Here is a 112597-nt window from a genome sequence, read left to right as displayed (position 1 = left end):
AGCAGTGAACGTTCTCTGTGTTCTCCTGCTCAGCAATTCTCCATCTTCCAGCAGGCTTCTTCCTAGGGCAGGAGATGCTTCTGGCAGAGCTTCACAATCCAACCCTCCTCTCCATTTTCCCCTAGAGCAACCACACATAATTGTGCAGAGACACAATATTGCGGTAGCTAGTGAAGTGCAAATCTCAGGTTAAAACAAGGAAAAATTTAATCCCGCGTTTTGGTATTTAATTGTAGTCTTTGAATCTTATATTCAAAGGGCAGAACATGCAGCTGTCCTCCATTCTTGGTCATAAGTCCCCAGTAATGATTTGGTACTAGCTAGAAAAAAAAGAAGACAGACAAGGCAACCAAGCAACTGCTCTCTGTAGCCAACTGAAAGTAACAATTTACCTCAGACAGCAAGGAAAAACAAACTAAAAGAAAAAACAGAAACTCCACCCAGAAGTCACTCAGCTTCATTTTTAAAAATAGTAACAGCAATAAAATATTTTATATGCAGCAGCATTTATAAAAGGAAAGAATTTCCAATTATGATTATGCCCAGCCTTAAAAAAAAGAAAAAGCAAGCTATAATAATGCCAGTTCTCTTCCAAACAATTTCAGAACAGAGTAAAAAAACATTTTCAAACTTCAACTATTCCCTATTCAGCTAAACCCATTGTGTTTGCAAGGAAAATCCAACTGAACTAGGAGTTTGTGCCAGGCCTCTCCCACGTCACAACATGCTCATTCATCACCCCAGCACTGCTCCAGCCTTGCACAACACACGGTGCAGCATCCCCAAGCCAAGGCCCAGCCGCTCGTCCCTCGCCCCCAGCAGCCCTATCCTCTCCCACCACCCCCATCCACCATCTCCCTGTTCATCCTGATACCGTCACCTCCTGCTCCTTCATTTCACCATCCAGCAGCAAATCTAAAAAGAAGGAGAGGATAAAGCAGTAGGGAAGTGGGGAGGGAACAGGATGGGGTGGGTGATCAGTGCTGGGCACAGACCTTACTTAAAAGGAAGGAAACAGGATTGAAAATTTAAGGGAGACGACCACAAATGCCTGTGATTGGCTACTGATGGCTCAAAGTTTCCATATCACTGGTATTCTCACCTTTGGAGCACACTAAACAAACAATAGAAGGCAAGCAGAATATTTGCACTAAAGCAGGGGGTTCCTAAGTTGTTTGACACCCCTGCTAACATGGTTCTGCTAGGAAGAGATACTCCGATACTGGACTGCACCCTTCAAGGGTTTGTATCTCAGTGCCAACGCTTGGGAGTTCCCTACCAAGAGCTCACAGCCCCTTTCGCCTTCTCCAGATGCTCAGCTCTCCTCGGTGTCAGAGCACAGGAGAGAAATGAAAATGGGAGGAGAATGGATGTACAGAAACAAAATGGGGGGGAGGGGGAGAAAAACAACAACAACCAAACACACAAAAAACCCCAAACAACCAAACTTTGAAAAGTAGTCTTGGAAAAAAGCATAGATCAGAAAGAAAACAAGCACAGAGAGAAGCCTAATTCTAATAGGGTTCCTGTTGTTCTTTAGCAAGAGCCACAATTACACAAACTGGATAAATTAATAAACTGAAACCATGAATTACACTTTGAGACACATAACAGGATAACAGGAGCTTACCTGACCACGTCCCCAACAACCACAGTCACCTGATAAAACTAAAATGAGCATAAAAATATGTTAACTTTTTTGATTTAAAAATTAGTACCAAAGAAGTTGTTTACCTATCAGACTACTTTAAAAAAAAAAAAAAACTTTAAAAATCATAACAGCATATTACATCTCAGTGCATCAAGGCACAACACTCCAGAATGGTAGCAACAAAAGAAAAACTAGCCTTGCCCTTCCAAAGAGAATTTCAGTGAAACACAGGCATTTCAGTTAATGAGCTTTGACTGGGGGTATTTTAGCTTTAGGCAGTTTAACCTGGTGCACTTTGAGCTTAATTCTCAGAAGTATCAATCACTTGAAACTCCAGAGGAGCTCAGTACGCTCAGCAGCTGATGCTAGTCTAGAGTCAGGCCCAGCCACCCTGAAATGGTTAATCAGAGGCAGAAAAAAAAGTGAATACCAAGGTTTAGATAACCAGGGATTCATCTGTAATAAGATTAAGAGGGCAGCAGGACCCTAAATCCAAGGATACTGCCTGCATCACTGGCAGTATAAATAATAAACAGAAAATAGACCTTTGTTCTGATAGTGATATCCAAACATATTATTTTCCATATGCAACATATATCATTCCTGCATGAAGAGCAGTCCCTGGGCCTGAAAAAAGAGCAGGACAGCACCTGTAGCTATGTGGGTTGTGGCTCCTACAGGGAATGCAGCTACGTTCGGTGCATTCCTTGCTAATTAAATGCAGTCCCCAGGCTGCCAGCCCATTACCCCTGTAGCCCTCCCATGGCCACGTTTGCAAACCTCTGGTCCCAGAAGGGATAAGTGGGGAGCTTAGAAGGTAAGTAAACTCAAATCTAAAGCCTTGCTGCGTACCAGGTACAACCACAATATTTTTCTTACTCATTTACTATTTTCAAAACAAAAGCAACAAAGGATATCTGTTATCAAGCTGGACTCTTACTTCCCATCTTGTAGAGCTGCAGCTCGCTTGGAGGGACTCAAGAAAGTTGTCCCGTGGACCCTTTGCCTCCAGGATCCAGGTGCAGCACACCCATAGCACCCCCGGCTACTGGGAGCTGGTGATGTGGCAAGCAGGGAGGGCAAGAAAACCAGGCAGGGCAGCGCTGCAGCAATGGCACAGAAAACTGCTGCTCTTGCTGCAAGTATAACACAGCAACTCTTGCAGCCAGTGCAACTCTTTGTCAAAGTACAAAACAATAATCTTATCTTTTTCAGAGCTTTTCTGGGAAATCCTATACAGGGCTGCCTGTGCACAAGCGTTATATTCAGCTGCTCCTTTTCCCAGTTGATAGGCAAAAGAGTGCTATCTAATTTCCTGAAACAAAGTCTACACTATGTCTTCTCTCTCAAAATGGAGCTTTTTCACTCCGTCATTAAAATAAAGCAAGCCCATCTAAGAAATGGGACTCTTTGCAGCCAGTGGACTTTAGGGTTTTGCTAACTGTTCTTTCTTAGTGAGATTTATTTTCTCATCATAGACTAATTATTAGTTTTACAGAGGTACAGAAGATACACATAACTCAGCAAGCAGCTGGCAGTGGCTGCATCCTGCCTCCTGCCAAAATCCACTTATGAGGATCTAAACCAGCTTGGTAAAAATCCTCATTTTATGATTGCTCTCCAACCAAGAAAGCAGCTGGGCATGATTCTGTCACAATCAGGTCTTCCCACACACCCTGTTTTCATCTCAATTTTTATTCATGGGAACATGCAAATTTCCTGCGACATGGGCTGGAAATTGCTTCTGTTGCATTTCCAAAAGAACATCAGAGGATTTCAGTATCAGCCACTGTGTCACACAGGCCATAAAGCACATTTTAATAGACAATAGTGGCGAAAATCCTGAACCAAGAACTAGGATGACAAACATACAGAGAAACTCAGTCCTCCCTCTGAAAACATTGCTGCCAAGGTCCATGAAACTATAAGCAAACTGCTTTGGCAAACCCCACAGATTTACATGTGCGGATACTCTCCATTGTTAGTTCTGAAGGTATTTGTAGAATGGTTAAAATCAGAAGTAGGCAGGCCTCAAATACAGCAGCTGAACAAAAACTCAGTGGCATCAAGGCCAACCTGCTGCTTCTCCAACAGATTTCCCTTCCTTTTGAATCTTGGGAGGGAGGGACAAACACAGCAATTTTCAGAGAACTTAGCAAAGAAAGTATGAATTTCTGGCCTCGAAGTCTAGGGACTATTTGCTGCTCCCTCAAGGGGACCAGAATTTTATCCAAGGGCTTAAACCATCCCAGATGTTCACCCCCAAATCCTTCAGAGCAAGGAAAGAAGTCCAACATCTGCCCTGGATTTCTCAGACCCTGGTTAAATCCCAGTATTGCCAGATTGGAAGAACCTCTCTGGAAGAGCCCATATCTGGTTTAGGATCATGACAAAGTGAAACCCACCAGTTATTGGCATGTCATGCAGCTCTAATAATGATTGAACTATTACTTTGCGTGAAAATCAAAGCTTTTGTATCTCAGCAAAAACTAAAGAGGGGAGCATAAACAACTAGCAAGACTGCGGAACAGCGACGCTTTCCTATTACTTGCGCACTTGCCAATATTTTGGTTTAGTGACAAATATTAATCCCAACTGTTGATAGTCATAGAAACTAACTCACATCCAACATGCTTCACATGGTGTGTTTTATTCTCATTCACTGACGGAGAAATCAAAGTCAAATCTGTAGGAGCCAAAAGCAGTTTTGCCACTGAAAATCACCTTGACTGCTGTGTGCCTCCTTTTCTTCACCAGTAGGCATAATTTTGAATATTTGTTAAAAGTTATTTTTTTTTCTTTTTTTCCTTTAACTTACACTTTCAGCCTTTTAAATTTAAATTAGGTGACATTTGTAGTCTGGTCCTAAACGCCTTACACAGGGCAATACAGGGAATACAAGGCAGAAATGAGAGCAGAACCTCTATTTCCTTACTTCTAGTCATGAGCAGTAACCACCAGTGCTGCCTCACTTACTGAAATAGTAAAGTATAAATGCAGGCGGTTCCAGTTTTCAGATTATATGATCCCAGCCTTCTTCTTTCATTGTTGTTCATTCACCCTTTCTATGTAACTGTTGCCTTACCTGTGAAAACCAGAAAGGTCAACTTGACCTTAGAACTGTATCATTGGGAAGAGTTAGCAAAATTGTGGACAAAGCATAAAAGGGTGCCACCCATTTTCTTGATTTTTGGGAGATGGCATGTTGGTAACATTATTCTAAACACAACTGCTCCAGTGAACTGCACTCAAAATAATTCTGCAATTGAATTTACCGGCTAAGATGATGTGTGCAGTAGTGGGAAGCTGTAAATAAATGGCACAGTCTTGCTAATGACTGTGTATAGGGCAGAAGCAAGGTCAGATAGCACTGCTGTTGTTTTCAATAAATTCAGTGGATCTGAATTTTTCTCACTTGCTATAATTTCAGTGATATTACTTCATTGACTTTTATCCTAATATAATCCAAAGTATCCCAATTCTACACTGTTTCTCCTAGTCAAAAATTTATTGTGAGTGTAATAAGACTCTGGTGAACTTATCAGTATTACTACAACAAGTACAAAGAAGCTAAAAATAAGAATACACCAAGCGCTGTATATATGTTGTCTATAGCATTGTGCTGGAAAAAAGAGCAACCTAAACATTGCACTACACCAGAAGTTTTATGAGGATCTGTGCTCCACTTACACTGGAAACATGTTTCCCATCAAAAGCCCACTTTTACTCTAATTAAATTCTTCAAGAGATCAGTAATTTTGTAAAAATTTAATTTTAGAGGAAAAGCAAAAATTCTGAGAGCATCTGGTGTCTTGTTTCAGTATTTTCAAAATAATTTTTCAGTACGGTGACATGTAGCATAGTGCCTATAAATACGGCATATACCATATAGTAGTGCATTAGATTCTAAATCAAACCAGACATTTCAATCTATCCATCATGCCTTTATTTCCTGAATGCTGCAATTTTAGCCCAGATAACAAACTAAACTTCACGAAACCAGTGAAAGAGATCTCTCTCCCCAGCATTCATCACGAAATTTCCTGTTCGTTTGGGTTTTTTTCCCATTTCTCTTTGGAGTGAGGTAGGTGCAGCCCCGCAAGGAGAATGTGGCAGCGTGGCTGCTCTGGGGCTCGCTCTCCATGAAGAGCTTTGCAGCTCAAGTTCGTGTCCCCTCGCTTTCCCCACGCTGGCGTCTTGCTGGGCTGCTTTCACCATTTAAAAAAAATCATTAAAGCCGCCCCCACCACTGAGCTGAGCCATGGGAGCTTCACAGTTATCCATGTCCACCCTGACGTTTTCATGAGTTTCAAAAAGAAGGTTATACCTGAGAGTTGGCCATCACACCAAAAAAAAAGGCAATTAATTTAAAATAAATTTTGTCACATTTGCATTTCAGAATAAATGTAAATTTGCACCAGACCAACAAGCAATGTGAAATGAGACTTACAAATGTGTTGGTACAAGCTGGCACATGAGGCAGTCACAGATGATTGATAACGATGACTGATACTATAATTTAGCTTTTTATGCAGTTTAAATGAGCACTCAATTCTGTACCCTTTAATCACAAAGTGGCATTTCATCTCATGAGTAGTCAGCTGTAGTTCAATAAAAGAAACACTACCCAACAGGAACAGGCAAAGTAGGCTGAGGCCTCCAAAAAAACCCAGATCAAAACCATTATTTGAAAAATGAAATATTAATATGGGCAAGGCTTCCAACTAAATGTTTCCTTTGGTATTTGCTCAAGTGAATGTTATACCTCTAGTGGCAGCAGAAGTAAATTACTTAGCATAACGACTACGGAAAATTCAGGCTACAGTTAAGTAGTTTCTACATCTTGGATATAGGTATGTACATACAAAAATGTGCGTCATTTTTGAAAAATGAAATCTTAAATCTCCTTGTCGATAATTCACACTGCTCAGAGCCTGAAAGCTGAGACACGAGCAGGCCTTTCCAAGTTAAATACTGTAATTTATCCAAATAAAATGACAGAACGCAGGCTCATGCCCAGTATTCGGATGCGCACATGGCTTCTGCTGAAGCTACCAGATACATCCATTACCTCTTCTCAAAGGAAAGCTTGTTATGAAAATGCTGATGTACAACTCGCCCCTTCGGGCACATGGGAAGGCAAGGGAGGGGTACAGCAAGACTGGTTTAGGCTGTGACAGTGCCGGGAGTCTGCCTGTGGACACGTGTCTCCTCCCAAATCCAGCTGTGTTGACAGTGGAGTCCTCCCCCAGTCTGCCCAAAGGCTGGTGAGCATCGCCCTGCAATAGGTTACCACCCCTCTGATCTGGATATACTTGTTTGAACACTCCCTAACCTATTTCAGTGAAAATCAGCTGGGCCAGCAAACTGTTATTACAATGTTAGGCCATGGTTGCACAGGCATTTTTTAATTCCCTGCAAAGCAAACTCCAGCTATTTCTACTCCCCTAACCTTCAGCTAGGATTTGGCTCTGCATCCCCCACCCCACTGGTCTATGCTCTATTTTGTCTATTTTTATAAACCTAAATAGTTGGGGGTTTTTAGGTTGGATTCCCCCCATACTTCTGATTCACCTAACTAAATGTTACAATCCGTGCCTACACAACAGCAAAGATGGCATGAGGTTGGAAAAAATCACCAGGAGATGCCTACATCAAATTTGTCTTCAGGATAAATGCTTGTGAAAGTGGGGTCTGATACTCCCTAATCCCCCTCTGAATCTGTCTTCTGGTAAACTACATGAATCAAGTTATTTTACAATCATTTCATCAATGATCTCAATCTCTTGTTAGTGTTACACTCTCCAGATCCACTAAACTCAGTAGGATCTCCACAATCAAAGGGGTTTTTTGGCCTTCATGTAAGTAATTCAGGATGTGGCTGCTGCTGAGTTGTACCGTCCCATACACAGCTCAGAATATGCCCAAGGCAGATTGTTTCTAATGCCTTGAGTCAAAGGAGTCACTGTAATACCAGGCGGAGAAATAAACTCCACTACTGTGTATGCAAATCCAGTACAGGTCGGATCTGTGCTGATGGTGTCTAAGTCAGCGCATGTAGATTATCTGCACTGTGAACTTCCCGGTTGTTGGGGGTAACAAAGCCCAAATCCAGAAGCTTTTTGAATTTTCAGGTCAGAGATCAACTCTGGCACACTTGCCTCCCAGATCTCTCTTTTCTGCACGATGTTCACCAAAGGCTGCACAAACTCGGCACGAGACCATCTGCTAAGCAGCAACAACAGTTTCTTGTTCTCGACTTCTAGCCTTTTCTAAATCCTTTGCCTTTGTCCTGTTGGCCATAAGGAATGAGTTCCGCAGGAAGGACAAGTGGGTTCCAGAGCGATTCCCAGCAGAACTCCATGAGAGAGCCTGGAGGACGCCTTGACACCGTGCTCAAGAAACAGTGTGCGGTGCGGAGAGCCCTTCAGAGAGGGGCCAGGACCAGAAGGAGAAGGACAAACAGTACTTGTGGTCAGATCTAAAGACAAATCCAGGTATCAGTATAGGCATTGCTAACACAACAGCAAAGCTGTCAGCGAGGCTGCCCTGCCTCTCCTCTGTATAGCTGCACAAAGACTTAATAAGTTGCACACATAGAACACTTGAGCAGTGGAGGTGCAAAATGGGTTATATTAAGTGAAGCTTTTAATAAGATTTTGATAACAATGATTTTTATGTTAATCTCCAAAGAGTTTGCTTTCGTAACATTTAACTGGTAAGCATATAATCTAGTTTTAATTTAATCTCTGCAGGTGTTTCCCAATGGTAAACGTTAAATTTTTATTGCTTCCTTAGGCAGTAATAATAGGGGAAATGTCTGTAAGGCTCCTACTGTCCATTTATACGCAGATAGCATCATATTTTATAATAGCTGTAAATCTGGCAGGATGCCCTCTTACTTTTGAGATGACGTTATAAATATGTGTCAACACCGAAGTAAACATCTTTGGAAGGAAAATGAAATAGAGATGTTACTAGAGGTCTAATGAAACAACCACAACTGCTTATTTATAGGAGATGTATGCGCACATCCTTGCAAGAAGTAGAGCCCATGCTGGGTTTGCAGCTTTCCAACGAGCAGGACAATGGAGATTCTCAGCAGGGTCTTACAGACAACGCAGAAATAGATCCTACACTTCATAAAGATGATGATTGTCTCTAAAACTCTAAATGTTTCCTCTCTCTGAAGTTTCTAAATGATTATAAATACCATGGTGTCTAAGACTCAATTATGGCTTCTTTCATACAGCTTCACAGAGCAGAGAACACGTCAGGAGCTCCCACTTGAAGAACCGTAAGACACCAAGCACAAGGAAGTGGACCCTGATACCTGTCTGAAGTGCAACGCAAGCATACTTCAGGCAAAATTCACTCTGTACAAGGCCTGAGAGGGACTTGAATGATTTCTTAGATCTTACACTGACCAATAATGCATTTTAGGCTGCATTTTACCAAAATAATTTCATCTGTTCTGCAGCAAACACGGCTCCCTGGCATGCTGTGTTCACCGTGTCCACAGGCACATCTCAGGGACCCATTACCATGGGCAGAGAGCCGAACTAATGGACTTCCAGGGTGGAACTGGCTTGCCTCCAGCCAGCGTGGAACACGGGCAGAGAGAGCTCCGAGCTGCCTTTCCTCTGCTGTATAGACATGCCCCGAAAGGGATTACACTTTAACAGAGGTCTAGATATTTCCTCAACGGTGCTCAGATATGTGGCTCCCAAGGTCCACGTTATTAGTCATAAAAACAAACAGCCTAACCTCTGACACAAAAAATACACACTGGTACGTTTAAGTCCCTAGTGACACGAAATGGGAATACAGCGTGCTACCACTGCGGGGGGAGGGGGGTGGAATTTGAAAAGCTGCCACATAAGCAAGTCCCAAAACAAAAAACAAAACAAAACAAAACAAAAAAACCAGCACCAAAACAAAACAACTTTTACTGGTGAATTAAAGTTACAAGAACAGCTTGGACAGTTTAGGTTGAGCAGTTCTTGTTTCTACTATAAGTCAAAACATGTATGCTGCTTTAAGGTGGTAGTTTGAATGCAGTATTTTGTTTTAAAATTTAAAAAAAATCTTTTATGAAGACTTTTAAATAAATTGATATTAATCAGGAAGAAAACTCAAATCGTTTTCTACAGAGGGACAAGATAAAAACAACACAACATGGGCGTGAATGGAAATGCAGATACGTCACTCCATTTCCTGAGTTCCTTCAAAGTCAGAGAGGATCTGCCATGTTGTGCCAAGGAGAAAGCAACTGTCAAAAAAACCAAAATATCACATTAAGAATATTCACTATTAGGAGCTAAATGCATTAATAGCTATAGGTAAGACTCAGATATAGAAAATGTTTAGCTCTCTCCTGTCTGCACATTAGTTCTTTTCCTATTAGATTTCATTAAAATACAATTTATTTTGTGTGACTGCTTCAGACTGAGGATTCATTAAAGGAGACCCCCTCATAAAGTGTTTGCAGTCATCCTCTCCAACTGCACCACTGTCAAACATGTCTAAGTGTTACAGGCAGACTGGGCTAGCAGTGAACTCAGAACATGAGCACCGTGCCCTCTGTATCTAAATACTGCACAATGTCCTTCCTTATGCCATGGCAGATAAAGGGGATTTTTTTGCTAATCAAGTGTGAAAATCACAGGAATCTGGCATAATGCTGTGTTTCCCACAACTTAAGGAAATCTTCTCCATGATAAACGAGTTTACAATCTCCCATATGAAGTATTTAAACAGATGGATAATCACCACAGCAACCAAAAGGATGACAGAGTCATTGAGGAGCATTCCATATCTGCAGGCTCCAGTCTCAGGTTTCGTGCTGCAAGGAGGCAATATTTTATGTAACAGAAGTCCAGCCAATACTTCTAGGTAACTCATAGTCGTTTCCAAGGTAGGCAAAAAATCAGAGCTATAGGAACAGAATTTTTTTACACCTCAGATCACACTTAAAGTGACCTGACAAACTTGTTGCAGATTCTCTACTGCATCTTATGTCTCTGCTCCTTTGCATCTGTATTTCTGGCTTCTTCATCCACATTTTTTCCTCTCATCTTTTCCCTGCTCTACCACCATCATAACAAGGACTGCAACCGCAATCTGCCTCTGATCCCAGAAGTAATTAATTATTCAGGCAAAATAAAGTAGCCTGAGAAGGAAAAAGCGAAAGAAACAATAACCCAATGATAAAGGAGAGAACTTCCCACAGATCTGAGATAATTCTGGTTACTGCCACACATGACCGTAGTCTCCATCTCCCACATTGCAGATGAGCAGTCTACCCACAGCATGCGGACACACTCATATACATCCTCTCCATATTTTTTCGTCCACCTAAAGCACGGAGCCTCACTGGCAAAGCAGAAGGGAGAGCAGCAGGACTGTGCCAAACCAGGCTTTGGGCACATCCTGAACGAAAAAGCTCGGCACCAAGGGGTTTCTCAAGCAGCTCTGTAATATTTTTGTGTATGTCAGTGCTGGATAAATAGCGATGGCATGTATGTACCTTTAATAATGTCTGGGATGGGGCATGATCTCTCTCAAGGGCACATTATTGCACAATTGTCAGTGACGAGGGGTTTGTGCGCTCTGAAGCATCAGGCACAAGCGACAAGGAGGGAAGAACACTGACTCCTGCTCGTATGCCTACAATAGTTTTCACATTTAACTGGAGTTAACACGGGGCTTTTAAAATAACCAAATAACCTGTAAACAAGCTGCAGCAACAGACGGGTGGAAGAGGAAGGAGACCAGCATAATTTCTGGTTGTCAACAGGTGGCTAGTGGATGTAAATGTTATTAAATGTGTGATAGAAAAAACAAAGTTGAATTCTGGGAAACTTCTAAAAGGAGACCTAAACCCCACTTTTACAGATCCTGAACTTTGTTTGTAAATGAGATGGATTAACTGGAAAATATCAGCTTGGCTAATTAATGTGCTTCTAAGTCTAGCCATTTAAAATTCTGTCTTTTCTAATTTGATCATTCTATTTATGATTAATATCTCCGAAGCATGTTTATATCTGCTGTTTTTCCTTAGACAGATTTCCAAAATCAGAAACACCCTACATTTGATTAATACTCAGTAAAAACATAATAACTTTCTGATGTATCCTGAAGGTTTAAGTCTGAGAAGTCTGTTTAAAAACAAGAACTGCAGTTTAAGCATAAATTCTATGAGCTGATTGACACTTGTCAAGAAACAAAATATATTTTACCAGTTTTCACTGCATACATTTTTGGAAACTCTGACAAGATTATTATTTCTATGTACAATAACTAAAGTGTAATAATATGTAATTTGTGGCAAGAAGACTAAAACTGTTGATAAACTACTAGCAACTAGGAGACCTGCAGAAGGAAGTACTTGGGAAAAGATGAGCGCTAACACACACATCTTGGCTAAACTACAAAAAGAGGGGTTTTTAAAAACTTCTTTAACGTCTTCCATGATCTAAAATAGACAAAATGTTACTTCCTGCTTCCTGTTCTGAATTGTTTCATGATGTTATTGTGAAATACTAATGCCTGCTGTGTTTGTTTCACCATAGAAGTGTCTTCATTTCACTGGTGGGTTAAGCCTAGCAATGGGAAAAAGGTTTTGCAATCCTGCTGGCTGGCTGGCTTAATGTAAATCTTAATTATTCACCTGACTTGCAACAAAAACATTTTGCTGCATTAATAATCTTCGAGTTGGGAATGATCTTAGGTGGTGATTATGCTACTACTTTTTAAAATTATTATTATTATTATTATACCGGGCTTAAAAGCCCAAGTCAGAAAACAAAAAAAAATGTAGTTATTACATGAGTTTAAGTCCGCAATTATTTTAATAAAAAAATCAATAAGAGGAATGTAGAACAAAGGTAACAACAGAAAGCGTTCACCGAAGACACCATGCACTATTTAATCTGTGCTACTGTGTGATCAGATGACCATGAATGTTACATTCTACTCGTTACCAGTTTCATTCTGCGCTCGGAGCAGCTGAGACGCCCTGACCCTTCCTGCCGCGCCAGTCACCAGGAGGCCGCTCCGGGCTGCGGCTCCGGGGCCGCGGCTGAAGCGAAGCTGAAGCGGGTTTGGGGCCCAGGAAACGGAGCAGCCCCAAGCTCAAGGGCAACGAGAGCAGAGAGAGGGCCCAGGAAGCCTTTCGGGAAGGGGCCAGGCCTCAGAAACGATCAGATGAGGTAAATAGTCCTTAATGAAAAACGACTTCCCGTAGGAGGGAAGCCGCGGGCCGGTGCGACATCCCGCGCTTCCCGCCCTGGCTTTGCTGCTCCTCACGGCCCCCGCACGGCGCCGGCGATCCCGCGAGGGGCGGCCCGGCCCCGCGCTGCCGCCCGGGACAGACAAGCCGGTTGCGGACACAGCCGAGGGCCGAACCGCGCTCACCTCCGCGCTTCCCCCGGCCCGACATGGCGGCGCGGAGGGCGGTGCTCGGCGGAGGGCGGGGCCCCGTGACGTGCGGCGATGGCGGGAGGGAGGGAAGGAGCGAGTCCGCCGCGATCCCGGCAGCCATAGCGACGACGCTACCTGCAGTGACGGGAGCAGGCGGGGGGGGGCGGACAAAGGGGGCGCCGCGCGAGCCCGCACCCAGCGGCCCCGAGGGGTGAGTTCGGGGCGGGGGGCGCCGCGCGACACCCCCGGGGCGGCGGGAGAGGCGGGGGGGAGAGGAGCAGCGGGACACCGCCGTTCCCGGGGCGGGCAGCGACGGGCCCTGGCGGGACGGGCCGCCCCTCCCCGCCGGTGGGGAGCGCGGGGCCCTCCCCCGGCAGCCCTCGCCGTGCCGGCCCGGGCGGCAGCGCTGGCGGGGCCCGGCGCTCGCGGCCTGTCCCCTCGGCGGGGCCGCGAGGAGCAGCGGGGCGGTGGCCGCGCCCCGAGGCCCCGGCGGCGCCGCCTGCCCGGCCCGGGCCCTCTCAGCCGCGGGGCCGGGGCTCGCTTGCCCTCGCTCCGAGCTGCCCCCGCGGGCCGGGGCGGAGGGACCGGCGGCGTTACCGGGCCGGGCTGCGGGGAGGCCGTTAGAGCGCGGGTGCCTCAGCCTTCATCTGCTGCTCCGTGCCGGAGAACAAAGAGGATCAATTAAGCGTGTTGCAGTTACTGCTGTTTCTCTGCCTTCGGTAGGTGCGCCCCGAGAGGGAGGTCGGAACGCCCGCCTTGCCCTGGTTCTCCGGGGAAAGAGGGTTTTCCTCGGCCTGTGGCATCTTGGCGTTTGAGCCGCGTGTTCGAAGCTGGTCTGAGACAGGAAAAAAAGCGACGTAGCGCTAATGAGCACAATACACGTTTAAAGACCAGCCAGTTCAGTGCATTGAACACAACCTGAAAGTGAGAAAATAGAGACTAAAGCAGATGTGCCCTTGAAAGTCTTCTGTAGGATTCTTCTGAGCCATACAGTAGAATGGATCAGAAGTGATGCACAGGTGTTACTTCATTTTGCTCTGCTTTTGCATGTCTCTTAGTTGCATTTGAATATATTTTTTTTTGTTTACTGTCACCTTTTCAGCGTTTGAAAAAATAAAGGAAAAAAATAGTGTGGTCCTAATAAGTTTTGCTGTCAGTATCAGCATGATTTATGCATGCCATAGTCATCTATGCTAATAGGTAATGCTCTGAGACTATTTCATTTTACAGCATCCTGGAGACAGTTACTGGTTGCATTTCTGATCACCCTGTAAAGAGGTAAACGGTAGCATATTTCAGCCTGGGCTTTGCAAAGTGTCAGAGTTGTTCCGCCAGTTTAAACGTGACTATCCGCCTACTTAAATACTTTGCAGAATATGTGCCTTCATAGATTAGCAAACCGAGGTGAGGTTAACTAACTTGCTCAAGGTCATGAGTGTCAGTGACAGAGTTCGTAATAATGGAATCCAGCCATCCTGTCCGCTGGGTCTGTGCTCGAATCATTAGCTGACTCTCCCAAATAATTGCAGGTAGTTTAAACATTGGGTTGCATAAGTGCACGTTAAGGCCTTCAGAAACGTTTGGAGGAGCAAAGTGTTAATAGATCTGCTTCAGATCTTAACCTATATTTGCATATAGCTTAAAGTAATTGCTCTGCTTGACTTAGGAGGGAATATTGAAGAAGACTTTATGGCTTATTTTGTAAATATACACTCAAATGCATTAATTTTTATTGAGTATATAGTGTAGAAAGGCTTATTGTGTAGATTTAGAGGGTAGGCTATGAGATAGAACAAAAATAGGCTACACTGTAATTAGACAGTTTTTAAAAGGAGAATGTGGAGACCACGACTGTCAAGAGGTTATATTCTGAATAGTATTTACCAGATGACATTCTGTAGAGTTATCTGCAGTTGTTAGGAAAACAAACAAAGAAAAAAACCCCACCAACCAGCAAATGTACTTGGAATCCCTGGTGATGAGGCTGTTGGAAGATAAAATGGGAAAAAATAACTTCCTCACTTGATTTATTTTTTCAGCAGATACATGTTCAGTAAAAACAAAACACAATTGGTATTATTTCTTCTGAGAGAGAATTTAGGTTTCGCTTAGTGTTTTTCTTTGTGGAGTTAAATTTACGAAGCAAGAGATTTCAAAGGAAGCACTGGCAGATCTGTGCTATTGTGACACCAGCAGTATATATTTAGTAACTTCAGGGAGGAAAGATCCTTATTGTGCTAAAAAAGAAGTATCAGTGCCAATTGTTTTGGACTTCAAAGAGCATTGGAAAACAAGCTGGCATTGTTCAGGTGTTAGACATTGGCCCGCGTCCTGCAACGAACATTCCATTTGACAGATCCCTGCACCAGTGGGGAATTCCACTGGCGGTACTGGGAGAAGCCCATCTGGGCAGTGGAGGTCACAGCTTTTAGACCACAGATTTCTGTTCTGTACAGATTTGTTTGGGCGTACTTCTATGTTCTGCAGGTGGTGACTGTTGACTACAAAGTTTGGTGGTTGTGGCGAGAATCTGCTGCGCTGAGAGCGGAGAAGCACAGCAGCCAAGTTTCTTTGGAATGAGCTGCCTGGGGTGCGGAGGGCAGCCAGCGTAGCCTTATTCGGAGCGTTTACAGGGGTGCAGAGAAGTCCTGGTGATACAGACTTTCTTCCTAAAAGTCTTTGCAGCTTCTTGTTGATGAGTGCTGTATGCTGTTGTTAAAGTATCAAATCTCCCTAGTCTATGTATAGGCTTTGGAAAAAAGTACTTTTACTGATATTACTTGGTGAAATGAACCAGCAAGGTGGTTTCTAAGCCAAAATTATTATCTCAAAAAGGATGCTGGATGCTTGCTTAGAAATCCAGAAATGTATATCCGGAGTGACTCTCCTGTGTCAGTAAACCTGTGCAACAGGGGCCTGGGTTTGCCAGATTTACTTTTGCCAGTTTGAGCTGTAACTACTTATCCAGCCAAGCTAAATAAGAAAAGGAAGCAATAACAGGGTAGATACCTTTTTAAGATTGGTGACTTTCCACCTGCAAGTTGTGGAATTCTGGGAGGTTTGCGCACTGCATTTTCAACAGATGCGTAAGAAAAGTGAGCTTAGTGATCCGTACCTCCACTGATGTTGTGATTTGTGGGTTTTTTCAACACCTAAGCACTTGCTGCTGGCTGGGCTGAAGAAATTGGAGTTGTGGTATGACACCAGGAGTCAGAATGAAACCCATGCAATGTTTAAATAAAAACCCTAAAGCATCAAAATTATATTAATTATTATAAATACTCTTTAAAAACTATTAAATATAGTTACTTAGAAATATCTAGCAGTAGTTTGCTGTTGGTTATACAGTAGTTTAAAACCTTAATTAGGAAAGAAACCCTTGTGTTAATTTCAAAGATTGCCTATATTTCTCTTACACATAGTGTATGCAGTATAGATATGTATGAGAACCAAAGATTCTCACATATGCTTACTGTATTATATAGCTTTTGTAAAAAAAAAAAAAAAATCTTTTTTGCCTCTGAGAAGTTTCAAAATAAGTCATTTTGTATTCCTGACAGTTTTTCCACATTAGCGCTTCATATAGTCTTAATATATTTGAATGGAACAATGACTGTCACTTTGCAATAGTACATAAAGTTGTTTGAGAAATAATGCTTACGCTTGCTGCACAAAGTGATTGCAGAGTGTGCTGGTTGTGCCTGGGATAGTTTTCTCCATAGTAGCCAGTTTGGAGCTGTGTTTTGGGTTTGTGCTGGAAACAGTGCTGATAACTCAGGGATGTTTCCGATGTCGCTGAGCGGCGCTTACCCAGAGCCGAGGCCTTTTCTGCCCCTCACACCACCCACCGGCGAGTGGGCTGGGGGGGCACAGAGTGTCAGGGGGGGACACAGCAGGGATGACTGACCCCAACTGACCAAAGGGATATTCCACACCATATGATGTCACGCTCAGCAGTAAAAAGCTGGAGGAAGAAAAAGGAAAGGGGGGTACATTTGGAGTGATGGCGTTTGTCTTCCCAAGTAACCCTTAGGCGCGATGGAGCCTGGCTGTCCTGGTGATGGCTGCACACCTGCCTGCCATGGGGAGGAGTGAACGGATCCCTTGTTTTGCTTTGCTTGTGCATGTGGCTTTTGCTTTACCTATTAAACTGTCCTTATCTCAACCCCCAAGTTTTACTCTTCTGATTCTCTCTGCCGTCCCACCGAGGGGGTTGTGAGCGAGCGGCTCAGTTGCTGGCTGGGGTTAAGCCACGACACAGAGTTTGTTAATTGTTCTGAAACAAAAGGAATTCACCAAAATTCTAAGAAACACTTGGAACCCAAATTGCCGCTGACAGAGCTATTCCTTTTCCCAGACTCTTCTTAGTAAGGTAGCAGAATATCAGCTTGGAACTCTGTCACTGGGGATTTGCTTTCAGAATATTCTTAGTAGCATTTCAGTGAACTGGAAACAAACCTGCACTCTGAAAAGAAACTGGATCTTGAGCAAAGACATTCCAGTAAGAGCCATGAATTTAAATTCTACAGGAATGATTTGCAATTAACAACAAAAAAATCAATTTAAAAGCTTAGTTTGTGAATAAGAATCAGAACCTGTAAATTTGAAGATATGACAGATATACTCTAGTAAACACCTAAACTTGTGTCATGTTTCAAGTATGAAACATGTATCTGGTGCATGGAAATGTGAGCATCATGATGTTTAGAATGCAAGAATAAGCATTTGGTTTTGATAGTTCATAATGCCAGGGCTGTTCGCTGCTAGAAAGTTCAGAAACTAAATTTCTTAAGGTGCAGCCAGATCAGTTTATTAGACTGGAGAACAGCTGAAATGGACTTTGTTTTATAAAGCTTCATTAGAAGCGAAATTACAGCTAATGAGTCAGTAGGAACTTTTTGTTCTTTTAACATTTTCTACTATATCATAAAGTTAAGCCTCAAAGGACACCTTCAGTTTGATAATTAACCTATAGGAGCTACAGTAAAATATGACGTTCTTGGGAAAAGGATACATAGCTGTTTCACTTTGTTCTGTCTCTAGTGTCTAAGGTCAACGGTATGTGTGCTGAGGAGTCCGGCCTTAATTTTATTTTATGAATTACGTTTGGGATTGTTGCTTGATCGGCTCATGGGTTCTGGTTTTAGTTCTGGAATGTCACTCAAAATAAAACTGGGAGGGTGGCAGAGGGAGGATGACGATGGTTATACTTTGGTTAGAGGCAGTGGTGGTAGAAAACCTGTCTTATTTTTTTAATCAAACAGTAAATCCCAAATCTGTTTGGTATCATTTATCCCAGTTATTTTTCAATTTGTTGCCTGTAACTACCATGCTATTCTAACAAGAAGTTGGTTTAAACAAGGCGTGAAGGTGTTCCCCATTCTTTTGTTCTGAGTCTCTGGGATTTGACATACCTCAGTGCCTGTATGAGCAGATACCTGAGTTGTTATTCCTCATCTGGGAATGCTCCGAGTAGGTCACCACTGCAGAGATTCCTGCCTGACTGGTGACTACGGCTGCCTCACGTCTTTGTGCTTCCTTGTGTTGCTGTGGGCTGCTTTTTGATTCTCACCTGTGAGTGTCCCGAGACAAGGATGGGATATCTTGGTGGTGGTGGTGGTTGGTGTTGCAAAGACTCAGCATAAGCAACCTCAGTCGTGGGTTGGGACCCCCAAATGCTCTCATGATACACTGAAGAAGTGCTTCTCCATTTGTTTTATAGCAGTTTGTTAAATAGAGGGAAACCTGATGCACATATTTTTTTCTATTTCCGTATTTTTGAAGGAACTTAAGGCAGATTCATAGCCAAGCATCAAGTTTTATATTTTTACACCTTTGTTGTCTGCTTCAGTTTAGTGTAGACTTATGGAAATAATCTTCTTGCCTTTTCTCTTTTTTTTTTCCCCTTTTTTTCCTTTAGAATTGCCAAAATGCTTTGGAATTCTTAAACGATTCAAAAACTGAAGTCTCTGAGGATACAAAATCATAAGAACAGAAGAAGCAGCAAGGAGGATTCAGTGCCAATGCAGCAACAAAAAAGACAGCCAGAGTTAGTGGAAGGAAATCTTCCTGTTTTTGTTTTTCCTACAGAACTTATATTTTATGCAGATGACCAGTCAACACACAAGCAGGTGTTGACACTATATAACCCCTATGAGTTTGCCTTAAAATTCAAAGGTGGGTTTCTTAGGTTAAGTTCTGTTTAAGGGTTAGTTGCTGATCTTGAACAGTCCAATAATAATTCATGTAACAAAGCATATTTGTGACAAAACCAAACTCATGTCTTTACGTGTATCTGTTGATGAAGTTGGTGAGGTGTGTATTAATGATTTGTTACCACTAGTGTCCTTTTTGTTGCAGTTCTTTGTACAACTCCAAATAAATATGCGGTGGTTGATCCTACTGGTGCAGTGAAGCCTCAGTGCTGTGTTGATATGTAAGTAAAAGTTGGTTGTTTTATTTTTTTATATATATATAATGTATGACACTTGATTACCCTCATTTCTTTTATTATTTAAGATACAGTAAATGACAGCATGCATACCAACTAAGTTGGATAAAGATATACAATTTTTCTAATCTCTTATATTCTTGTGGCCATCTGGTCTTGGCTATTCTTTCACTCTAGAGCAGAGATATTACAATAATGGAGATATTTCCTTCTTTAATTTTGTCTTTAGGCATAAATAAAATGCTTGTAAATGCATCCTGTAGTATACGTAAACCAGCAGTGAGAATAATATGAGCCTCCTCTGAGTATTTTTTTTGTTAGAAATAACAAGAAAAGCAAGATCCCCCAGGGTCTACCTACCTTTCACTCCGATCACCTTTCTTCTCAGATCTGTCTCCCCTTTACTTGTTTCTCCGTCAGGTTCCAACCCAATAACAGAAAATAAGAAGGCTGGTTAAGCGACCGCAATAATGCATAGGATCTGCAGGCTGCTATAATTCAAAGTAGAGTAGGTATATAAGCTAAAATAGACCAACTTTTTTTCATAATCTATTTGTCACATGATTTCTGTGCTGATGTACAGATACAGCTAAAGAAAGCATGAAGGTACCTAAAAGAGCAGACCGCGCTTTCTGACTAGAAATCTGCAAATTGTGAAACACCTTCTGAAATCTCTGGCTAACAAATGGCCAAATACAAAACAACAAAAAAAACCCCTAACCTGCTATTGAACGATCTGTCTTTTGTCAGGTAAATAATACTGTGCTTAGGAAATAGCTCTTTCCAATAGACTGTTCTCCTTAGGTGTAATTTGGAGAATTTCAAGGACTCACCAAATAGAAAAGAAGATTAAAACATGGAACTAAAAAGTTTGGTGGGCAGGGGCAACAGTCCTAAAAATGGAACAGAACAGGTCAGAATATAGCAGTTTATCAGTGAGCTATTCCACTCTTTAGCAGACATTTACACAAGTGTGATTACATTTGGTTCGTCTTAAACAAATGTCTTTTATTAAGTAAAGTAAGACATATGCTTGTTTCCAAGGGAATTTTTTCTGCCGCAAAAACCCCCATCCTGTTCCAATGGTTGCTGTCTAAGGGCAGTGTTTACTGCTAGGATATGAGCAGTACTGTGCAAGTGTGGCCGTTTGCCAGATAAACAGATATTCTACAGAGCTTCCAATTATGCAATGGTCTCTAAAAAGAAACAGGAGAATGTATCTGTTTATAAGGGTCTGCAGAAAACAGCTCTTTGCTTGGCAGCAGATGCAGGTTCTCATACCACAGTGTTACGTAAAGATTCTGTTTAGGTTGGTAGTTAGTACCCTGGTATTAAGAGTAGAAACAAAATGTTAAAAGGAAGTGTTAAAGGAAAAAATAAGAGTTGAATCTACTGTTCTGATATGCTGAGAGTTGTATGAATTAGGCTTTTTTCCCCCTGACAATCCTTTTGTTTTAGTGGAGGCAGTTGCCCAGCCAACACTCAACTTGCTGAAAGCCTGTCATAAGCACGCTATTTTGCCTCTAAAGTGATGTAAAACTACGTACGTTCCTTCAGCCTTCTAGCTTGGGGGATGACTTTGTTTCCTTGTTGAATAGTCTGATCAGACTAGATACCAGTTACAAGCGCTGGCTAAGTGTTAATGATTGTAGATACCTTGATGTGGTATAGTTACTTTAAATTAAGACTGAAACACAAAAAATCTGTTACTTGCAGCATTTTAGTACATATAATATCACAAAAATAGGTTTCTGAAGCAGTTTTAAAACTAATATCCTGTATTACTAAGAGTAGAATCATTTTTTTCCCCTCAGGAGATGGCAACCTGCTTGAAGCCAAATCACTTATATGTAGGTATTTTTTCAGATTAGCTATTGTTATCTTAGAAATTTAGAATTGCCTTTTACAAAGAGAGTTTTCCACTTTGGAAAAATAATTAAAATCCATATTAACCATAAGAGCTAATGTGACTTCAAAACCTAAATGTTATAGCTTTTTTAGTGCTAGATATGTATTTTTAGGATGAATCATAAATGCAGAGAGGAGGCAGTTGAGCAGAGCACTGCTCAGAGATCTGTATTGTCTTTGATCAGTGTTATTTTAAAACTGTGCCTTTTGTAGGTCCCACATACAATTCTTCCCATGAAATGCCATAAAATTTGAAGGAATTCAACAGCGATCCCCCTGTTTTACTGTTGAAGCCACCTTGGTCAACCTATTCAAAGCAATAGAGCAACAGAGTTGTTGCTGGACAGTGAGAAGGTTTACCAAGGCAAGGCTTTGAGCCTGGTTTCCCCAAAAAGCTGGACTTTTGCCGTCACCTGTCCAAGCATTTGGCAGTCCTGCTTTTCTTCTTTCCTTCCCTGACCACTGCAGTTCCCCCATACCTTTTTAAAAACATTGGCCAGCATTAAAAAACTTTGATAAAAGAGGAGGTATCTTTCAGATAATTGATGTTTCATGAAAATTGGCAGCGAGGTCTCAGACGGAGGCAAAGGTGTGCTTGAGATAAAGAATTAACTGTTCTTTTTGGCCAGCCAATTGGAGCAGATATGTTTGGGAACCAGAGGAAACAGGAGGGGAGAGAGGAGGCAAGATCAAATCATCAAGAACATTGAGTGACAGGGAAGGAATGGGGATCTGGACTATTGCAATGTATCCGTAGGGAAGAAAGAGGGGAAACATCACTGTGTAGGACGTAATCCCAGAGGAGACATGCTTTTTATCAGTTCCTCTGTTTCAAAATGTTGTTTTCTTCTGCAGTGTGATTCGTCACAGAGATGTTCGGGCATCTTACTTTGGTGTGATAGATAAATTCCGTCTACAAGTGTCTGAGCAGAGCCAGAGGAAGGCACTAGGGAAAAAGGAAATTATTGCCACTCTACTTCCATCTGCAAAGGAACAACAACAACAAAAGGAAGAGGAAGAAAAACGAATAAAAGAACACCTGGCGGAAAGTGTCTTTTTTGAGCAGACTTTGTGTCAACCAGGTAGCTGAAATCTTCTACCCCTCCTGTCTTCCGAATCAGTTATGAATAGGTCAAGTGACTAGAAAGACTAGGCTAAAATACATTTTTAAATAATTCTTTTTACTTAACCTGTAAGACTGTTGTCTTTGTCACTGGGGGATGACAGGGCCCAGGAACCCAGACTATGGCTGTTCTGCTTATGCTGTCTTGATTAATGAAGACTCTTTGCTGCCCCACGTTTGCACGTCATACTTTGGGGAGTACATCCGATGTTCCTCTGATACAGAAGTTCTGCTGCAGCCGATAGGAATTTATCTGCAAGAGGATGGTAGTTTTTTTTTTTTTCCCTTGGGCTCTTTCAGAACATATGCCCCTTCTGAGTTTGTTCCAAACCCTTAATCCTCCATTTCCTGATGAGCAGGAAATATTGCCAAAACATCTTCTGGAGTGCTCCTTGTTCTGCGCCATCTCCTTTGTCTGTCTTACAAGTACAGAGAAGCACAGTTGCTCGCTGGAAACTCCACACGTTTCATACGTGAGGAGCTGAATCAACAGTCCTGGGCAAAACCTGAACCGAACAGTGCAATTGAAGCGGTAGGGAGAGACAGAAAAGGTATCGAGTTTCACTGGAATTGAATATAAACTGATTCTTGACTTGACTTTTACTGATTTATACTGTAATATTTCTGTCGCTGCTTTATTTTTCATAACAAGAACAAAAATCAGTTCCTTAAAATAGATTAACTTGCTTGAGAGTGTTCCTTCTGTTAAAACTAAGTTGTTTCACTATTTTTACATAGTTTGTTGGCTGGTGAAACACCTTTTTAGTAAAAAAACCTCAAGATAGGTAGGAGGGGAAGATACGCAGTTAAAGTAAACATATAGGATCCTGGGCTCACAGAACAAAATGTTACTATGATAGTTGTTCCAGTACAGAGGGTTTGAACCATCCTGAACAATCTGATACTGGTCTTAATCCAAAGGCTATTTCTCTGCTTAAAAGCCTTGTCGGCTACATTGTATTGCTTGCTGACAGAAAAACAATAAACAGAGCAACTACAGTCTTTGCATGTAACTTGCAACCTGGGAATAACAGATTTATGGAATTAAAACAGGGCACGTATTGCTATTCACTTTGAGGATAGAAAAACTTGATAAAACATTGGCTAATTTCTAATGGTTCTTAAGAATTCGGTTAGAGGTATTCAACTAACGCCTTAAAAGCTCTTTTTACAGGAATGTTACACAGTGTGCCTTTGAGTAGGTTCCAGCTGTACAATAAAGCAGCACAAGAAAGAGCATGAAGGACAGTTCATTTATAGTTTGCATTTCCTTGCTCTGGTGATACTGGACTGTCAGAGTGGTTGATTTACAGTGGTGGTGTTTTTTTTTTTTTAAAGTACATTTCAAATGATACTAATTTGTGGCACATAAACTGGTTCTGGCAGGTGCAGCCCTTGAATCCTCTAAAGAAGGAAGGGAGACTCATCTGTCCCAAGAATCTGTGCTCTTGCTGCAGCCAAGTTTAGATCTGGAGATGTAAGCAGAGTTACCTGATTGTGAGGCTCCTGTAGGTGTTCTTTCCTCATCAATTACTAATCACTGAAGGAACAAATCAAGGAACGGAGTGAGGATGGATGGTGAAAGCCCAAGCATTGCTGAACCATCCAGCTGTCATGTGTGTGTGTATATATAGCTGCTGGCAGGCTCTGTTCCTCCAGAAGGGAGGGGTTTGGGAAGTCGTGTGAAAACAAGTTCCAGCATCAGAACAGGGAGCAGCCTTCTCCCCTGCAAATCACAGAAGGTTTAGGAGTTGTTTTCCACCTCCTTCAAACTCCAAAGGGAAAAGAAAATCTCAGGGTATTGCAGCCTCAATGTACCACAAACATTTTTTGCAGAATATTTCACATTTATCTTGGGTAGGTGTTCCTTACAGTTGTGCCCTTTTGTTTTTCAGAAAACAGAACTGCCTCATCGGGACCTAGTTTACTAACAGTCTTCCTAGGAATAGTGTGTATTGCAGCACTAATGCTACCTACATTGGGGGAAATGGATTCCCTGGTGCCTCTCTACCTCCATTTAAGTGTGAATCAAAAGTTAGTAGCTGCTTATGTTTTAGGTAAGTATTTTGGATTTTCTAAATGTTTTCATGCAACTTTTGTGATTTGGGAAGCTTCTGTGTTTGCCAGTGGCTTCAGGAAACTTGATGGAGACAGAGCACCTCATTACATTTTGGTTTGCGTCTCCACTTATATTTTAACTTGCAGCCATAGTGATATCAGGGTAAACTGGTTATTGTAAGTATTTCAGATCAGATTTTAGTTGATACATCTTACATACAGGCCCCTACATGTGAATTTCACCTTTATTTGATGACTGGCCAGCTGTAGTAATCTGCCAACAAAACTGAATGGAATGTGCTCTATTGCAGAACCTACATCTCTTCTGTTATTTGGTTTCCCTCCCCAGCCCAGATGAGCTGATCTGAAAGGCTCCATTCACGTCCTTGATGACAAGCAGTTGAAATGTGTAAACATAAGTTGTTGTAAACCCTTCCCAAGAGATCACTACCATTCACAATTCTTCCCGATTTGTAACTTGCTCCTAAATTAGCAAGCGTAGATAAGTTGCACCTTTCATTTGTTATGACTATTTTTTATGACTATTTCAGATTTGAAGAACAGTCACACTAAACTCAGTTCTCCTGTCCCACTACCTGGCAGAAATGAGGATTTAAAGGAAACGAGCTAGGCAGCTTCAAACTGATAGCTAGAGGTGAGGGAGTGATGGGGAAAGACGCAAGTTCTCGATGGTTACCGCGCACACTCAGTTGCCTGACTGGCTCATGCACGTCAGGCTGCTGAAAGGGTTTGAAAACTCACTTGTCCCTCTTTGCCTGAGCCGATGATGATGGATTTTCAGATCAGGACCTTGCAGTAATCCTGTTTCTAGATTCACCATGAAGTTCTTAGAGGCTTTAATTCCTTTGGTAGCAGCGTTTTTAGTGTTGATGAAAAGGTTCTTCTCTGTGCAGTTCTTGCTCATCTAGGAAGTGGATTGCTCTTGAGCCAGAAGATGAAACCACTTTCTCCCACAACAAAGTAAAGTTGGATTGTGTAGCATTTAATTGAAAAGGGAGGTTAATAGCACGCCAACTGGGCTTTATGACATTTGAGAAGTATTTGCTTTACAGAAATGAGTAAAACTCTTCATTGCCTGTAGGTCTCTGTACAAGTGGTACAGGCTGCCCTGTAGCACCTTCCAGGAGCCGCTGTTAGCGCGCTGTTAGCGTGCTGTTAGCACGCTGTGATGATTTTGAAAATCCAAGCTAAGGCCCTCAGCAGTTCTCGTAGTACTGGTTCTCTAAGCTAATACAGGCCTCTAATGGATAAATTGCTTATCTAATGGAGGGCAGCATTACAACTCTGTTCTGTGATGCTTCAATCTTCAAAATCTTTATAAAGCGAGTAATTTAAATCAGTATGTAGTGGCAGGATAGTAAAATGGTCTCCATTATGAGATCTCTAGGCTTTAGATAAGCTCTCTGCAGTGAAAGGCTATAATATTAACATCATCTGAGCCTGCAGGAAAGTAAGATTGCCCAAGAACTGATAAATTACTATTTTGATGTTACGTAAGGCTAGAATTCAAGGAGACCTGATGTTTTCCCATGCGCCTCTTCGCCTTGCGCAATATAACTCCTGGCTAAGAACTTGCAGATTGGTACTTTCTCCTGTATTGACACATAATTAAGATGAACTTTCCAGTTTGTCATGAGTAGGTTTATTAGCCCCGCATTTCCTCCTTTCGTGTGTTTTTAATTGTTTTTTACCTCTGTCAGAGCAGGTTTTTTTTTTTTCCTCCCTCTTTAAAGGTCACAACAAAGAGTCTGTAGAAAGCTCCCTGTGCGGGCTGACAAGGGCGCTTAACGTGTTTGTGTGAAACGAGTCTTTGATCAGTTATTCTGCACAGAGCAGAAACAAAAATGTCCTGGCGCCTTCAGCTCATCTGTCTCACTGATGATTCAGCGTTGGAATGACTGACACTGCCCCAAACTACCCCCTGGGAAAGCTGGGGCTTGTGTGCCAGTGTGACACCTAAGTCAAAATCTCAATGTTACGATTTTCCAGTAGTGAGATCAATATTTTTTGGATTATTCATAGCTTTGTTTGACATTTAGTCACTAGATACACTGCACCTCAGTGTCATTTCTTAACACAGGTTTTGACTACATCAAAACTTGGACCAATACTTCCAATATTTAAGTGAAATGTATATATAAATTCATTCTGCATTTATGCACTTTTACCTTATTTTCTGGCCTGTCATAGGGTAAACTGTATTTTCTTTTTTGGAATGTTTTATTCAGTGAAAGTAAAGCATTTAGTTCTTAATTCTTGTCTTTCAGGTCTCATCACCATGGTTATTTTGAGAACATGAGCAGTGAGTTAATAAGATGTCAAACACCTTACTGTATATTCACATTATGAATGTGGACTGCCTTTTACTCCCATTTGGCTCATCAAGATGCTAGCGAAACTGTTCAGTGATTTAAGATACCTTCAGAAGTGTAATATATTTTAACTATGTATAATAAATGAAAGACAAAGCACTTTTCGGTGCTTCTGTAACAGACAGCTATGAAATGTTCAGTGATACCTGTGAAAATAATTTGAAAAACTTTTATATCTACGCCTACTGTAAAAATTCCTTATTAAAGCAACATTTGTTATTTTTAGTCTATGTTCACATCAGTGCGTGATCACTATAAAAGCAAACTGTCTTATGTAAAACGTTCATTTGGTTTGTGGTTGTACATGCTGAGGCTGGTGCATAACACTTCTGTGTACATACCAGAAGGATGAGTCTCATTATTAATCACTGAAGAAAATGAAAAATCCCATCAGTGAAACTATGAAATAAACCATGAATTTTAGGTGAAGAAGTAATTCTCAAATTCCTCACTTCAGCATTACCAATGTATCCTTGAGTGCTCATTTTCTTACCTGGGGAAAGAATTTCTGCAACAGCCATTTTGTATCGCAATTGTAGACAATAAAAACAAGTTCTCTAATCAGATCCTTTCATTTCTGAGGGCTGCACCTGATAACGTGAACGTCATTAACAGTAGTTGAACTCACTCTGCACACTGATATAAAATTCTGTACTTTTTTTATTTTAGAAACCAAACTAAGTATAGCAACAAAGGTGTTTGTCTATACCATCCCATTCCCCCACAGCTGAGAGGGGATTTCTTTTGTATCAGAAACTTCTGCTCCAATTCCAGTTTTATATTCCAGGTAATTTATCTTGTCTCATGTAACGAGTATTTCCCTTCATTTGACATTTCATTGTTGGAGGTGTTTAAAAATATTTCTTCTGAAGGGCCACTGTTACTGCATTTGACTCATACACACAAATCTTTGTTTATAAGAACTCTATGTGATATATGTATTAAAAATAATAATAATAATAATTTTGGAAATTAAATGTACTTTTCCCCCCGCATGTTATGGGTCACTCTTGTGCTTATGCATGGAAGTACACAGAAACCATGCAGATAACAGGGTTGCTTAAAAAAAAAATGTTGAAGTTGTTAATCACTGTACATTTTTTCTTATATATAATACAAGTAAGTCTTTAAAGGGAAATAAAATGTTACCTTAGTTCAATTCTCAGAAGAACGGAGATTCTGTCATCTATCAGCATCAGGTGATGAAGTCAAACAAGACGTTCATTTAAACACAGTCCGTACGTGGTTGGAGCCTCCAAGCAGTGACGTGGCACTGCGGTCGCAGGGGTTTCCTGCTGCCGCGGAGCTGCGTTCCTTAGTACCTACACTGTTCATTCTGATTTTCACGAGGTGGCGTAAACTGCCTCTTCCTGTGGGAATCGAATACAAGTAAGGGAGATAAACCACGTGGTACATTAGCTTGGCTGTTCTGTATTAAGGTATATGTTTTATTGTGCCCAAGCTGATTAAAAAAAACAAAAAAAAAACACCAAAAAAACCACACCAAAAAATGCATACCACCTTTTTTTTTTTTCTCCATATTCTGGAGTTTCAGTCGTTGGCCAGGATTGTGTTTTGCAGGAATTCCCAGTCACTATAACTAAGTCCTGAGCCCTGCGGGCACCTCAGGGCTGCAGGAGGGTGCACGCGCGAGGTTTGGGAAGGGAGATGATGGGACAGAGACCTGGCATTGGTTTCTAAGGAATTTAAAGGGAAGTGATTGGTTTAGAAAAACACCTTGGCCAAAGAAATCGGTAACAAAAAGTTATCAGCAACTAAAAAGACTGTAACGTTGGACCATTTCTTTTTCGAGGGCAAGTGAGGAGCACTACACATAAAGATTGAATGCACAGTGTTACTCAGCAGACGCAGATAAAACTGGTGCTTGCGCAAAATAAGCCTGACAAGCATGAATTTTGACTTCTTTCTACTTCAGGGTAATTACAGCACACTGTATAATCACAGATGTATTCTAGTGTTGGGAAAACAAGACCTGAGGACAGTTTCAGCTCCGCACCATGAGGGGGAATGTATCACCCCACGTTACAGCATGGTCACAGGGAGACACGAGTAACCTTTTAGCAGTGGATACGCAAGGTTTAGAAGATATTTTCTCCTGCATATATATATATTTTTTTGTATATACATACGCATGGACACACCTCTAGTACTTACTTAATAGAGTTATGGAAAACACTGAATGTCTTTGGAAATGAGACCTGAAGCAGTGAATATGTCTCCTTTCAAAAAGCACCAGGAAAAACAGTTAAGAGTTCACGTCATTTCCCATTCCTGACTCGTAACACAAACAAAACAGTCATTTCCTTGAAATGGAAAAGTATTTTGAGCAGATAGTGAGGAGGGCTTTAAAATCACCCAACAGAAACAATCATCTTGTTTACACAGCACTTGCTATGGCACCGATGTCAAACAAGCAACGCTGGCTGCAGGAACCCAGCGTGCTGCTGAGATCACGCCGTCAGCGCCGCTCCTCGGAGCTACGGGCTTGGTAGATGATCTTCTCTGGGTGTTGGCACTTGCTTGGAGCAGCAAATGCTCAGATGTCCCTATTTTCTCTAAAGGAGTGAATCACAGAACGCTTAAAGTGACGATAGAGCCAGCGTACCTCTTTCAGAGCTCCAGGGACTTTCATGTTCTCAGCTTGCAGCGCAGCTGATGGAGCCCCCAAGACCGGAGAGCAGGTTGACCAGCCTCGTCTGGAACCCACCTGGAAACAGAGCCCGTCCCTGCGATGGGAAACGCTGAGCTACTGCTGGCGTTGCCCGAAACGAGTCCCAGGAAGACAACCAAGGGTGCTGTCAGACGGGAAGTCGCTGCTCTTACTTAAACAGCTTAGTGGTGGCATCGCTTGCTTAGTACAGCTCCATGTGAGCCAGCGAAGACTGGGAAACCATCGCTACACAGTCTAGCAAGAGCCATTTAAAGATAATGAACATATAAATGAATGGAGTTTAAAGAACCTGTGTATCCTCAAACTGTAAGTACTGGAGGTATGAACACAGGCAGGCAACACAAATGTAACAACTAAAGCCAAGTATGGGGGGAACACTCACTTTTTTGTCTATTTTTGTCTTCTGTAGAGCACAACCTTGCAGAAGCTCTCTGCTGTAAGCTAATTAGCCGTTTACTTTAGAAAATCAACTGGAGCTAATGCATATCAGCTCTTGAAAATCTGCAGAGCTCTGTAACCATGCTGACAATGTAACATGGAACTATGCAAAGAAACACACACTGGGCCTGGAAGCAGCAGAGACTCAAAGGAATAATTGAAGCAAGAGCACAACCACGATTACAGCAGCACAATCGCGGCAATGGGCGATGTCCTCACTACGAGGCAAGAGGCTGGTGAGAAGGCTCAGCTGAGTATCGCGCTCCCGTCACACCTATGCATGGAGTATCAGCTCAGAGACACGTAACCGCAGTCATCCCGATGCTAGCAGAACAGGAGATACCAAGAAGGACCAAAGATGACCGATAAAATACAAATCAGAGACATGGAATAAAAGAACCAAGAAGCTGTAATGGAACTTAAAGCCATGTTTCCAGTTAAAAAAAAAAAAAACAACCAAACAATTTCCAACAACAAAATGCAATTTACAACAACAAAATGCAATTTACAACAACAAAAATGAGAACATTCCTCTCTAGGAAACTGCAGATACTCAAGGCAGCTGGGGTACAAACATCAAGGCACCAGATGAGGATATGCTTTGACAAACAAGAAACCACCAACAGGAGACAAATAAAACTCTGCAGTGAGGTTCTGGAATCCCATGTTCCATCATCACCACCGAACCCATTAGCACCTTTCCCTCAGGAATCTGCCAGGAATCTCCAAAATCAAAACCGACTGCTGAAGTGAATGCACTTAAAATGAAAGGATCTTGATTTATTTTTAGCAGGAAGCTCCTTGCAGTGATTTCAGTGCCACACAGCCTGAATTAAGCTGGCTTGAAAGACACCACAGTACGCTGCTTCTGTGCCACAAAAAGCAACGCATGATGTGTGTATTGTGGTTTTGATTTTTCTCCACATAAGGGGAAAAAGTAATCATGAGAACTAAAGATTTACACCTTCAGCAAAAAATGCTCCAGCTTGGGCAGCTCTTCCTGCCTAAGCTGACATCCAGCAAAATCTAAACATTTACACACAATTATTAATCATAGAAAGAAATCTTGAATAACGAGCATTTACAAGGCTCTTACACAGCAAGTAAAAGAAGAAACTAAACTATCAGAAGAATTTTAAAGCTGATCAATGTGAGATTTATCTGAGGAATCTTCACAGGAACGGGGAATCCAGCGCATCAAGGCCATGTTTGGTTTTGGTTTAAACACACTCAACTCCTCCCTGCTCTGAAATTTCTGTTTCCCAGCCAGCTAACTAGAAGTCAAACGAGGTTATTCTCCTTCAGTTGTTTATTTTTGCCCCCTCCTCTCCCAGGCTTCTACCACAAAACCCCAACAGGGGAAGCAATCTCTCCCTTCCAGCGTGTACGTGGGGACGGAAGGGGACGCGTCTGCTTGGAGCCCCCCGGGACAGGGGAAAAGCATCTCCTGAGCAGGACCGCGGCTGCCGGCCAGCTGGGCTCCAGTTTATCACACAGGGATGCTCGTACCAAACAAATACAAGTAGGAAGACTCTCTTGCTGCAGGTAAAACAACCAGTCGTCCAAGATATGCCCTTCAGAAACAGACGCAACCAGTCATCCAAGACAGACCCTTTGGGAACAGACACCAAATAAAAAAAACGCAGGGTGACAGTTTTTGCATCCAGTTACTGAAAAGGCCTCTGGCAAGACAAGTGCTTTGGATTGGTAAGGTTTTAATTATGGTACTGTAGCTGCAAACATTCAGTTACATTTACAAATATTTTAACTTGGTGCTTCCAGGAGAAGAGAGATCAACTTAAACTCCATCTGCCAGTTGGTGATGAGAAACATTGCTTAAAACAGGATATGAAGAGCTCACACATTTTAATTATGACTCCTGACGCTCTCTATTTTCAGTAAATGAGTTACGACTCCAACATATGCAAGAACACAACAGCATAAAGTGAACATTCCTGAAGCGACTACTACTAAGAAATGCACAAGCCGTTCCCAAGCTGGAGGCTGATGGGGCTCCAGAGGTCACCCCTGCCCCGAGTCACCCCAGCACAGCAGCGATGGACTCGCGGTGCAGCACTGACATTAGAACCAACATAAACATTTAGAAACAGAATTATTATTTGGGATTAAATTCTCACATTAATCTCAGGAGGACTGTGGGCCACTGTTGAGGGCTCGCTAACAGCACAGCAGGGACCCCAGCGAGTGACGCTGGCTGATGCACTGCCTCATTTTTCCTGGCATTTGTTTTTCTCTTCTAGGGTGAAGTATCTATTCCTGTGCTAAGTGCAGGAACCGCCAAAGTGCTCATTCCAAAAATACAGTCCCCCTGAGCGCTGGCACGGTTATCGATGTTCCCTCAGCAGCTATGTCATTCTGGAGAAGGTGGAAGGAAGAAAAACACCTATCAGTTATCAAGGAAGACACCCTGGCCCAAACCCGATTTAACTGCCAACAAGTCCCGCGGGATAGTTTTCAACCTGAGCAATCAAGTGCCGATCGCAAGCACGACTTTGGGAGGGTGCCCGGCGAGAGGAGTGGCAGAAGCCCAGAGAAACAGCTGTATGCCTCGAAAGAGCTGCAGAATTAAAAAGAAGTTTACATATAATAATATACTTATATACTTTTAAATATCTATATATATGACAGTAATACTTCCAATATGGCCCAAGACAAGGAAGCTGCCCATTTCTTCATGGAGGAAGATAAAGGCACAGACACTTGCAATATAACCTCCGACCAGTTCGGGAACATCACACGCAATCGTCCTGTAACCACGACACTTAACCAAGCAAAGCTTCAATATTCATTGCTCATGAGTTAATGTTGAATTAGTAAAACAGAGGTAGTACTAACAGCATGACTTATTATGTGAGTACAGGGTTGATTACACAACATTGTGTAACACCATAATTCCCTGAATCCAGATATATATTTTGCAGGATGATTCGATTCCAAAATTTAATCTTTCATTTCAGTGGAAAAGAGCCTACACAAGTCTCCTGACTCCAGGGTGCAGCTTCTTGATGACATGAACGGACAAGAAACTGAGATGCCTTTTTCCACAAGTTTAAAGTAATTTCCGTTTTGCAAAAGCAGGAAAGGAATGACTGCAGATACAGAACTATTTCTCTCTCCTCCAACAGCACTAATTGCCCTATTAGGGCAAACCACAAAGCCCCCGCTCTGCTCCCCAAGAGGAAAGAGCCTCCGTACTGTCCACCCACAAGCTGTACCTTCTGTCTTCAAACTGTTTCACCAGGACTTCCTCTACATATAAACCAGGGACACATGTAGCTGTTGAAGTATTTTGAAAATGTTTGGTTTTATTCTTCGGTTTTCCTAGAGTTGTCACAGAACTTTACGACAGCATTGCGCTAGGATAACAGAAAAGTCTGCTGCAGATTTTAAGGCCAACTTAAATGTAAACTAGACTGGGTTGCAATAGATATTCTGATTTAAAAATAAAAACATTTAATCACAGATGAGAACAAGAATATGGTTACCTCTCTTACAAAGTGCAGAAGCAGCAAAACATTTCTTTTTCCATTTATTGGCACTTCTTTGAAAAATAGCATAAATATTCAACAGAAAAGATACAAGTTGACCCACACACAACTATTAAACCCCTCTACTGACGCATCTTTTAAAAAAAGGCTGGAAGAGACACCAGGAGGTTCATTCTTAAGAAACAAGCAAGATTTAAGAAAACTAAGTCTTGCCCTCACCACAAAAGAATACATGCACAGCAACTCTTTGGCACATACCTGAAACTGCAAAATGAAACTATGCCATGTTAGACAGAGAGCAAACAGACACTAAACACAAGCTTGTCCATCTGCGGCAGGAACGAAGGACAGTCTGAAGTTTCGTGTTTTTTTTTTTTTGTTTGCTTGTTTTGGTTTTTTGTTTGCTTGTTTTCAAAAAAGGAACTGCAATCAGGAAGCTGACTATTACAATAATTTAAGAGAAATTAAATCAGAAGTAAACCATATCATATCTTACTTGAACTGAGTAAAGCTATTAAATAGATTCTATTTTCCTTCTACAGTAAGGACATACAGAAACGGGTCGTTGGTCCTCAGGTCACCAGGTCTTCGCACTCCAAATCACCCATTTCTACTTTTGATGGGTGCTGTCATTTAGAGCTTCATCCAGGTGGTTCTTTCACAGCAGAGTTCAGAGTGGGCTTTTCTCCTACTTGAGGAAGTCTCTATACTTTTCTCACTTTATTACACATTACAAAGATTTAGTGTTTGAAATTAAAACATTAATCTCTCTGAAGAGAAGGCTTGAAACTACATAGTACAGACACATACACATGTACAAATGGGGACCCAGCTGGGGAAGTTCAATCGCGTAACAGGAGCCAACAACCAAAATGAGGTTGCCACTGGAAAATCTGGAACAGCTGCCTATGGTGGGGTTTGTAGATTTTTCCTCCTGTTTGGGGAATTTCAAGGTTGAGATCAGCATGCCTCAACCCACTGCCTTTGCAAATATAGTACAAGAACCCTGAAACATCTCAGATTACCAAATTCCAGGCTTCCAATAGCATCTCCAGTTTTCAACAACAGAAATAACTTGATGCCATTGTTTGAGGAAGTGATTTCACAAGATTAAACACAGATTAAGCGTTTGATCGCCTCAGCCTGTAAAAATGCATTCAAGATTCCTCACTGTATTTGTCCAACAAAAGTCATGTATGATGACAAATACTGTCTGTTAAAATAATGCATTTCTGAATTCCTAAATACTAAAATCTCAGGATTTAATGTTTTATTCCAAACATTATTACTATTCTCCCTATTAAAAGACCTTTAATAGAGCATCTACCACTCTAATATGTCACCTAAATGGGTAAGAAAAAACAAAAAACCATAACAACACGACACAACACTACAAAACCCCAGAAGAATGTTCCACACCTAACTTGGATTTGGTCACAACAGCAGTCATGATCAGGAATAAAATCCAATGTATAAATTCGAGTTGACGATTCACCAATTTGTTCTTTTGACATCTATTAGAACACAGAATTAACAGCCAATCATAATAGATAACAGAACACAAGAATAAATTCTCTCCCGCCCCCATCTTCCTGCTTTCATATGAAGAATAAAAAATATAAATCTCTAATACTCAGGGAATAAAGCCAAATTAGTAAGCTGTTTCGTTGGTTTCAGACTGAAGACAAACATGAAAATTATCTGTTACTACATAAGCATCACTTGATACTAGTGAGGACGCTGCCTGTTGGCCGATGGAAAGCCAAGTCTTCCACAAGCAGAACATACATACAGCATTTGTAACGTACACCAACAAGACGACATCCATTGTAAATCAACAGCTTGCTTACTCATGTTAGCATCAAATATGTTTACAATTCAAATGCTTATTGTATTTTAGTAAATGTCATACAAATCACTAGAAATGCTAATTCCTCCTCAAGGAACTATTCTGGAAGTTTTCTAGAAATAATGACATTTCTGGAAGTTCCTATGAGGAACAGAATCAGTTACGCACAACAGAAAGTCTTATTGATAGCCAGCCTCTTTCTTGGTGTCCATTCACAGACTTCTCCTCCTCAATTAATAGGTAACTTAGCCGTAAGATCTACTGGTAAAAAAGATCTGGAGTCAGAGAGCGAGACGGGAGAATCTGTGTTGGTGCCGACTTCAGCTGGTGAGTCACAGGAAGAGCCTGTGCTGCTTCTGTTGTCATCGAGAGCGTGTGACGACAGACTGAAAACAGAATAACATCAAGATACAAGAAGTGAGGGACTCTTTCTGGCACATTTCTAGTACTAGCTGCCAATCATTATAATGCCATTTTGAAAACAAATGTACAATGCTGAAGGAACAGTAACCCCTATGGTTTGAAATAAATCTGCAACTACACGTCTCACGGTCACTTCCAAACAAACAGATCACATCCTGGCAATTCCCTCCTCCTGCTCACCCAGAAATGAGGAGCACCAGGCAGAGAAATTTATTGCGAGACTTTAACCCAATGCCTACAAGGTCCCAGGCTAAAAATACCCAGAGGCCTCTTCTGTCAGGAGAGTTGACGGTAAACTGTTCATATTTCAGTTGTACCATTCACTCTATTTCACAGGACACAAAATTATAACTATAGGTGATCTGTCATCAGCGACAGCAAAGTGTTTTTAAAAATTACCACCTCCTAAACCAAGGTGCAGCAACAGAACCTGCACTGCTACACCTACTATGAATAGGGTGTGCAAAAAAGGTGTGTTTTTACAGTACGTTTAAAACATCTATTTTATTATTGCCACTCGAATGGGCTCAGTGCTTGTGCACAGCTGTGTGCATTAGCTGGGAGGCAAAAAGGACAAAAGTACTGCGACCAACCCTGTCTTGATAGCTGTGTGGGCACACCCTGAGTACTATTAACCTCTTGACTAAAATACTAAATCAAAATCCCTTGCTATTCCAAGTCGTTATGATTTTTTATGTAGTACTTTTTATCTCCTTCCAGCAGGGAGGGTCAGTCTAATTTTCCTGTGTGACTAAGAGCAAGGAAAAAACAAGAAGAAAAAACCTCCAATCCACCCACAAGCACTAGCAGTTACATTTGACTGCAACTTGAAAGTAGACTAAAAATTGCCAGCCATGAGGTATCTTTTCCCAAACATGCTCAATGCCCGTGTACATGAAGCACGTCAACAGTCAGTCCTAGAAGCTGTAAAATTGTAGTGAATATTACTGCCTGTTTACTGTGATAATTTCAGTGCTTCAAAATTACAGGATGTCTGTATTAATGATTTTTAAAAAGCAACTTCAACGCACGATCATTGGTAGATGAAAAAAGACTTGTAGTGGTTCTGATGGAACCGACACAATAAACAGCGCGGCATTTACCATCCCCCAAGGTCCGCCTGATGTGAAGCTTCAGGGGTGAGCATGTTGGTGGATCCTTGGAATAATCTTTTTGGATGATCTTCTATCTCTGTTACACCTTTGGTAAGACATAAGGAGTGAAAAACAATTACTACTCATTTAAACTAAAACCTACTCTAAATTAAAACCTACTTCTACAGAGCAAACAGAATAGTGGTTCAAACATGTTGCAACAGATTATTTTATACGTAAACCAGAAGTTTGAAGCTGAAATTTTATAGACTCTCTATTTCTTGGAAACATTTTAGTCTAAGCTTCAGGAAAGTTTAGTGAGTTATGAACTGACGTTTAGACATCAGATATTTATTCTTCAGTAGCAAAGAATAATCGTTTTGTTTCAGTTGATTCAGCTCCACCAAAGCAGAGCAGCTGAGAATAAGGAGAGTTTGTTTTCCTCTTGCAATCAATAAAAACAAGGTCCAGGATTATCACTGAACCGACATATTGACTTTGATTTCCAAATACACTAGAAGAAGAGAGGATAGATATGTGCTTAAGTAGGCTATGACAGAACTCACACAGAAGTATTTAAAAAGCTGTCTCAGAGCCAGAAGTGTTCTGTTACAAAAGTGAAGCAGGAAGATATAAAAACAAATGCAATAAAATAGCTAGAGGTTAAACTTGAAGAAAAATGTAGGAAGATAGAGAAGCATTTCCCAATAAAGCTGTAAGGTGCTTACCAGGTCTCTGCACATCATTTTTGGTTTTGAGAGGCAATTTTAAAATCTACAGTACCTATGCGCTTCAGTTAGCCAGGACTTTCAATATTTTCTATTTGTCAAATATACCAATAGTTGTATTTTTTTTGTTTTGTTAAGCAGGTTATATGTGTTTCCTATCAGATCTATATGACTACAGCAACGGAGAGGCATTAGAACAGAAAAACTACTTGTTTTATGGAACAGTAAAAACAAATTGATAAATTTCTGTTTTACAAACAGTTCAATTTATTTGGTTATCTGTAATACCCTCTATTTCTAGTAACTCTTTGAAGTATCGGCCAATTGAACAGAATTATGAAGAAAGCTATATGAATTATTATAAAATTAACAAGTTGGCATATTAGCCAAACCCAAATACTGTACCTTTTCTTTTTATTGATCCGAGAACACTTGGTCGAATGCAGTTAATTGGACTCTGGCTTCTCCTGCTAAAAGAAGGCATATGTTATACTGATATCACCATTAATAAAGGAAGCCTTAAAACATATAAAAAAATTCACAATATATTCAGATAACAAACAAAGTGGAAAACACTAAGAAAATAGGCATTAAAACAGCTTATCCAAAATAAGTGTTTCCCCCCGCCCTTAGGATTCAATTCAATTAGTTAAGATCTGATTAAGAGCAATACAGAGATTACACTGAGAAGACAGATGCCACAGGGCAGCCCACTCTCTTGATGTTTCAACATAAGGATTTTAACAAGTATTTTAGAGCATTGTAAAATCCAAAGTTTACATGCATATATAAAGTTATATTTGTGATCAGAAGTCAATTAGGCATATAACAAATTCTGGTATTTCAAAGCCTACTGTGAACAAGCTATGCCAATCTTCTGTTACTGATGTGATCCGGTACTTACCTTGAAAATCGCCTGGTTGGACTTGGGCTAGGACTTGGAGGTAACCCACTGCTGCTCACCAAACTTTGCAAAGACGGTGAGAAACATTGCTGAGAGCAAAACAGTTTGCATTATTTACGTATAAACACTGTATCACACCCATAACAACAACTCTTTATCACAGGTAAATAAGAAACTCAGTACCAATTTAAGCCACCGGTCAACACGGTTGGGTATACTGAGATACCACTTTCTGTTACTGAGAAAAAAAATTGGACAGATTCCATTTTCATGCAGAATACATGAAAGTTGACAAGGATTTATTTCATTGGTTTATAAAATAAGAATGTATGCCCCTTCCTCTTATTCTAAGAGCAAGGCAGATAAAGAATAAGGTTTATTAACCACAGATTAACAGTTGAACACTCCACAGAAATGCACATCCACAAGATGTGCAACTGCCAGTTGGTATTTTCTGGCTTGGGGTTTTAGAGTTCTTTTGTTTACTCTCTAGTTCCTTGTTTGCAGTTAAGGTAGAAAGGAGCACGTGGCTTAATCTTTTGCTATTAATTCAGTTGAATTTATTTAGCACTACTCAAGATAAAACCATTATTGCCACATTTTGCTCACCTTCCCTATTCCTCTGGTAGGTGAAGGAGCTGGAGAAACAGGGACAAAGTCTACTTGCTTTGGTGATGATGATTTTTCAAAATCATTGTCGCTCTGTAAATTGTACATACAATTAATCTTATGAGCAAGTACCTTAACATGAAAAGGACTGATTGGTCTAGAATTGAGTAAGATTCCAAAGTTATCCTCCATCATATTCATAATTTTTAGGTAGTCATTCACGAGTTTAAGCTTAACGACAACAACAAAAAGCTTTAAATATTACTTGGCGAGTATCAGAACATAGAAGAAAATTTGAACGCGCAGACATCCATGGAATTTTCTTTTGACACACCAGCCCAAGGAACCCACATGTATCCTCCAACAACTGATAATTCTAAGCCTTGTCAGGGTGAAAAATTGCTGATCAAAAGCAGCGATACACTAACACCGTAACTGTAGGTCAAACTATAAAAGAGAATGTTGACATGAGAGAGTCTCTAGTATCCTGATACTGATGACAGAAACACAAATTAAAGCATGAATGCATTACCAGGCTCAAGCTCTCCTCCCATGAGTGGCTCATCTGCATTGCTACTTGCACTTCTCTATAAAGAAGAAAAGAAATGTATTGTCCCGGGCCCATGGAAGACTGCATTAAGTACTCTAGCTTGCCTTAATGCCTACCTTTCATGTACTGTTTCTCTGTTCATCAAATTCATTCCTTCTTCCTAAAATATTAGCAGATGGAAAATTAAGACCAAAAAAAACGCTTCGCTACAGCAATCAGAAGAGATCTAGTTTCATTTTATTTTGTTGTAGAGAAAATTTAATTGAACTCAGTCAAGCAACAATAACCCTAAGCTCTCACTACATGAAAACGAGTAAGGGGGAGAGGACGGGAAAGAGACGTAGCAAGAGACACCATGATATAAGAAGTGCTTATGGGAGTTGGTCGCTTCTCAAGCAGCTTTTTAATTTTCATTACTATTCAAGATGTTGTTGTAAAACTGAACAATGATAATATGAACCAAAAATTCTGCACATGCTAGACTATGCTGTCTAGTATATAAGAAAATACACATACTTGAAACTAGTACAAATAATCCTCAAATGCATGACTGGATCCTTACCGTGTTCTGTGTACTAGTAACTAACTAGACTCTGTCAGCATTTAATTTGCAATGCAGTAGTTTTTTATTCTAAAACATCCATAAAATATTATTAAAATGGATCAACGATATAAAATTACACTAAAGGTTAACACCAAGTTAAAGTACAAACTTGACTCGATCCCCTCTCAGGTTTGCAGCTTTCTTTAAAACTAACTGAATACTGTCCAGTCTGTTGAGTGAATTAGTGGATTCTCTTAATTCAGTCAAGTTCAAGGACAAAAGTTAAATGAAACATCTTCACAATCTTCATCACATGTAGGAAGAGTCTTAGAAAATAATGACACAGTTGAACTGTGTAAGAACTGAAAGAGATCTGAAGCACATCACCCAGGTTCCCATCTGTGCCAGTAAGTATACAGGACATGGAATTTCAGCTTGTGATTTTAACAATCAAACACAAATCAGGAAATGTCATTGTTCGCGCTAACAAATGTGTGGTACAAGTATGAACACAGAAGTATTTTAAAAAAAAATGAATTATCAGACTTGAATTCATGTAATATAGCAGAGTCATAGTAGTTCATGCCCTTGCTCTCACATTTACATATTAACTCCAAGCTTTTTAATGTTGATAAAAACAGCTCTACAGCTGACCTGAATGCTTCGGAGTCTCTTTAAGCCAGTAAATTATTTCTCGAATAAAAGCAAGCAGTTTTTTGTTGGTTTTGGGTTGGTTTTTTTCTCAGGATTACCATGCATGCACCTTAAATATCTGAGGTGCAAAGCAGAAGTGCCTTCTATCAGTTCAGACATCATACCCTCAAAATGCCGGCCACAGCATCAAATTGTTGTCTTACTTTTTCATCTTGTAAAAATAGAGCCTATCCATTGAAAACTAGCAAGCTTAAAAAAAAAAAAAAAGTATCTTCAAGCCAATTTTATAAACATTCTACTGTCAAAAAGTCGACATATAAAATGGAGGAGCCATGGGTGTTTGAGCTTGTTGGTTTTAAAACCTGAGTCTTTAGACTGTGGTCTGTTGTCTGGTGTGGTGCTACTTGAGCCAACTCAAGATATTTGCCACACACCCCCCTCCTTTCCCAAGTGTTTGCTCTCCTGCCCTTCCCCCTCCACTCATGCTGCGACAGCACAAGTCCAGTGATCTGGATAAGAAAATTATACAGATGAAAAATAACCAGCCAGAAGAGTCCAAGCTATTTTTTAGCCAGAGCGTTTCCTTATCCAGTTCATTTGCTGGCTGAACAGAAGTCTTGTGCCAACACGAGTTAAGGAACACTTTGTTATTGGCCCTGAATATTTATGCTGGCGCTACTGCCAAAAACTTGGTTAAACTTTATCCTAAGAGTTTACATTAGGGGTTTCCTTTGTAAAATGTCGATTTTAAGATTTCTCTTTCCTCTCCAATCTTCTTCTCGCTATGTCTTCTACTTGATGAAATTTAAAACTCTGTAGACAAGACACAGCCTTTCCTTTTGAAAACACCTTGAAGTGACAGACTGCAGCAGACTCGATACTACAGTTTCAAAGTAAAATATTTAGCCATTTGAAGGACATTACACATTAACTGCAAAAAAAAAAAACCAAAACCAAAACAAAACCACCACCTCTAAAGATATTTAAAATTAAAAATGAAATTAGAATCTGTGCTTACCTGTTTGATTTGATGAAGCCGGCTGCTTGGAATACGGATAGGAGATGATGGCACAAGCTGCAAAACGAAGTCACATACAACTGAGACACACTTAGAAACTACAGGAGAACAGAGGAAAAGGTGCAGAAATCTCAGTAAGCACTCTATGGCACTACCCCAAACTAAAAACCAAAGTAATTTAAAAAACCAAACCATTTCTAACCTTCTCAGTATATATAAACCACACTAATTATGTGCAAGAACATGATTCTATGTACTTCCATGCTTTGCATGCTCACAGATGCTCATTGCTGTCAGCCTGGCAACTACAACTTAGCACCTTCTCTAGAGAATGAAGCTGCTTTTAAACAGCACACTGCCACCCTTAATATTTGTAGCTGCATAAATATTTTCATTTAAGTGATCCAGAAAGCTCCGCAATAGGTCCTTTAAAAATACAAAGCAAAACCAGCACACTATGCAAAGAGGTTTCTGGATTGTTGTCTGCCTGTAAACGAGTACTTTGACAGGTGGAAAAAGTCAGCTATCGGAAGGCTAACAAAGAGTTAAAAGACCTTCCTTATGGTTTCTCAAGAGCTTCAGCAATTTGGGTAAAATCAGAGAGGATTTCACTAGAAATGGTCTTCTGTTAATTTTGCCAGTTTTGCTTCTAGATCTCACTGGAATACCATGATCTAAAACTGCATACTCAAAACCAAGTAATTAAAAGTGATTATTCTCTCAAAATATAATTTCCTTTCATATATTTCCCATCCCTCAAATGTTTGACCCTCAGTTGACTTTTGTCATAACCCATTCACGGATCAAGAATTCGAAGCTCAAGCTTTGAACACAGGTTTAACTTCTCTGTAAGCTGACAACCCCTCCATAAAAACAAGATGTCTTTTTAACATGGATGTGTGTTCAGCAAGTAAGGTTTGTATCATTATTAAGTGTTTATATACTTTATGCAGTATTGAGGCTTCCTCCTCTTCACAAAACACTACTAGAGCTCTTCATTGTGCTAAAGTTGGAGAACTAACAAACATTCAATTAACTGTTTACCGCACCATCTTCTAATCAGTGTCATGGAAAATACGAAGATTTTGCTGTCTTACACAAAATGTTATGGTAAGTTATCACAGATGATTAATTCTATCCAGAATCCTCCCTCTTAAAAAAAAAAAAAAAAAAAGTCAAACCATCACATCCTTCTTCCCACAAAAGATATTGGCCTATCAGACTCAGAAGATGTCTAGCATTTGTTCCAGAATTCGGTCATTATAATATATACTACTAAAGTCTAACAGCTATAATGCTACAACTTAAGTCCAGTTTAGGTCAGCTTTACTATTATACTGGGCTCCCAAAACTCCTGTGCACCTAAAAAAAATTCCTCCAAGCTGTACCAGCCAATGTGGACCCTGAATTGACCTTGACTCTCACACAGAGAAAAAGATCTGGACAACAGGACATTCCTAATTATTTACTCTGTCACTCCACAGTAGGAATGCATTTGTTCCACTCATTATATTATAATTTTATGACTGTGATCCACATACTTTAAGGTTTGACATTATTAGGACATATACGAAACTAGTGGCTCACAATGTTAAATAAAATTATGAAGAGAGTTAAGTGTTCCTCTGTAGGATCGAACACAGTAACTAAAACCTCTAACTCTGAGGATCCTCTAACAAGTCACGATCCTTGATTTGTCAATGCTTAAAACTCTCTTCTTCCCTGTTCGTAGTCCTTTGACTTAATTCTTGTGAAAAGAAACCTTGGTCACTTTTAAAGGATACTTGCTAAAGCAGACTGAACGCGTTTGTTAAAATTATGTTACTCAAATCCTTAATGTTTTAAGAAAGCACAAAGCTTAAACAAAAAACCTTAAAAACTATTAGACTACCACACGGAAGACATCTTCCCCTTTTTCCCTTTTCCAGTATGTTAGATAAGCTTTTTCACTGAAGGTAAAATTAAGACCCATCTACCAGTGGCATCTAGTGAGTAAATGTTTTGTTGGTTTTTGTTTTGTGTGTGTGGTTGTGGGTTTTGTTTTCTTTTGTTGTTTAAGCAAAGCAACTGACACCTTCTGGAAGGAAATAAACAGCAGATACTGAGCCTAATTGAACCTTCCTTGGCAATAATACGTAGTGTCAGAAAACTGCATGTTAACACCTATCCAGAATGGCACAGCTGCCCCTGTAGTAATTGTTACAAAAGAATTCAAGTCTGAGACTTGGTGAAGCTACTTAAAAAAGTAAAATATTTCAGAATTCAGCTGAGCAACTGAGACAACCACAGGAGCCCTAAGATGCAGCTAGATAGGGTATGACCTTCAGTTATCCGAGCATTTTAGCAATTCACATTGTTCCCATGACAGTGAACAGAACACATCTTCATTAGAGAAAATAACAACCTCATGCACCCCAACTGGCTGAGCAATCATGCTGTCGATGTGATATTGTGTAGGTGTTTAAATCTGCCAAAATCACACCCTTCTACCACAATCTGTACGGTGCTAAAACAGAAGATAGGCAATATTTTATTCAGGTTTAGATTTTTTAAATGTCTACATTTTAAAAAATTCAGATTTAGGGGAGTTGCAATGACAGAAGTCTGACAAAAGTTGAAATCACAAATGAATGTCTCTAGGAGACATTCTAGAATCGTTCGTCCTGTAAGCCTCAAGACTCGTTCTATCAGACAGTTATACCTTGTTGTGTCAGTCGTTGGTTACAACAGTCTCTTCTGCCATTACTATATAAAAGATAATTTAAGATCAAAACATCACTGCATTTTTTTAGCATGCTGGTTACTGAACAACAGATCTATGTAATTAGTTTTCCTTGTGAACTACCTTTCTTACTCTAAGAACATCTGCTTGCATTTTGTAACAAAGTTATGATCACGATGAAATATAAGTACTCTCCAAGGCCAAATGGTCCATAAATAACATTTCACTATAGCTACAGTATATTAATGCCACAGTCTAAAGCCTTGTTTCTGAAAACATGCTGGATCAGTTTCACAGACTATGGTCTCATTTTCTCCTTTAATCCTTTTTGCACACATCTGCTTTGGACCTGATGCAGTTGGTGTAATAGTTTTCTTACCAGACTATGACGATTCATAACTGTGGTACTGTTCCTGCGGGTTCGCAGAATGTTAGCCTGGAACACCTGTGAATTATCGCTGTGAAAAGAAACACTTGTCAAATGCAAAAGCCATTTCTTTCCTATCAAAAAGTACCTCTTGATACAAGCTCAGTTTCAAATGCTGTGACAGGTATCATTTCAAAACAAAGCACTCGAGAGACAGGTATGTAAGAACTCTTCTAGTTTGCTGGCAGAGGGTGGAAACCAAATTGCTCTTCCTCCAGTTCCAGCTACTTCAATTAATGATTTTAATTAATCACATCGAGTCTTCAGAATAACTGAAAAATTGTTAAGACTGATCATTTATGTGGGAATTTATGATGTTTGGAATGGCTGCAGCTTGCATATTGCTTTGAGTGTCATTCAACAGAACAAATTTATAAAATGCCATATAACCAATAACTGAAGCCAGTTTCAATGCCATCGATAAAACAGAACTTTAAAAAATACAATATCTTGATAAATCTTATCATTACAAACATTTAATAAGTTCTGAACTTTTTTCCAGGAGAGGTTAAATTAAACAGACAGTAAAACCAGTTTTTTAACTCCTTAAGACTTTCGACCACAGTCACACTTCTAACCAGGAAGCAGTGCATCCATTTAAATAATGCAGGATTGGTTATTTGATATAAAATGAGCTCCTTTCTCAAGGCAACTTCTTTTGATTCCTAAAGCAAGTTTCACTGGTCATCATTAGTGTTATCAACAGCCACTGATCAGCATTTAATGAATGTGACTGCAGCAATTAAGTTTTATGGTCATTAGAATACAAATTTTGATCCATAATCCCCATACCTAAAAATCACTGAGGAACTGCAAAGGCAAACAGATTCGAGTACAAGATTGCAATTAAATCCAAATTAAGAGAAGTCACCGGGTTTTGTCTTTTTTGCTTCAGCTGCTAACTTGGGATGAACACAAAAGCACTACACGAATATAATCTTAAAACCAATCCGACCTATAGTGTTACCTTGTTCTAAAGACTGATAATCATAAAGCACTTAAAAGACACATCACTGTCAGTATCCTCCAATTTAATATGCAGCGCTTTGACACATAAGTTTTAGATAGCTTTTATCTAGCTGTAAATAAAAAATAAACAAAGCTTATACTGTGAAATAAAAGCCAACAGTAATTGGCATAAGTGCTGTGCTTTTTGCCAAGAATGCATTGACTCTCTCTAAAACATCAAGTACAACTGACCAAACATCTTTTACAATTTCAAAGAAGTTTCACTCAGTTTACACCCACAAGAGAGCAAACAGTTGCCATTTGACAGGAGGTAGAACAGGAGAAATTTAAGGGATCCATGACATGATGTTTAGAGATGAGATTTACTGGCTGAGGCCAACAGCTCCAACTACTTTTTAAGTGTATTGGTTGGCATGCGAACACAACACAAACAGCACATGCTGAAATCCAGGGTCTGAATCAAGAAAACAGGTTGGAATGATTCTGCAAGACATTACCACAGGCTGAGTCCAATATTCAGTGCTAACTAGAAGGGAGGGAAAGTAAAAAAAAAAAAAAAAAACAACAACCAAACACTACAATATCCTTACTTTTAATTTCACTTGCAAAAATACCAGAGCTGTCAGATCTCAGACTTACCTTTCACAGAAAATTCTTACAGTTTCCATTAAAAATCAATCTTATTTGGCATGAAAACAACAGCCAAAAGTTCTGTCAGAGGTAACTTCCATGATCTAAAATACTGTACTTAAAAATGTTCTCTGCCTCTATGATAATTCATTCACTGAGCTCCTTACTAAAGCTATTAATGAAGAAGTCAAAACAGGAGGCAGAGTAGAAAAAGAAAGCTGTTCAAGAGCGAGAGCTTTGTTTCAGTTTACCCAACAAAGCCATTCTGGGAAAAACTGGAGCTTCTTGCCAAGAGCTGCAATCTTGCAAAAACAGTTTTCTGCTGGAAAATTCCTAACAAGCAAACCACTGCAATCACCTCAAATTAGTTCAATGGCATTTCAGTTTAATTCGTATAAACGCCTATTGTATAGCGGCTGCACAGTTTCAAGGCAAGAACTCAGGCTTACCCTTCTGCCTTCCCAGGCCCTGAAATAAATATTTTGTTTGCAGCATGGTTACGGAATGCCGTTTCCCCCCCTCTAAGAGTCAAGGATCTCAGTTTGTAAGAAACAACTTACAAAAGGCTGGGATTATAAAAACACCTTGTCTCACTCACATAATTAGTTTACCTGCTCAGAAATCTTTCTAAGGAACAAGTGCCATTCACAACACTTCTATACTGCATGGAAATGTAAACTGATAGTGGTTTCATTACGATTATGTAAAAGAATTGCAATTATGTTTACTTATCATTAAATCATGACTGAATAGCCAAGAATTTGCATCGCTTCTGAGCTGTAATGTACTGTTAACCATTTGGGTACAAAAGATTTATGAGATATGTACATCACTTGATATTTAGTTCCTTATAGAAACACAAAGTTTAAGAGAAAGAAAAAAGTACTTACAATGTACTATACTATCTTTCATAAAGTTTATTGTCAATATATGCTCTCCTGAACTGCAGATATACCACTAGTAGCAAATACCGCCTGTCACAGGCTGATGACAATATCCAAGCAAAATGGTCTACACAACTCCTTGTGTTTCTCCCAGTGCTTCATACGATTGAAATTAGTGTAATCGGGAAAAACTCCAGTACAACCGACATATTGTTTTACACTAGATGTAAAACTTATGTGTCTTTCAAGGTCCCACCAAATGATCATGCCCACCGAATTCACCCGGCTGTTCTGAAAGCATTTACTGTTCAATCACACACAGTGCGGTTATTTTTTTTGGTCAAACTTGAACCGTTGCAGAGATCACTAGTTTATCTCTGATAACGCTGTGCACTGACCTAGATGGAAACAAAGCGTTTTAACAGAGTTACAGCACCTCTGCCTCGGCTTTCTCATAATCCTCCGCACCTAGAGGGACACCTTGCCTGAATCCCTCCCCACTCGGGACACCGCTCAGGAACCCGCGTTTCCCCTCACGCCCGAGGCGCCCCAAACCATCGCCAAACCATCCCCATCGCTCTGCGCGGCGGGACGGGCGCTGACGGGCAATAAAACCGCGGAGCGACCCCCGGGGCTACAGCCGGGCGGCGGCGGCGGCCCCGCGCCCGGCACAGCAGCTGCCGAACGCCCCGTCCCGCCGGACAGGGCGCTCCCGGGGCGGCCCCGCTGCCGCCGGGGCTCCGGGCGCCGCCGCTGGCGCCGCGGGCCGGGCCGGGCCGCGCTCACCTGAGCCCGTGGATGAGGGGGGCGCTGTTCGATCTCCTCAGGCCGCCCCCGTCGCTCGGGGCCGCGGCGCTCCCCGGCGGCAGCTCCAGGTCCAGCTCCATTTTCTCCTGAGCCATCGCGGCGGCGGCTCCGGCGGCTCCGGCTCCTCCCGCTCCGCCGCGACGCCCATTCACTGCCGGCGGCCGCAGCGGCTCCTCATGCCGCCGCTCCCCCCGGCCAGGCGCGGCGCGGCCGCCCCTACAGGCCCCGCGGGCGGCGCCGCAGGCAGAGGCCGGGGGCGCGCCGGGCCCGGCGAGGGGGGCGGCCCCAGCAGCGCTCCATGCCGGGGGCAGCCCGGGGGGCGGCCCGTTCCCCCAGCCGCTCTCGCTGACGGACGAGCTCCCCGCGCGCGCCGCCGCTGCCCGCGCCGCCGCTGCCGCCGCCGCCGCCCGGGAGCGATCGCCGCAGGCCGGACACCCCCCCCCCGCGCCCGCCGCCGCACAGCGCGCATGCGCCAGAGGGAGCCCCCGCACGGCGGGCCCGAGCGGCTGGGCCCGCGGCGGCGGGGCGCATGCGCAGAGCGGCCGCGCGGCCGGCGGCGGCCCGGTGCCCGGGGGGCTGTTCGCCGCCGGGCTTGCGGCCGGCCAGGGGCGCGGTTGTTGCTATTCCCGTCGAGCCTTTCAGGCGGGGTCAGCCAAAAATCTCTGGGTGCCGTGAGTGGAGATGGAAAGGCGCAGCCGCCGCCGCTGAGGTGAGGTGGCCGAGGGGCCGGCGCGGGCTGGCGGGGGGCTGCCCGCAGAGCTGCCCGCAGGGGCCGGGGCTCCATGGGCCGCCGCGGCTGCAGGGGCTGAGGAAACTGAAAACCGCTCCTGTCCCCTCGCCGGGTGCGCGGCCCGACCTGTGCGGGTGGGAGAGCCCAGGCCGGCGGCTTGGCCAAGTCCAGCTGCGCTGAGATGATGTGTGGAGTTTGGCTCTGAGGCACAAGAACTCAGCCCTACAGAAGATGTGTACCCTTATGTTTCTATGCCATAGCAGTTTCCGTCAAGCCCAATCTAAAAATTTATGCAGAGAGCAATTGTGCTCTCCTGCATTTACTGTCTTTATGTCAATACTCGCTGTCGCCTTGTACCCATGCGTCTAACTGTAATCAACTCATTTTATGTAACTGTAACTAGATATTTACAACTCGGATGTAAACATTTTAGGTATCTGAAGTGTGTTTATTAGCTTGCTAAGTGCTACAATGCTGACCTTTACATATGGAAAACTACGCATCTGAGTCAATACCTGTTGTCATTTCTCAGAAATACAGTTGATGATTCTTTGCAGACCCACACATCTCTTCATAAGCTTATATTCCAGGTGAGATTTTCAGGCAAACTTGAGCAACAAAAATAACCAGGGAAGAAAGGTACATTATAGATAACTAAACCACTTTTTTCATGGGCCACGTGCTTCCTCATTTATTTGAGGCTGATGGTGTTTTGTAACTTCATGTGGCTGTGTTTATTAGGCCCACGGGGATATTTCCCTGATACTACCAAATATTTCGCACGTTGTCACCCACACCATACCTTCATGCCCACCAATCCCTCAGTATCTCTGTACCTCCCTATCTCATTCTCCCACTCTCTGTTTCCCCCATTTTGAACCTCCATCCTTCACCTGTATCCTCCCAAGGCTCTGTTTTACATCTTCTCTGCTTTCTTAATCCCTGTTGCCATGGTCATTTGCGCTGCTTCTCTAACTCAGCAGTTTGTGATTTCCTCATTTCCATCTTTCAGCTCATTCTGTTCCATAGCACAACTCTCCCACAGCCACATCCCCTTTTCTCTGCCTCATTACCCTCCTCGAGGCCTTTGAGGGTCACCTTGACAGGCCCCTCTTCCTGTTCTATGTATTGTCAGTTCCTGACACTGGAAAACTTGAGCACACAAAGCAGATGTTTTTCAGCTCTCAGTCACATTTTGGATATTGTTGACTTTTTGCTTAACAGTATCCTGGTACACAGCATTTGAAGCTTTTTGCTGTCCATAGTGGTGAGGATGTAATATAATAACTCCACAGTAAAAATAAATAGTAAAATCCTCATAGTCTGGTGATGTAATCAGATTTTGCAGGTGGCTTTTGTACTGGTAGAGCCAACATACATCTGAGTAGATTTCTGTTCAGGGTTATGTATTTTATTAGATACTGTCACTTATATTGTCTTTTGTGCACTTCCCAGTTATCATATGAAATGCTCCTGCTGAAGCGTGAGGTGAGAGTGGTGCAGGTTCCATGTTAAGACTCTGGCATTACCTTTAGTGAGTGGTGGCAGTGAGGGTGAATCAGCAGCGCTTTCCTTTTGCAGCAGCAGATCCAAATTTTCCAGTAAACCAGACTGATCATAACTATTAGAAATTAAGCAAAAGAAAGTTTTAGATATTTACCTTCTTGATCTTTGAATGAGATGGGAATTCTGTGTCATCTCGCAGAAAGGTGTCATTACTGGCTACGATATACCATAGTGTAAGCACTGGCACAGAACTGTGAATGGTTTTCCTTCTGCAGTGATACAAGACCAGGATTTTTATCCCCAGGTGTTTCAATATAAATATATATTGAAAAATCCTGAAAATATTTACAATGTAATCTTGTGGGCCTGTTAACTCCTCTTGGGTACCTGCTTGGCACAAAATTCTTCATTAGTAGTTTGAGTACAGTGCAAGAAATCTGAGCATCAAGAAAAACAGCAGATGAGACATACACATTATCTCTGAAGGTAGAAAAATTAAATAGTAGCGTCAGTCTTGATTAACAAAAAATGCAGGGAGGTACCATAATAAACACCAAGCTATATCAGCAGAAGGTCTACTCAGTTATCTAGGAACATCTACCTTAAATCATTTTAAAGTAAGACAGTAATTCATACAGCCACGGTCCCACTTAAGAAAGCTGAAATGATGAAAAATCCTAACTTTTCCATCTGAACTGTTTCTGTACCCAGTGCTCTGGAAAAAGAGTTGCTGTTTCCCAGAATGAAAGCCTTTACTAAATTTGGTGCTGGTAAACAGCTGAAAATCCTCTGCATGCAACAGGCAAATGAGCATGTTACAATTGTTATTATAGAAAAATATTGGAAAATAAAACCCGGTAAGCACAAACTTACATACTTTGATCACTTGGAATGGAATTGGAAAGGTCACTCCAAAACTTAAATGCAGCCAAGAAATAGAATCATGTGTCTCATAATGAACTTTATGCCAGATTTCTGAAAACAGTGCAGAGGCTCGCGTTCTTGTTACTCATTAAAAAAGTGTTATGTTCCTCAGCAGCAAAGCAAGGCTGGGAAAAACACTGGAAAACTCTACATAATTTAGGTTGAAGAGAGGGACTCCAACCCAGAATGAGGCTGCAAAGCCTTTTACGCCGCCAGCGCTGCCTCCTGCCAGGGCAGGGCACAAGCCCAGCCCGGGACTGACCCAGTTAAGAACACACCGAGAGTTACAGGCAACACCGGCCTCGAACCCGCGTCCTCTGCAATGCCACGCCCCCCGCCAGGCCACGCCTCCGCATGACGCAGCTTTGAGCCTCAGCGCCCATTGTACCGTTTTAAACACACGCCCTGCGCCGTCAGCCAATCAGCGCGCGCTTCCGCTCCGGAGGCTCTCGGGAGTCCGAACGCGGCTGAAGTCAGGGCTCGGGAACGATGGGGGCATGCGCGGTGACGGGTTGCCGTAGGGGAGCGCATGCGCTGTGCAACGCGGGTGCCCTTGGCTCCGCCCCGTCCCCCGCGCATGCGCGCTGTGCGGCGGCGGGCGCGGGGGGGTGTCCGGCCCGCGGCGAGCGCTCCCGGGCGGCGGCGGCGGCGGCAGCGGCGGCGCGGGCAGCGGCGGCGCGCGCGGGGAGCTCGTCCGTCAGCGAGAGCGGCTGGGGGAACGGGCCGCCCCCCGGGCTGCCCCCGGCATGGAGCGCTGCTGGGGCCGCCCCCCTCGCCGGGCCCGGCGCGCCCCCGGCCTCTGCCTGCGGCGCCGCCCGCGGGGCCTGTAGGGGCGGCCGCGCCGCGCCTGGCCGGGGGGAGCGGCGGCATGAGGAGCCGCTGCGGCCGCCGGCAGTGAATGGGCGTCGCGGCGGAGCGGGAGGAGCCGGAGCCGCCGGAGCCGCCGCCGCGATGGCTCAGGAGAAAATGGAGCTGGACCTGGAGCTGCCGCCGGGGAGCGCCGCGGCCCCGAGCGACGGGGGCGGCCTGAGGAGATCGAACAGCGCCCCCCTCATCCACGGGCTCAGGTGAGCGCGGCCCGGCCCGGCCCGCGGCGCCAGCGGCGGCGCTCGGAGCCCCGGCGGCAGCGGGGCCGCCCCGGGAGCGCCCTGTCCGGCGGGGCTCGGTGCAGGGCGGTGTCGCCGCCGCCTGGGCCGCCGCTGTCGGAGCGGGGCGGCCCCGCTGCCGGCCGTGCGGGCCCCCGGCCCTCCTTGCGGAGCTGCTGCGGGGTGAGGCCTCGGGAATGTGTCAGTCGTTTCTCGGAATGTTTGAGTCAAGGTGGCGAGTTACTGCTTGTAACTGCAGAACCGCAGCGTGCGGATCCCCCCGGGCTGCCGGAGGAAAGAGCTTTCTGGGCTCCTTCAGTGAAATCGGCGCTTCTGTTGAAACAAAATGGATGTTATCAGGACGGTGGAGATGGGAGCGTGTATCTAACACTGTGTAGTGTTCAGTAGAACACACCTTGAAAGTTGTTCACAAAGCTTTTTTTTTTCCCCCCTCCAGTGACAACTCACAGGTTTTTCAGCCTTACGTGTTGCGAACTCGCAGGAACAGTACAACAGTTATGAGCCGCCACAGTATGGTAAGGAATCCTAAGCATGTTTTGTTTACACTTCACAGGAAATAATTGGGCTGGAGAAATGAAGTTAAACTTGTTTTATATTTGCACTAAGCATCTTAGCAAGCTTCCAGCCTCCAGAATGTGCAGTTTTTTCACCTGTAACTGCAACCTACAATGAATTAATACTGTTGTATTAACTGTATGTCCCCAAGAGGAGAACAATAGCTGAAGCTATGTGTGATTCCCAGTATTAAGTGCAGTCTTAAAGTTAATTTGGACCTCACCATGGGTTGGAAGAGAAAACTGATGTCACAATTGAAAGTCTTGAAAGGATGTTTTAATTTGTTTTAAAAATAGAAGACATAGTCACAAGTCTTCGTTGACCTGGGTTTTTTTTGACAGGGACGCTCTTTGTTTTTGCAAAGACTGAACATTAGATGTCAGAAAATCACTTAAAGAAGAGTAATTTATTTGCTGCATGATATTCTGCCCTATATTATATAAATCTGGTACTGTACAGTAATGCAGTTATTTAACTTTTCAAAGATGTTGCATTTCTTTTTTTCACCTTTGTCAACGCAGGCATCTATACGTCCTTTTCCAGTAAAATTTTTCTTTCTCCTATAAGGGTAGTGAGGATTACATATTGCTTTTCTCAAAATCCATAAACTTAAACTCCTGAAACATGTTTCTTCTATGTCTTGTATTCCGAAAAAGCAAGATGGAATTTTAGTTAAAAATCTTCTGTTATGAGATTTCTTAAAAATAAGAACCCAGAATTTTGGAACTCAGTAGGGATTTCAGTAGACACGTGGGCATTCTGAGTGGGGACTGTTGGCCCATTTGTATGTGATGGTGGCCAAAGTTGTGGAGGAATCTAATGTGTAATAATTGTACGTAACTGAAAAATCACAAAACTAAAGTAGGGAGCATTGTTCAAGACTGAGCTGAAACACTGAGATTTCTCCTTTACAATAGCCAACTGGTTGAGTAAGTTAGTACAGGAGTTTGGCAGTAGGGAGTTGTATAATGTTCGTAGTTTAATTTATAATACCTTGCTTATCTAAATGGCATATGTAGCTATTTGTGTACTGGAGATGCTAAGCAGTACCCGCTTGCAATGCCACTTGCAGAGTGATAGAATGAATTTGTAAGTGATAAAACAAGTATTTTCTCTTGAAGGTCAGTGTTTTCTTTTTGCAACGTTATTTGAGTCATCCACATGTAGTTGTACAGCTCATTTTTAATTCACTAAGAATGGAGGTGATGGTAAATAGGATGTACACAAGCCGTTCTTGTGTGATTTAGTCATCGTGGCTGTCGCTTTTTTTTTTTCAGTTGTTGTCATCATCTCCTATTCGTATTCCGAGTAGCAGACTTCACCAGATCAGAAGGGTAAGTGTAGTTTTTATCTGTACATTAATAACAGAATGACAAGTATTATATAACATTGAAGTACTTACATAATGGGAGTATCTTTCCTATTGAGTTTTTCAAGTACTAGAAGAAACAGTCTTTTTTTAAGACTTAATTTAAAGAAGTTCCTTGCAAGGCTTATTGTTGTCATGTTTAAACTAATGTGCCTTTTTGAAGTGTTATTTCATTGAAGAGAAACGGTGAGCTGGGCTGGTAGCAGGCTCTTCTTTCTGGAGTGTTTCTGCTGTTAATATTTCAATTCTTACAGCAAATTATAGAATCACAAATGTTACTCCGAGTACCTGTGATGAGTTAAATGTTATGGGGAAACTTACGACACTTATCTCCTGCAGGAGGAAGGAGTGGATTTAATGAACAGAGAAACAGCACATGAAAGGTGAGTGATATTGAAATGAGACGATAATAGCCAGAGTTATCCTTCCTCTTGGTAGCTACTGATGGGATTTTTTGTATTCTAGGGAAGTGCAAACAGCAATGCAGATAAGCCAATCATGGGAGGAAAGTTTGAGCCTGGTAATCTCTTTATAGATGTTTCGTATTTAATTCTACTTTTATACTCAACTGCAAATTTAAGGGAAAGAGAGGAATTAACTGTGAAAATAGTTTAAGAAGAACTAAAGTTCATCTGCTTTAGTTATTTTGTGCATTTAGCCAAATGACTTTTGATTAGAAGGTTTCGCCTTGGATTCTAAGGTAATGTCCTGTACCATGGTTAAATTTGAAACCTTGTATTTACAGAGCGACAATGACTTGGACAAGTCTGAGAAATCCTCCTCCCCAAAGAGAATAGACTTTATTCCAGTTTCGCCTGCACCTTCACCTACAAGAGGAATAGGCAAGGTAGGATAAATGAAATACCAAACTTGGAGAACATTTTAGAATTTTAGAGCAAAGTGAACTGTAAAGATAAGTGTAACTTCACAAATTGTTTGATAGCTTTTTAGAAAAGCACCACCAGCCAACAACAAAAGCGCCCCAACCCAAACCCACTTTTTCTTGGGTTTCTAAGAAACATGTTCTTACCATCTGGAAGCCTGCAGAGTTTAAGCAGTGTGCCAGTTCTGTCACACTGAATGTTTTCAGTGGCCGCTATTTGTGGCATGTTTGGATAGGTTAGTGTTCTGGTTCTAGGGAAGCTGGAGGAGGTCATTAGAGTAATTGGATTTGGCTGCCTGAGTGGGGGGATGCTGGGGAAGAAGCGCCAAAATCAGAATGTATCATATGCGTAGAGTGTAGACAAAGACCAGAAGGTGCAAATCTGAGTGGTGAGAATGAAAATGTGTCCATCAGTTATGGAAAGGAAGGCATAAACTCTCTGTGAAGGATGATTCGGACACGCTGAATTTGCACTGAAGACTGATGGCGGGTTCTGGAAAAAGGGAAGAGGTGGACCTTACATAAACTACCTCTTCCAATGAGCATTGGGAAACTGAAATGTAGCACATTGAAACTGGCGACTGTTTACAGATGGGCTGCTTGACCTTATTTTCCCCCTATTATATGCTTCTGCTTTTTTGTACTGCTACTGTTTTAATTGCATGTCTCTGCCAGTATTGATGCATGGAGCAGCCACATACTGGGTAAATGTGTTCCTGGTACAACACTGATGCTGGTCCTGTACCTTTGGAATCACAACTGTAAAGAGGTGGTAGATACATTTGTATGGTGGCGTAGATACATTTGTAGGTGGCAGAAACATTTGTAGATACATTTGTAGGTGGCAGAAACATTTTTGTGCTTAGCTAGGGCATTCATGGGCTGAGCTCAGATTAGCTGCAGAACTAGAGAACTAAATACTCTGTTCTACTCTGGAATGTAGTGTTAAATTTTCAGGTCAGGTGTATTTTTAATAAACTAAACTGGTTTGTTTAACAACCCCCTTGAAGTAAGTCCTGACTACTGTACTGTACTTCTAAATGTAACAGGAAGAACAGAAACAACCATCTTATTTGGGAAACAGTGTCTGTTTCAAATTCAGATTTCTTGTGGGTTTGAATTTTAGGTTAATCTGAAAAGTGTTGCATTAGCTGGTATAATTTTGCAAGTTAAGTTTTCATGCTTCTAAGACTGCATTTTATTATCTCTGCCTTATTCCGTTACTAGGTTTTCTTTAACTGGGGGTGTTTTGTTTGGAGGGTGGCTGAGAAACACCTGGATATTTAAAAGGAAATTCTGAAGCACGTTACTGTAACTTTTTCTGCAGCAATGTTTTTCACCATCATTGCAAATGTTTGTGAGCAGTAATGGATTGCCTCCAAGTCCTATTCCCAGTCCAACAAGGCGATTCTCCAAGTAAGTGACATTTGCAAGTAACAGGTACACATTGGCTTAAATTCCAAGGCTAGCACGAAGAAGAGTTAAAGCTGATGTTAAAAGATACTTTAGTTTTAGAATAGCTGAAGTATTGCCGCATAAAAATGCTGTGAAAGTTCAGCCTTCACCAAGGGTAGCTTTATGTGGATGCTCTTGTAGCAACCTTCATCAGCTTCAAGCTTGACTTGGTAATTTATGAGGAAATTCCTGGGTACTTTATTCCTGGGAACTTTATTAATTTTGTTAGCATGTCAATTTTATATAAATATTACACACAGTTTATAAATGGATTGAGGTGAGGATGTGATGCACTAAGGGAAGGAGGAGACACTAGAAAATTTATTACAACTTTATGTGGCAGATAATCTGCTCTAATAGGCAGCACTTTGTTATGTATGTATTTGGAGTCCCTAAGCATTCCACTTGTGCGGGAATAGTTTTAAAGAATGTTACATGTGATGTGGTTGTGTTGATGTGATGCTATGTATGGTGGTGTTCTGACTTGGAACCTTTACGGGCCTGACTGAGCATTAGTATTCTCTCTCTAGCAGGAGGAGTCAAAGTCCAATCAACTGTATCAGGCCCAGTGTTCTTGGCCCCATTAAAAGAAAAGGTATGTGTATTTACATTATCAGATGTTTTAACATGGATGTAGTTTTGTAGCTGGATACATTTCTCTCTCTCCCATTTTTTTTTTTGTTCTGTAAATACAATGCACTTGTAACGGCAGTGAATTGGAATTTGCCAGTCGTAATTTAAAAATAGGTTGTAAAGTAGCTAGTCTAAACACAAGAGTGAAGAACTCGAAAAGCAGCTACTGCTTGAAAGAGGCAAACTTTGTTCCACATCAAATTAAACGTTATGAATATTTGTAAGCCCTGACATTCCTAAATGTATCACTGTACAGTGCACACCCTTCAGATCAGCTTAGGAATGTTGCTTATCATGCAGTATCTTCTAAACTTAGTACTGGGTGTTTGTTTTTACTCTGAAAGTTCAGAAGGTGACTGTTCAGAGAAATTGAATAGATCAGAGCCCTTTCCTCCTGAAGGGGCAAAACTGCATTATTTCCTGGAAGTATTCTGTGTTAAGAATACTCAAATTATAGCCAAGAACAAGTCTCCATAGCAGACCTGTAAGATTGAGATGTTTGCAGATGTGCCTCTAGCTATGCTTATCCTTTCTGCATTTTTTTTCTTAACTTAGGCATTCTTAACTGCACCAAAAGCACGTCCTTTTATTTTACAAGAATTATATTTAGCCTTCAAAGAAAGTTAGTATTTATTGGGGGTTTTTTTTAGTACTGCTTTTCCTATTGGATAAAGAATGTTGTCTAATTTATATTGAATTGACAGGGGAGAGAGACAAGTTTTCTCATGGACGCCAATTCTTTATTGGCTGTTATTTCCTATGAATTTTAGAGGTATTAAAAATTAAACAAAAGTTTATCAAGCTCGATGATCAACAGGGAGTAGATATTCATACTGTGGTGTTTTACTTTAAACATTTTACACTAGACTTTTACTCTTTCATACGTTTTTGTTGTCAAACCAAAAATATCCTGTAGCGGAGAGGTTTTGTGTTCTTTTTTATTTTTTTAAGCTTGTTATTGGCCAGTTCGTGGTATTTCCAATGTGTCCATTGTACAGAAGCTATTAATGAGCTACCTCATTCTCAGGGCAGATTAAACTAAACAGATAATATGAATTCTCCTCATCATGTTTAATCTTTTAATGTCAGCAGATGATTACAGGTACAAAGATAGTCTGATCCATGATGAGTAAGTGGAAATGCATACACGTGCCAATTTTTTTCGATTCAGCTTTTCTATAAAAGTGTGCATATGCGTCAGAATTTGTGGTACGCAGGAGGGTGAAACTGTGAACCAAGCTGGCATTCCTATTTTCATAATTACTAAGGATTTTAATGTATGTATTTTGGCTTATGTCAGTTGCCTTATCTCAACTGCTTATTTAAAATTAAGTCACAGTAATTAGTTTGCTTTAGGTTATTTTGTCTGATTGTAGTCTAAGTAGGAAGTGCCTGGTTTTGTGTCTTGGAGATCGTTGTAACCACTCAGATACTGCTGAAGCGTTAGTTAAATTAAGGATGGACTGGGTGGTTAGACAACAGCTGGCATCAAATTCATGGGCTTGGTTGGCCGAATGAGAGGACTTACCGTGTTACAGATGCAACCTTGCTCTCTTATGGGACAAACCTCTCTTTTACAATAGACAACTATTAAATGGATGTTCCAGAGACTCAAGTGAAGCTTGATTATTTGCACTATTTTCCTTAGGTGAAATGGAAACTGAAAGTCAGCCAAAGAGACTTTTTCAAGGAACAACCAACATGCTTTCTCCAGATGTTACACATCTGACGGATCTCAGTTCATGGTAAAATATTTCATGTGCCCTGAAATGCCGAAACAGGCCATGTGAATTTATCACAAGCTTTCTTGGTTTGTTTGTGCTTTTATTTATTTTCTTTTTTTCCCAGAAAAAAAATAGTTTGTGTGTAGCTTGCATATGTGTATTACTGGGAACTATTCCTGATGTAGTGTAGTGTGAAAATGTTCCTGCTCCTTCGATCAGATCTTCCTGAGCAGACTCTAGCCTAGATTTTTGTGTATCATATCTTTTATACTGAATATAATTGTTACAAATCCCTGTTGGTTCATAAGCAAAGTTACTTCACTTCAAAGATGCTTCATCATTTCAGTATGTTGTAGGCAGTGGTCATGTAGTATCTGTGGTTCTTATTGGAATACTTAGAAAATGTGTGTGTGAATAGTTACTGCAGTTACGTAATTCATGTTGATACACTCATGACTTTTTAGTGTTATAGTCTGTCTCCTTTCTGTATTATGATCATAGAAAGCCGAGTTCTTTTTTGTGTCTAGAGTCAGATACTAAATATTCTAAAACATCAACTCTCTGTTATTGCAATATCAGTTTACCTACAGACTTTAAACTGCCTAGAAATATGGTTTTGGGTGTTGCTTCCAGCTAAATTGCAAAATCATCAATTTATGTGCCATTTGGAATCTTGGAAGCTTCAAAATCCAAACACAGGAATTCCTTACTCACAAGGGAAAAATATGTTTCAAAATCTTGTTTTGAGTAGTGCAACATTGAAGAACATGCTAGCTAATTAATGGCATCTTTGCTACATTGCTGACTAGATTCTTACTATTCCATTCCTATAACCTTGTAGAGTTTTATTCTCATGAGTTTTCACCTCCTTTCTATAACTGGTTAAAATCAGAGTCTTAATTTATTCTGCATGTTAAAAAAAAAAAAATTCTGCTCCTCGTTCCCATGAGGAGCATGAATATATATATAACATGCTACAGAAAACAAGGAGTTTTCAGGGCTGCCAGTCTTGCAGTAAAGACTGAGTGGTAGTATAGGTCTCCTACATCTTTTCTACAAAGGCGGCAGTACATTAGCTTTGTGCACAAACTCCATGTGCCCATGTTGCTAAAATCCTTTTTCTTTTTCCCCAGCCTGTCTTCAGATATTCTTGATGGGAGTAGCAGCAGCGTTGGCTCTTCCTCGGACTCGCTGACTAAAGGCAGCATAACCACCGAGTCCCCAGTGACGTGCTCCAACTCCTGCGCTTCCTTCATTCTGATGGATGATCTCTCACCGAAGTGACTTACCGAGCTCCGAGTCCGTGTCCGGCTGTGCTGTTCCTGTGCTGTACACTTGTACAGAGAAACGAACTCTGATGCTTGAACCATTAACACGTGGATTATAAAAAGGAAAAAAAAATTATCGTAACTGTAATCCTTGGTGACTTTCCAGTGATTTTGATTTATCCATTCAATGGACATTGTAGACCATATTAATGTTTGGTTTTGCGAATTTATTTTTTAAACAAGATGTCTGCTCAGATTATACTGATTTTTTTTGCTTTCAGGAACTTGCATACAGATTTTGATTCCAAGAATAGGTATATACCTATTAGTGTTGCAATTTTTAGGAAAATACTTCTATCATTATCGTGGTCAATATGTCTAGGGAAATAATTTGGTTTGGAAGGATTTGAAAATACTAATTTATTCTCTGGCACTTCTACCTTTGAGTAAAACTCTTCTTGCTTTTTTCAGTTGCTAGCCTCAAATTCTCTTACATAAGGGAGAAAAAAATCTTTTATTTTCTTAGTGCTGCTAGTTGTTTTTAGTACAGAAGACCACAGTGGGGCTAGAATTCTCACTCTATTCCATTAAAAAAAAATCACAATAAAATAACCAATGACTGACACATTTCCTGTCAGTGAAGAAATAATACTCTACAAACATGATTACAATAGTTCTCTCCCCAGGTCCTTTATCCTACAGATTGTATGAAATAAGGTCAATATTCGGGAAGATTTGGCCAAGGGAAACAAATCCATGCCTCGATCTAAGACATACAGCGCAGATAAGTTATTTGAACTACTGTGTAGGAGAACCGTGCATGGCACCGTCGATGTCTCCTGTGGTATTGAGGTCACCGGTATTTTTGTGCCTTAGGGGACCTTGTTACAAGAATTATGGAATGTAAACCAGAGGGGTGGGTGGGAAAAGTCCTTTGTGTCTAGGCTGTTCATAGAGCGCTTCCCGAGCCTGTCGGCGATGCCGCTTCCCTCCCCGCGGTGGGTGCTCCTCGCCAGGTGCTGTGGGCAGCTTTTGTACCTTTGTGGGTCACAAGCGGCTCGGTGAACAGTCTGTTTCTGAGGAAAGACTTTAAAAGTTTGAATTTAATACGAGCTCTGCAAATTGCTTGGCTAAGGAGTTATATTTCAGCTATGAGTAGTCTTGATACAGTACCTTGGTCGGTCTGAGGTAAGACAATAGATATTTTACTTTTTAAAGACTTTAACGGGGCAAAATAAATCCGTTTGTAATCTACTGTGTTATGCTATTTATTATTTATAACTATGTAAAAAGTCTGTGGTGATGAATTATAGTATTTTTTTATGATTGAATAAGTTTTTTATGTTCAGTAATTGCTGGCTGGTTTGTATTTAATACGCAACATTGTCTGCCAGAATCGTAAGCTTACATTTTTGAATGTTTGTAACATAAATGCTTTTGTTATCTAAAAGTACAACTTCTGATCTTTTTGAAAGAAAATAGCACTGAATTTAAAGTAAGATTATGTGCTTTAGAAGTGAGCACAATCTCTGGCAATACTGTCTGGCTAAAAAGGGGAGGGGGAGAGCCGTAGTTTTTTTCTGTTTCTGCCATTGAGTTTCCAGAAGATGTGTACATACCAGTTTATTTTTAAAAGTGTTTCCATTAAATTGTGACAAGTACCATAATGGGCCAACAGTGGCACTATCATTTGTATGATCATTTTCACCTGTGGAGCATTAGTTCCCCACCTCAAATAAATGTGCATATTGTAAAATATTGTCCACTGGTGCCATTTTTAAATGAGCTCTGCAGTATTGAGTGTTAATTTTATTTGTAAATGCACAGTGCTATTTCTTGAATTTTTGATGTCTTAAATCGCTTAATTATTTTTTTATTCATGCTTGTACCTTCTCTGCCTTCTTGATGCTCGAAGGCGGTTTTTACATTTGCAAAATATTGATAAATGGTCTGTGATGAACTCCAACCTGTTACCTGTGCCCCAGTTTCATGATACCGTGCTTTTATTGGTACTGTGATTGAGAAACCTGAACAAGGGGTGGCAGAAGGGGGAATCTTAGTGCATGCTTTCTTCAACCTGAGAAGAGCATACGTATTGCTTATTTTTGGCTGATTTACCTGTACAATTGATGTATTCCAGATTTGTTTGTTAGTGGAGAGTCTTATATAAGTGCTGGCCTTTGTAAACATTAGAATGTAAGCTTCATAAAGCAAACGCACAAATATTCACTCTTGTTACAGCTTTTTTTTTTGTTGTGTTCTGGCTACACTCCACTCTTCGGAAGACATTGCTCTTTTATAAAATGTATCCGTAATACACACACATATTGTGTCTGTTGTTTCAAAGTTAATGTCATTGTGTAGTGTGATAGGTCACATTTAGGACCGCATTCTGTTGCACACACATAGCTCTAAGACCACTTGTTCATTTTAAAACTGAGTTTTCTGGTACTCTGACAGGTGATATTTGCACTTAACTGCACGTGAGTTGCTGCCGCTTACAGAGTCAACCTATATTGCGCTGTAAAGGCTGGTGCAGCATCCTCTAAACTGACTAAAGTTGTGTTTCTGGATTTATTGACTGTCTTGTCTGTAATGAATTAGATACCAGTTTGGGGAAAAATGCCAGCTGGTGCTGCTAGTCAGCTTTAATATCTAACTATTGACATTTAACAACTGGTTTTTATGACTTGACCAGCCTTATTTGTGCTGAATTGCCGTGATGAGTGTCTGAGAATTCCTGTCTTACCTTCCTCTCTTTTTTTTTTTTTTAATAAGGAAACATTAATGCATATCTCGTGCTGAGAATCACCAGTTATGACTTACCTTTAATGTTTTAACTGTTGAGAAGAAAGTTAAAATACCAGCGTAATTCAAGCAGCATTTTAGGCAGACTGTTTTTAATCCGTTAATTAGCACAGCATTAAGATGTTGGTCTCTGTACAGCTCATTGACTAGCGCTGCCTTTAGATCATATCCAAAGCACGCTGAATCCTCGTTTTGTGGGCTTAAAATGCTGGCAGGATTTTACCGCTGGTTTAGAAAAATGTGTGTGTCAGCTGTGGAACTCTGTGTTTTGATAATATCAAGTGTTCTGAATCAGGAAATGGATCACAGTGTGCATGTTTCATTTTCCTTCATTGAATTTCAAATCGGGGATCATGGGCCCGAAAGCCTGTATTTAAGGGGCTGTTTTTCTGACTCTATGTGATTAAATACTTTCTCCTACAATGAAGGTAATTAAACTGTCAGTGAGTGAGAATATAAATGAGAGTCCTGCAGGCCTTATTGGAAAACACGAAATGCACGAGGAAAGCTATACTGTATAAAAACAGTAAAGTGCGATTTTTTTTCTTTTCCAAAGTCGCAATAAAAATAGAGGACTCATTTTAACAATTCAAAATGCTAAAAACATTTTAAATGTAAGGCTTTACCTTGGCACACTTCTCTCGACAGAACCACGTTGGGGGCTGGATGCAGAGGTTAACTTGAGCAGGCTTAGGCGGGTTTGGAACTCTAATATTCTGGTGTACAAACACAATGGACTAGCCTTGGGAAGTTATTTTTTGCAAATATTCACATTCTTATCTGTAGACCCTGCTAATAAATTGTGTGACAACAAAGACAAGAACTTGTTTTTCCTGGAGGAATTTCATCTGCATGTAATCTTCCTGGTAAGTTCATAATAAAATAGCTTTGCGTTAATATGGATTGAAATATTCCATGAAGTCATAGGACTGTTTCATTTGCTTTTTTGGAGTAAAGGCCAAGGAATATTTTTGGAGCTATACAATCTGCCTCTTGTATTCCAAGGCTATTATATAAATGGCAACTGTCCATGGTAAGTGGAAAGGGACTTTGCCTACCATTCAATGTTTCAGTCTCTCTTGAGATCTGTTAAATAATCCTTAGCAAATCCGGTGATGGATGTAAGACGGGTCACTGAAGGTACCAGATGACCCAGTGAGGATGCGTTAGCCAGCTCTTTTGACTGTAAATTAGAGTTTTAGCCCTGAGATGTAGGCCTAGCTTACCCAACAACTAATTTCCAAATGAAAAATGCATTTTTCAAGCAACTGAGACATTCGTGAGGATCTGTGCTGTTCAAACTCAGATGAAAATGCTCCTCGTTGTCAAGTCTAGGACTGTTTCGCCCAATCTGCCCACAAAAGAGCAAGCTCTGCTTGCCGGTCAGGATTAGAGTAGCAGTTGCCTCTGTTTTAGCCATCTTTGGAGAGGGCAGGGAGCTGGTGGTTGGGTTTCCTCGAGGACTGGTTATCTAATTCACGGCTAAGGCCTTTGTCATCAGGCTAACACCAAAAGTAGATGTTGTTTTAGAGCAGGTCTACTTTCTGAGAGAGTAAATAGGCTTCAGAGCTGGTTTAAGCACGGTAGTCCGGGTTTGCTTCCTGCTGGGGATGAAGATCTCCCCGTGAGCAGGTTTGGTGACGGGGCTCGGCGCTGCCATCCCCATAAATACAAATGCACACAACCTCCACTTTTAACTCGTACACGTACCTCAAGGCTATCCTTTTTATTAGTGTACTGGGCACTTAACGGAAGTCTCTTGTTTCAATCCAAACCATTTTGCATTAAAGCTGCTTTTTATTACTTGCTTTTAGATCTTAAAGCCTTTTGATATGGGGCCTATTGGGCCTTGGTCTGAGTTTTGCCTCCGATTAGCACGGCAGGGCAAACATTTGCTTTTTAAACCTGGAGAGATTTGTTTTGTTCTTCTTGCATTATGAAGTTTGGAAATGCAGAGCAGAGACGTTCTTGCTCTTAACAAAGAATGGATGCTAGCTTTGGTGATCGCAAAAGATTGTGGAGTTTTAAAAGAAATAAGACCTGAAAACACAGAACAAAAACCCCCTATTTTTAGCGAACAAATTTGGCTGGTTTGAGATCAGGATTTTTTTTTTTAAATTTATTTTTAAATGTAGGCAGTAGTCTTTTGAATACATCATTACTAATAGCAACAGAATCCAATATGCTTTCACCCCCAAAACATTTTTCCTTACTGTGAAGTAAGAATTTATTACAGAAAGACCACAGGTTTTGTTCATCTCTAACGAACAGAGGGCACGGCCTATCTCAGGGCTCTGAATAATAATAAGTTTGAATAAAAATAAGTTTCCTGTGATTCGACAGGCCCATGAGTGACACCAGGCTGTCTGGCAGTTCCCTCCTGTCCAAAAAGCATCATCTTGGACTATATAATAATTCTAACACCTTTAGTCTGCCTTAGCTTATTTCTGAGGGCTATAAGATTTTTACCTTTTACACAAACACAATTATTATTTGCTGTTAATTACGGTAGGTTGACTGTCTTACTAAACAGCTGCGGTAAAATTCCTGGTGGACTTTGTGGACTTTTGCATGTCTCTGGTTTTGGGGTATAACAGAGTATGGGATTTTTGATTAATTTTCAGATAACACAATGTGTGTCTTCTGGAAGAATTGTCCATTGTGTTTTGATTCTGCAAGGCATTTGGATATAGTTTATGCAGAAGCCTGTATAAAAGTAACTCCTATTTAACAATATGAGTCAAATGAATCTTGGAGAAAATGACGTGAGTTTGTTTTTTCAGAGGCTGCCCGATTTAATCCTTGCATCACCTAAAGAAACCTCCTGCATTCTGCCACAATCTCCACCACTTTTGAACTGTCCCCAAAGTTAAGTAAGCTGGCGGAAGTGCCAGGCTATTATTTGTATTGGGGTAGTTTATAGTGCAGATTATGAAAACCCTATTGTGCTAGAACAAAAAGATTTTCCTCGCCTCAAATAATTTGCAATTTAAATTTGTCATGAGAACTGTGACAGTTTATCAACGCAATGTATAGTTAACAATTTTTTTGGTATAAAATACTTGGGGTCTCTAATACACCGGTAGGAAGCAGGTGGTATCAAAAACTATGGGCCAAAGTAGAATAAAGATACCGCTAGTATCTTTAATTAGTCCAGAATGTAAATCTGAAAGTTGTATCTGGCCTCTGACAAAGAAAACCTTTTGCTCTACAAGCCCCTAAAATTTTGGAAAAATTCAGCTACTGCCGTGAACTTAGCAGCTCAGTCTCAACCCTGGTTAAGTATCAACGCTTCTCTACTTATGACCAGAATCTCCAAGAATTTGCAAGAAAAATAAATGTGAGGGGGGAGCTAGAATAAAAATGCCTCTGTGCCTATGCTGTATGAGTATTGGTTTGAAAAATGATACAGAGAACAAAGCACAGTGATTTGGGACAAATGTGCTTTAAATAAGAGTAGAGGATGTGCTACATATAGTACGTGTAACATCTTGTTTGTGTGCAAGAACGGACTGTGAAAGAAACAGCTTTGTGTGGGAGAAACGACATCAAAGAGCCTGAAAGAACCAGCACTTTAATAGGAAACATTTGCCTTTCGAGGACTATTATTGCTGCTGGTCAGTTCTTTTTTCTTCCTGATTTTTGTTTCCCTCCTGTATTAAAACCCAGCAGCAGGGACAATGTGGGGCAGCACGGGTAGGGTGGGCCAGATAGGCAATCAGGAGGGGTATGGGGGGCTGGCTGCATTTGTGTGTCCTTTCCTCCTGCCCCCTTTACACCGAGTTTGCATCTGCCTTGAAGGTTACGGTTGTGTTTGTTGGCCAACCGAAGCAAGGCTGGATGCTCAACTGCTTGTCTTTAGCAGCAGTCACTGGAGGGGATTACTGGTTTCTATCAAACATCGGGGTATGTTCTAGACATCAGTCGGCAAAACTTTTCACGGGGGTAGAGGGGAAATGAGAGGCGAATTGAGGGTGTAGGATTAGGACAGAGATGCCCAAAGAGCTGTGAGCACAGTGGGAGAGCATGGGGGCCCTGGTGAGACAAGGGACTGTAGAGAAAGCACCACAGCAGAGCAGGAGGAGGAATGTCACCCAGCCGGAAGGCGATGGCATGGCAGGGCTGGAGGTCAGTCCACCTGCTTGGTGTGGAGAAAGCGACGGTTTTCCTGCGACGCGTTATGGTTATCCTTGTTGCCAACCAAAGGCTCATGCTGTGGAAAAGGGGTTGTGGTTATAGCTGTGTGCAGACAGCCAGCCAGCCAAGCTATAGCCACATCTTACAACTTGCACTTATCGGGCTTTACCAGATAGTTTTTTGAGAGCATCTGAAGTTTTTCAGCCTCGTTCTGCATTAGCAACAAGGAACTTAGTGCATATAGTACTTATGATGAGCATAAGTGCCAGCACGCACAACGCGCATCTCGCTGTGTTGGGTGATTTGGACCAGAGCGGGGAAGTTAATGGTGATCTGGTGACCACAGGATGGCGTATCATGGCTTGCAAAGCACAGACCCGTACTTAACGAGCAGTGGTGATACCAGCCCAGGTGTGTCTAAACTGTGTTCATCCCGCCGCTTCTATTGCTAGAAATTTCAAATGTTTTTTTTTTTTCTTTTCACTCCCAATGTAACCTCCTCCTTCCAGATCAAATACTAGCTTTCCAGAGTGAGGTTTGGACTTCATTGTACCAATAACCTTAAAACTGATAAAAAATAAAAGCTGAATGTTCTTTGGTTATAAGAATGAGACGATCTCATGCTAGAGGAGAATTTGATCAAATGTACTGACAACCTGAAAGGAATGGAAAGGCCCTGCTTATAGCAAGAGAGGTTTTCTAGGCATATACTGCATATTGGCTGTTTTCTCAGCCCCGTGAAGTCTTTTAGAAGCGTGGCATGGCATAGTTCAGTTGGGTTTAGTGAATTGCAGTGTACAAGCTGTTTTTTTTTTTTCCTGAAGTGCTGATGCTGCTGTGTTCCCATCAGACCTCACGCAGGAGGCGTCTTTCTGTTATTTCCCTGTGCGGGCACACGCAGACCTGGATTTTGGAGAATTTAAAGCGGCTGCAGCTTTGTAACCTGCAGCACAAAAGGACATCTACCTGCACGGAGTGAGAGTGACCACGGAGCTGTGCTTTGGTGTCATGTCCAGGTGAGTGCCTGGATAAGCTTGGCTAGAATATGCCTTGGTGTCTGCTGCTGCTTTTGGCATAGGTTGGATTATTTACCGCTAACCAAGATGCGAAAACAAGCAAGCAGCCGCCTTGGGCTGTGTGCTGGAGAGCTGCCTGCAGGGTTACAGCGTGGGCCTGGGAAGGTCTGACCTTGCAGCTCTAAGCCAGCCTAGCGAGGAGGTGGGGGAAGAAGGATGAGCCCGATCTTCACGAAGTGCTTTGAGATCTCTCCATGGCCAGTGCTGTGCAAGCGCTGAGTTCTGCCCGCACCGTTGCTGCTGGGAGTTGTGGTTTGGCCCCCAGATCAGCCACTGGCCCTGTCGTGCCTGTGCCGCACGTAGTTTTGACTTGGGTTGGGAGCGGTTTCGCTGCTCTTTCATAGTTTGCCTTCTCCTTCGCACGTCTCCAGCAGGAAGCGCAGATTCAGCAGGCATTGTGTGCTCCCGCAGCCCGCCAGCTGCCTTGCTGAAGCTAATTCACAATTCAAGTCACTCCTGATAAGTTTGCAAACAATGTGCAGTGATTTCTGAGCTAGATAGCAGCTGAGCTGAACTCCTCGGTTTCCAGCCTGTCAGCTGAATGAAGCCATAGGTTTATTTTGTCAAGATCACGGGTCAAACCTGATTTTAACGATTTGTGCTGCTGTGATGTCTCATAAATTTCTTATTTTTTTAGGAATAACTTCAAGTGAGTGTCATCATTATTGTTAAAACTCTCAAGTGAGTGTGTGAAGGCACAAAGAGGGCACATGGTTAGTACTGGTTTACTATCAGCTAGGAATTGAACTCAGGACTTCTGACTTGCAGTTTAGTTCTTTGATCACTGGGTAATTCTGTTACCCCCTTTATAACGCACTGAAATAGCCTGGGAATAACTCCAGTGAAAACAAGAGCAACATTTTTTTCTCACATTCCGTGTGGCAGCCACCAAAAGTGTGCGCTGAAGAACGGCCCCGGAGGAAGCAACTCGGCGCTCGTGGCTCGCCAGCCCCGGCAGGAACCAGAGGGTCAGACTTAGAAGGAACTTTCTTAAAAGCTAATGGGTGAGTGATGCAGCGAACACTGAGAGAAAGCGTGTTTTCACGGCCAGCATAGGAGCTTGGAGTTCTCTGTCTGGGTCCTTATTCTGCTCGTTCTCTGTCAGTTCACATCTGTTTAACCACAGAGATGCCGAGGTGATGATCTGTCAGGCAAGGATTTGTAGGTGAGGCTGTGCCCTCCCCTGAGCTGCGCGCAGCTCTCCCTGGAAAACGGGGTCAGTACAGAACACGCACTACTTAATCTTAGTATGATTTATGAAATGAAATCCTCATGACTCTATATCTCAGCTTGGCAGATACTAGCTTTTTTCAGACGTGTGTAAGGTCAGTAGTCTCATGTGGAACAGCCTAGAACTGCAGGATGGGTTTGACCATTCTGAGCAAAAATTGTTACAATACAGTGGCAGAAGTAGGAATATATATTACTTCTGCCAGATGACAGCAGGGTTTTTTTATATACAAGCTTGTGGAAGCTCACCTTGGTGCACTTTCCAAAGGGCACGAGGTCACAGCACAGGCAGACATACATTTTGAAGTGTATTTGTCCCTGTGCCATATGTTGGGTTTCTTTCTTTCTTTCTTTTTTTTTTTTCACTCCTCCTGTAGTATTGGAATTGGAAATTCAAGTTGGAGAAATGTGAAAGCAATTGGGCCTAATCCGTTCCTGTTGTTACTCCTTTTGTTTTCACTGGAGTTACTCCAAGGCTGAATTCAGCATATGATGAACAACTTGTTCTCCAAAGTTGGAACTTAGGGGAGAAGGTTTTAGAGATGATCACGCAAGTCTGAGGCTCCTTCTCAAACAGCTGAAGCTCCCACAAGAGGGACAATATATAGTGAGTTCAGGTTATTTAATTTAGCACAAAATTCTAGTAATAAGCCCTCTAGTCATAATAATACATTATTATCCATTAGAACAATTACTTGAATGAAACCCAACTGCTAGCTCGCTTAGACTGGATGGAAAAATCCTCGCTGTTGATCTCAATTAGCCAGTTGGCTAAGCAGATACTAACCCAGAGCAAAAGACAAATGGTTCTGAGCCCGGTGATCCTCCTCCTGCTTCCCTCTCCTCTCACCTTTTCTGGAACCAGCTGCTCCAGGGTTGCCTGATCTTTACACATTGACCTTCTCAGCTGCAGCCCTGAAAAGGTTACAAGCCTTAGGTGTGTTTTGGTTAGATGTAAAAAGGACAGTGCTGCAAACCATGGAGAAGCTACACATTGCCAGCTGAGGACTAGGTGGTCTTTGGGTTTGGGTTTGGTTTTTTGTTTGTTTGTTTGGTTTTTTGCAGGAGGGGGGATATTTCTTTTAAGCACAAAGATGAAACTCTTCACAGATTTGCAAGAGTGAACCAGACCCCACTGCTGGTTAGTTCCTCCTGCGTTCCTGTGAGCCGCTGGAGAGGTCATGGCAGCGCGAGATCCCCATGGTAAAATTAAGCTTTTCTTTCTTGCAGAAATAACCATTACTGTCTCTCTGGCTCATTCCCTTTCATTTACTCTCTAAACAACTTAGAGCACAAAGGGCTCCAGGAGGGGTGCAGAGCTTGCAGAGAAAAGGCCTGGATGATTTTCTCCATTTAAGACAGTCTTATGAAAGTTGTTCTTCCTGCTCTTGCCCAGAGAAGAGGATTTGTAACAGACGCTCCTGCAGCCGAGGGTGGAGGATTCACCAAGCTTGCCACGCTTGGGAGGCCAGAGGAGTTTTCTGCTGAACAACGTGAGTCCTGTCTGATTAATGCAAAATCCAGAGCCCAGCTGATGCTGGGACAGGAGATCCCCTTCTTGTCTCACCTCTACCGTGTTGGGGCATGTCTCCTCTGCAGCTCTGCTGTTTTCAGTGCCACAATCAGGGTATTTCCTTGGTCTTGCTGAGGTTGAGCAGTTCTCTGTTACCCCTCTGCTTTGTTTCTGACTCAGGGAGCAGATGCTGGCTGCTCTCCCTACTGCTTCTCCCTCTGGACCACCTCTGTTTGCAAGGATCCAAGCTGTAGTTGGTACCACCACAGCCTCACATGGTACAGAACATGCTAAGAATAGAAACAGCATTACAGGAAGGGGCATTTATACTGTTTATTTCAGCTGACTGGAAATAGAGGAAGCTGGCCAGTGTTAATGGTCAATGAGATGCTGCTTTGCTTAGATCTGAGGAGGTTTTAGGGACAAGGCAGAAAATGTGATGTATTCCACATCTCAAGGCTCAGTGGAGCAAACAGGAAGAGTTAAAACCTTAAAAATAACAGCACAGGGGGGATTATTGCACCAAACTTTGGTTAAAGTTCACGTAGCAAAGAAGTTCTCTGTCATTTCAGGAACTGCAGCTCCTACTGTTTGTCAGATATGTTGGTCCAAGACATAATCACTTCCCCAACTTTACTTGGTCATCAAGAGCACTGTAATTTGGATCAAGATTTTTGGAAGACTTCAACACTAAACCGAGCATGTTATTGCCTAGTTTAAGCACAGGGAAGGAGGGGATGTATTTTCCCTTCTGTGGCTGTATTTCTGCAAGGTGCCCAAACACAATATAAATGTCTAGATTTATACAACATGGGTTTGATAGACTTCAAAGGTGGGACATGCTCAGCCTCATGGTCCTCAAGTTTTGCTTTCTCTGAGAGCCAAACACCAGGTAAGACTACAGGTTTGTGTCTCCAGCCCTGCTGCACTCTTATTTTGTCTTGTATTTGGGTTTTTGCTTCACTTCCCTTCAAGCATTTGGCTCTAGGATCTGGGGCATCTCATCTTTCACTTTGAAACTCTCTGTTCCTTCTAGCTATTGAGCCACCTGGGAATTGCAGATCCTAAGAGTTTGGAAACTAGAAGATTTAAAAAAAAAAAAAGCCATCAAAAACTGTATTGTCTTAATTCCTGGAGGAGGCAGATTGTAATTCATGTTCATGAATGCTGTGGTTAGGTGTTCAGCCCATTTTCCCTGTAAGCTAAATTATTTTTTAATTTGTTTTGCCCTATGAAATATTTGCCTAAGGACTTTCCTCTATTCCCAGGTCAGTAGTAACTCCTGTGGAGAAAGACTAACTGCTTCCTAAAAAACGGAATCAAATCTGGGTGGAGGACACAGATAAGCAGCCTGGCGTGGAGAGCTGGTGGGGATGTTTTGCATGACTTATTCCTCCTCAAGTGACATGATCCCACACCGTACTCATTCAATTCAGGCACGAACTTTCCCAAAACAGGGAAGTTTGGGTTCAGTTGTGAGAGCTGAATATCGCTTTCCATGTGGGTGTCCATGTCCCTTCTTGAACAAAAGCACAGTTCAGTCTTGGCCATGAAGGGACCAGATTTCTTCCTTGATGCTCTCCTTGAGCCCCCAATGTTCCCTGTCCCAGAAGGGCTGTGACTGCCTGTTTTGGGAACTGTTTGTCAGATCTGTCTGCAGAGGCTGCTGGAAAAGAAAGCATCAAGATTTGCACCTCTGGGCCAGGCCCTGGCAAGTGTTGTGGATTTATTTTTTTTTTTCCCCTTGAACTTTGCTGAAATGCACGGCCATACTTCAGGACCTTCAAGGGCTGCTTCTCTAACCTGTCCAGAAGGATTACTGCTGCTGGAAATATGAGGGCTTGAACTAGCCATCAACTTTATCAGGAAATCTTCTTTCCGGCCAAGCTAGTAAGAGGTTTGCTAAGCGAGAATCTTGGGTTGAAGCTGCTCTTCTCATATTTCACAGATGGCCTCAATGAATGATTTACTAGGAGAGTAAAAGATTAGCCAGATTCCTCCAACTGTATCTTGAGTCGTATAAAGCACTGGATTTTATCGGGGCCTAGGCAATTCCTAATTCTTTAGCCTCATTAGACTGTTTTACAATGACTAATTGGCTTGTGCTCCCTTCCCTGAGAATCAGGTGTCTCCTGGTGAGGAACCCACGCTCCTTGCATGAGCCTCACCCACGACTTTGGAACAGCTGTGCCATGAAGGCTTCTCCATATGGTCAGGTACTCAAAGACCACAAGACACTACGTCTCTAATTGTATTTTATTGGAGAGCTTAAAATGCTTATGGAAGGAAGATGGTAAAGGCAATACCTAAAATATGCAATGAGGTGTTTCCATAAAATTATCAAAAGCTTTGCAGAATCTTCCTATGGATAAGAGCCATTGCTGGAGAGTTCATGCAAGTAGAGGTTTGAGTGGCACAAAACCTCTTGCTTTGATGTTTTACCTAGTCTCCAGGGCTCAGATGAGCTCTTCTAGGGGAAGGGAGATTACTCTGTGTTTGCCTGTTATGAAATTTCTTGCATTTTTCTTTTACACTTGGCAGCCAGAACTGACTCTCTATGGCAACTCCTACAGAGTCTGGCTGTTTTAAAGGCCTGCAGTACTGAATGAGATGTCCAGATTGGAAAAGCAGGGTTTAAAGTGGATCTACTTTTTCCTTTAGAGTGAGACTTGTTAGACATCTTTATTAAATTATTTACCAGTGGTCTTACAAGATCAACGGAACTTTGCATTTCACCATTTGCATTATTTCCATCATGCTTTTTTCCCCGTCCTCTAAATTAAAAAAAAATAAAAAATAAAAAATAAAAAATCATAAAATCACTAAAGGGCTTGCAGGGATGGGTTGCCCGTCACTATCGATACATGATGTGCATGGACCATAAAGTGTAAAGCAATACGGGCATGTGCTGATCTCATGTAAACAGTCTTCGGTTTATAGCAGTCAGAGACGAGAGCTCTGAGACTCGCTGGGGGAATCAACCTCTAGCAGAAATATTCAAAATATTTGGGTTTTAGCCAAGAGGTTAAGAAAAGAGGTTTTGCATCTTCCTTTCTCTCTCCTGTGATCTCCTCACATACAACACTAACACCTACGTAAGAAATAAGGACGAGAAGAAACAGCCCTGACAGGCTTGTCCCCAAGGCATCAAAAGAGGTCAAAGACGCTCAGTCTGCCCCAGAAGTATAGGCATAATAAAATTTGCTACTTTTCTGATTTTTGCATCACCATTTATATAAATTGAGACTGAACCTACTCTCTGGTGATCCCTTTTATCTGAACCTATGGCATGAAGGAGATAGAAGCAGTCCCTGGATTCACCTTGATGAAAGCTCTCCTTCCAGTTCTTCAAGGCTAAAATTTTGCAACCAGCTGTAGCAGGGTGAGGGAAGAGTTACAAAAAGTATAGGAATGCAAAATTCTGTCCTATTCTCAGTAAGGGTAGGAATAAAATGCGTGCATGCATTTCCAGGATGCAACTTAATCTACCATCACTTGTGTCTAGTATAAAGGACCTGTGCATTGGCATCTGTTGTATGTAGAGTTTTTCAAGCACACCAGTTAGCAGAACAGATCCTGCAACATTTATTTTGAAATGACTACGTCCTCCCCACAATGCAACTGATCTGCAGGAACAGAATATTACGACTAAACATCACTTAAAAGAAAATGCGATCCTTTGATGTTTAAAAAAAAAAGACAGCATTTGTCAAGCCTGTGTTTATGAGAGTAACACCAAATCTCAGAGGATTACTCACCATGGCAATTTTTGAGGATATTAAGTGACTCACTCAGATTTTATCCTTAGACCGCCAGACCAGGGGCATCCCTGGGGTTGCCTGTGTGTGATCTCCCATCAGTGACCATCTAAGGTCCAGAGCCCTGCAAGACCTCACCAAAGACTGTGCCTTCACTTCTCATTGCCAAGCAGATGGGACTGTGGATAAAGGTTTGAAAAGGCACCGTCGAAAGATGCAGCAATTGACAGAAAGAATTCAGAGTCATGAGAAGAGACGTAAAAGTGAATTTCCTTGATTTTTTTAATATCACTCTCATTATTTTTAGATGTACCATCTTTTTGCCAAATGCACCAAATGGACACCTGGGATCTTGATGTCTTAATCTGAAAAGGCATCAGGAAGACTCCAGCCTTTCGCTGAGCATCCCACCATGACTGCATGTTTGGAAGCTTGTGTTGGCAATGGTGGGACAGCTGTGCGATATACTGCTATAAAATTTTCCTCTTGCAATGTTGTCTTGCTTTTTATCCTATTCTTCCTGGAAACTCCTATTGCCAATGCAACAACAGATCTGCTCCTACAGAAAGGGCTGTTCTCTGCGTGCCTGCCCTCACCCATGCAGGGAGACTGAAGGTACCCCTTTCCAAAACCAAACAGGAATCAAAAAAAAGTAACAAGCTAAAAAGGAAATGACATGGCTAATGAATTTATGAGACTGATTAAATATTTATTTCTCACCAATTTTTATCGCACTTTGTCAGGATCCTGTCTGAGCACGGCCAGGAGCGCAGCAGCCCTGGCTCGCTTGCTGGCACGAGGATGACTGCTCAGCAGCAGAGACAGGACAGGGTAAGAAAGGAAACAGCTGTGATCCCTTTTTTAGAGCATTTGCTCCTATTCAGCCTATTAGATGTATTCCAATGTAAATAACCTTTCATATCACTTTACAAAGTGATTGCTAAATGGGATGGAGGAGAAGGTATTTTGTAACGTAATGATTCCTGTCTTTTCTCTTTATTTTCCTGCTTGGTCACAGAAAGGAAATCTGGCTGGTTGTTAATTTGAAAGCATTTGTAGTGGTGATGGCATAACAGATATGAAAGTTCACAGGACTCTGGCAACTACTAATGTATCGAGGCTTTCAGAAGAAAAAATGAATGCTGCCTGTAAAGGATTCCCATTTGTCATGAAAACCTCAGAATACCACGGGACAGCTGTTTGCCTGGGATCTGTATCTCAGACGTGAGGAACCAGAACAGACATGTGCTCTGTTGTACAAACACCGTAACCCCAGAGACAGGTAAATCATTCTTTATAAGGAACAAACTTCATATAGAATTAACTTTTTCTGTAAAAGATACTTTTCAGGTTTCGCTCGCTATTTGACATAATCAAAAACATGGCTTAAAATGTAGAAATTATGGTCTTTCATATTCTAGTGCTCTAGTAACTTCCTCTGGAGATGTACTTGGCAGTGCTGCGAGCATGGCTGGACAGCCGGCAGGAGCTCTCCTGTTGTACAAGAGCACAAAGGTGAAGCAGGTGGCAAAAGTTTCCCGGGAGGCGTTTGGTCCAGAGTCCTCCTTTACTCTCCTCAAACCACTATGTACTTTTCCTCATTCCCCTTATCAAATAATTTGGCGAATTTTCATTTGAAAATCAGAATTTTTAAAAAAAAAAGTTCAGGGCTGAAACTTCACCAAGCAGCTGGAAATTAGGAAAAGCCAGGCTGTGATGCCGAGGTAACACAGCCTTCACACAAAGGGTGAGCTCCTGGAAAATCTCCTCCTAGTTGTCTTGATGTGGTTTTATTTTCCACATGGTGTCTTTGCTTTGGCTTCAAACACAGTATTGGACTTCAGAGTGAGCAGGTTGCCTGGGAAGCCCTCGTGCAAAGGTCTATAACAAAACAGAGGTGCTGCCATGAAGTTCAGATGGGAGAAATATTCCCCCTGAGCTCTGCGTGAGCCTCCCTGTTAGTAAATTTTTAGCGACGACCCTTCTTAGTTCATTCTGTATCAGGAAATTCTGGAGTGAGCTTCCCGCTGTGCCAGAACATGCCAGTATGGTAAAGCACATCTACATGGGAGAGTTTACCTGATGTGAATTTCTGTAACTTTGGCAGATCCAAAGATTTCCTCCCATCTTTCCTTCTTCTTTCCACTTTTTGGTTATTGCTTCAAATGAATAAGAGAACAAACCTTGTAAATAAGGGATGCCAAAAATATGCAAATAAAATGGCAAGATTAACCCAGCTGTGGGCTCAGCGTGTGCAGGCATAGGAAAGTGAGAGAATATTGAACGAAGATTTCAAACTTTGTTTCTTTGCCAGAGCTTAAACTCCAGACACTAATTTAGCTGTACTAGCAATGCATTTAAGCGTATTCCTCTGTTAAGCAAAATATTCCCTACAGAGCAGCTCTGCAGCAGCTGTTAGCTACAGGCTTTCCGCAGGCTGAGGTCTCTGGGTCAGGAAATCTCTGTCTTCCACCAGCACATCTCCTCAAACTGCTCCACACATGGGTGATTTGTCCTCGGGCAAAGTGAGTTCCAGGTTTCAAAGTGCTTCATCTCAGTTTGCGATGGAGAGGCTGAGGTCGACTCAAGGGTTTGCTGCTCCTGCTGGAAGGAGCCATTGTGTCTGGAGACTCAGCATTGTTCCTTGTCACATCTCCGCTGCTGCAAGGCGCTCTGCTTGGCTGCTGCATGCTCACCACCACTTGCCTAAGCCGCTGCTCCTGTGCTTTTAAAGACAGGCACCTTATTTTCTTTAAGGTAGTGCAAGGTCTTCCTTTTCCAGCATTTTCAGGTATTAATTCATGGAATTGCAACCCATGGCTTGCAGAGTGGCCATGGCAGGCTGAGACACCAGGGACGAAGGGGGACAATCTTGACTTTGTTGCTGCTAAAGAGAGAGATTATTTTTAATGTAAAAGTTATTGTCTTGGGCAGGCTTCATCTCACCAGTGCACAATTTCAGAATGCTTTAAATTAAGTCTGGAGGCTAAAAGTGTGTTAGTCATTGGCCGTACATCTTAGGGGAAGCAGGGCTCTAAAGTTATTGTTAGCATTGGGCATCTGTTTTATGTTTATAATGATTTATTCAATGGTGGGAGACAGGTAAGGAACCATCATGGAAGACAAACTAGAAAAGATTGGGGTTTTCAAAGCTCTGAAGCCATTGTTATATCAAAGTTGTCTGACTTCAAAAGGAATATATAACTTGATTAGGTTCTTGAAACAATGTACAATGCACACAAAGTTGGCAGGTATTATTAGAGGCAGAGCTGGTAGCACAGCCTCCTCTGGAGATTGCTTGTCCCTTCTAAGTGCAAGATCCTGTCCTTATGTCATGACTCTGGCATTTTCTTTCTTTTTGAGAAAATTTCAGCCAAGTACTTCAACTGTCTGCGAGAGCCAGGGCAGAGAAGAATACATTGTTTCTGCAGTGTTAGAATAATTCAGGAAATCCTTTCTTTGGAAAGATCTGATACTTCCATACTTTGAAACAGGGTCTTGAAATCCAATGTGGGAAGATAGGCTTTGTGCTAAAGATGGGCTTGTTGCCATTGCCATAAGGATCTGACCACGGTCGTTTCAGTTTTATGAGCCTCTGTAAAAGTCTAGTTTGTGTATGTGCAGCAGGGCTTTGCAAGAGCTTAGCTAAGATTAGGGAAGAGTCTCTGCTCGTGTCTCCTGTAGCCTGGCCCTCGCTGGCCCACGTGAGTGGTGAAATTGGTCTTTCCTGGTAAGGTCAAGCTCTTGCTAAGAGCGGGAATTTGGGAGGGAGAAGAGAAAGCCCATCTGCTGTGGCTCCCGGCGTGCTGGAGCAGAGATGGGACCGTGCCTGGAAGCAGGAGCTGCTGGGATGGGGCAGGTTGGGAAGACCAGACTGAAGGGTGATGGGTCTGTGCCCACTGGATCTCCTCTCCCCAGCCTGACGGGGTATTGCCTTCCTCTCTTGCCAGAAAACATCAGTGACACCCACAATAATCCTTGGTTCCGCCGAGTGCGGATGCAGGCAGAGGGTGACACACCACATTTGCAGCCACCCCAGGTCTTGGGGTACCCACCTCTGCCTCCTGCTGAACCTACTTTTTTTGCTAAAAGACATTGTCCTGGGTTGCAGCTGATGCCCTCGGCAGGTTCGATTCTCCACAGTGGCAATCCCAAGCTGTTGGGCAGGGGCTTCTCAACTTTCCTTCTGTAGCAAGGAGCAGATAAATCATCGTTAGTGCTCTGTCCTCTGCCTTGTTGCAGAGCAACTTGCCCTCTCGCTGTAGAGACATGGTGAGGGGAGGTGCCAGCGGCCAGAGCGGGATGGAGATTTCTAGCACCTGCACTTTTCCTGCAGGATGAAAAACAGGTCTACATAGCTGTGACTGCGTACAGCCACCTATTTACTTCTTGTTTGGTTGGTTTTGTTTGTTTTGTTTTGTTTTGCTTTTTCCAAAGTATGCCTTGATCCAAGGGATGACCCAGCTGGGGTTTACCAGCCTGCTGAAGAAGGAGTTAAATGAAATGTTCTGGATTTGGGGGGAAAACACTGCTTGTGGAGAACTTTTCGGAGCTCTGCTATAAACTTGGCAGGTCTGTGCCACCAGGCTCAGCCAGCCCTGGGTAGTGTCACCTCCTGCCATGCTGCTGAGGAGGCAGCAGCGATGTGCCCTCCTCCCCATGAGGGCAGATTTTTGGGGGTGACCAACATCTGTCAGACCTGCAGCCACCTCAAAATGAAAATAGATAACCCACGTTTTGCATTGATGCCACTCACCTGGGGCGAACCCTATATGCACTGACTGCCCTGTTGCTCTTTGCCTTGGCGGAAGCACCGTCTGGCAGATGTCCCTGGGTTGAGGAAGGACACGGGGCTGGGCCATGGCACACCCCGAATGGCTCCGAGTGACGTGCACACGGTGTCACACGTACGGTGTGAGGACCAAACCAATGCTCGGTGTGGGAAGTTTGTGGAGCTGTGGGAAGGAAGCCAGCCGCTCGCATCTGCTTGAGTTAGAGAAACGTCCCAGCACTAGATCCACCCAATTCAGCTAGAGCTGGGCTGCTCGGCCAGACGACAGCCCTGGCTCCCTCTCCAAAGTGGATGAGTGCCAAAGGGGGATTTTTAATTTCCAGATGCTTTTAAAATAAAAATAAAGGCTCCGCTGTAAACTGGCTTTGAACGGACGCCTCTCCTTCAGCCAAAGAGTTGACTGATATGAGCTAGATGACTGGGCAATAAAACCTTCCATTGCAATCTGGTGCATCGGGAGCACTGGCAAGCCCCACGCTGTGCCAGGCAGCCCGGCCAGGGCTCCCTGCACAGCCTGTCCTCCCCACGGCGAGAGCCCGCTGTCTCCAGATAAAAATCTTTATGCACTTTTTGATTCCTTTTTCGTTCTTCTGGAGGGAGAGGGAAATGCTTTGGGAGAAGGTAGTCGGCAATAGCGAAACAGGAATTAAGAGGTTTGGGAGGAATATTGTCCCGAACATGCTGCAAAGTGCTGCTGGGAGCTGGGCAGGGCTGGTGACAAGGTGACATTGCAGGACCGGCGACAGGGTGACATTGCAGGACCCCTCGCAGCGCACCTGGCTTTGGATCCAGCCACAGGCAAGTTTCTACGCCAGCCCTGAGTGAATCCCTCTGCCAGCAGCTTAAACCTGGCAGCTGTCCATCGGCATGACGAGAGTGGTGAATTAATTCCTGGTGTCTGCAGCGTTGTCGCTCCCCGGGGCAGCCACCCAGCTCTGCTCTGGGAGCTGGGGCAATTCCTCCACAGCCACCCATAACCCACACTTTACCTGCACACCAGGTGTTCAGGAATCCCAAGCCTGCAGAGGCGGCTGGTGGACAGAACCTCATGCCTACAGAGCAGCTGGAGGATGCTCTGTGAGTGCAAGCTGAGGTGGTTGCTATGGCTGTAGGAACTTCCCAAACCGAAGCTCACCCCCTCCCTTGCTGTCCCTTCCCCAGCAGTGCTGCCAGTTGCTTTATCAGCACAGATCTTGATTAATTCCTTACCACTGCATGCGCGGTTGCCTTTTCTGGCTGGCTGGGTTTGTCTGCACCGTGTTTTATCCCGTTCCCGGCACCGAGCCGGCACGTGCGGGAGCCAAGTGAGATGGGGGTAGCGGAGCCAGCACGGTGGGAGCCCGGGGCGACGCGGGGTGACATGGAGTCGACCCCAAGGCTGGAGCCCACATGCAAGCCCAGGAGCGGCTCCCCAGCAGGTGCTCTTGGAAAAAAAGCCAGTATTGGCTGTATCCACCCCGTGCCTGGCTGCAGCAGGTGGGGAGCAAGGACTGGCTCGTCATGGGGAACACCAGGGCTGTTTTGGCAGTGCTGGGGCTGGCTGGGCTTGCCGGTGGCCATAAGAAAATAAAGCAAGCGTGAACCTGCTCCACTGTACTGATGCTTGCTGTTACCAGCAGAAATGCTTGTCATGTTCAGCTTTGCTCGGCCATCTCACTCACCCAGAGGAGGAAACACGGCTGTTGCTGATGGCCTTCAGGGGACAGAGCCAGCCCAGTGACCCAGCAGGACCACCAAGGACCAGTCCCTCCATTTGTCCCTCCTGTAGCTGTGTCTTTTCTTGTTAAATTACTTGAAGAGGCAGCTTTTGCAACCCATTCTCTATCAGACTCTTTTTATTCTGTATTTCCTATGGTGATTTTGACTCAGAACCGAGGCAAGCTGCTTTGCCTGATACCTGTGCACACAGGGAGGGGGTCTGTCCACACCTGGGTGGAGGAGCATATCACCCTGCCTGTCACCATCGCCATCCGTGGGGCAGCCTGGGGTGACACGGCAGCCCCCAGCAGGGACCAGCCACATTTTTACCCCCCTGGAGAGCAGGGATACGTAAGGAGTCATTGAGATACTTCTTCAGCAGCATTGTGGGCATGTCTCTGGTATCTCTGGTATTACCCTCCTGTGGGCCAAGGTGTTTGCATGGTCCTGGTGTTACCCAGGACACATGTCTACAGCCATGCAGCCCTGTGTGGAGCAGACACCAAGCCAGGAGCCATCCCTGAACATCCTCTCGCCTGGCCAAAGGCGATTTGCCCCTCTCCCGTGGGCTGGGGCTGCCAGCTGAGCAAATCCGTGCAGATTTGCCAGGAAGCCTCGTGTTTCAGAGATATCTTTTCACATGTGGAGAAGGCAGGGGTTGAAGGCAGCACACCTGGGGTGCAACATCCCCACGGAGAAGGTGATGCCGGGGTGTGTGTTGCCTCTGCCTCGCAGCATCCTCTGTGGCTCCTCCGCCTGGACATTGTGCAGCTGATGCGGGGGGTTTCTAATCCTCGCTCATGTTTCAAATGTCATTTGATTCCTCGTAGCATCTCACAAAAGAGTGAATAGGCAGCAAGCATAAAGGCAAAATAATCCTTACGCTGGGAATGCCTTTGAACAGCCCTGACCTGGCTCCACAGGCATCTACTGGTGTGGGGGATGCCAGGCAGCTCTCCTGGGTTTAATGTTTTGAAGGTGGCGGACAGGATCCTGCCTAAAATATTTGCATCCGGATTAGACTCTCAAATGCCAGACCATGCATCTATGTTTGTCCATGTTAGTCATTTCTTCCTGACTTGACATGCCTGGTCAACGGCTAAAAACCACAACAAATTTGCTTTTCCCCTCCCCCTCTTGTTTAGATTATTAATTACATCTCCTGTTACACTACATTGTGGTCTGAATAGATTCAGTTGTGATTCTCCTGAGATATCCGTACTGTAGGAGCAGATAGCAGCATATAATCATTTAACATATGAATGCTGTCAAACAGTTTAATTAAATCTGAAATTGCCCGCCTTCGTGCCCTGCACTAACTCGTTGTGACTGCAGAAAGTGAGCCTGGCTCCCAGAGACAAAGAGCAATTGCAGCCTGGCTCTTTGTCTACTCTCTTTGCATAATTTCCTGAACCCTGCCCTGTTCCACCTGCTCACTAATGTTAAGCTTATTTATGAATAATTTATATGCAGCCCACTCTGCAAATGCACCCTGGCAAGGATACTTTTGGAGGAACTGTGGGAACAAGCCGCTCATCATGTATGTTCCCCTCCAGTCTGTAAGACCCGAAGTCCTAATAGTTCATCAGCCCTTCCTGAAACACCAACATGCAAAAGCACAAGCGCCCTGGTCCTCGCACCAGCACCCCCACCCTGGGCTGCTGGAAATTCAAGCACTCTTTTGGGGGGATGGCGGGTAAGTCACCATTTTAAAATTTTTTTTTTTAATGCAGACACCGACAGGATGGCTCGGCAGGATGCTCACCGCTCCAGGGTGTTTGCTGCTCTGGGGTGTTTCTGCCACGCTCACAATCCCGACCTTGGGGCTCTGGGAGGAAGCGCGTGGTTCCTGGAAAACATTGTTCCTGCGCTTGTTTGTTCCGTCCTCCCAGCAGCCGCCGAGAAGAAGCAGAATAAAGGGCAGCATATGGGAGCTGGCTCCAGCAGAAGTCACCCGGGGCAAACAGGACAGCACGGCCCGGCCGAGCCCCCCCAGACCTTCCCGGCACAGCCTGCACGAGCGCCCACAGAATCATAGAATAGTTTTTGTTGGAAGAGATCCTCAAGATGATAGAATCCAACCATTGACCTAACACTGGCACTAAACCATGCCCTTAAGAACCTCATCTCTGAACGGGACACACACAGACAGCTACGCCAGGCGTGGACGGGGTTGCCACATGGAGCATTTCAGACGCAGTGGGGTTTCCTACAAGGCAGAGCCCAACACAGGCCCCTCCACCCACTGGTATTTCCCACCAGTTCCCCAGGTTTGCTGTTGAAGAACCATTTGGTGTTTGTCAATGATGTCTTCAGCCATCCCCCAAAAAGCTGTCTCGGTAACGTGCTTCGTACCTTGACCACCAATTACATTTGCTCACAAGATTTTACAGCCCAGCGAGGAGCCCTGCAAGCAGCAGCGCTGGTCCCTGCCAGGGGACAGACACCCCCGGTGCCCCCCAGCCCTCCAGGCACCCCTCTTTGCCCAGGGGCTCCAGTGTGACCGCGGGTGGCTGGGACACGACCCTGGCACAGCTGTGCCGGTGCCTGCCTGAGCCAGGGTGTATCAACACATCTTGGCGCGCAGAGCGATGCATTGTACCAAAAATAGGGCTCCCCCCTCATTGTATTGTTACGCAAACATGTTCTGGGAGTAAATCAAACTCCCTGGGATTTTCCAGGCCAACTGTCTGGGATTTCTCGAGGTCATTTCACCCCAACTGCCGGCCACACTGAGATCCCAAAGCACAAAGCAGCCCTGGGAAAGGGTGGCCTGGAGGGGGTCTCCCCATTGCTGGCCTGCCCCGGTGGGTAGAGGTGATGCCGTGGGTCTCATCAACCTGCTGCCGAAGAAATTCAAGTTTCTGTTTCTGCCACCAGCAGGAGCAGAGCTGCCAGCCACCCCGAGCACACGCATCTCCTCCTGGTCCCCTGGGCATCCCCACGACCACCCTCAGGGTTTCAGACTCTGCCAATGCTGCACCTCCTGGGATGCTCACTCCAGGCAGGCAGAGCCAAAAGAAAAAAAAAGCCTGTCTGCTGAGCAAAAGGTCCAGGAGGAGGAAAAATAAACACAGGAAAAGCCACAACGTTCAAGAGCGTTGCTGGATACTTAAATGATGCCAATGTCCTTAAAAGCTGCTTGTGCTTGCAAAAATGCTTCAGAAATGGCATAATATTTTCATCAGATAAAATATTAACAAACAAGATAGTGTCACAGACAGTTTCTGCCTCTGGCACTCTTAACAGCACTGCTGATGTGGTGACCTCCAGCCACAAAGCTCCCAGGTTATCAAATGGCACGGTCATATCCCTTGAGAGATGGGGAAACTGAGGCATGAGTGTGCACCAGTTTGTCCCACTAAGCCAGGAGTGGATGGGAACTGCCCCTGGATGCTGGCCTGGCACCCCATCCTGCCCCCTCCCACCCCATCCCCATCCCAACCCACTCCATCCCACCCCAACTCAACCCATCCCATTCCAACCCATCCCACCCATCCCACTCAGTCCTGTCCCATCTCACCATCTCATCTCATCTCATCTCATCTCATCTCATCTCATCTCATCTCATCATATCATCCTATCCCACTCCATACCAACCCATCCCAACCCATCCTATGGCTCTCTATCTCCTGGACACAGTCAATGACAACCCACCATGCTGGAGACCCTCGGGGACACCCTGCTCCCACTCCAGATGTTGCGTCAGTGCCGAGGGAGGGAGTCACAGCAGCTTTTGTGTACTGGGGAGCTCTGCAAGGAAAGCCTGGGCACGACCCAATGCAGCACAGCTCCTGTCAAATATGCACCAAAAACTTCTGTTTTCCAGTGCAAAAAGAGCTTCTTCATGGTATTTTTTGTGTAGAGTATGAATGGGAGTACAGGGGTATTGGGAAGGACTCTTGTTCCCAGTAATTGCTCCTTAAAATATTGCCAAGGCTATTGGAAGTGTTACTGATAAAAGGCAAGAAACTGGGAAAACGGACTAGACCAGACTATTTTTAGAAGCAGTGGCATCTGGACAGCATGAGAATTGCTTTTGCAAACTTAGTACAGCTGATGTTTCAACAAAAAGTTTGCTGGCTAAGCTGAAATCCCCCAGCACAGCCACCTAGAGAAACAGCCACCAGCACAAACCAGTGACACAAACACAGGTGAGAAAAAACCCATGGCCAAGTGTTGCTCAGGGTCACCTAAAACAGAGACACAAGGCTCCTCCCTGGCAGCCAGTGCTCAGGGAGGCTCAGGCTGAGGTTTTGTCGTGATGCTGCTGACAGTGGTAGGTGGGGACATCTCCTGTGTCCCTTGGCAGACGTGTCACACCACGGTGCCACCGCAGCAGCGCCTGTGCCCGCGGCCGCTGCTCTGCTTCAGGTGGATTGGGAAGGGGAGGCTGTGCCAAGCTTGTGGCCTAACGAACAAACACCATCAGCATTCCAAGTAGCCAAGACTATTTTTTAATGGAAAAAGCTCTGCTTGATAACTAGACAGGGCGTTTGGACATGGACAGGCCCCTCAGAGCCAGCACACCTGGGTTTGCAGCCCCCCAGCAGCAGAAGGGGCAGGCGCAAGGAGAGGGGGTCGGGAAGCAGGGAGGGGTCTATGCACAAAATGTCCTTTGTGTGACCCAGACACATGGTGGCCGCAGCATCCCCAAGAGACCTGATGAGTCTCTGTCCCCTTGCTCGGTAAGCGAAAGGGGAGACAGAGCAAAGCTGGCACTCCCCTTCCCCACATTGTGTTTGCTGCGGTCCCTGTTATTCATTGTTTGTATTTGGACAACCGCTGGGCACTGGTGAAAACACTTGGAGCCCAGACTCACAGAGTCTCATATATTTCAACACCAATGATTATTCATCCAAAAAAACTCAGACCAGAATGTGGCATTCATTATTTACCACTCTTCAGTCTCCTCTTTAAAATGTTCTCAGTCCAGGAGCAGGAACAACCGCCCTGTGCCCGGTTGGGCACACAAACACCCGCGGCAGAGCTCACCGGCAGTGCCCTGGCAGAAAGCACCCAGTTCTGCTCGGGAACCCTTCTCTTCCCCACAAGAGTCTCCATTTGCTATGGTTGTTACCTCTGTCTCCACTGACAATCATTAGAATAGGGGATTTATTCTTTACCTTCTTCTGCTTACGCTGGAGGACATGATTGTGTCCCAGGCTCAGCGGTGCAATAATTCCTGTCCCTGCACACTGGGACCTCATGAGCAGGAGTGATGTTGTCCCAAGGAGATGGTTCCAGCCGATGGGGAAAGCCCCTGAGGAGGAGCTGGGTCCCGCACTAGGGTGAGGGAGGCTGGCCTAACTGGAAGGCAAACGTGGAGCTGGTTTAGGGCTCGGGGCTGCTCTGTTGAGCAGGAGGTCCAAGCGTTTTCCTGAACTTCCCTGCCTGCACATGGGGAAGAGCAGGAAAAGAGCTGATGCAGAGTGATGATGCATTGTTTTGTAGACCTCGTTTTTTTCCTGTACACCCTTCACAATGGCAGATCTGCCACAAAATGAGTGTGACATGAGCTGACAGCACAAGGAGATGCAGATGAGAGCAGCCGTGGCTCAGCTCCATGTTGTTCGTGGGCCTCCAGCATCCCTGCACACATGGCACAAAACTTCGGGAGCTCACTCCAGTCCTGCAGGTGCAGTATAAAGGACCTGCCGTTCCGGAGCTGCACACAGCGCTGGTCACCAGACGGAGCCTGAACAGAGGAAGAAGGGTAGCACCTGCCCATCCTGGTGCTATAATTGAATTATCAGCCCAGACCCCACCAGAGGATGTCCTGAAGGGCCCTTTGTCAGTAAGATCTGCTATCAGATCAGTTGCCTGCCCTGATTTCCCATCCTTATCGATGCCCATTGTGCGGGGAGGAGCTGTGCCACCCACTCTCCTGGGGCCACTCATGATGGCAATGCTGGGGGAACAGTAATCCAGCCAAAATGTCACACTAAAAATAGCCCGGTGTCTGGATGGAAGCATATTGTGGTTATCTGGGGGTTCTGCATCGCTGAGAAAGCCTGCACTCCCATTTCTGTCCACTTTCCCCCTCTCCCTCTGGAGACACCCTGGCGATTAACCAGCAAATAAACGGCTTGACATGGGACAGCGATGGCTCCTGTGATCACCCTTCATGAAAGGTGGTTTGGTAGCTCTGCAAGAATCAAGCCAGCTGCCAATATGGCCCAGAATAAGTGAGATGCTGCGGCGGGGCTGCAGGGATGGACAGGTGAAATGCCAGGGCCAAGGAGCACAATCCTGGCCACTATGGGGGCACCGCCGAAATGGGGGTGCCCAGGAGGGAGCCAGGGATGGGTGGCCCCAGGGAACTGCAGCATTGCTCAGCTCTGAGGATGCTGCAAAGGAAGGAAAATCAAGAAAAGGCAATTTTAGGAAAGTGTTAGTGTGCAGACAAAGAGAAAAGAAGCTCATTCCAGGGCGCTTAATTTTAGCAAAGACTCAGACTAGCAAGTTTGTGAGTGCTTGTTCAGGAGCAGCTATAAGTTGCCCTGATTTGACTTGGCTGGTTTGGGTTTTCATGAAGCTCCTTCCTGAGCTGCAAAAGCTGAACTCCAGATTAACCAGAGTCTGCTGCTGCTGTTGCTTATGTCAAGTTACAGCACTTGAGCTCATGGCTGAAGTCTGTGCAGGACCTCACCCGTGTGGCTTCCTCATATGGAAACCCCTGGCTTTTCACTGTCCAAAGGGAAAATAAAGATCAAGGTGGATGCAAAGTAGCATAGATTGCCTAATTTCTCATTTGGACAGCCTGAGTCTCTGCCCGTACCTGTTAACCTCCACCTGGGACCCCTCCTGCCCCACCGGTGCCTGATGTTGGACCAGTCCCGTCAGTTTGTCTCTCCCAGCAGCATCCCTGGAGTTGCCTGCAAAGCCCTCCTCACCAAGGCTCATGCAATTAAACGTGAAGGAGGTGGATGAAGATTTCTCAAGCAGCAATTGAGGTGCTTCCTACCTTTCCAGCACCAGTCTTTGAAATCTTACCCAGCACGAAGGAGGGGTTTCTGCACCCAACAGCATGCCTGCAGTTTCAGCATCTGTTGGATCAGAGACTACTGTTTCCTAGGAGTGGTGCCTTGCTGTCACCAAATATTATTGCTGGTGGGAAAAGAAGTTTATTGCTCACTGAAGAAAAATAAATCCTTGACCCTTTACAAGACCTGTGCAGTAGTGGCGCCGTTGACTCCTTGTGAAAGTGTGTGGGTGGGAAAATAGTCTACACTGATTTTTCTGCTGGCTATGCGAGCTGTGCAAGACGTACAGCCTTTCAATAGATGCCTGATAATGCTCAGCTACTCCTCTACTCACAGTCTGCAAGCCCCTGAAGAAACACCAACTGCAGGCATGAAATTAGAGCCTCCCACTCATTATTTGAGAAGGACGTGCCTTTCACAGCCAAGTGGCCTCTGTTTGCTTGGGGAGAAACATGTGCTTATCTCTTATTTATGTGATTTATTTCTTGAGATTAATGCATCAAATTGGCTTGCTCTCAAGCTCTCAGTAAAGTCTCAGTTTTCATGGGACTGTCCTGAACCACACAAAGTTTCACTGCTTGTTTTCTGAAGCTAAGGGGAGGATTTTTATCTCAATCGTAAAGCAGAATTTGGGGGTTTTGCAGATGTAAGGCAGCCAGCATTGTTTTAATCTGCAAGCAAACGTTAGCCTTCTCCGAGTTCAAGGAGGGCTATTAAATCAGCCCTGTGGAGATAGAGCAAACAAAAACAGATGGAGCAAAGGAGTCAAAAGGAAATGTTTCTATTCATATAAGCAGGCATGAAAGCAAAGCAGGGGAGGCAAGTTAATGATCAGTTCATCCGAGGTGTTTACTTTTACATGCCACTGGGGTAAATAGAGCCATGTCATCCCTCCAGTCTGCTCTTGTTTATAAATATACAATAACATTTACAGCTGAGCTGGCTGGACTCCCCTGGGTGCAGGCTGGAGAAGCCAGACAGGTCTTGTCTTCCACCCCTGCGTTGGACAAACCCTTCTTCTAGAGCTCTGTTGCTGCAAATCCACCTTCTAGCTCTGCGTTTGCAACTCCCTGTGCTGGGAAGGCACAAGCCCATCTTCCAGTGCAGCTCCCAGAGATGCCCCACCGGCGATACCCCACTGGAGATGCCCCATTGGAGATGCTCTGGCAACGTCTTTCCCACCTGATTCACGTGGATACTTGAAGACATCCCTTTGCATCACTGGGCTTGGAGCTGCGGCAGGTCCCAGAGCCCCGTTGGTGCTTTACAACAGCCTGAGCACATACAGGGACCAACAGGCTCATCTTCACGTCAGCCAGCCCACCACACTGACAGTCAGAGCAAGGATTTGAAGTCATTGGTGTTATTGACTGCAATGTATAGTTATGCTTCAAAGAAATCACATTTCACATAAAAAATCAAGTTCCTATAAATGCTGCATGCATATATAAAGTTCCTATAAATGCTACAAAGTTCCTGTGAATGCTACTATTCAGTGAGAACCAGCAGAAGAAGTAGAACAGCAAAAAAATACCAGGTGATTAATTCACTGCAGCTGACAACTTAGTGAATTATTTTGTCCTGGATTTATTGATCGCCACAGACAAATTGAGACTATCTCCTATTTTTTTCAAGCTTCTGCCCCGGCTCTCGGGGCTCACCTGGTTTGCAGTCAGCACAGCGTGCTGTGAGTTTGAACGTGACCCTCCACAAGGACACGACACGTAGGGTTTGCCTGCACACAAATTTGCACCAGCTTAAATACACAGATGCAACTTCCTGTACAGACACGACCATGCTGGTTTAAAGCAGACTTTTTTTTTTGTGGCTTACTTAAAACCCACTCTCAAACAATTTAAACTGGACATATTCTAGCATAGAGTAAGACATACTGATGCTCACATAGGTTTTTTCCCACCTTAAATGTTGCATCTGTAGTTTAATCAGTACCATTCCATGTGTGTCCTTAGCGTTATATCATGTGCAAAAAGATGCATGGAATCTTAATTACATTTCTATGAATAGTCACTGATTTTTACTATTATTTTGTTAAATAATTCTGTTGACATATTTTTGCCAGAAATTTCATAGAAGGCAAGAAGTTCTGGTTCTGTAAATGGTCAATGTAAATACCAAGGACTATTCATTCTAATTTTCATTACTAAAACCATAATCCCATAATGATGGAAAGGAATACTGTGGGAATAAATTGGTTTACATGGGAATATATGTTTGCAGGAAGTTTTTGTTGACAGTGTGCACAGGGCTGACAAACATATCTTCCCATTTGCATCTGTCCCCCAAGCAGGACCTGCAGATCCCTTAGGAAAATTAAAAATAGTCAAATGGGCATCAGTGAGTTGCATGTTTCTGAGAGGCAAGCAGTTCTGGGTTGCTTGATGTTCCTGGCCTATAGAAAGCAAATAATGCTCCAGTTGGCGTGGATGCTGTCTCTTGTCATCACACTGCTGGCATTTCAGGCTCATATCAAGATTAGCACAGGATAAATACTGGAAAAATGTAATCACTAATCATTATGCAATGAAAACCAAAATGCCAAACTTTGTGCAGAACCTTATTCACAACAAATTATACAACCAGCTGTAATCAAGGTCATTTCAATCTGAAAGCATTTTCTATTGAAATCCACAACAATATTCAGGCCCCGTTCGTTGCCCAACGCTGAGGAAGCCACAATTACTCTTGTGTGTCTGGATGCCCTGGGGTGGGGGGGCCGGGCCCCACGAAGATGCACCCACCAAAGCCCTCTAGCCCGCCGCGAAGCCGCCGAGGAAATGAGCACAGCCTGCACATCTCAGCCTTTTTATCTTGAATGTCAGACCCGAGCATGACTCACACATTTCCAGAGCTGCCGTTCCCTCCCGCCGACGTTTGCTCTGTCCCTTGCCTCGGCCGCAGCTTTGGGCGGACACGGGCTTTGCTCTGCTGCTGGTGTTTGAAGTAGAGGAGGTCCTCAGGACCAAGGTCCTCAGGTCACTCTTACTTCATGGACCTCACATGTGGTGTCACGTGTACCCACGCCCCAGGGTCCAGCCCCTGGGGTTTGGAGCTGGATATCAGTGCTGGGGCTCAGCTGGTCTCAGGGAAATTCGGCTGGGGCTCAAGCTTTTGCAAGGGTGGTTTATCCTTGGTGTTGCTTGAGCAGCAGGGTTTCTGCAGGGACACCCAGCAGCAAGCGGGGCAGGTTTAGGTTGGACATTAGGAAAAGATTCTTCACCCAGAGGGTGCTGGAGCACTGGAACAGGAGCAGTTGTACAATTTCCTCAGACACATGGTGTGAATTTTGGGGTTGTCCTGTGCAGGGACAGGAGTTGGACTCAGTGGTCCTTGTGAGTCCCTTCCAACTCAGGATAATCCATGATTCCAAGCGCAGGAAAGCTGCTGGCAAAGGGTCACGAGCCAGGATGGGGATGCTCAGAAACCTGCTGCTCGGCACATGGAGGACTGCAAGAGATGGTTTTGTAGTTAAGGCCTGGGCCGAGGCCCCCAGAGACTCGAGCTCAGCCACAACCAGCCTCCAAGCAGAGCTCTGCACTTGCATTTCCCACCCGCACACGGGGACGATCACACTTCCTTGGCATCTGCCACGAGCAGGATGGTCCCCTACAGCAGGCATGACATAGACTCACTGCCCCACTATGAAAGGCAGCCAAAAGTGTAAAAAATGTTGTCTGTGCTTTCCTAAATAAATGCTGAAACTTTGCTAGACAGGACCTAGCAGTTCTCCCCACAGTAGCACCAGAAGTAACTGTGCAAACTCCTCAGTGCAATTTAATTCCTTTTCTGGAGTGACTAACAACTCTGTTATTCCCATGTGACCTCTGCAGACATCCCACCACTCAATTGTGTTAAACTTTGAGGCGCAAAAGATAACCGGGCTTAAACTTAAACCATCCAGCACATTTTTAATATTAGCACAGGCAAAGAGTGAACTCCTCCTGGGTGGAATTCACTCTTCTTGAGCAAGCAAGAAAAAACAGCCCTCGGTACTGTACTGACAGCAGTGATGTGCTGGAAATTATTTGTCTTTTTACTTTGTGAGCCCCTGCAATATCCGTTTTGATTGCCTGGCCCAGGTAGAGCCTGTTGTGTGCAGGGACCTGTCCTGCTGCCGGGCACAGGGTGGTGAAGAGGGACCCAGCATGGGCATCACATTGCAAATGCAGCCAGACAGTTATTCAAAGGACAGGCAGGTTACGGACACTAAATGGGAAGAACAGATACCCTCTGTGTGAAAAACCTGGTGTAAACTGGAGCCTCGTGGTATCTTTGGCTCTGGGTGAAAAAGCGTTGCAGCAAGGAGGGCTGCACCAAGCCACAGCAGGGATATCACCGGGTCCTTTGGCTACAATTGGATGGCTGCTCTGTTTTCATTCAAATCTAGTTTTCCATCCAAAAAAAAAATCATTCCCTGGACTTTGCCACAGTGTCTTTTTCACAGAGCGAACTGCAAAAGCGAGTCAGCCTCAGATATGTGGAAGTTTCTTTTCAGGGCTCTGAGGGCAGCTCGGTGTTTTGGGACACAGCACGTACCCGCTGCCTTGACCCCCCTACCCCACCTGGGGCAAGAGGAGCTTCCTCGCTCCGGCAGCGCTCAGAGGAGAAGGACTCAGCTTCAAGCAACAGAAAATCTGAACTGAAATGCGACCTGACAAGCCTGCAATGTTGCCGCAGAGTTCCAGCTGTGCTGCGCCTTGCAGGGAGGTGCAGAGTCCCCGCGCAGGCTGTGTCCTGAGCACGGCACCCCTTATCTCCGCTGCCTCCCACCGGTATCGGCACTGGGGGGCTGCTGATGGAGACCCCAAGTGATGGACACTGCCCGCGCTACTCGGTCACTCGGTGCTTTCCCTGTAGGTCCCGCTGGCCCCACTGACCCTGGGGATGGGGCGACAGGTGTCCTGCCCACAGGGCAGAGCAGCTGTGGGGCCCAGAGTGGACCAGCACACACCAGTGCACACCAGTGCACACCAGGGTAACGGGAGCCCTAGTCCCCCGAGCTCCCAGGTGGGCTTTTTGCACTCTTGTGCTCCCTCTGCTGGTCCTCAGCCCAGCACCGCTCCGGCACCGCGCTGGCACTGCTCCGGTGACACCAAACCCTTGGGCCACCCCTGTTCTCCAGGGCCAGCAATACCCCAAAACATGTCTCGGAGCCAGCCTGCAGTGAAGGGGGGGTCCCTGGTGCCGGCTGGGCGGCGCGGTGCTGCTGGGCTTGCGACAGGCAGAGCATCACAGGGTCCAGACAGGACCCACACATCCTGCGAAACAGCATGAAAACCTTCCCTCAAAACGAAATCTTTAACAAATGCTATTGGGAGTGATACCATGACACATGGTTATGAAGAAGATTACACAAACTGGACTGGTACTGCACGGATCACTTTATTCAAGGGACGCACGGGCACAGAGAGAACATTGTGGATTTGTCAACCCATTTTTTACAAACACGCTGTATGGCTTTTGGCACCAACACCTCCACAGCTTTCACTGTTTGTGTAGCCTGTGCAACACGCCACCACCATCAGAGGTGACCTGCCTTGCTCTGGCATTGCTTGGGTACAGCTGGCCACCAGCATGCCACCAACAGAGCAGGAGGACACCAGCACAGAGCAAAGGCTGCAGCTTGGCTCAGCAGCCACCAGCCACTATCCTGCCAAAGGATGCAGGGAAGCACTGAATCGGACTAGGACATCGCAGTGCAAGGTCTGTTTTGCAGGCTGTGCTCCATGATTGCATGCAGTTCTCCTGCATTTTCGGTCTTGGCAAAACTTGCCAGCTTTATTAGAAAGCTGGTTGTTGTTTCAAGGCTGCTTTCTAGCAGTTATTGCCAGCTAGGGAGGGAGGTGGGGGAGCTGCACTCTGCACGGCGTAAATGACAACTGCCAAGACACCTTCTCCAAGGCCTCATAAAAGCCTGGTTATGCCTCAGGCTGCCTCGTCTCAGCCAGACATCTCGGAGGGTGACCTGGCACAGGAGGCTGCTGTGCAGCCAGCCCTGCTGCTCAAAGCCCCGTGTCCCTGTCCCCATCCCAGTCCATGCAGCGATGTCCAGCTGCCCCACTCACTGCCATGGTTCAGTTGTGCTCCTGATGTTCCTGGGACTTGGAAAGGAACCACTGCTTAGCAAAGGAAGTGAAATATCTGCCTCAAGCGAGCTGAAACCCTTGCTGTGCCCCAGGAGCAGCCCAGCACAGTGAGGAGCTTCAAGGCAAGGGGAGAAGGAAGAGGATGTAAATTAAACAACAACAACAACAAAATAATGCTGCTATCCTTTCCACACAGCCTCCTCCTCCCCAGCACCCCAGGAAGCCACAGCGACCCACTGTGCATCACCAACCGCAGAGGCTGTGCCAGGCACACGCTGCACCCTGGCTTCTGCCACCGCCACCCCAAAATCTGCGCAGCTCCACGCAGGGTCCAAGTCCAGCCTTCGCTGGGGGACACGAGCAGGCCAGCAGCTCCTGACAGTGCACACTGGTGTTCAGGGTCTGCAGCCTCGGCATTTCAGAGCTGCTTTCCAGAGCAAACAATAAACCTTTAAAACAAGTGTGAGGTTCCCTGAAAGTGGCTGAATTCAATGGCTGAGCCCTGCAACAAAGCCTCTTCCTGAGCGCGGTGGCTCCCTGCCCGCCGTCCTCCCCGGGGGGACGGCAGAGGCGGCAGAGAGGAGGTGAGCTCTGGCTTGAATTTGTAAACTGGGACTGCTGGAGAAAAGAAAACCTGCCCAGAAGTTTTGGTAGGTGCCGATGCCTTCCTCTGAGGTGGTTGGTCCCCAGAGGTGACCAGCACCATGAGCTGGTGCTGTTCACCAGCCCCAAGGCACCCATCTCGCTACGGGGCACCCCGTTGAAGTCCCCGTGGGGGCAGCTGCCAGTGCTTCTGCCAACACCAGCTCCAAGTGCTGGGTGATGCCCCACAGACATTTCTTTTTGTGCAGAGCTCACTGTTGGTTTCTGCACATCATGGGGCTGTTCCCATCTAAGCACCATCCCACCCCCCAGATCTCCCTTAGGTGTCCTGCTCTGCCTCGGCAGCACTGGCAGGGGACGTCAGTGCAGGCACCCACTTGTGATGCCCGAGCAGTGCTGCTAAAAAGAACCAGCTGCTTCTACATTTTGCAAATTTGGTTTTGCCTGTGAGGACGTGAAACTCCACTCCTGAGTGACCGCTGCAGAGCCATAGCAGGCTGGGCAGACATAGCCAGTGACCCACACCATGGGACATTCTCCAAGTGAAGCCTCATCATCGACCCTTTTGCTTTGTACAACTCATTAGGGAAAATATTTTCTGGAGAGAAACCTTTCAGCTTTCGAAACTGATCCCTCTGCTTTCTATGAGCATTTCCGCGGATGCAGATAAACGGTTAAACACATGTAGTAGTCTCTCGTGTTAACTTTCCTCGGTATCATCGACAGCTGCTTGCCTTTCAGCGCACAAAACCGCAATGTTGAAGTAAGTGAAACTGTAGAAGAACCAGGGCTCGGATGGTGAAACCTTCCCAACCAGAGACTGATAAAATGGAACAGTAAAAAGTTTTTCCATGGTTGAGAATAGCCCTGTTATCTCTCAGGGAGGCAGCAAACATTCCCCTCCGAGGAGCAGGTAAGTTGGCACGCATGTGCTCGAGAAGAACACTACAATATATTGCCATATACCAAGAGACACAAATAAACTCCATTAATGTTGTTAATTCTTCAATGAAACGAGTGTTCCGAATCTTCTTCAAACCAGATGTGAAAATACTCAGTAAACTCTGCACTCCTCTAGCCCCGAGCCTGAACAAAAGTGTTTTGAAGCAGATGAGAGGCAGGGGGAGGTGGAAACGGTGACTGGTTTCAGCGAAACTCATGGATTTCCCAATTCATGGTATCATTTACTGACATCATGAAACTAATTTGTGCTTTTTCTTCTGTCTCTTTACAGTTAGGTATTTTCCCCAAGAGGCTAGAAATTTCTCTTTCTTTCAAACAATATTGGATTTCTTTCCTGTAAGGAGTACAGAAATGCAGATCTTGTTCCCAAAGAAAGATTCAGAAATAATTATTTTTTAATAAAAATATTTAATTAGAAGTAGCCAGTGCAAAAGAATAAACTAAAAGGCAGCAGCTCCAGTAGACCATCTCATCGCCACCTCTCCTAAATCACGTACCAGACTGGAAAACAAAAAGGAGGTCGCCTTACTCCCCTCCTCGGCTTCACGCTGTGGGTTTCCATGTCTCCTGTCTCCTCGGCACGCTCCCGTAAAGCCGGGATGCTCGGGGCTGTGCCATACCTTACCGCTCTTACAACTACCTGAAAGAAGGTTGTAGCACTGAGGGTGTTGGTCTCTTCTCCCACATAACAAACGATAGGATGAGATGAAATGTCCTCAAGTTGCGCTAGGGGACGTTCGGATTGGATATTAGGAAAAGTTTCTTCACAAAAAGGATTGTCGGGTATTGGAACAGGCTGCCCAGGGCAGTGGTGGAGTCACCATCCCTGGAGGGGCTTAAAAGACGTGTAGAGGAGGTTCTCAGGGACACAGTTTAGTGCTAGAGTTAGGTTATGGTTGGACTCAATCTTGAGGGTCTCTTCCAACTGGAATGATTCTGCGATTCTATTCTGTGAGAGGAGCCGCAGCAGCAGCTCATTGCAGGATGAAGCAGCGATGCTGCACCAAGAGGCAGAGGAAAAAGGCCCGTTGATAGTTGTCGTGTCTTCTACCCTGCTGGGCTCCCTGCAGCAGCCGTGGGACTCGACCTTCGCTGCCCACCCGAGTGTTTTACACACCCGTTCCCTGCTGGGATGCAGCAGGCCAAAGGAATCGCTTCCCCCACAGAAACCCCAAGCCTGGGGGGTAGGAGGTGGCGTGGGGGAAACCCAAAACACAGCTCTGTGCACATGTCCGCCCAGGGAACAGGCTGGCTGGGAAGGGCTGAGCAGCGCTGAGCCAGCCTGGCGTGAGGAGCTGGCTGCCCTGGGGACGCACAATTTGCAGAGGATATGAAGCTGTCCAGGAAGCAAATAGCCAAGCTGGCCATGCAAGGCGGTCACACGTTGGGTGACGTGATGGAAGGTGGAATTCGGTGTGCGCGAGATGGGAGCCGTGCTCGCAGGAGGAGCAACCCCAGCGCATCTGCCCCTACCCGGCGCCCGGCATTTGCGCTGCAGGAGGGGCTGACGAGCACCCACCTCCATGACAAAGTGGCACATTTTGGGCTGCTCTGTGCACCCCTCATGGGCAGGGTCCAGCCAGGGCAGGGTGCCAAGCTGCACCGTTCCCAACCGTGCAGGCGGGGAAGGTGCGTCAGCAGCTGCCTCCCTGGAAGCTGATGCCTGCCGTGCTGCCATGGCTCTCCCACCGCCCTTGTGGGCTGCAACCCACGAGACACCCACCTTTGTGCCTTGCCCACCACCCACATGGCCAACAGCCCAGGCTCTGGGCTCAGAGACCTCCCTTCTGCAAACCAACGCGACAGCTGCTCTGCCAGCGATGGGAGCATCACCTCGTTTTTGAAGCACTTGGTTTTCCTTCCCCAAGCAGAGATCTCCCTGCCCCTCCCTCAAAAACCACTAATTGTTTCTCACATTTATCAGCATCCACTGAAATATATAATAGTGAGCGAACTCAGACACCATCTGTGCTTTTTAAATTGTGCAGCCCACATGGCGGATGGGGACTCTGCAGTTCGCAGCAGCCTGGACACGTGTGTGCGTTTCTGCAGGCAGCTCTGCTCTGTCCCGTCACACCCGGCGGTGTGCCCCGCAAAGGTACCATCTGCAAACAGACCCATTCGCAGCAGGACCGGCTCTGGGGCTGGCACGGGGCCCGATGCTGCACCCCATCCTAAGGGCAGCCCCGAGTTCCTGCCTGCACCTTCTTCTCGCTGCCTGCACGCCCATCTGCCATTCCCCCTGAGAGCAACGACTTATTGCACCCATTTCACTCGACATTTCATGAAGCACGGATGAGCACTGAGAGCAGACACAAGCACTAATTTAGGAAAAGTGCTAATTAAACATATTCTGGGTGGTCTCATTTTGGTGTTCTGCCTTTGGGGTTAGACTGGTTTTGCTGCTGCTTCCGTCTCTCCCACGTTTTCTCCTCTCTCGCCTTTCCCAGTGCATTTCCACCTACAGCCGTCCCCGCGGTGGGTTTGCACAGCGGCTGTCCTGGTGCCTGGGGGTCGCAAAGCCCCAGTGGCTGCCCTTTGCAGGAGTTCATCTTCATGTCCCCGGCGGTGAGTCGTACCTTTCCCCTGCACGCAGAGCCCTGCTCACCCGCAGCTTCACGCACAAGCCACGGCTGGTGACAGGTACAGAGACACAGAGGCGTCACATGCTCCAGGAATGACTGCAGCTTTCAGAGACAGACGTCCGGTGATGATGCTAAGCAATGGTTTCCTTACATCACTTCTTTCTCTATGAATAATGCTAAAGTTTGCAGTTTCATTGGAAAGCATGAAGCTTTTATTAGATTTCACTGGAACTGGGCCAGATGTGGCAAGTAAGTGTCTGGTCCTCTGTCCCAAATGGCATTATTTTAAGTGCATTCGCAAGCCATGGGTAGTGCAGTCACTCTCTGTGCTGCGTGCAGGTTTTGGCCTCACACACATGCAACATTTCCTCTTTGCACCTAGGACAACAGGAGAAATATGATTTGAAGCCTGTTTTGCCATTGCTTCTGTGCTGTGCATTGCTGAATTAATTCCTGCTGCAGGCCTGCAGGTCCGCACAGAAAGCCAGCTGAAAATATCAGTTTTCCTGTTATATCAGCATAACAAAGCCTTTTGCAAATGTCTGTTGTTGGGACAGGTTTGCATTGCAAATGTCCCTGTCTAATCTACAGCTCTATATTAAATAACACATTATCCTATAATGACATTTTGCTTTGCCAGGAGAGCACAATATTTATATGTACATGCCCACAGTGCTGCATTTCTGACAGAATTCTGTATTAATGACAAATTGCAAGCTTGGTAACACAAGTCAGAAAAAGTTTTAAACATGCTGGCTCTAGGGAAGTAAGACAAGCTTGTTTAGACATAGAAAAACCACAACAGCAGACAAAGTCATCATATGCCATCTGAATAAGTATCGATCTTCAAAACTGCTAACAGCTTTGCACTCAGAAGCCGGAGAGCTGCTGTAATAGATAACTTCTCAACACTGTTGCAAATGCCTGAGAGTAGCTTTGCTTTCAAGATGCGAGCAGCTCTTCACTCGCGGATCAGCCCGTGTTCTGCCGGTGGCACTTGCTTAAGGGCGAAGCCAGAAGACATCTCCATGGCCAACACGCTGGCGGTTACACCATGGACAGCCACGCTTCTGCTTCTCACAGCAAGAGGAAACAAAGCGGAAAGGGCTCCAGCCCTTTTTGGAGTGGCCTTGATGTGCAACTCACCTCCTGCCCCTCCGAGATCTGCTTTTTGTGTCCTGCTCCGTCTCCTCTCATGCCGCATCAAAACCTCCACAGCAGTTTCAGGTCGTGTCTCGCACAGCAGCATCTTCTCCTCTGCCCTCCTTTCGGTGCTTGCTGTATTTGACGCATCCATGGGGAGAGCTCACGCTCCAGCCAAGCTCTCAAACCCAAAAGGGCTGGAAATATCCAGGGAAATATGTCCAAGCTGACCCAGGGCTCTGCACAAGCCCAGGTCGCAGCAGCGATGCGAAGGGTTTGCCTGAGACAGGCTGGAGTATCTCACTCTTCCCAGTCCTGAATTTAGTTAGAATACTTTACAGGCAATTTTCTATGGAGATGTCAGCTGCACTATCAACCCGCCCCCTCCCCTGCACATAATCAAAATATTTTGATAACTGAAAAATGTCAGGCAATAGAGCAAATTTTGCAGTAAATAAATAGAGCAAATAACTGCGAAGACAAGGAGGGGAGGAGTGGGGAGCTGGCGCCTTTGCAGAAGGTTTCCATCCCCGAACGACAAAAAGATCTTTTGAAATTACTGTTTTGACAAAAACAGCTATTTTCTACAAAAATAACCCCCCTCTAGTGGAAAAAGGAGGTGGGTGGTAGGGAAGCTCAGGCTGCTGGTTCACACCTCTCTGCTTTGGAGGGCCAGCGCTCCCTCCGCGAGCGCGGCACAGCCCCACGGGACGGGCCAAACCACTCTTTGTAGCAGAGAAGCAGTGATTAGATGAATCGCCTGGCAAACGAGCCCTGAGCCAGATACTAAACATATACCAAATATGTGTGACAAATTGCAATGACAAGGTTGCGCTGGCAGGCTGGATGGCGGGTAATGAAATCCCTGTCCAGACAGTGCTACGCTCCGGGCACTCTTTGAGCCACGAGAAGGCAAGAGATGCTGCCAAAAACCCGTTGGTGTGACCACCACACCCATTTTCCACACTGTGGCAAGCGGCCGAGGCTGCCACAAACACTGACAGTGCCCGGAAAGCCGAGGTTGGGACTGTCATGCTACGCGCAAAGCTGGGGAAAATTGCAAACTGCCAGGGCTGGTGCCCGAGGTCAGATGAAGGAGGTTCATTTAAAAAAAAAAAAGAAGACAAACAAACAAACAAACAGAAAAAAACCCCACACAACAAAACAAATGAACAAACAAAAACACAAACAAAACCCCCACAAAACCCCCAAACAAACAAAAACCACAAACAAACATACGAACGAAATCAACCCTTGGGGCTGGCTGCAGTGAACTGAAATACCGGAGGAAGGGTTAGTGCAGAAGCCGGAGTTTAAGACGGTAGTTCACTGCACTGCATGGTGCAAGGCAATAAACGAAAGTCACGGCTCCCTGTTCTGCACACGGGGAACCATGAGGTGCTGTGCCCCCCGCACTGCCCCAAGCTGCTCACCCACCGCCACCGTGCCCTGCACAGCCCTGCAGGCACAGGGACCCTCGTTCCAGGCCAAACCCCAGTGCTGGGATGCAGTTTGGGGCTGGGATGCGGTTTGGGGCTGGGATGCGGTTTGGGGCTGGGATGCGGTTTGGGGCTGGGATGCGGTTTGGGGCTGGCCGGACGCTCACCCACAAGGAGATGCAGTTTATTAGCCCAACTGCTGTGGCGAGTTTCCCAGTTGGGCAGTGCGGGGTGGGGAAATCATAGAATAAAATCATGGAATAGTTTGGGTTGGAAGGGACCTTCAAAGCTCATCCAGTGCCCCCCCTGCCATGAGCAGGGACATCTGCACCAGCTCCGGTTGCTCAGAGCCCCGTCCAGCCTGGCCTGGGATGTCCCAGGGATGGGGCACCCACCACCTCTCTGGCCAACCTGGGCCAGTGTTTCACCGCCCTCGCACAAGGCTCTCGCTACAACAGGAAAGCCAGGGCAGTGCAGGCAGCACAGCTCTCAAACCCAGGGGTTACTTTTGAAGAGAAGCCCTTTTTCCCCTCTGATGTCCCTTGTCCCACCAAAGGGCACATCACCTCCAAGCTTTTTGCTTTACTCTCCTTCCACTTGCAGACGAGGCGAAGCCTGGCGTTTAGGCTGGCACTGGACAAACAGAATTGGGTCTCTTAGAAGGAAGTTTCCTGCCTTTGCCGCAAACCCGTCGCACAGAAGCGGTGCCCACGGCTTGTCCCTGCACAAGGAGCAGAAGCACTTCAGCGGGCTGTGTTTAATACGTGCAGTGCAGGGGCGATTATTATTTTAACCGGTTCCACAGCTGCCACCTCTACAAAGGCATCGCTTTTTGACTATTTGACAAGCCCCAACCTGGCCAGGTGTCTGTACCCCGCGGGCGAGGGAAAACCAGCAGGTCTTGGCACCTTTTCCACTTTCTCTGGAGCAAATCGTGGATGCGGGGAGCCCCGAGGGGCAGTGCCCGGGCTGGGGCCCCAGCAGGTGAGCCCGTGGGAGGGCGGCGCGGGGGAAGGCAGCAAACAGCTTCACTGGGGTATTTTGGGCTTTCGGCACCAGCGATCTGCGGGGCACATCTCCGCTTGGAGAAGGTGGCCATAAAACATCCATCTGCAAAAATATCCCAGCAAACACAGTCCCTCGCCCTCCCCCCCAGTTTCTGCGAGCAGCACTCATTCCTTGCTCTCGCTGTAGATCCGGCACGCCGAGTCCTTTCTCCCCAAGAGTATTCTCCCTTTACAAAGCAAGATCATAAAGCAGTGACATAATCCAAGCTTGGCAAACACTTTTGCTGATGTTAAGCCAGTGCCTTTCGTGGTTCTCACTGCTGCTTTTGAGTCCATGATATAGATGGCGCAACCGGCTGATTAAATGTGCAGGAGCCTCCCAAGATACCATTTCATTTGAAACGCTGACATTTATATTTGACATTCCAATAAGTGTGGGGCTTTTTTTTAAAAAAATATTTTTAATTAGTTCTCACAAGGGTGCGGGTCAGACACAGCTACACAATGAAGTTCTCCATAGAATAGGTACGATTCAAACAGATGACTCCCAGCCAGACTTCCCAACCCATCTACCTTGCAGCAGAGACTCGAAGCCAAATTAATTAGAGGCCACCCACAAGTAGATGTGAGAGGTGTAGGTGAATCTCTTCACCCGTTCATTCCCCACCACATCTGCTGAGATTTCGACATCCGTGCTAAGGGTGAGTGGGACGCCTTTGGTGCTAAATAAATGACTTGGTTCCTTTCGTTTTGTCACTGCTCAGCAAGGCCGAGTAGTAAACAATAGTAGTAATGTGGAAAAAAAAAAAAAGAGAAAAAAGAAACATACATGATGCCTCAATGAAGAGGTGTGATTGTTGGCAAAACATGTCTTGTTTGAATTTATGGGATGTACATAGTCTTTTTATTAGGGATACTTTTTGCTATTAGCGTAATAAAAAAAAAGACCAATTGTTTCTGCCATCTGAGAAAACTCTCGGTGGAACAGGCAGAAATCCAGGAATAATTAAGAAAATAATAGTGCACACCCAACAAGAAAAACATTATTTGTTTAAAGATGAAGTCCCTCCAGAATACTTGGTAGTGATTGTATTTCTTTCAAAAGGGGGAAAAACCCTTCTAAATGAAAAGCAGCAGCCAGCAGCTAGTTTCTAAGATCTCAAGTGGAAAAAAAGCACAGGGCCGTAATACCTTTCGGTGGTAAAGGCTTTTTCCATTTTCACCGCTCTTATCGGCCTTTGTAAGTTGCAAAATAATAGTGTTTTGCCCTTACATGTTTCCATCAGAGGATCAGCAGCACTTCACAAAGTGTAATTAATTGAGCTTCACTGCTCATCTGTGAGAACTGAGCAATTATATAGGAACAGGGCTTGTTGTTTTTTGTTGTTGTTGTTGTTTGGCGTGGGAGTAAAAGTAAAAACTGCAACATGAAGATTACGAACCCCACCAAGTCAACAGGAGACTTCACAGGTTTGCCCATTCCCAACGATGGACACCACAAACCTGGAAGTACCCGACTTCCAGACCCGGGTTCTCCCTTCGGAAGGGAACGCTCTGCCCCAGCATCACTTTTCCCCGGGCCTCAGCTTGCACAAGTCACCATCCTCCCAAGCTCTGGCTCTTAATATCCAAAAATCTTCAGAAAACCATGTCTCTAAACCACCTGTTTTCCTCGCAAGTGTCTCGTGGTACCAGCCGGCACCCAGGATGCGGGCCCCAAAATCCTGCTGCCATCCCTCCCGTGTGGCTCTGGGCGGGTGACGGAGCTGTGCCCACCGCGCACGGGAGCGTGGCTGGAAACATCTCCCGAGCCTGCACATCAGTGCTTGTGGAGAACGCGGTTAACACAGTAGCGGGGAGGAAAAAGAAATTATAAACCTCAGTCGGATAATGTGCACAGCGTGTGGACTGAAGCACATTCCAAATAACAAAAAAAAATCAATTTTTTTACCCAAGTAGGGCTGAAAAAGCATCATCCCTCCCCTGGACAGTTTACATGAGGCCATAAACCGCAGAGGGAAGAGGCAGTGGAAGGAGCCTGTTCACACGCAGGGCAAGGCTGAGCTTCCCCATCGAGCGTGTGCAGCTCTTGCGAGTTATGTATTTTCGACCCCATGGATGGTCTTGTCCTGCGCGCAGCCCTGTGCCGCCGCGGAGCCGCGGCTCACCCCGCTCTCACGGTCCTGACGGCACCGCCGTGGCACCGCAGCCGGGGGCAGACGAATCCACCTCCCCGGGGCCACCGCCACCTCCCGCCTCTGGCCCCGGGGCGACCCGCGGGGCTGCGCTCCGCAAGGCGGCGGCCTCCGCACCCCCCGGGACGCTCGGCTCCCGCCCCGCCGCGGCCGGTACCGGGAGGCGCCCGCGGGAGCATCGCCCGGCCCGCCCCGCGCGGAGCCCGCGGCCGCCCCGCCCCGCGCCCGGCCCGGCCCGCCCCGCCGGGCGGTGCTGCCACCGCCCCCGCTCCCAGCAGCCTTTGCAACCGCCTACAATGAAATTTGCGAAGTTTTTTCTGTTTCGGCGCCATTTTCGAGTGGACTCGGAGGTGAGGAGGGAGGGCGGGCAGGGCGGCGGGGCCGGGGCGCCGCGGGGGGCCGACCGCCGCCCCCCCCTTTCTCCTCTGCCCTCCGCGGGCGGGACGGCCCGGCCCGGCCCGGCTGGGCGGGGGGCGGCGGGCCGGGGGCGCTGCGCTGCCCGCCGGCCGGGGCGCGGGGGGGGCACACGGCGCCGTCCCTCCCGCCGCCGCCCCCGCGCCGCCGTGGGCGGGGTCGCGCCGCTCCCCGTGGAGTGGCGGGACACACACGCGCACACACGGGCCCGGGAGAAACGTGGAGGAAAAAGCGGGGAAAAAAGCCGTAAAAAAACTTTTCTGGGCGGGGGGGGCGGGCGGCAGAGCGGCGGCACCAACAGCGCCCCCCGCGCGGCGCCGCACAAAGGCGGCCCCGGGGGCTTTGGGGAGGTCGGCGGCCGCGGGGGGCGGCGGAGCGGCGGCCGCTGGCGCGGCGGGCGGTGACAGGGGCGCGGGCGGGGCGGGGGTCCCGCCGCCGGACCGTTAGGGCGGGAGCGGCGCCTTCACCCGCGCAACGCGCGTCCCGCGGCGGGGGACGGTTCCCACGTGGGTACGGGGCGCCGAGCCCCCCCCCCCCCCCCCCCCCCAGGACCGCTTTTCCTCATGAGTTTTTTGTTATTAGGATTTTTTTTTTTTTTTTCGTTGCGGGGAGCCGCGCCCGCAGGTGTGGCCGGGTGTTGTCGTCTTTTTTTTTTTTTTTTTTTTTTTTCTCTCTTTATTATCGTTTTCCTCTTTTATTTTTTTTTAAGAAAACCGGGGCGGGCTGCGGGCCCCCACTCCGTTGTGGCGTGGGGCCTGCGCGCCCCCACATCCACCCGTGCTCACCCCCAGCTCCCGCTGCCAAACGGGCGCACGCGAGGAAATAGCTGTATGCATTTAAAAAAAAAATACTAATATAACCAAAAAAAAATCAGCGAAATAATTTTTTTTTTTTTAAATAGCACCTAGCTTTTGCTATTTTATATTTTTTTGCTTCTTGCTGGTTACTTGCTTTGTACAGGAAATTTGAATATCCTGGCAAAGGCCGACTTCCAAGTGCAGCTTTGCGGTGCTGGCTGAGCTGCGGGAGCGCCGTGCTGGGGGATTTTCCCTTTTTAATTGATCCTAAACACAATATTTTTCCCCACACGTGCATCACGTACATAAAGACAATTATTGTGCTGAGTTTTCCAAGGTTAAAACATGAATTACTCTCAAAAAAAAAAAAAAGAAAAGAAATTGTGCTTGCGTGTTGTACGCCTGTGTACGTGTGTAGGTGAGGGACCATCTGCCAAGTTTCATCATCTTCTGCTCTGAAGAAACCCAAAGAACTCCAGTGCTCACCATCAACTGTGAAAGTCTGTATTTAGTTAATCCACTTTGGTGGGATATGCAGTAAAACTGCAACTGCTAATGTAATAAACAGTTATGAAACATAAGAGGGAAGCTTTAAGTAATGCTTCGGGCAAACTGACCCAAACATTAAAAAAAAAAAATACTGTGCACTTGGTACATTTTGAATTAATGCTCCTCTGACAATTTTTTTTTTTTTCTGTTCTTAACAAATACACTTTATAGGAGTCAGGCTTCCAGATTCGTCCCTTGTTTTTTAAAACTGGATAAGATGACAATGCAAAAAAAATGGAAGTAACGAGAAGCATCATACTTTTCTTCTCAGCAATGTTGAGAAAAAACTGTGGATCCTGGAATTTTACTCTGGATTTTACTGGTTTTCTGGAGTACTGTAAGTTGACGTCTTATCCCGCAGGCCTTTGCGAGCACCAGTAGCTCTCCGTCGTGTTAACAGCCCCGTCTTGATAAATACGGTCGATCCCGCTCGTAACAATGTCGGGGTCGAGTTTCGAATCGAGTAAAGTTAACGAATTTTTCTGCGTTATTTGAATTTGCCCTTTGTAGCTGCGGTTTGGTTTCGGGTGTTCTGCCCCACCTAAGAGCACGTTAACATCGTGCGGTTTAACGTGCGAGAGGTACGCCGTGCTAAAATTAAAATGTAGCTTAAACATGCTGTTATTTATGTGAAATACATGCTGCTTTTCTGACCTTTTTTCTGGGTAAATCTGTGAGGAAAAAAAAAATTTTTAATAATAAAGTGTGAGAAATTATCTGCTCTCATACAGCTTTGACATATGGGAGAAAAATATATTTTATGCATTTATTTTGTTCCACCCAGGTTGAAGTCTTAGCTTGATAAAACGTGTAAGATTGATATTTTTTTTTCTTTCTTTTTTTGCGTGCTGTGTGTGCCGAGGAGATGGGCTGCAGGTCCCCTCGCAAACCAAAGCGTCGCGGCGGCGTGCGGTTCCCACGTCCGACTGTTCTTCAACAGTCGTTTCTCTCCCGCAGCCCCACGAGGCGAGTCCTGTCGAAACGTAATAGCTGGAACCATGTGGTGGTTGTCGATCAAGCATCGGGTCTGACTCCAGCTATTAGCCACATCTGTAAATATTAATTACGTGACTTTTGTTTAAATTTCGTTACTCAAAGGAAGGCAGGAATGAAAGTGATGTGATTTTTTTTTTTTTTTTTTTTTTTCTTCCTCTCCAGACCCGGGCAGATATGAAGTGTTTCAGTAGTGCTACTCGCCCCCGTATTTTCATTTTGCTACCGTAATTGTGTCTCAGTAATTAATGTCTGAGACCTTCAGCTGTAATGAGATGATTTATTTTAATCTTCTTGTAAAATAGTAAATGCTTGGTTTTTTGTTTTTTTTTTTTATTCTTCTTTCAAATGAGAACAGTGACTTCAGGATTTGTTTGTCCATGTCCCCTGAAAAACTGTTTGATAGCAGAGTTGGTTTTATGTTTGTTGGTTTTTTTTTTTTCCTGTGCTTTATGTGTATAGGAAATGCTTAATACTTGGCTTTGAGTTTACCTAGCCCTGAAGTTAGCGAGTTGGTGAAGGCTCTGTATGCAAATCTGTCCTGTCATGGGCTTGTATATTTATTTCCTTTCCCTTGGTGCTCTTTCTCACTTTTGGTTTTTTTTATCTTCTTTTTTTTTTCTTTTTTTTTTTTTTTTTTCCTGTGCAGTGTCAGTGAGGAGGGACTAGGTTGTGTTTTAAGGGAACCCTGTATTTCAGGGTGAATTTTAGTTTTGTGTGTGTTTGGGCTTGGAGTGGCAGGGGGGATGGTTTTTACTGAATTGCCCAATATACCTTGGCAAGCAGCAGTTGCCCTGTTTTGTGAACTACACTAATAGATTTCTGCTTATTCAAGTCCCCCAATTGTTTGGGGGAATTAATTAAACCTCTGTAAGCGTCTGGCTTATATAGATGACAGGTAGAAGTCTCAATTTCCAGAAATAGCTGGTGTGTGGAGCCTGTGGCAGCAGAAGAGCTATTGCAGCAAGGTGGAACTTTTGGGGGAATTCTGCTATTTGGGACCCGCAGTTCCCAGCCATGCTGGGGTGCCGCTGCAAGGCTGGGGATGCTCCTGGGGAGCTGCCTCCCCCCGCAGCGAGGGGCTGAGCACCCAACAGTGCCACCAAAGAAAAAATATCCAACCCCTGAATAGCCTGTCTGCATCTTACCTGTCAGGGTGGTGTATCACCAAAATCAGCAGAAATCAGATGCTTCCTTTGCATCTGCTCTGCCCAGACCAATGGGTTGCTCTTGCCACGGCTGTTTTAAGCCCCTCGGGCCCCCAGAGCTCCTGCTTGTTTGGGCTGGCAGGAGCTGTGCAGCACCGGGGTTGTGTTTGGGGGTCTCCCGTGATTTGGGGTTCCCCCTGCTCCTCGGGTACCACTCCCAACAGCAGCGGTGCCGGTGTCCCCGGCAGCAGGATCGGGGAGAGGTGGGATGCGATGCCTGTTCACGTGCTGCTTTGCCGTCTGCCCTATCCAAAGGTGAAAACTTGATTTATTTTAATTTTTTTTTTTTTCCCCCCTCCAAATTTTAAAAATTTTTACACCCATCTGTGCGTGCCCAGGGAGGTGACCCCTTCCCGAAGCACGGGGTGCCCCTGTGAGCACCTGGTAACCCTTTCTGTGCGTTGCTCCCTAGTTCCATTGAAACAACCTCGTGTCCGGGCAGAGTGAGCGCAGGAGGAGCCGATGTGCCGGCGTTCCCAGGTGAGTTGGGAAGGTGAGTTTGTGTGCTCAGCCCGCTCCGAAATACCTGCCGCATCCGCATCCCTTGCGATGAACGCAGGTTCCTCCGAAATGCGTGTCCCTTCTTGGCCGCTACAGGTAATGCCTCAGAAAGACTGAGATAAACTCAAGTCATCCCGCTCAGCTGCCGTCTTCTTGACTTAATATTGAGAATCCAAAGCGCAAACTTAAGTTTGGAAGAAGCGAAAGTGTGAGATTGGGATGATTCAAACACAGAACTGTTGCTTAAAATAACGATGCTGTCGTGTCGTAAACACAGATATTTTCTCAGATACGTATTTCACTGCCTATCCCAAATTTCCACTTGCCCAATACTTGGTGTGAGTGTTGATCTCTCTGTGCTAGAGAATAGGCGGGTGGAGGTGTATTGAACCACACTTTGGAAACTCCTCCTTGCTGAAGAGAGCTCTTGCCCCCCTTGTCGAATGAGGCTAAATACTGGTTTTTATATATATGTGTGTGTTTATGTATATATAAAAACATTCATTAAAACCTGAACCTCAAACACAATCAAAATGGATTCTAGAGCTGAGCTTGTTTGCTGTTGTTTTGAGGTTTGAGTCACTTGAAAAGCTGACAGAAATATGACTATACAGGTACAGTCAATTGAAACATCGTTACGGAAATAATTAATGGTAAAATTATGTGGGGTTTTTTTCGTTTTGGCTTGTACGGGTTTAACTTTCTCTGGGTACTTGCTGACTTCTTTGCAGTAAGTAGCAATTGCTCATTAGAGAGTTGGACCTGGTGCTGTTGGTATTGAGGACATTGAAGTGGTGAAAAAAAATACTGCTTTTTGGTTGGCAAATATTTGATTTGAAATTTGCAATAGTTTGGCACGGGTCACGAGAGCTTTTGAAATTCCTGGTTTTAAGTTTGCTAAACAGGCAGGGACCCGGAGGAAGACAAACTGGGACTCGGCTGAGCGGCGCGTTTAGCGCGAGGGGACGGCATGAGCGTTTGAACTGACGGCGTCATTTCTGACATTGTTCAGGGTGTTTTGTTTTGGGTTTTTTTTTGGTGGTTGGTTTTTTTGTGTGTGTGTGATGCAGCTTTTTAAGAAAATGAATTGAAGGAAGTTGTCACATAACTGGGGAGCGGGGGGAAAAAGTCGAAAGGAAACACAAGAAATGTCAGGCTGTCTGCACGGCCCTCGCAGGCTGGCGTGTCGGTGCCCCGGGCAGGCGAGGCGGTGAAGTTCCAGGGTATCCTTAATTTCTGGTTGCATAAGGTTTGCCCGTTGAAATAGTAAACAATCAAGCTTAAAAAAAAAAAAAAGTGATATTTTAGATTTCTCAAAAGTCAAAACAAGCCAAATAAAAATATTTTAAGGAGGGCTTAACAGGTTTGAACTGTTGGGATCTGGATTTAAATGTTAACGTTGCGACTCCTGGAAAGTCCTTGATGTTCAGCAGCCCCTGAGAGGAAAAGGACAAGGTAACATTTCCCCGGAGACTGTTTGGAAGGGCCAGGAAGGTCTGTGGGATCTGCTGCAAAAGCAGCAGGTCTGCTAGGCGTGAAAGTGTAGATTTGCTGAGTCCTGAATATTTTTGTGGGTGAGGGGGACACTTTATTTCTGATTTTGTTTCTGAAACTGGTTTGTTTGCACTGTGTAACTGCTTGTTCTCTTATAGTTACAGACTCTCTGATAGCACCTGTGAAGAAAAAAGTATGTCTCGTGATGGTAATGCATGCGTGTTAAATGTCTTCATTGTAGAGTGTTCTTCAGTACCTTATATCATGCTTAAAAAAATATATATCTATTCAAAATATCATTTGGAATGTCAACATTCAGTGGGCTTTGAGGAGATGTAGCAGCACATCATGGTTTGTAGGGACAAGGAGATACAGACCATTCTGGGCTGCCTCATTACCTCAAGGATAAGACAAGAAAATGAGCTTCTGGTTATCATAGATGTGGAAGCTAACGCATTCCCATGTATCTCTTTAGTTCAGTTGAACAGGTACGTGTAGATAAGTTTTCTTGGCGCTTTTCTCCGTGCACATCCCTCGCTGCGACAGATACATTCCCCATGAGTTTGTGTGTATGTGTGTCTCAGCGGGGCTGGCCCTGCAGGTAGGAAGGACTCGTAGCTCCTTTTCGTTCTCCAACACGGGCTTGGCCCACGTTGGCTGGCGCCCCGTGCCTTCAGCTGGCGCCTCGCCCCGCACCTCTTGCTCTCCGGTCCTTTCCCCAGCAAAGGATCGGCCAGGTACTCTGTCTCCCCGTGTTTGGGGGCAAAAGAGGGGTCTGGAGGCAGTGGAGAGGCACTGGGATGCAGAGCTGTCAGCAGTGCTCTAGCAGCACGTAAATACTGGAGTTTGGGATTGCCTGTTGCTCTCCAGTATTGCATTGCTGCTTTAGTGAGGCTGGAAATCGGTCCCTGCCGCAGGAGCCAGGGCTCTGGCTCTCGGGGTGCCCCCTCGGCACCCCACAGTACCTTCCACCCTCCTGCTTTGGGCTCTCGTCTCCCACACCAATAAACCACTGCGGAGGCAGCAACGAACGAGGGCTTGGTGTCGTTAATGGGGAGGGGGCTGCGCCCCGACACCCCCGCGCTGGTGGGTACCCCAGCCCCGTCCCAGGGATGGAGCGGGCAGAGGGCACTGCCAGGGCTGGGAAATGCTGCCAAGCCTTTCCCCAGCGTCACCCGGGGGGCGTGGGGGACGTGGTGGGGGTCCATGGGGACCAGAGCTCCAGCTGGGTGGGAAGAAGGAGGGATGCTCAGTTCTGGGCTGCTGCTGAGGGAGCTGTGTGAAGGAAACATCTTTGACACCCCGAGCCACTATTGGGGTACCCAGGTGGGATGTGGCCAGGGCGGGGGGCTGCCAGTGAGCAACACCCAATGTTTGGCAGCACTTGGGCTGTGCTGGGAAGCGTTTGGTGGGTCTGCGGGTTCTGGAGAGCCTGGGGGCTTGTCTGCAGACCCGTCAGCGCAGCAGTGAGCTCCGGAGTGAGCTGAACCCGGAGGTAAGGGGTTTTTTCCTCCAGTTCTGCCCTTGGGATATCGCCCCTTCCAGCTTCTCAGCCCAGGTGGGAGCAAAGAATGGCCACAGGGACCACCATGGAATTGGGGAAGGGATGGGATGGTGCTTTCCTGGTCAAGCACCTGTTCTCGAGGTCCCCTGCCCGCAGTGACGCTGCGGCGTTGACAGCCCCGACCTGCAGTCTCCTGTTGGGCGCTGGTGCCTGGGAACCCCCAAACATCTGCTCTCACGACTGTTTTTAGGAACTAATAAATCACAGCCAACAGTCGTGGGGTGGTGGGGAAATGTCCTCTTGATTTACAGCTTAATCGCAGCTCCCGGTCTGCAGGGTGAGTATCGGTACCCCCGGGAGGTGGGCACGTGGGACCCCCCAGCACACAACTGTTTTCCTACCCCAGACGGTGCAAAAGGCGCGTGCGTGGGTAGGAGCAGCTTTTTAGAGCCTCTGCCCACAAACGGGTCGAAATCACAATATTTGGA

The 112597-nt window shown here is 44.7% G+C and overlaps 3 protein-coding genes and 1 non-coding gene across 7 annotated transcripts; 3 read left to right on the top strand and 1 right to left on the bottom strand.

The window, feature by feature from the left end:
• The first annotated feature begins 12661 nt into the window (after positions 1 to 12661).
• On the top strand, positions 12662 to 28167 carry MOSPD1 (motile sperm domain containing 1). 3 transcript variants are annotated; one of them, XM_065643624.1, is made up of 6 exons: positions 12662 to 12864; positions 18996 to 19252; positions 19436 to 19511; positions 22290 to 22516; positions 24453 to 24614; positions 25167 to 25300. In XM_065643624.1, exons 2-6 carry the CDS (start codon positions 19099 to 19101, stop codon positions 25244 to 25246), a joined length of 699 nt encoding a protein of 232 aa, XP_065499696.1. In that variant the 5' UTR covers positions 12662 to 12864; positions 18996 to 19098; the 3' UTR covers positions 25247 to 25300. The 3 variants fall into 3 exon arrangements, with proteins under 3 accessions (XP_065499696.1, XP_065499697.1, XP_065499695.1); XM_065643625.1 differs by lacking the exons at positions 12662 to 12864; positions 25167 to 25300 and adding exons at positions 13192 to 13286; positions 26904 to 28167; XM_065643623.1 differs by lacking the exon at positions 12662 to 12864 and adding an exon at positions 13192 to 13286.
• Positions 28168 to 33137: 4970 nt separating this feature from the next.
• LOC135993441 (P2R1A-PPP2R2A-interacting phosphatase regulator 1) lies at positions 33138 to 48857 on the bottom strand. Of its 2 annotated transcripts, none has more exons than XM_065643319.1 (10): positions 48439 to 48650; positions 45122 to 45200; positions 42021 to 42077; positions 39921 to 39964; positions 39787 to 39841; positions 39255 to 39347; positions 38646 to 38734; positions 38147 to 38208; positions 37023 to 37119; positions 33138 to 35882 (listed from the first exon to the last, which is right to left on the bottom strand). In XM_065643319.1, exons 1-10 carry the CDS (start codon positions 48552 to 48554, stop codon positions 35726 to 35728), a joined length of 849 nt encoding a protein of 282 aa, XP_065499391.1. In that variant the 5' UTR covers positions 48555 to 48650; the 3' UTR covers positions 33138 to 35725. The 2 variants fall into 2 exon arrangements, with proteins under 2 accessions (XP_065499391.1, XP_065499392.1); XM_065643320.1 differs by having other exon boundaries at positions 33139 to 35882; positions 38147 to 38211; positions 48439 to 48857.
• A 3379-nt stretch (positions 48858 to 52236) lies between these two features.
• PABIR2 (PABIR family member 2) lies at positions 52237 to 62841 on the top strand. Its single transcript, XM_065643524.1, has 10 exons — positions 52237 to 52686; positions 53162 to 53240; positions 54558 to 54614; positions 54989 to 55032; positions 55115 to 55169; positions 55395 to 55496; positions 56860 to 56948; positions 57518 to 57582; positions 59269 to 59365; positions 60478 to 62841. The coding sequence occupies exons 1-10, from the start codon at positions 52571 to 52573 to the stop codon at positions 60626 to 60628; spliced, it is 855 nt and encodes a 284-aa protein (XP_065499596.1). The 5' UTR covers positions 52237 to 52570; the 3' UTR covers positions 60629 to 62841.
• LOC135993710 (small nucleolar RNA U109) lies at positions 60251 to 60394 on the top strand. Its single transcript, XR_010606908.1, has one exon. It is a non-coding gene; the product is annotated as a small nucleolar RNA U109 (small nucleolar RNA).
• Positions 62842 to 112597: the final 49756 nt, after the last annotated feature.

The sequence above is a fragment of the Caloenas nicobarica genome, chromosome 12 (genome assembly GCF_036013445.1).
Source record: "Caloenas nicobarica isolate bCalNic1 chromosome 12, bCalNic1.hap1, whole genome shotgun sequence".
Taxonomy (NCBI): Eukaryota; Metazoa; Chordata; class Aves; order Columbiformes; family Columbidae; genus Caloenas; species Caloenas nicobarica.
The sequence above is the reverse complement of the archived record's forward strand: the minus strand, read 5'-3'. Positions and strand labels throughout refer to the sequence as shown.

Bases quoted from the DNA above. Each gene is read 5' to 3' on its own strand.
- MOSPD1 (XM_065643624.1), top strand. From the start codon at position 19,099: ATGCAGCAACAAAAAAGACAGCCAGAGTTAGTGGAAGGAAATCTTCCT. The intron at 19,512-22,289 runs GTAAGTAAAAGT...TTTCTTCTGCAG, and splicing joins CCTCAGTGCTGTGTTGATAT to TGTGATTCGTCACAGAGATG. The intron at 22,517-24,452 runs GTAGCTGAAATC...TTTGTTTTTCAG, and splicing joins GCAGACTTTGTGTCAACCAG to AAAACAGAACTGCCTCATCG.
- LOC135993441 (XM_065643320.1), bottom strand. From the start codon at position 48,554: ATGGCTCAGGAGAAAATGGAGCTGGACCTGGAGCTGCCGCCGGGGAGC. The intron at 39,842-39,920 runs GTAGGCATTAAG...TCTTCTTTATAG, and splicing joins AGAGAAACAGTACATGAAAG to AGAAGTGCAAGTAGCAATGC. The intron at 39,348-39,786 runs GTAATGCATTCA...TACAATTTACAG, and splicing joins GGGAGGAGAGCTTGAGCCTG to AGCGACAATGATTTTGAAAA.
- PABIR2 (XM_065643524.1), top strand. From the start codon at position 52,571: ATGGCTCAGGAGAAAATGGAGCTGGACCTGGAGCTGCCGCCGGGGAGC. The intron at 52,687-53,161 runs GTGAGCGCGGCC...TCCCCCCTCCAG, and splicing joins CCCCTCATCCACGGGCTCAG to TGACAACTCACAGGTTTTTC. The intron at 57,583-59,268 runs GTATGTGTATTT...TATTTTCCTTAG, and splicing joins TGGCCCCATTAAAAGAAAAG to GTGAAATGGAAACTGAAAGT.